This window comes from Leucopleurus acutus, assembly GCF_964270905.1.
Source record: "Leucopleurus acutus genome assembly, chromosome: 2".
Classification (NCBI taxonomy): domain Eukaryota; kingdom Metazoa; phylum Chordata; class Mammalia; order Artiodactyla; family Delphinidae; genus Leucopleurus; species Leucopleurus acutus.
Window position 1 is genome coordinate 77,439,411 of NC_139143.1, and position 140,653 is coordinate 77,580,063.

The following is a 140,653-nucleotide window of genomic DNA, read 5'->3' on the forward strand; positions in this document are numbered from 1 at the left end:
TGAGGTGAGGAGTGGCTAAAGCTGCCTGGGGTTAGGACTTGGTCTCCTGTCCTGTGTTCCCAGTGCCAGCCGTGGCGTCTGGCACAGAGCAAGTGTTCAGTTCAATAAATAATAGCTTGTGCTTCTCTTCCCTTTTGGTTTCTGCCACTGATGACCTCACAGATTATTGTGAGGAACAAATGTGTTAATGGTTGTGAAACCAATTCACAAACTGGCAAGGGTTGACCCATGTGTGGTGGTTATTTCCCATAGATGAGCAGGGGAGACTGGAGGCCTGTTTCCTCTGCTGCGTTGTGGAGACGTCTCTCAGGCCATACATGGTATTCCTTAGGGTCTCAATACTTCCTCTCCTGGGTACATCTGGGTATGTTTAGGCCTCACTTAGAGCAGATTAGAGCTGCAAGGACCAAACGTTCATTCATCAATCACCAAAGGAGAGTATAGTGTGGGCCAGCCAAGTTCTGCATTGTCCTAAGAACCCAGCTTCCATCTCCCACTGGGCCACTACATGTATTTGGTGGTGAGATCCTAAGATGCTGACCTCAAACTTTTCTTCTGGTTTGGAGAAGCTACCCGAATTCTACTGGATATAAGGAGAAGGTGGCAAAGGAAAATTGGGGGAGGGGTGGGTAAGGTGGTAGGGCTGGTTGGACATCCACTACTGATTTGCCCAGGATTTGGCTCTGCTAGAAGGTATGGGCCATTCAAGTTCTGTTGCTGACTCACTGCAACACCCCTCAAGACTGTGAGCACAGGAAAGAAAGGAAAGCAAGGGAAGGGGAAAGACTCCTTCCTCTTCTCTGTGGCTTTCCCTGTTCATCCAATCAGTATGGACATCTCTGACGTCACTGATGACGGTCCCACATGTCCTCAAGGATCAACACTCGGGGGTCTGTTATGCCAAAGGGTCCAGGTGACTCAAGCAGAACCGGATCTGGAGGTGCGAGGGATTTGCTGGGGATAGAGTAATGAAGAAAGACCCATCCAAAGCTATGGACTCTCAAGGATTGGGATGGAAGCATGTGTGACCTCCCCACTGAGTCCTTGGCATTTGGGTGCTGGGGTGTTGTGGAACCTGGAGGAGAGGACCAGGCCACAACTCTCCCAGGGAGATCCCATCTACCTCTTCTTCTGGCATAAAGGAATCTCCATTCCACCTCTATCTTCCTGTCACTTAGAGGAAAGGGGTCAAAATGGTGGGCATGGGGCCAAGTTTCAAACTTAATCTCTACTGCCAAGTAAAATCATTCAGTCTAGATTTTCTAAGACAGCCCCAAGTTCAACTATCCTTTTCCAGGTGCCTCTTTATGACTGTAACTCAGATGAGGGGCCTAAAGAAATTGTATGTACCTGATTGGGACCAGAAACCATGGTCATAGCACATAAGTACAGGGCCGCCATCAGGCCCAGAGTCATCTGCTGGGACATTTACATGGAGAACTGGACACCCCAAATGTTATGGGAGATCAGGCCTCAGAAAATACTCCCTAGATTGGGTTGGGGGCAGAGAGGGAAGGCTCCTTTTGGGGTCCAGCTGCTGACTACCAGAGCAGTGTCCTATAGAGCCATACTGGAGCCTGGAGCCCAAAGGGAAAATTAATAATACTGATCCTGTCTCCAAATTTTGATATGTGGTTCACAATGGGTTGGGGGGCATTGATATAAGATTTTTAAAATTATTGCATTAAAATATTATTTATCTTGACTACTGAGTTTTTTGGCAGTTCCTTAAATTTGACAATACCTAAGGTGATGTCTCACTCACCCTACCCAGTCCTGGAGAGTCCCAAAGCCAGAGAAATTTACAGCCAGTGTCCCTGAAAGGGAGGCACACAGCTCTCCCAATTAAATGGAGATTCCCCAGAAAGACTGGAGGGTAATTGACGGTGTCTGCAATAGAAAGAGAATGAATCCATATTCAAAGCTAGGAAAGAGTGAAAACAGTATAAGCCCCCCCTCCCCATCTCTGTCACACAGACTCGAAGACCCAAACCTTGAGAGAGGCACGCTTTGAAAGTAGAGTTACTCTATCAAAAGCTATAAACAGAGTAATATTATTATCATTTCTCACTATTCTACTCTATTTCCATTTTTTCTTTTTAGCAGATAGATCTTTTTTCCCAGCAGATTTTTTTAAACTTCTTGTATTGCATTTTTTTAGTTACTAATTAAATTACTTTGGGTTCCTTGAACAGAGGCATCATTTCACAAATGTTCTGCTGGGATGATAGGGAAAAGTCTGCCTAGAATGAAAAAAAGAAAAAAAAACTGTTCGTGATCCACAAAGGGAATAATCCACATTATCAACTGGAATTAATTGAGACTTGATTGGAACCATCTTAATGAAGTAAATTCTCTGAATCTAGGAACCTGGTATAAATCTCTTCCAGGCCTAGTGTTATTAATAATGTTGGGCACCCAGTCCTCCTGGTCCTGTGGCCACTGGCTTCTGCCTCCGATGAAGGTGGGAAGGTTTTGCATTATCATCATTTATGTATTGAATACTTTCCATGCAGAATGTATTGAATATAAAAACTGCGTATGACCCTGAGTTATTCACAATCTTTTTTCAGACAGGCAAGGCAGCTGGTGATATAGGTGGGCCAGATTTATGTGCCCTTGGGTTAGTATTTCAAGTTGGCACATGCCTTATTAATCATGTCCTAGCTGGACCCTGAAGCTGTTGAGCTCGCTTCTTAGACCGTTCCAATATCCACACACCTCTCCCATCACCGACATGCCCTCCAGACTCCTCTCTGTTCTTGGGCTTTCTCCTCTGTGATGGGAGTCTGTGATCTTCAGTTGCCCATCCACCCTGACCCCTGAGGCCTCAGCCCTTCTCATCCAGCTGACCAGGGCTGCCAAAGCTGTGCAGTTGGACTCTTGCTCCTTTCTTTAAGGAAATCCCATACTGTTTGGGGCTAAATAGTACCCAGACCTAGGCCTAAGTGCTAATTCTTCCAACTCAATGATATTCACATCCCCTCCCCGCTTTAATGATGAGGACATCCCAATGAGAACCTCCTGCATCTATGGACCTTAGTGTAATCTCTCCTACTAATTAACTACACTTTTTGTCTTACACTTATTTTCTTTTAAATTCACAATAAATGGAGGAGTTAATTAATTACATCTGCATATTTTGAGGACACACTTTGAGATTCCAGGTTGCTATGAATTTTGGGGACACTATTCAACTCACTGTGCCCTCCCCCAGATACGATATCATCTACATATTTGATCTCAGGCTAACAGTCTATTGTTCCTTATGTACTTTATGTAGACAAATGGCTGACATAAATATTTTTTAAAAACTGAAAATCAAGACTGATAGATTTTATCAAATTCTATCTCTGGTTAAAATTCATGGGCCATGAATCTGGTCAAATGTCTACAAGTCTGATTGAACACTGCTGAGATGCAACCCATGGTATAAATCCAGGAAATGCATGGTGTAAATCCAGGACAGTCTTCATCCACATTTTGAACTTAAGGATCAGTGTTGCACATTAGTTCGTGGTTGCTAATTTTTATTTCACCTTTGCCTGTCCACATCTTTGAAATACATATTTTATACTGTAATGATAGCTATTTATTTATTTGAAAAATAAATTTATTTTATTTATTTATTTTTGTCTGTTTTGGGTCTTTGCTGTTGTGCACAGGCTTTCTCTAGTTGCAGCGAGCGGGGGCTACTCTTGGTTGAGGTGCGCGGGCTTCTCATTGTGGTGGCTTCTCTCGTTGAGGAGCACAGGCTCTAGGTGTGTGGGCTTCAGTAGTTGTGGCACGTGGGCTCAGTAGTTGTGGCTCGTAGCCTCAGTAGTTGTGGTGCACGGGCTTAGTTGCTCTGTGGCATGTGGGATTCCCGGACCAGGGCTCGAACCCATGTCCCTTGCATTGGCAAGAGGATTCTCAACCACTGTGCCACCAGGGAAGCCCATGATAGGTATTTATAAATCTGTTTTCCCCTTAAATGTATTGGTGAGCATTGGGGGTAAAGGAAGCTAAGATGAAGTGAAAGGTATTTACATTTGATAAGTAAAATTTTGTAACAAGAGGATATTTTTGCTACATTTTTATTATTGAGTTTTGTAACCTCATAAAATAAGGATATTAACTCTTTGTTGGTTAATATGTTGCAGGCATTTTGTCCTAATTTGTCACTTGCATTTACTTTTAGCTATGGTGTTTTGGGACCAAGAGATGCTTTAAATTTTCATGCAGTCAGATTTGTCTGTCTTTTCCTTTATGGATTCTACATTTGATGTTATAGTTTAAAAGAAGTTTCAAAACCATGATTTTGAGTTTTTGTCTAGTCCTTTTATGATTTCATTTTTTAAAATGTTCAATTCTTTATTCCTTTTGGAATTTATTTTGATATAAGGAATGAGGTGGAGCTTTAGTTTAACTTTTCTCCTAAAGGCCAGCCAAATATCTCAACACCCTTTATCAGATAATCTACCTTTCTCTATTGATTGTAAGTGCCACCTCGACATTATACTAGATTATATTAAATGCTCACGTGTATGTTGGTCGTGCTTTGCTGCCAGAGACACCCCAATATCCCTTTTCCCCTTCATCTTTAGTAATAAAACTTTCTAATTTAGCTGGACACCTGATTCCCCTAAATCAAAACTATGTTTCCCAGCATCCTTTCCTGATAGGTGTGGTCAGGTGGCTATGTTCTGGTCATTGATATATAAGGGGAATTTTGTTTGTAAATTTCAGGATGTGTCCTGAATGAAAAGGGCCATGCTCTTCTTTAGATCTTTTCCTGCTTTCTGACAACTGTAATGTAAATGTGATGACAAGCACTCTGGCAGCCATTTTAGACCATAAGTAGAAGTTACTTGTTGAGCATTATTGCAAAATAGGAGGAGTCTTGGTGTCTGAAGGGGTCTTGATGACTTTCTATCAGCTGTGGATTGCTTATCTCTAGATTTCTAATAAACGAGAGAAGAATAAACTTCTATTTTGTATAAATCATTGTTACGTTGTTTTTATTGGTCATTGCAGTTGAACCTAATTCTAACTGATGGAACTTTTCATTAGATTCCACTGGTATCTGCATATTCATGTAACAAGGCTATGAAATAAGATTTTAACACTGTAACATATTTTAATATGTGACAACGCATATACCTCTCAAAATGTTTTGTTGATTATTCTCATCTGTTATTCTTCTTGATACATTTTATGATAAATCAGTCAGTTTGCACACAAAAAATTCATTTGGGATTTTGATTAAAATTGCATTAAATTTGTAAGTTAATATAAAATCACTGACATTTTCACAATACTGCATTTTACCATCCAGGAATATGGTACATCTCTCTCAAAGCTTTTATTATATTCCTCAATATAATTTTTTCTTATATCAGTTCATATACTTTTCTTAAAATAAATTTATTTACTTATTTATTTTTGGCTGCATTGGGTCTTTGTTGCTGCACGTGGGCTTTCTTTTTAGTTGCAGCGAGTGGGGGCTACTCTTTATTGCAGCGCGCAGGCCTCTCATTAAGGTGGTTTCTTTTGTTGAGGAGCATGAACCCTAGGTCTGCGGGATTCAGTAGTTGTGGCACATGGGCTCAGTAGTTGTGGCTCGCAGGCTCAGTAGTTGTGGCACATGGGCTTAGCTGCTCCGCGCATGTGCAATCTTCCCGGACCGGGGCTCGAACCCATGTCCCCTGCACTGGCAGGCGGATTCTTAACCACTATGCCACCAGGGAAGCCCCAGCAAAGACTAAGAACCTGGTGAAGTCCAGGAGTTACAGCAAGAGGTAACCAGGAGAAATACAAGGTCCCCTGAGAATATTATTTAATTGGAAGTGAAATCGTGTAACTAAGAGATTGGGACTTGAACCCATAGTCTTTTTTTTTTTTTAATTTTATTTATTTTATTTTTGGCTGTGTTGGGTCTTTGTTGCTGCACAGGCTTTTCTCTGGTTGTGGTGAGTGGGGGCTACTCTTCGTTGCAGTGCGCGGGCTTCTCATTGCGGTGGCTTCTTTTGTTGTGGAGCATGGGCTCTAGGCACGCGGGCTTCAGTAGTTGTGGCTCGTGGGCTCTAGAGTGGAGGCTCAGTAGTTGTGGCACAAGGGCTTAGTTGCTCTGCGGCATGTGGGATCTTCCCGGACCAGGGTTCAAACCCATGTCCCCTGCATTGGCAGGCAGATTCTTAACCACTGCACCACCAGGGAAGCCTGAACCCATGGTCTTTTAACTGAGATCACACGTCTGGTCTCAGGACTTAGTGAAGCTCAGGTTTTTGATGTCTCATCACAGAAAGAATTCGGTGAGAGGCAAAGTGATAGGTAAGAAGTGGATTTATTTAGAGAGAAACACACTCCACAGACAGAGTGTGCACCATCTCAGAAGGCAAGAGCGGCCCCAGGGTACAGGGTTGTCAGTTTTTATAGGGGTGAGTAATTTCGCAGGCTAATGAGTGGGAGGAGTATTCCAGCTATTTTGGGGTAGGGGAGGAGGTTTCTGGGAATTGGGCCACTGCAGACTTTTTGATCTTTGATGGTCGGCCTTGGAACTGCCAAGGTGCCTGTGGGTATGTTACACTGAGTGCATACTGAGGCTCAAGGTCTAGTGGAAGTCAACTTGGACCATCTTGGACATATTTGGTTCTAATCAGTTTACCTTATGTCCTTGGGCTATGTCATTCTTATAAAGATTGTGCCCTGTCCCCTTCCCTCCTGTTTCAGAGGGACCCTGGATTTTCTACATGGGATGGAGGACCGAACTGTTTTCTTTGAATTGTAGAGAAAGGTAATCCAAGAAGGCTGATGACTTCAAGATATTCTGGTTGCAGAAATCTAGGTTACAACTATACTTCATTACCTTATTTTGTGGTTCATTTTCATTTATTTTTTGGTTGATATTAAGAGACTAAATATACAAACGGGGACTTCCCTGGTGGTGCAGTGGTTAAGAATCCGCCTGCCAATGCAGGGATCTTCCTGGTCTGAGAAGATCCCACATGCCATGGAGCAACTAAGCCTGTGCCCCACAACTACTGAAGCCTGCGCACCTTAGAGCCCGTTCACCACAACTAGTGAGCCCATGTGCTGCAACTACTGAAGCCCACGCACCTAGCTCCCGTGCTCTGCAACAAGAGAAGCCACCGCAATGAGAAGCCCGCGCACCACAATGAGGAGTAGCCCCCACTCACCGCAACTAGAGAAAGCCCATGTGCAGCAACGAAGATCTGAAGCAGCCAAAAAAAAAAAAAAGGAAAGAAAAGAAAAAAAATATACAAATGGAAATGGTCAGACCATAGATGACCATAACACTCTGACCCATAACCTTTGTAGCAACCAACCTGGAAAGTCAAGCCAGACTGCAGCAGTCAGACCAGAAAAGTCAGGACTTGGTCAATGGTGGCCAGTTCCCCAAATTTTTGCTCCTGATTCTGTAACTGAGCAGGACCCTGTGGGGCCCCTTGGCACAAAAGCCTTTCTGTGTCCCTGTTTCTTTTTTGTAGGAGATAGGCTTCATTCAGCCTCCATGACCTTCTCTGAGTTTCAAAGGGCAGGTTCAAAGAGTTGCTAATCAGGGAAGGGAGGGGATGCAGAGACAAGGGAGGAGCAGACAAGAAACAATAGTGCAGCCTTGGGGCAGGGTCCCGGTTCTGCCTCAAGGAAGATACATAACAATACCTTTGAGCTGTTTTGCAGATACTGAAACCCCCACCCGCTAGAAGAAGTTAACTGTCTGCTGCCCACTAGCACGAGACCCCAGACCGGTTGGAACCAGGTTGATGATGCTGGCTCCCAATTACCTCACCACCAACCAATCAGAAGAATGTCCACAAGCTGATCATGCTCTCCTCTTTGAACCATTACTATAAAACTCCTCACTACGCCCTCCAGGTCAGTTTTGAGGGCATTATTAATTAGCCCACTGTGACCCCCTTTGCCTGGCAAACAATAAAGTTATTCTTTTCTGGTTCACCAAAACTCTGTCTCCAAGGTTCAGTTTGGTACCAGTGTACAGAGGTGGAATTTCGGCTACAATTCCAGCTCGGGACCAACCAGAGAAAGTCAAATATGCTCCCCAAATCAATCACATAGGATGAATCTAGTTAGCCTGGCTTCAGTGTCCCCATGCCAACAACCTCCTATCTGAGCATACTTGAAACCTCCCCTCTCCCGTTTTTGTTTTTTTATTTTTTTCACTGTAAAGCTTTCCTGCTTGCATTTGAGTTCCACCAAACCCAAGTGAATGTGACTGACTCCCCCGCTAAACCAAGCTCTGAATAAATAGCCTCCAATTTGTTCATTTGGGTGGTCTTTATTTTCACAATATTCTTGGGTTTTACAGGTAGGCAACTATGTGAACTGCAACAAAGACTTCTCTCTTTCTGATAGCTATACATTTGTATCTTTTTTCTGTCCTATTGCATAGAGTTGCAACAAAGTCATATAACAATGACAATAGCAGCTATCGTTATCTTACTCCTTACTTTATTGGGAAAGTCTCTAATGTTTTGCCTTTATATAACAACATTGTCTAGTGGTTTGAAATGGATATTCCCTCTTCTATTAAATAAATATATTTTCATCTCCAGTCTATTTAGGTTTTCCTCTTTTAATATCAGAAAATGATGTTTTTACTGTATTGAGTTAATCTTTTTATTTTTCTCCTTATGGGTAATAACATATTAATAGATATTCTAATTTTAGTCCTTGTAGTCTTATAAAAATAAACCTACTTGATCACAGTGCATTATTCTTTTAACACACTGCTGCGTTTAATTGGCTAATATTTTATTCAGGATTTTTGCATCTATATTCATAAATCAAGTTAGTCTGTAATTTTCTCTTTTTGGTGCTATTTTAGTCAGATTTTTGACTTGAAATCTAGTTCATCTACTATTAATATGGTAGATATTTTTTGTTAGCATGAACAACTGGCTGTTGGTTTGAAATATATGTTTTTTTGTCATGTTAAAAGATTACATCTAGACCTACCACATTTGGAGGATGGATTCTTTGGCAATGATTTCCAATTTGTTCCATGTTTGTTAGTCTTTTCAGACCTTCTACATTCTCTTGAGTCAATTTTGATAATTTTTAGTTTCCCATACATTTACCATTTCATGAAGATTTTCAAATAAGTTGGCATGAAGTTTTATATAGATTTTTAAAAAAATTTAGTCTCTCTATGTGTGATTATAATATTTAGTTTTGATCTGTGGCTATAAAATATCATTTTTAATTTGGTGTCATTTTTTCTCCCTCTATGGGTACAAGACTTTGTTTGTTTTGGATATTTATTCAATGTACAGTTTAGGTTTCCCTTTGAGAAGGATTTGAGTTCAAGGAGTTTATTCAGTTTATTTGGTTGATGCAAGAGAACACTAGAGGGGAGCAGGGAGGTGACCCAGGGGAAGGAAGTCAGCCAATAAAGGATGAGTTTTCAGCCAGCCACTGCTGTGGGGACGGGAACGTGATCCTGGGGAATTCGGGAATAAAGGCATGCCTCAGGGGGATCCCCGCCGGAGGTGCGGTGGCGTGGAGGTATTTACACACACAGCTCCTGACCGTTATTGGTTGAGGGTTACTGTGTGTAGAAATGGGGTGGGTTGTGAGTGTCAGGGTGTTCATTCCCTGGCACTTAAGCCTGTCTTGGGCACAAGCAGAAAGGCCTCCCACAGTCTTAGAAAAAGCTGTCATACAGGGGGCTTCCCTGGTGGCGCAGTGGTTGAGAGTCCACTTGCCAATGCAGGCGACACGGGTTCGTGCCCCGGTCTGGGAAGATCCCACGTGCAGCAGAGTGGCTAGGCCCATGAGCCATGGCTGCTGAGCCTGTGCGTCCGGAGCCTGTGCTCTGCAACGGGAGAGGCCACAACAGTGAGAGGCCCGCGTACAGCAAAAAAAAAAAAAATCTGTCATACAAAGGGATGCAGATACTGACACTGGAATTCCTTTGGAAGACACAAAAGTGATGATGCCCTGGGCATTGGGACAGGCACAACAGCTTCTGCTCTGTACACCCTCTGGGGCTTATTTATCAATTCTGTTCTTTCATAGGTTTCTAATTAATTTCATCATTTGGCTTTATTAATTTATTTCTTCTGTGTTTTATCTTATTTATTTATTTTTAGCTGCACCATTTAGCTTATGGGATCTTAGTTCCCCAACCAGGGATTGAACCTGTGCCCTCGGCAGTGAAAGCATGGAGTCCTAACCATTGGAGAGCCAGGGAATTCCCTATTTCTTCTGTTTTTTAAACTTTAATGTTCTTCTTTTTAACTTCTTGCATTATGTGCTTACTTCATATATTTTTACTTTCTTATTTGATAATATTAATAAAAGCCTTTCAGATTGGTTATGAGGAATAATTGAGAAACTACACGTAAAAGTGCTTAGTGCAGTGTCTGTCACATAGTAAGTGCTCAACAAATGTTAATTACTATTTTTATTGGCTACTTTGAAGTAGCCTCTGATTACAGATTTGGCTGTCTCCTCTTGGTGTTAATATGTGGTATTGTTACTATCATTATTTTTGAAGCGTTCTTTAAATTGTGGTTTAGGTTTCCTCTTTGATCCATGGATTCTTTTGAAAATTTTTTCCATACCAAGTAGTCAGACATTCTTTTGGTTACAGGTTTTTCCAATTTCTAGTTTTATTGTATGTGGTAAAGGGTATAGCCATGTGTAATTTCTGGGTTTGGAATTTTGTTAGAGTTTTTTGGTGGTTTAACACACATCCATTTTTTTTTTTTTTTTCCTGTGGCCACTGTTGTGGCCTCTCCCGTTGCGGAGCACAGGCTCCGGACGCGCAGGCTCAGCGGCCATGGCTCACGGGCCCAGCCGCTCCGCGGCACGCGGGATCCACCCGGACAGGGGCACAAACCCGTGTCCCCTGCATCGGCAGGCAGACTCTCAACCACTGCGCCACCAGGGAAGCCCCACAATCCATTTTTAAAATATTCTGTAGACACTGAAAAAGAGAGTGTATTCTCTTTTATTTTTTTCATATTTGCTAAATGTATCTCAGCAATGCGTTTTGTCAGAGGTTCGACATCTTTATGTTTGTTTACTGGATCAGTTAAGAACTGACAAAGTCTCCACAGCAATTGTTTTTCAGTCATTTTCCTCTTATTATTCAGAAACAAAGGTTTATGACAAACATATCTTCATTCCAGATCTTGGTCTTCATTAATTATTTTTTATTTTGTTTAATAGTTTAGGACTATAATTTTCCTTTTCTAAATATATCTTTTCCCATCTTTTTATTTTTAAACATACCGAGTCACTTTGTTTTGGATGTGCCTCTTGTGGACAATATATGGTTGGATCAAATATAAGAATCTTTGTCACTTCAAAGGGAAATATAACTTATTTAGATATATCATGTCACAACTAATGTGTTTGACTTTCTGATGAATTTATCTGGATCCCTTATTGAGGTATAATAAGAAAAAACTATTTGATGTTTGTCCCTGATTCCTGGCAGACACCTAAAACCCATGGAATTTCCCAAGTGATAGAGGTGATAAGAGCATCTTCCCATAATCATAAGGGGCCCCTTTCAACTAAGTTCATGCTAATAATGTGACTCTTGGCCAGCCAGAGTCAACCATCTTGGTTGATGCCAGAAAGAACAAGGCAGGATTAAACACTTGGAACTTTCAGCCCCACTCTGGCAGGATTAAACACTTGGAACTTTCAGCCCCACTCTGCCCCCTCTCACCGTCTTCCACCCAACCTCCTGGGAGGGGAGAAGGGTTAAAGTTGAGTTAATTACCAATGGCCAGTGATTAATCAATCATGTCTGTATAATGAAACCTCCACAAAACCCCTTAATTACATGGTTCAGGGAGCTGCCCAGTTGGCAAACACAACCAGAGAAGGTGGCACATTCCAAATCCATGGGGACAGAGGCTCCTGTACTCGGGAATCTTCTGGACTCATCCTACGTATCCCCTCATCTGACTGTTCGTTTGTGTGCTTTATAAAGATAAAAGATAAAATGAAACATTTTATAAGTTTTAAGAGTTTGAGCAAAAAATCCATTGGAATGGGGCAATGCCAAACCGGAAGAGGTCAGGTGCTTTCCTCCTGTAGGAGCTCAGGGAGTGACTTAGAGGAGGTGCCAAAGAAAGGGAATTATTTGATTGGCTGTAGCTTAAAGTCTGATTGGCTGTCTGTGATCGGGTGTCCTTAGGCTTTCATTTCATAACCTGAAGGCATTTCCAGGCTTAGGTTTTGGTTTGTTTACATAGCCTGCCATGACATTAGAGCCATCTCAGTCTGATGGCCTCCTTGTTTGATTAATTTAACATAAACTGTAATAATAAATGTAGATTTTTCCTGAGTTCTGTGAGTTGTTCTAGCCAATCATGGAACCTGGTGGGAATGGGGGTGGGTTGTGGGAACCCCTGACTTTGTGGTCAGGTTGGACAGACGTGTTGGACAGACCCCAGTCTTGAGGCTGGTGTTTCAGGGACTGAGGCCTGAAACCTGAGGAGTCTGCATGGGCTCTGTGTACTTAGTGTCAGAAATGAATTGTGGGGCAACCAGCTGGCATCAGAGAATCAGCGATTTGGTTGGTGTGAGAAAAAAACCTCATGCTCGGCAAAGATGGAAATCTACTTTCAGTTTAAGTGTTTGCTAATATTTATAAATACTTGCTATTTTGACTCTAGAGATTGGCCCAGACCAGTCCCTACACAGCCTTGTTGATGGTGGTGCTACATGGAAACCAGACGGGATTCATGTTGCTTTGGAAGAAGGCTCTTCACTGCTGCTGCTGCTTTTTGTTTGTAGTAGTTGTTCATGCCTGGGCTTTTAAGCCTGGCTTCTCAGGAAGTTACTATGCTACAGAGCTCAGAAGTACTCCCTCTGACCCCTTTCCAGACTGTACCAGGGCCTGCCCTTGTCTCCAGCATTTGCTTCTCAAACTGGGAGTGTCTCAAGATTTTCCCTTCTGTTGTTACAGAACTAGGTGATGATGGAAGTTCTCTTCTTCAGGAAACAGAGGGGAAAAATCACCCTGAAGTTGTTCTTCAGTCTAGTCCCACTGAACTTCGTCTAGTGTAAATGCATTGAAGTTTCTGGAGTGCGGCTGGCACTCTTCTTTGGACCCCGGTCAAAGTATGATTTTCAAAATGATAAAAGCCTAACTCTCATGCATATATGAAATGAATCATGTCAAAAATTTTATTCAACTATCTCATGAATTAACGTGGAAACCAGTAAGATGTCAAAGCTGGTTCAAAGAACATTTGAGAAACTGAATATGCAGATGTATACATAGGCAATTTAATAAAGAAATGTTAGGTTAAGATTGCTGGGTTAAATTTAGACACAAAATGTTTTAAAGTGTCATAGGGCAATAAACTGTAACACTTGGGGTTATCTGTTCTATTCGACAATAAATTGTTCACATTTTTTAGTGGACAAAAACTACAAGTTAACTTCTTAAGTATTGTAAAATAACCTAATCAATAGAAACCAAGCTCAGCACTGCACTGAAAGAACACTTTAAATATCTCTTTTGCCTAGTTCCAAGATACGGATCGTTTTTGTGACAGACGTGCTGTTTATCACTATCATTATTTCTGGACTGGGTAGAGGTAGAGGGTGTCCTCAGTCTTTATATGGCCGTCTTACACAGAGGACCGAAAGAAGTATTTCTTGTTCTGCTGCAGCTACCTCCCGAGAGAGTGTTTTCATTTCTCTTATTAATGTATTATTATCTACTGTACTCAGTATAGTCTTAGCTAAACTAGGGGTCTTAAATTATAAAAGAATCTTCTCCAAAATTTAACACAAATGTCTTATTAATTTAAACATGCAAACACAAAAACTCAAATAAAGAAGAATTACATCATATACTCGTTGAAGTTAAATAAATCCAACTATATACTGAGCAAGAGAATACTTTACATAGTAAGAGAATTTCCATGTGCTATTTCAGATCCAATGAATATGTACCACAGAATGAGGGTGAGAGGGAGACACAAATTGGCTTTCATTTTCATAAATCTCAGTTTTCTTGCATGAATATCTTAGTATGCTGAGTGTGATTCTCATGTTTAAAAAACACATATATTTTGGAACCACATGGTCCCTAAATGAAAGCCACCTACTTCAACTGGTACCATAAATTCCAGTGTAGAAGAAAAAAATCTAGCTGTGAGTGTCAGCTCTCCTAAAGGATTTTCATGGGTAATTTTAACACGATGCTTGATTTGCCGCATACAAAGTCTGGAGACATGGTATTAGTTTTCTATGGCCACGTAACAGATCACCACATGAGCAGCTTAAGAACACACACATATATATTAGCTCACAGTTTCTGTGGGTCTGGAGTCCAGGTGTGGTTTAGCAGAGTCTTCTGCTCAGGGTCTCCCAAGATTGCAGTCAAGGTTTCAACTGGGCTGTGTTTTCATCTGGAGGCTCAACCGGGGGACCATCTGCTTCTGAGCTCATTCCACTTGTTGGCAGATTTCATTAGCTTGTGGTCATAGGACTGAGGGCCCCGTTCTGAGTTCTTTGCCATGTGGGCCTCTTTAAGACAGCTCTTACTTTATCAGGTCAGTAAGGAGTGTCTTTCTGACCTCAGAGAAGGCCTAGGCCTCTCTTAGGGGCTTTTACCTGATTAGGTCAGGCCCATCTCAGATGATCTCCTTTTTTATTTACTCAGAGTCAGCAGTTTGAGGACCCTAAATACCTCTGCAAATTTCCTTCAATTTGCCATGTTCTATGGGCTGGAAGCAAATTACAGGTCCTGCCCACACTCAAGGGGAGGGGATTATGCAGGACCTGGACACCAGGGGACAGGGGTCATAAGGATCACCCTAAGGGTCTATCTGCCACAGACCTTAACCCCCCAAAATAATCAGGGCCCAGTCAGGAAAACAGCAGCCATACTAGGTATCCTAACAGAAAATATTTAATGTAAGAGATTGGTCAAATAGTTACTAGAGGACTTAAAAAAAAAAAAAAAGGAATAGTGAGGTAAGAAAGAAAATAAGTGCAGGAAACATCTACCTCTACGGCTGGGGGATGAGGGGTGAGGTCAGTGTTACCAGGACCTATGAGCTTGGAGGAGAGGCCCACAGTGCTGAGCCTTAACCTCAGAGTAAAGTCCCACTTTGACTACCTCTGTTTTTCAAGGAGGCAGCAGAGCTGGCTCCGACCTCTGAGGAGGAGGGGGTGCTGTCTGGCTCATGCTGGTACCTCTGAGGCGGAGTCATGAGGCTTATCCTGGGAGTGTGGAAAGAAGCTGTACCAGGTTGACTTGCTGCTCGGATGAAGGGCTGTTGCTGGGCCCACCTGCCAGGAGGTGCAAGCCAATAGGAAGAGCATCTTCCCTACTCCTGCCTTCCAGTCTCTCTCTAGCATCCCTCCTGGCAGAACCTAACAGCTGCAAGCCAGCAAAGGAGAAACATAATTTGGAAAGTACTCAGCATCACAAAACAAATATGAAAGGGTAGATTTGGAACCTACACACAATAGCTTGATAACCAGCATATACCTTCCCTCGCTAAGACTGCTGAAACCTAGGTCCAGTAGAAAATCCTGGCCTCGGCCTCCTGTCTAATACTGGCAGTGCTGGGATTTTAGGTGGTCAATGAGCAACACCTCTCTCTTCCCTGCTTGAGTTCTGAAACAACCAAGTCAGAGTATCAGCAGTTAGAAGATGGAGATAAAAACATCAGCTTTATAACTAACAAAGTCTGTGTGGTCAGGTATGTAGCCAAATGTGCTTGCAAACATGCCCAGACCCAAACTTCCTGCCCCAAGCTTCATCCCTGTGGATACATGAGAACATGTGTTCTCAGGCAGCCCACAACTTCCAATAAGAGACAGAGAAACATCTAAGTGAAGCCCACCCTTGGGCACAGTGCCCGGAGGGCCCGAGAGGGGCCTGGGGGTATTCTCTGGTAGAGGGTCCTCCACTAGGGAAGGTGACAAGATTTGGAGGCATATTTGATCATAATCTGGCTCTGGTTAGAGATGTTGTAGAAATACAGATTATTTTTTCTCTTAATCAGAGGTATTGTTTTTAGATTGTGGTAAAATATCTATAACATAAAATTTACGAATTTAATCACTTTGAAGTATACAGTTCAGTGACATTAAGTGCATTCACATTGCTGGCAGCCATCTCCAGGACTTTCTCATCTTCCCAAGTTAAAGCTCTGTACCCATTAAACAAGAAGTACCCATTACCCCCTCCCTGTGCCCTGGAAACCTATAATCTAATTTCCGTCTCAGAAACTGACTACTCTAGCCATATAAGTGGAATCATACAATGGTTGTCCTTTTATAACTGGCTTTTTTCACTAAACATAATGTCCTCAAGGTTCATTCATGTTGTGGCAGGTGTCAGAATAGCCTTCCTTTTTTAAGACTGACTGATATTTCGTTGTATGTATATACCAGGTTTTGCTTATCTATTCATCATTGGTGGGTTTCTTTTACCTTTTGGCTATTGTGAATAATGCCACAATTCACATGCTTTGAACATGGGTGAACAAATACCTGTCTGAGTCCCTGCTTTCAATTCTTTTGGGTATATACCCAAAAGTAGAATTGCTAGATATACGGTAATTTTTTAAAAAATTTTATTTATTTATATATTTGGCTGCATTGGGCCTTAGTTGCGGCACACGGGATCTTCATGGCGGCATGTGGGATCTTTCGTTGTAGTGCACAGGCTCTTCATTGTGGCGGGCGGGCTCAGTAGTTGTAGCACGCAGGCTCGCTAGTTGTGGCATGTGGGCTCCAGATAGCGTGGGCTCAGTAGTTATGGTGCATGGGTTTAGTTGCTCCATGGCATGTGGGATCTTATTTTTTTTAATTAATTTATTCTATTTATTTATTTTTGGCTGCATTGGGTCTTTGTTGATGTGTGCAGGCTTTCTCTAGTTGTGGCGAGTGGAGGCTACTCTTCGTTGCGGTGTGTGGGCTTCTCATTGTGGTGTTCTTGTCCGTGTCCCCTGCATTTGCATTCTTAACCACTGTGCCACCAGGGAAGCCCCGGCATGTGGGATCTTAGTTCCCCGACCAGGTATCGAACCCATGTCCCCCGCATTGAAAGGTGGATTCTTAACCACTGGGAAGTCCCTCTGGTAATTCTATTTGATAAGGATTGTGAAGAGTATCCAGAGGTATGGGCAGAGAGACTGTGAAGTGCACATCACCCAGTCTCAAGGCCTCTTAGGTACAAACTGCCCACTTGGCCCTGAGTCTGCTCCTGCAGCCTCTTCAGGCCCACAAATTGGGGAAGGGGCTTCTCGGGAAAAGGAGCCCACGTGCTCCTTAGGCATGGGGTGGTGAGCTCCACACTCATGAATGAGGGCAGGGACTGGAGTCCACTTGAGTCCCCATAATCCAGGGACTAGCTGTGGGACTTGAGGAAGGTTCTGGAGACCTTGCAGCTTGCCAAACTTTGTTATTTTTGCCATCCTTTGCCATCAGTATCAGCGTAATGATTGGCAGTAGAGCCTTTAAGATGGGGGTCAGCTGTGTGTATGTCTTTTTAAAATAATTAATTAATTAGGTTGCACTGGGTCTTAGTTGCAGCATGTGGGCCCCTTAGTTGTGTCTTGCGGGCTTCTTAGTTGTGGCATGCAAACTCTTAGTTGCAGCATGTATGTGGGATCTAGTTCCCTGACCAGGGATCAAACCCAGGCCCCCTGCATGGTGAGCTCACAGTCTTATCCACTGTGCCACCAGGGAAGTCCCAGCTGTGTGTATGTCTTTAGGGACAACTGGTGAAGGAAGCTGGGAGGCCTTTTTCTGGTCTACGGCCGCTCTTGGAGTGAGGGTGAAGAAAGGAAAGCAAGCTGAATCCCTGATGGTTGCAGAGGTTTAACAGTTGTAAGACCCATGCACCGTTTCTGGACAGAGTTAAATTTTCTATTCAAAAGAGTCACCCCAATTGTGGAATTTCGAGAACGGGGGCAGACTGTTGGGTAAACATTTTGGAGCAGATGGCAGGGATTAAAAATTAGTGTATGGTATGGAGGGAACCGGCTCCTGCGAAGCCACACTGGAGGATGGTGCTCTGAGCTCACTGGATGTCTCAAAGAGAAAGTGACAACTGCCTCCTTCTGCCCTGGGGCAGGGACCCACACTGTGTCTGAGGCTAACTGAACTTACTCTCTTGGTTTAGCTGGACCTGGCAGTCAAGAATTAAGGGTGCTCCCAGGAATGTCTCTTGGACAACATCATAAAGATACAAAAAAGAGGAAGCAGATGAGTGCCAGGGGCATTTGTAAAGAAGTCAGTGTGTCTTACTGCTTTCCCTGAATGCTCAGGGCTTGCCTTTGTGTGTTCTCTTCAGCAAGGTTCAGAAACTCAGAGCGCTCTGTCAGGTGGAAACATAATGCGAGCCACACACAGAAATGTAAAGTTTCTAATAGCCACTTTGATATAAAGGTAACATACAGGGAAAGGGAAACGGGTGAAATTAATTTTGATAATATATTTTATGTATCCACTATACCCAAAATATTATCATTTCAGCCTGTAATCCATGTCATAATTATTGAATTATTTTACATTCTTTTTTTTTTTGGACTACGTCTTTGAAATTTGGGTATGTTTTACACTTGTGGCACACCTCAGTTCAGACCAGCCGCATTTTGTGTGCTCAGTTGTCGCATGTGGCTTGTGGCTGCCATATTGGACAGTGAAGCTCTAAGAAATCCAAGGATATTTATAATAGCGGGCATTTATTGCACAACTACTATTACATGTATTAAATCATTTAATCCTCATAGTGATCCTCCAAAGTAGTTGCTATCTGCTAAGGAATACGGATGCATCCCTTGCTTTGTGGCCCCCTTCCTGCATCTTTAAAAAGCTGGTGATATAGCATCTTCTGTCTCTGATCTGCTTCCCTCTACATCCATCACCACATGGCCTTCTTCTGACACTGACTTCTACTGAGTCCCTTTCATAAGGACCCTAGTGATTACCTCAGGTCCTCCCAGTAATCCCAGGATAACCTCCCCATCTCAAGATTCTTAATTTAATCACATCTGCAAAGTTTCTTTTGCCATGTAATGTAACACTCACAGGTTCCGGGATTAAGGTGTGGGCATCTTGGGGGAACACTGTTCAGCCCACACGGAGTGGACTTTGTTTTCATAATCATGTAAGGAAAACGCTGCACTGAGGCCACACGTCTTCTACTTCCTCTTCTCACCGTCTGTGTAGTCAGCTACACAGAGGTGCTAGGTGCTCCTAGAGACCATCTCCTTTGCTCCATCAAATATGAAGCACTGGCTGCTGCCGGGACAAGTGTGGCCATGCTTCTCCTGGTGTCCTGGTCGCTTGCCGCTGGGAATAACCCTGCTGGGACTTCCTTGTGTCTCTTCCTTGAGGGAACTGGTGACTTGTGAGGAGCCTTCTTCCTGCCTTTTGCTTCTCATTTTGGGGGAGCGGAGAGAGGAGACTGACCAGAATCACTAACGAGAGGAGGCACCTCTATCCTCTTACAAGGGACCTAAAAGCTCATCTAGCCTCACCACCCTACCCCTGCCCTGCCAGCATCCACCACCCTGCTCCACTAGCCAAGGCTGGTGGAGAGGTTAGGGATATGGCAAATGGGAAGAGGCTGGGAAGAGTGGCCGAAGGAAGAACACTAAGCTACATGAGAAGGTGAGTCTTCTAAGAGCAGAACCAAAGACTCAGCTCCTTGTGGAGAGATGTCTGTGCCCCAGAAGCGCATCCTGGAAGTGTGCCTAGGAATCATAGTTCTAGTGGGTGGTTAGGGATGAGCTCTCAGAAGCAGAAATGGGAAAGAATGGAAGACTTATTGTAAATTGGCTCTAAACTTCCTTTGCCTTGGTCTTGCCCAGAGGCCCTAATGTTCTCTCCCATCTTCAACTAACTTCCCATTCCTACCTTATGATTCATCCAGACCTGACCACCTGATATTTCCTAAAATATATTGTGATTTCCCATCTCCGTGCCTTTGTTCATGTCAGTTCCTTCACATACAATCTATTTTACTTATAGTTGCCTCTAAATCCCTCCTATGCCTGCTGAGCCCTGCAACTGGGTGGGCTATCTCCCTTCATTGAACTCTCCCAGTACTCTGACGCTTTGCTTTGTGTCTCCATATGTATTTTGTCCTGCATGGTAGACTGTCTGGGAAAGGGGACTGTTATATGCAATTTTGTGTCCCCAGTTTCACCTAGCACAGTGTCCTACATATAGTAGAATGAAATAGATCTTTGTTGAGTTAAATTGAAGAAGAAAAAAATTGCCTTATGTTATTTTCTCTAGGTCATTCATGGTAAAGAGTCCCATGAGAGTCTCTTCCAGTCGATAAAATATTTTTTTGGCTACCATACTTTGATGCTTAACTCCTGGTCTTGGAAGCTTAGGTTGATTTAAATCTCTTTGCTTGAAATGCTTAAACTTGCACATTTACCAAAATGAGCTCATAGCTTCATCTCATCCTGCTTACCCAAGGAGATTTACATTTTTTTCCTAAACATTTACAAATATATTAGAACAGTTTTTAAGCAGAGATATGCTGTAGTTTCCTCTTATCTTCCCAGCAGTATTTGCATATTAAAGAAGAACTTGGGGGAAAGTAATGACAACCAAAAAGAAATCAGTGGCGGGGGTGCGGGGAGGGGGGTGGCGGGGGGGGGTGCGTCTAAGAGAGTTGTGCTTGAGAAGGGCTTCTCTAAAGCAACTCAAACTTTACCACCTAGGTAGCCTTCTACTCCCTCTGATTTGTAAACAGTATTATAACTTCTGCCTACCCACACCAATTTTGCAAGGGTTTCTACTCGTGGCCACACTAAATGAGACAAAAACTCGGAAAATTGAACACCATCAAATAGAAGTTACAAGGAAACAATATCAACAGCATTGATGAGATGCGTCTAATGATGTCCAAGGCTCACGTAGTGCCTCGTGATAAATAATCATAAGTGAATCCTCTGTCCTTCAAAACGAAAAGCATCTGTATTTTCACACAGTCATGTGAAGTATTTTCTGGGGTCAGCTTGGGAAACGATGGTTTGGAATGGGAGACTCCCCTTCCCATAAGAGGAGAGAGCCAGTTACAGCTCAGATTACAAGGAAATACTGCCTTCTGTGATAGTAGCAAAACTCAGAACCTCTGAAGTTGGGCCTGGAACAAGGATCTCCTGGTGAGAGGACCAACTGGGCCACAGATCTGAGGTTCTTTTGGCTTTTGAGGTTCACCTTCTCTTGGGTGCTCTCCTTGGTGACCACTCCCAGTGTCTACCATGCTGGGTTTTGGAGAGCTCTGCTTGCTCTTCAACACACGACTGAGCTGGCCTGAAACCTTTAGACAGCTATTTACTAAAGGCTAGGGTAAGCAAAAGGGAAACAAAAAAAATGTACCAGGAAATCTGTCTTGTAAGATATAGTTTAGGCATCTTTATCTGCCTCCCTTCTTAGGTCCTGGTCTGTTTGGATGCCATCCTAGCATCTGTTACCCAGGTGACTACAGTCATCCATTTACCTCCTTCAAGTTGGAGCCAGGCTCCTAAGAGATGAAGAGTCCTTTCCACGTGCTGAGAGCCACCTCATCAGATCTGCTGTCCTGTATGAAGACCCACGCTTACCCTCATAACTGACATCAAAGTCAGTTATCCTTCCTAAAGTCCCCACCCCGACCCCCAGTCTTGTCCTGCCTGCTGCTTCTTAGAGGACGAGGCAGTTGTCATTTAAGTCCCATCTGGCTTCCTTTCCTCATTCCTCCTGAAGCAGGGAGGATAGGGAGTGGGGAGAGGTATGCCATGAGCTGGCTCCGTGGACACCCTAAAGTCATGATGGCCAGATGCTGGGCGGAAATGTTCCTATGAAGCTTCTCAGGAACTATGACCAGCTGGGGGTGGGGAAGCAGTGGGGGCTGGTACTTCCCAAATGTGTGTAGGAAGAGGGAGTAAGGGGGCCCACTCATCCTCCTGTATCCACCATTCCCATGTCGAATCTCTCTTTCCATCAGGAAGTCCTTATTGTCGAATCTAACCCCCATCACTTTTCTCCATTGCAGAGCCCTGTGATGGAAAGTTTGGTGCGTTCGTAGTTTCACGTCCTTGCTGTTTCTGTGTGTGTGGCAGTATTCGCGTCCCCTTCTGACCACCCAGACTAGAAATGTCTGTCTGAGGGGACAACCATCCCGCCGAGGTTGCTACAGCCCCTGACCCTAAATCCGTCAGTAAGGCTGGCTTCATGGTGCTGAGCTGGAGTTCGTGTGCCCATCTGTGCTGAGCCGTATGCCAGGTCTGAAGGCATGGGAGGTCTCAAGGTCTCTTCCCTCCTGCGAATGGCCTTGAACCCACCCCCTCCTTCCCAGTGCGCAGTGACGAGCATCTGTGCCTGGGCACCTTCTGCTTTTCTCTCTCAGCCACTTTCTCCCATTCACACCAGGCCTCTCCACCAACTGAAGTCCTAGCCTTGCCTACAGGAGCTAGAAGATGCGTTACTAGCTTTGCTGTCAGCTCAGCATACAGGACAGAACAAATCTTTCCCATTACTGGAGAGAGAGCATGACACCAGCAAAAAACCCTTCTTTTTGTCTCTGAGTGAAGACTGTATCTGCTCACCTTATGTGTCTTCCAGCATTACCTGGGACCTCGGCCTGTAACTCCAAGGACTCTGGCCCAGCCCTGCTTTGTGTCTCTCCTGTCTTCTGCCACCAACAAAATGCAAGCCTGTGGTCAGCTGTCAGTCTTCTCACTTACTCACCCTGCTCTGCCTAAGCTGAGGTCGCCCGGATTCTTTTATTTTTTAATGTTTACCTTTAAAAAAAATTGTTTTTGTATTTATTTGTTTATTTATTGGGCTGAGTCAGGTCTTAGTTGCGGCACCCAGGATCTTCGTTAGGGGATCGTTCCTTGCGGTGTGCAGGCTCTCTAGTTGTGGCGCGTGGGCTCCAGAGTGCGTGGGCTCAGTTGCCCCGTGGCATGTGGGATCTTAATTCCCCGACCAGGGATTGTACTTGCATCCCCTGCATTGGAAGGCAGATTCTTAACCCGTGGACCACCAGGGAAGTCCCTCCCCCAGATTCTCGATCCCAGAGTCTGTTCCTTACCTTCTCCTGAGCACCCTCCTTGTGCGATGAGAGACTCAGCTCCTCAGGATCTGCTGCTGCAGGGAGCGGGTCCCTACTCAGGTAATTCAGGCAGGAGGGGTTTATGAAAGGATGGAAAATGGGAAATAAAGGTTAGAATCTTTTGTTTTATCTAGTTTTTTTAATAAAAAAAAAAATGTGAATGCGGTAAAAACATTAGAAAAATTTTTAAAGAACAAAGAAGCGCATTGTGAAAACTGTTTTTCCCCAGATCTAGCCCACGAGTTACCCAGTCTACCCACTATATGCTAAAAATCTTATATGCATATGCAAACTTATAGATGTGTGAATATACATGTGTATACCTTTTTATACACGGTGGAGGTGCACGGTACACGTGGGTTCACATGTTGCTTTTTTTTTTTTTTTTTTTTTGCGGTACGCGGGCCTCTCACTGCTGTGGCCTCTCCCGCTGCGGAGCACAGGCTCCGGACGCGCAGGCTCAGCGGCCATGGCTCACTGGCCCAGCCGCTCCGCGGCACGTGGGATCCTCCCGGACGGGGGCACGAACCCGCGTCCCCTGCATCGGCAGGCGGACTCTCAACCACTGCGCCACCAGGGAAGCCCTCACATGTTGCTTTTAATTTTCTTTCACTAACGCTTTACCTTTGGGCTCACTCCACTTGGTATTTATGGACATACCTCTTTCTCACGGCTACACTATATTTCATTATATGGCTGGGCCGTAATTATTTAACCAGTCCCTGATTAATAAACATTTTAGTTGTTTTCACTCTTTTGCTGTTTTATGTATATATATAAATAGTCTTATATATTTGTATATATTATATATGTATGTATATCTATAGTCTTCTAGATACTATCTCCTTAGCGTCACTCTGCATCCCAGCAGCCGAGGAGGGAGACTCCGGGCTTTACTGGTGTGAGGCGGCCCTTGAGGGTGTCTGGGTCCAGAAACAGAGTCCCCAGCTGGAGGTCAGGGTGAGGGGAGGACGGGGAGACCCTCTCCAGGGGCCTGGGCAGTGGGGCCCCCTGGGAATGTGGGGAGGGGTTCCTAAGGGAGGAGCCCGGGGGGTCCCGCTGACCCTTCCAACTGTGTGCTGCCCCGGTTCCTGTGTCCCGTCCTCTGCTCACCTTGAGACCCACCAGCCGAGTTGTGGAGCTCCTCCCCTCCGATCCTCATTCTACCTCAATGGGGACACCCTGCGGAACCACGTGGCTCCACGGTGGAGCCGTCTCCTTCCTCTTCCCGGTGATGTCAGAGCAGGATGCTGGGGACTACACCTGCGAGGCTGAGAACAGCGTCTCCAAAGAGACAAGCGAGGCTGAGACACTCTCCGTGGATGGTAGGTCTTGTCCCCCAACTGGGCTGTGAGCCCCAGCAAGCTGGCCAGGGTCAGATCTCACTCCTCTGTGTTCCTCCCGCCAGGCTGGGTACAGAGCATGGGGAACTTGGAAGAGGGACATGTGTAGAGGGAGAGGAACCTCAGGTCACACGAAAATAAGCAGTTAGATGGGTCCTCTTTTTACAGTCACACATGCTGTGGACTCTTTAGAGAACCACTTTTCTGGGATCTCACTAAGTCTGAGCCATTTGGATTTTGGCCTCAGACACAGGCAACTTGTCTCCTGTGGATAGGCCTTAAGGTGTGTGTTATAGACTGAATGTTTGTGTAAACCCCAAATTCATAAGTTGAAGATCTAGCCCCCAATATGGTGGTATTGGAAGATGGGGGTTTCTGGAAGGTAATTAGGGTTAGATGAGATCATGAGGGTGGGGCCCTCATGATGTGATAAGTGCCTTTGTAAGAAGAGACACCAAGAGCCCCCTCTCTCTCCCTCTCCCCCATCCCCCTTCCCTTCCCCTCCCCCACCCCTTCCCCCTCCCCTCCTCTTTCTCTCTCTCTCTCTAGGCGTGCAAAAAGAAAAGGTCATGTGAAGATACCTCGAGATGGCAGCCACCTACAAGTGAAGAGAAGAGGCTTCAGGATGAAACCTACCTTGGGCACCCTGATCTTGGACTTCTAGCCCCCAGAACTGTGAGAAATTACATTTCTGTTCTTTAAGCCTCCTAGTCTGTGGCATTTTGTTATGGGATCCCACGCTAAGACAGTGTGTGTTAAAGAGAGAGCAGAGAGGCGGAGAGCCTGACCGAGGCACACACAGGGACACGAATAGAGAGGCAGAAGCTGGAGTCCCGGGTGCAGATGAGCTCCAGAGACCCACAAGAAGCCCCACAACCTCAGCTTGGCCCCCATTTCTCCCCGTGTCTGCCGATGCCCTTCTCTCCAGAGCTGGCTGCATTGCCTTCTCCCCTGGCTACTGGGGTGGGCAGTCACATGGTCTGCATACCTTTCTGCCAAGGGGACCCTGCGACCACACAGCCTGGAGGCATTTCAGGAACCTGAACTCCCAGGACTCCCTGGAGCACCAGGGGAGAAACGGCAGCTGCTTTGCCCAGGTGCTGGCTGAAGGCTTGTGAGAGTGGCTCTGAGGCTCTGGACCCTGAGTGCCGACTATGACCTTGACTCAGCATCCTTCCCAAACAGTTCTGCAAAGCTGCCAGGACTCCCACCCTTCTACTGCACATGTGCCCATCTTAGCCTACTACGCCTGGAATCCCTTCCCTAGTAACGTGAGAAGATGGCCAAGTCTGAATCCACCTCAGTCATCAGTATCTCCTTGCCTTCCCTGGTCTCAGAGGACACTGTCTCTCCTCCCCTCACTCAGGGCAGAGCAGCACCCTCGGCTCCCTCTTCCAACCCTGGGTACCACAAGAAGCACAACAGAGCGGCTCAGGCTGTGGGCTAGAGTCACTGCTGAGGTCCCTCACCTATTGTCAATAGGGCACTGTAGTCAGGAGTCTGGTCATGACTGGACTGATTCGATTTAACTGGTTGGTTTATTCCTTCTTTCCTTCTCCCCTTGCTGGAAAAATGAATTTAACACATTGTGTCGTGAAGAATTAACTTTCCCAAAGAGAGGTCTGGCTTTTGCCATTGGCTACTGGAAGTGATCTTTAGACCTTTGGAATATCAGGTCTGATAAGCATGTCTTCGTTTGCATGGGGACCTTGGCCACCAGACCGTCTAACAATGTGATGTGTGATGAGGGCTTTGGGCCATGCAGTATTACTTCTCCCCGCAACCTTTGGAAGACTAGAGGCTAAAGATCAGTCATGAGGGCCGTATGTCATCAAGCCCCAACAAAACCGGCACCAAGGCTTGGACGAGATTCTCTGTGTGTATTGTCACACACTGAGACCAGAAGCGTAACACTGTCCTAGGATTCCATAGAGAGAGGACATGTTTGGTACTTTTCCTGGGCCTCTGCACTTCCTCCCTAGGCTGATTTTTTTTTTTTTTTTTTTTGCGGTACGCGGGCCTCTCACCGCTGTGGCCTCTCCCGTTGCGGAGCACAGGCTCTGGACGCGCAGGCTCAGCGGCCACGGCTCACGGGCCCAGCTGCTCCGCGGCACGCGGGATCCTCCCGGACCGGGTCGCGAACCCGCGTCCCCTGCATCGGCAGGCGGACCCCCAACCACTGTGCCACCAGGGAAGCCCCCTAGGCTGATTTTTAACCTGTGAGAATAGAAGCTTTCAGTGTGTTCTATGAATCCCTTTAGCAAATCTTTGCACCTGAGGATGGTTTGGGGGAACCCCTGAAACTTGCAGTTGGTGTCAGAAGTGAGGGTGGTCTTCTATTCTCTCTAACTGTATGCTTGGCTAACCTCGCACAAGTTTTATAAAATGCATACAATGTGGCAAGATAAGACACCAATCAGGAAAATGAGATTAGAAGAAAGCAGGGTAGAAAGATAAGCCAGTGCCAGGAACACAGTCCTATCCGAATTGCATGCTTCAATGTTCTATCCTGGCCATGGGAGGCCACCCACATGGCTCTCTACTTGACAGCAGCAACTCTGAGGGGGTAGTAACATCAGCTATACGGTCACAAGACTGCTCAGGGAAACAGCCCTGGGCCCTGCAGTTTCTGCCACTTTGTTGGAACTTCCTAAATATTTGTAGGATGAGTGGCTACTTTTGTATATCAGTTGATGACAGCTCTGATAAGATGAGGCAGCCTCCCAGATTCTGATCGACTCTGGGACATTGATGAGCTGGAGTTTTGAGCCTGTGGTGGTGTGGAGAGCTGGAACCTGATCAGTGTTGAATTTGCTGAGAAAAGGGTCATTCTGTGCAGAGCTGTCTGGGCGGCCAGCTGGCTTCCCTCAGGCCACCCCACTTTGTTCCCGTCGGGCTCTCTTTGAGCGCCTCCAGTCTCAAATAGAAATGAACAATAACGAATGAATACAAATACAAATTAATAATGACACCAGCAATACTAACATTTACTGAGGGTTTTCTGTGTTGGAACATCACAGATAGAGTGTGTTACATCCCAAATTTGTTTCATCAAGTCCTGCCACCGAGGTACCAGAGGACCTGGGTTTTGGCAACCGTGTGGCCTCGGAGAAGTCCCTCCACCCCATGAACCCCTGGTTTTTATTTTTGTTTTTTGTGGTTTTTTTTGTAAAATAAGGGGTTGGACAAGATTGGTAGGTTCTGAACTTTTTTTCTTTCCTATTTTCAAACGAGTTCTGCATCAGCATCCTGCATGTCAAGGAATAAATGCAGGTGCACGTCTTGGGTTGAAGCTCTGGCCCGGACCTGCCTCCCTTGGCAGTCCTGGACACAGTGCTTCCTAATTCCCAGGGGGACTCCCAGGAGGACAGATCCAGAGGCCCCAGAGTCCATCTCATGTTCTAGGAAGCCCAGCCCAAGAAGGCAGCGTTTCACAGCTCTACTCACTGGGAAAGAAACATTTTGTGATTAGAGACAAAGGCAGCTCAGGCTGGGGAACTTTCTCTCTGCTTCAGCAAAACACAAGAGCAGGCAGCGTGGGGCATTCTCAACCTTTAGCGTACAGCAGAGTCCCCTGGGGACCTGGATGAGCAGGTGGCTTCACAGCCACTACCAGGTCCCACCCCTGTTGTGATTCCCTGGGTCTGGAGTAGAGCCCAAGGAATCAGCATTGTAACCAGCCCTCTGTGTGATTCTGATGCAGAAGATACAAAACCTGCACTGTGAGAACAATAAACAGAGCATATGGCGGGGAGTCGATTTTAGGAAAGAAGGGCAGACGCATCGTACTCACAAGGAAGGTTGAGGGAAGGGTGTGGGTATAGGAACCACTCTGGGATTTGGATGCCCAAGAGATAAGGAATGAGGGCTTCCCTGGTGGAGCAGTGGTTGAGAGTCTGTCTGCCGATGCAGGGGACACGGGTTCGTGCCCCGGTCCGGGAAGATCCCACATGCCGCAGAGCGGCTGGGCCCGTGAGCCATGGCCGCTGAGCCTGCGCGTCCGGAGCCTGTGCTCCGCAACGGGAGAGGCCACAACAGTGAGGCCCGCGTACCGCAAAAAAAAAAAAAAAAAAAAAAAAAAGATAAGGAATGAGTCATCAGGCAGTGTGTTTTAAAGGGGCTCAGGGAATTCTCTAGTGGTCCAGTGGTTAGGGCTCCACGCTTCCACTGCAGGGGGCAAGGGTTCAATCCCTGGTCGGGGAACTGAGAAACCACAAGCTGCCGAATGGCAAAAAAACAAAATAAAATAAAATAAGGCTCAGCCCAGCATGCTGCGTCTCTGCGTACATAACAGGCTGATCTGGTGAGCAGGCAGGTGGCACGGAAAGCACCGAGCTGGGCTGAACCTGCCGGCAGCAAAGCCCTCTGTGTCCTCAGATCAGGGGCTGATTGGTGCTGCCAGAGAACAGTCTCAAATCAGCCTGTTCACGTATCTTCTGTTAGAGACTTCCTACCTATTCTCTTCCATAGCCACAGACCCTGGCCAAGTACGAAGGGGTCCCAGGTCTTCACAATTCCCAAGCCCACCATCTCGACACTTAACCAACCTTCCGTAACAACCACAACTCACACTCTTCGATCCCTCGCTCTGTGCCGCTCTATGCTAAGTACTTTACAGGCATCATCTCACTTCATTTTCACAACCGCCCTACAAAGCTGGTGTGTGAGGATCCCATTCTGCAGACGAAGGCTCCAAACCCAGCAGTTTGGTTCCAGATAGTCATCGTTTCCCCTGCCCACCCCACTATCTTTCTCCAGATCTTTAGGGCAATTTGTTGACCAGAAAAGCTAAGGGTGGCCTTGAACTCTTAAAGCTTAGCTATTTCACTGTGATTCTTTTTCTAAGATTTTGCTCCTGTTTTAGGGTAATCACATAACTTACCCTACAAACCAGGATACTTTCTAAGAGTGAAAAGGAGCATGATTAATAATTAGGCCAGGACAACAGACTTAAGCTGGGACTGTCCCAAGACACCTGGACCCAGACTCACTTCATCTGTTTCAGACTTTGCCCATTCTCCTGAAATACCTGCCTTTGACAAACTCACCTCAACCTTCAGTTTCAGCAGATAACTTTGCTTCCACTTTACAGAGAAAATTGAAACCACATGACAGGACACCCCTTAACTTCTTGCCACAGACAAAGAAGATGCTACCTGCATCTCTGATCATCGTTTCTTATTATAATGAAGGACCATCTTGCAATTGAAGACTGGTCCTTCTTCCTGGCCTCTGAATCCCAGTTCCCTCCCGACTTCTGGGGATGGTGGGGGAGGCCTTGCTCCACCGACAATCTCCTTTCTTTCCTGCAGCTCCACTCCCCACTTGCTTCTTCTCTTCCCAGCATTTAAATATGTTCAAATCTCTCCCATTAAAAAAAAAAAAAATCAACAGCATAAACAACAAGGTCCTACTGTATAGCACAGGGAACTATATTCAATATCTATGGTACACCATAATGGAAAAGAATAGGAAAAAGAATGCATATATATGTATAACTGAATCACTTTGTTGTACAGCAGCAATTAACACAACATTGTAAAGCAGGCATACTTCAATAAAATTTCAAAAAATCAGCAGCAATAAAACTTTCCCTCTACCCTGTTTTCCCTTCACCTCCAGCCTCTATTTCTCCTGCCTATCAAAGTAAACTTCTTGAGAGACTATGACTTCTAAGCTCTTGAGCCGTTCTCCAAGGCTCTAAGGTGAGCTGTCTCCAGGGCACCTCTGCCGCCCCCTCTCTGATCTTCGCCACCTCACTCTTGCCCCACTTGGTCAGGCTGCCGTCTGTGCCTCCGTGTGCTCTGCTCTCTCCCACCCCGGGGGTCCTGCCCAGGCTGGTCCCTCACAAGGAACACTCCTTTCTCCTCTGTTTCACCATGGCTCCTCTGGGTGCCCTTCAGCAGTCTGCGGGCTATTTCGGTTCTCACCAGCCACCTTCATAGTTCAACTGAATAATCACTCTTTTAACCCTGACATTTAGAAAAGAAAAAGAAAGGAAGAAGGTAAACCATGTATCAGGCGCAGCCCCTTTGACGGAACCGAAGACACGTGCAGGTCTCAATGTGCTTTGCTGTGGGAGGGAGGTGACTGATTTGGAACTTATCTGCTAATGGCTCTGCTGTGTGGGTCCCGGTTCCTGACGAGAAGCTGAAGAGAAAATCTGATCAAAGGTTTGACCCTTTATTATCCCCCCATCCTTTCATCAGAACAAGACCAGCTTTTCACCGGCCCCTGTTTCCCAAGGCTGTTACCTCAGGAGAATTGGGGTGGGAATTGGCTGCATAGTGCGGCACGCAGGATCTTAGTTCCCCGACCAGGGATCGAACCTGTGTCCCCTGAATTGGGAGCATAGGGTCTTAACCACTGGACCGCCAGGGAAGTCCCGAGACTCATTTCTCATTAACTTATTTGCCCTCTAAAGACCCAGGCAGAGGAGACAGGGCATCTAACTTTGGCTGGCTGAACTACTTTATCATATATAATAGTATCTTAATCTAGGTTCCTCCCAAAGCAGGACCTTTGACAAGAACTTGGGTAGAGGTAGTATTTTCTGGGAGATGATCCAGGAAGCCAACATAAATGAATGAGGAACGTGAGATGGGGAAGGGAGAAAAGCCCATAAAAGGTGTGGACAACCGGGCTCAGTCTGCTGAAGAACTCTGGAGAACAAGCCCCAGAATTATCCCATGGAAAGGCAGGGAGTCTGGGGCATTTATCCACCAACGCAGCATTCTGTTGGCTCCAGGGGTTGCCTCTGGGGTCTGTACGCTCCCTACACCTTCCGGCTGCACTGCACCCGGGCTGATGCCCTTCCATTGCTGCAGAGATAGCCCTGAAGCAGAAAAGCAGAGGTGCAAACTTCAGGGTGGAGGGGCACAGTTGTGAAACTGTCCACCACAGCACTGCAGAAATCAGCTGGGTCACAGGCTGTGGTAAGGGGACCCTATGTGTCAACTGGAACTCTCCCTGCCGTGGTTCCACGGAGGTGTCCATGGGACAGGAATGGAGAGATCAAAGGCAGTGTGAGGGAGACCTCTCCCTGTGAAATTTTCAACCAGAATGAAGGAGAACCTGTGTCACTGCTCCTGGAACCCCCTCATCCATGGATGGAGAGTTGAGAGAGGGAGATTGGAAAGAGATTTCTTTTCTCTCTCTCTCTTTTTTTTTTTGGCTGCCTCACGCAGCTTGTGGGATCTTAGTTCCCTGACCAGGGATCGAACCCGTGCCCCCTGCAGTGGAAGCACAGTGTCCTAACCACTGTACCACCACGGAATTCCGGAAAGAGAGTTCTTTAGAAATAACTGTTATTTTATTGTCAGTCCCCACCTTATCCCTCAAAGGATAGATGATTTTATGTCTGAGGGGACTTCAGAGAGAGGACGTGTGCCTGCAGGTGAGAGTAAGGGGACCAGAGCCTAAGTCAGAGCTTGGGGAATTAAAAACAACTGTGGACTGAGATGGGACTTCCGCGAGGCAGCCAGGAATGTGGCGATGTGCTGTAGATCTCGGAATCTGTCAGGGGCCAGGAATGTTTTTGGAGGGCAACCGAGGACCACCTATGAGACACAGCCTGTTTGGTTGGCCTGGGTACCATACAGTGGGGACAGTTGGAGGGGTGGAGATGAGACGTGCAGCCAGGTGTCCAGGAGCTGAGGAAGGACTTTCAGAGGACCACCCAGGGGCTTCCCTGGTGGTGCAGTGGTGGGGACACGGGTTCGTGCCCCGGTCCAGGAAGATCCCACACGCCGTGGAGCGGCTGGACCCGTGAGCCATGGCCGCTGAGCCTGTGCGTCCGGAGCCTGTGCTCTGCAACGGGAGAGGCCACAGCAGTGAGAGGCCCATGTACCGCAAAAAAAAAAAAAAAAAAAAAAAAGGACCACCCAGAAGAGAGATGCATCCTTCCTGGGTCAAGAGTAGGAGAGAAAGAACCAGCAGAAACCTGTAAAAACCCACGAAACTGCTCCTCAGAAAAGTTCATCTTAACCATCTGCCAGACACGTAGAGCGCAAAGCCACTCAGCCAGATAAGAACAATTCTACCACCTCTCCACCCTCCTGGGGAGGGGGAACATAAACTGGGGAGGCAAGCTGAGGGGAGAAGGAGGAAGGGGGAAGCTGAGCAGAGAGCAGGACCTCCCCCATTGCCCTTCTGTAAGCTTCCAGCCTGAAACAGACACAAGCCAGGGCAAGGGGAGATTGCTTGATTCTATTTAAGTTTGGAATTTGGTATATTATTGGGTTGGCCAAAAATTTCGTTTTTTTTTTTCTGTAAGATGGTTCTAGTAGCGCTTAGTTGTCTTTAACTTCATCTGAAACAATTTTGTTAGATTCAGTTGTGACAGCTGTCATTTCAGCGTGCATTTAAAATAATCTTATGAATATTTGTGAATTTTTGTGTAGCCATTTTAATATTGAAGATGGAAGAAGAAAGCAACATTTTCGGTATATTATCCTTTATTATTTCAAGAAAGGTAGAAACCTTTCTACCAAAAAAAGATTTGTGCAGTGTATGGAGAAGGTGCTGTGACTGATCGAAAATGTAAAAAGCGGTTTTTGGATTTTCATGCTGGAGATTTCTCGCTGGACGATGCTCCACGGTCGGGTAGACTAGTTGAAGCTGATAGCGATCCAATCAAAACATTAATTGAGAACAGTCAACGTTATACCACGCGGGAGATAGCCGACATACTTAAAATATCCAAATCAAACACTGAGAATCCTTTGCACCAGCTTGGTTACGTTCATCGCTTTGATGTTTGTGTTCCACATAAGTTAAGCGAGAAAAACCTTCTCGACCATATTTCCACATGTGATTCTCTACTGAAAAGTAACAAAAACGGCCCATTTTTAAAACAGATTGTGACGGATGATGAAAAGTGGATACCGTACAGTAATGTGGAGCAGAAGAGATCGTGGGGCAAGCGAAATGAACCACCACCAACCACACCAAAGGCTGGTCTTCATCCAAAGCAGGTGATGTTGTGTATATGGTGGGATTGGAAGGGAGTCCTCTGTTATGAGCTCCTTCTGGAAAACCAAACGATTAATTCCAAAAAGCACTGATCCGGATTAGACCAACTGAAAGAAGCACTTGATGAAAGCATCTGGAATTAGTCAACAGAAAACGCATAAACTTCCATCGGGATAATGCAAGACTGCATGTTTCATGATGACCAGGCAATAACCGTTACAGCTTGGCTGGGAAGTTCTGATTCATCCACCATATTCACCAGACATTGCAACTTTGGATTTCCATTTATTTTGGTCTTTACAAAATTCTCTTAATGGAAAAAATTTCAATTCCCCAGAAGACTGTAAAAGTCACCTGGAACAGTTCTTTGCTCAAAAAGATAAAAAGTTTTGGGAAGATGGAATTATGAAGTTGCCTGAAAAATGGCATAAGGCAGTGGAACAAACTGGTGAATATGTTGTTCAATAAAGTTCTTGGTGAAAATGAAAAATATGTCTTTTATTTTTAGTTAAAAATGGAAGGAACTTTTGGGCTAACCCAATACATGGGACAGAAGTTCTCATTTCTGAACTGAGAGCAGAAACCTCAGGGGAAGACCACCCCACTGAATAAGATTGAAGAGGCAGTGAGAGACGGAAATGGAGTTGCATTTGGGTCGCAATCTATGAGCCAGAATAAAAAATCAGATTTCCAGACCACTTGAAAATCATGTTTGGAGAAGGGCTTTCTCCACACTGGACTGGAAAGGGCTTAGTGAGGGTTGGGTAGGGGCTGGGGAGGGAGTGATGCAAATTATTTCCCTCTGCTCAATAAGTATCATGTACTGTTTATGGAGACAAGTTTAATCAATCTGCACACAGTCACCTTTTGTCTGATCAGCATATTCACTGCAGCAGCCGTGAAGGTGCCCCTGGATCTCCTTTCAAGAGAGAACCTGTCTTCAGCTGTGAGGGATGCAGTTAACTGACAGCCTCCATCTGCAGCACCTGCAGCACCCATGCACTTCCTGGGCAGCCCTAGCCAATGACTGCACACAGTGAGGGTGCGGGAGCTCCGCTGCAGAGCTCCCTGCTGAATTAGCGGAGACTGTCTGCTCAGCATCATGGTCCCAGGCTCTCCTTGCTCATTTCTGCTTCCTTTCCCTTTTATCTTTTACAGGCTTTACCCCCCACACTCCCTCCCACACACACATTAAACCTCTTTCTTTTTTTAAAATAATTAATTAATTTTTTTTTTGGACTGTGTTGGGTCATTGTTGCTGCTCATGGGCTTTCTCTAGTTGTGAGAGCAGGGGCTACTCTTCGTTGTGGTGCGCAGGCTTTTCATTGTGGTGGCTTCTCTTTGTTGTGGAGCAGAGGGTCTAGGTGCTCAGGCTTCAGTAGTTGTGGCTCGCAGGCTCAGTAGTTGTGGCTCACAGGCTCAGAGTGCGGGCTTCAGTAGTTGTGGCACATGGGCTCAGTAGTTGTGGCTCACAGGCTCTAGAGCGCAGGCTCAGTAGTTGTGGCACACGGGCTTAGTTGCTCCGCAGCACGTGGGATCTTCCCAGACCAGGGCTCGAACCCGTGTCCCCTGCATTGGCAGGCAGATTCTTAACCACTGCACCACCAGAGAAATCCTAAACCTCTTTCACTCCTAATTCCAGTATCTGATTCTCAGAGAACCTAACTCATGTGCTCAAACCTTCAACTGAATTTTTTCTTCCTTGCTTTAATATTATTTTTTAAATGATTTTACGTTAAAAAGTTTTCATACTCAGACTGAGACCTGATGTACCTTTTCAAAAAACCCAGCCCCTGAGGTTTGATAATTGTATAAATTGAAGTTTAAGAAGTATTTCCTTCATTCTCTTCTTCACTTAGCAGATCTTACTCATCCTTGAGGTCTCAGCTTAAATATCATTTCTCCATGGGGACCAGCATCCGTAGAACATACAGAGATGTCCCAAAAGATAGAGTCTGCCTGGGGAGATAAAGATGTTTTTATGGTCCTATGATCACAGCAACATAGGAACTGCTAAGGGAGACCCGAGGCAGAGCATCCTGAAAGCCAAATGATAGGGCTGGATAGAAAGTGTTCAAAGAACTTGGGGAAAGTGCTATGTCTGGGAAGTCTGGGAGCACAGAGAGTAGGGATCTAGGAAGGCTTCATTTAGGAAGTGGGATTTCAGCTGAGTTTGAGGGACAGGAAACATGAGGCAGTGGGTAAACCATCTTGCCAATCAGGCTCAGAGAGAGAACTCTTCCCAAGGTGGACATGGAGGGGCTTAGTGAGATGGAGGAAGTTAGAGGGCTGCTGCATAGGGTGAGAGTCATTTCCCTCTCCTCAGGACTGTCAGTTGGTCACTCTGTCTCTAGCAGCATCCTGGCAGCTTGTCTTCTTCACAGCCTTCGGGGCTGACCAAGTCACACCTGGGGCACACCGGGACACAGGGCTGTGGACATGGAGGCCCTTCCATGGCTGCTCCTCCTCTTGCTGTTCCAGGAAGGTGAGACAGACTGCTAGCTCCAGGACAGGAGTATCTCTTTCCCCCTCTGTTCTCCTGCTGGGTCTTGGGCTAGCAAGTCACCACCTTTGGGACCAAATGCTTCAGTTCTTCTGGAGTAAAGAGGACTAGGGTGTGGCTTCAGCACAGGACCAAGAGATGAGGAAACCTGGGGATATGGAAGGGGAAGCAGCCCCATATCCCTCCTGGGGATATGGAAGGACAGCGAATGGAGAAGAGAAAATTTGGAGGGTGGGGCACAGATGGAAGCCGAGCCCTGGTAGGTGCTCAAGTCAGGTGCAGCAAAAAGCTAGAGCCAGAAGAGGCAACTGGAGGGCAAGGTTGAGTGTGGGTCCTAGAAAATACTCAACTGAGATTGAGACCACAGCCCTGCTGCCAGTCTCAGCAGCCTAGAGACACCAGCTGTGTTGTTTCCATCTTTTCTTTCTTTATCTGCAGCCAAAGGGGACTCTGGAGATGGTGTGGATCCCGAGGAAGTTGTTGCAGTCCTTCAGGAGTCCATCAGCCTCCCCCGGAAATACCATTGGATGAAGAGGTTGAGAACATCATCTGGTCCTCCCACATAAGCCTTGCCACTGGGATGCCAGGGGAAGAGGGACATCCGGCTACCATCATGGTGACCAACCCTCGCTATGAGGGCTGAGTGAGCTTCCTGGAGCCCACCTACTACCTGCACATCAGCAATCTGAGCTGGGAGAACTCGGGGCCTTACCAAGCTCAAGTCAACCTGAGGGCGTCCCAGATCTCCACCATGCAGCACTGCAATCTTTGTGTGTACCGTGAGTTTACTGGGAACCATAAAGCTGCTTTTTCTGGCTCTCCTGAACTTCTCACACAAAGGATCAGGGGTCTTAGGACTCGGGGTTATGGCTTGAGGGTCTGGGATGGGAAGGCAGTCTGCCTCCAGTGTGTCTGACCCCAGTATCTGCACTGCAGGTAAAGTGACCTGGAGTAGCAAGACCCTGGACTGAGGCTGTTCCTGTGGAAGTGCCCAACGCAGTGAGACGGGTCAGGGGTTTCGTTTACAGACGTCTAGGGAGCCTTTCTCTCCCAGTGAGATTCTGCATCCTGGGCATGAATGCCACCTCCATTCTTGAGCCTTTTGTCCTCCTGTGTGATTTGAGGGCTACTAATCAGGGTCTCCTCCCTACTTGACCCCAAATTTCCTCTTAGTGCCTGTGACATTGACTGATTTTCTTTTTTCATTAATTAATTAATCTATTTTTGGCTGCGTTGGGCCTTCATTGCTGCGTTTGGGCTTTCTCTAGTTGCAGCGAGTAGAGGCTTCTTTTGCTGTGGAGCTTGGGCTCTAGGTGTGTAGGCTTCAGTAGTTGTTGTGACTCCCGGGCTTAGTTGCTCCGCGGCATGTGGGATCTTCCCGGACCAGGGATTGAACCTGTGTCCCCTGCATTGGCAGGTGGATTCTTAACCACTGTTAAGAATGGGGAATGCACCAGGGAAGTCCATTGACTGATTTTCTACCTTGAATCTTGCAGAGGCACTGATTAAACTATAAATGCCCCTGGGAGGGGTGATAATATTTTCTAAGGTCAAGGAGGCAGGACAGAGTTTGAAAGAAGGTGGGGTGCCAAGGTAAGAGAGAGAAGGCAAGTCATAAAGGGGAGGTAGAAGATGCCAAAGGCAGCTCTGTCTGCTTGGCCGCTGCCCTGGGGACTCTGGAACAATAGGTTTGATGGTGGCTGGGTGCTGTTAGTTTGGCTTGTTTGTTAAGTGAAGCAGGTCTCCGTGGTCAGCGTCCATACCCCAGTGTTGAAGAGCTTAGGAAAACAGACCCAACCCCTGATTACTTAGAGGGTCTTTGTGTTTCTCCTTCATCTAGGATGGCTGTCATAGCCTCACATGACTGTGAACTTTGAGATCTCTGGGGAAGAAGGTGCTGTAATATGTCCTTGACATGATCCACAGGGAGGCAGGCCTGGATGTGACCTACTGCTGGATATCCTGGGAGGATGGCGCTGACACGGCGCATGAAGGCTCTGTCCTTAGCATGTCCTGGAGGCCCGGGGAAAAGGCTGTCTCCTACACATGCAGGGCAAACAACCCCATCAGCGACATCAGTTCTCCTCTCATCCCTGCTGGGCCCTTCTGTGCAGGTACCAGGGCCCCAGAGACAGCCCCTGAGCGACCACAGGGCCTCAAGTCTACCCGCTCCCTCCCTCCCTTCTCCCCAGGAGAGTACATGGAATCTAGACCTAACTACTCCTGTGGAGACTTGACCCCTGGATTGGGGAGGGGCCCCCACTTTCCCTGTGCTCCTTCCTAGTCCTCCCAGCTTCCAAAGGTCCCTTCTAGTCTCTTACTCAGGTTGAGATTACTCCCCAGACCCCAGCCCCTGAAATTCTGTGAATAGAATATACATTTCCTGAGATACTTGCCAAGGAACATCAACAGACTGTGAACTTGAGACCCCCTGTGTGGAATTTGGGGTAGGTGTCTGCCCCCTAATCCAGACCTTCCCTCTGGTGAGCCCCTCTCTCCTTGCCTTCTTCTGTCCCAGATATTGGCTACCCTTTGGAGAAGTCTTCCACTTCCTTCTGTCTCCTGGCCAAGGCATTGCTCATCCTCTTGCTTTTTGTAATTCTTGCTGTGGGGCTCTGGCTCATCCGAGTCCAGACAAGATGCAAAATGCCAAGAATGAAGAAACTCAGGAGAAACAGAATGAGACTGAGAAAGAAGGGGAAGCCTGGCCCCAGCCTGGCCTGACGGCCCCCTGGGGACCCCTACCCTGAGCATTGTTTCTTCCCAGCCCCAAGGGAGACCTTCCTCTCCTTCCCAGACTCATCTCTTCCCAGGGGGCCAAAGGGTGGGTGTCCCAAGGGCCATGCTCCCCGAGGGAAGATTGTCTGGCAATAAAGTCAAATTAGGTGACCTCACTCGGGAGGAGCTGTTTGGTCCTTCCCTGGGTGACTCTGGCAGAACCTGCTTTCCTGCATTTCTTCCATTCCAGTTACCCTCTTCCAACCCCACGTGCTTCCCTCACCTGCCTTTGGGAAGGAAAGTGAGTCTAAAAGACCCGCTCACAATGAAGTGTTGGTGTGTTATTATTCATGCCTAACCCATTCCCCACCAACGCACATAACATTTACACTTCAATAAGAAAAGTGGGAGATTCCTTTTAAACTAATAGAAGCTGTGACTCCCGAATGGGAGATTTCAGGCAATGAGAACGCTACATAAGAGTGGTGTTATTCCTGCCAATCTTTCTGCTCTCACACCCTCCTTCTGCCCTGCCCTTAGCTACTCCCACCCACCCCACCCCACCCCAGTCTAGCGGCTGTCCGGCACGGGCGCTCTGAAGCACCCCAGTGCAGTCCTATTCTGGGTCTGACCTTTCTACTCTGACCTTTCGGTCATCTCCCTGGTGCCAGCTTCTCTGGGGCTCTGGTACCTGCCCCACAGAGACGGCAACTCAGCCGGATTAATAGCAGAGGTCTGCCCTTGACCTCTGTTTGTGGTTGGTGTTACTGTCCTGTCTGTCCCTTCTCCATAGATTTCCAGGCCTTACACCTTCTCTCTGGACTCTTGTCCTGGGTTAATGCCCACCCCCTACACATACATTACCTGTGCCCCCCACAAAAGCCTTTAAGTTTATATGTTCTTTCTCTTTCCCAAGCCCAGGGATCAGTCCGAATTCCTCACCCTCTGATTAAGTCTTGGTCATTCTCCCCACATCAGATCTTGTAGATGTTACTTAATGTGGCTGCTGTGGCAGGGTGGGGAGGGGGGTGAATTGGGGAGGGAATGGAAAGCCACTCAACTCACAGACCATGCCTAGGGAGTGAGTGACCTGGAGGAGGGTGGTGTGCAGGATACGGTAGGGAGATCATTGGGTGAGATCTTAGGAGATATGGGCTGTGCTCTGCCACTGGTCTCTGGCTTGGGACACTTTGCCCAGCAGATGTCCATGGGGGCACCGTCCCTTTCCACCAGGAACACGCGCTTTGAAGGAGAGGCAGGCACAGGTGCAGCTGACTGGCGCTCTTACAGAGACAGGGCTATGTGAACGCCTTGGCTCCCACAGGGGCGGGAGGGGCCGGTAACCCCGGGGGATTTTAGAAGAGGGTCTGAGGGGTAGAGACAGAGCCATGTGGCAGAAGCCATGCCGGACATCTCTCTGCATCTGGCTTTCCCCTCTCAGTGAGGAGAAGGATGCTGACCTCCAAAGTGTTTCCCAAGAAAAGGAACACTGAGGCTGTGAAGGGGCAGTGGGACGCACTGGGGAACCACGGGGACCAAGGATGGCTTTAGGGAAAACAGGACACAAGGACCAGGCACTGGGACACTCCAGGAGGGGGGCTCCACTGGGACACTCCAGCCAGGGGCATGGTGGAAACCAAGAGTCAGGGTCTCCAGGGCTAGAAAGGAAGCAGGGCCAGGAGGTAAGCAGGGGCTTCCTGTCTAGGTTTTTGGGCAGGAGATGGAACCCTGTAGGGCTTGGGAAGGACGTGAGGAGGTCGGGAAACCTGTCCCCAAAGAGCTCCTAAGAATAGCAACCGATCCACTCTACTCCCTGAAGGCCTGAGGCCTTGTCCTGCTGGAAGGCAGTCCCTGGCCTGAGGCTGGTTCTCTGTGCCGCCCTTTGGGCTGAGGAGGCCCACCTCCAAAAAGGCACGAAGTTCTAGGACCAAGCCTGCAGCACCCAACTCCTCTCATTCCTTTAATACCTTTCTGGAGACAGAGTGGAAAAGGCCAACAGCCCTCTTGCACACACAGGGGCAGGTCTTTTCTTATCTATTTCAGAGTCTGGCCCAGGAAGTCAATAAGGGAATGAATGTCACTGTATGGCTGGCCCAGGGCCCTCCCTGGAATTTGGCAAAATACCTTCTCACACCCAGTCTCTGAACAGAGAAAGGCTGAGGTCCTCAACCTGTCCAGAGCACCTGGAAGAGGAAGGCTCAGACCCTCAAGAAGGTGGAATATAAGGTCAGAGAGACCCAGGCCTCTTCCTCTGCAGGAAGCCAGGATAATAATCACCTGACAGCACTTTGCCTTTTGCAAAGTTTGCTGTTTGGAAATAGGTGAAAAGCAAACTGAGGGGAGGAGGATAATATTTGAGCATTGAAGTACCAGGCATTGGGCTAGCCGTGGAGAGGCGGAAAAGACACTGTCTGCCCTCAAGGAACTCTTTGTGGGGTGTGTAAGATATAATTACAACGAGCTGTGACAAGGGCTATGGGTGAAGTTGAGGGCGTGGTGGGAGGAGTCGTTGATGGTGTCCTGGAGGGAAGAGGTAAACAGAATTTTGACCTGTGATTAGCAGTGAGTTCAGGGAAGGGAGAGAAGGACATTCTAGCTAGACAGACGATAAGTGGGAAGCCACTGATAAGTGAACAAGCACCATGAATTCTAGGGACTATGAGGCCACATGTGCTGCCCTGTGATGAAGGGGTAAGTGATAAATGAGTCTGGAGAGGTAGGCAGGGCCCCTCTGATAGGCTAAGGGCTGGGGAGGAATTCAAGGATGAACAAGACCAACTCCACACATGGAGCTAGAGTCTCGTTGGGTCAACAGATGGGCACGCCAACAGCCAAAGGACAATCGATGAGGAACGATACCTCTTTTCTGATCAGGTGACAGGACCAGTGCTCATAGCATGTGGTCAGCAAAGTCCCTGTAATTGACAACATTGTCTGGTCTTCTTGTCAACAAGTTGAAAATACGTGGGCTGGCTGAAGCTTTGGTAGAATGATGCTAGGTAGAATCCTAGCAGATTGAATACACTATACCAGAGCGTGATGATTACAGATCCAGGACAACCTAGAGGAAAATCTTTAGTTTTGAGCCTCAGGGACTAATTTTACCGACTTTAACTCCTGGCATGGTGAGGGAACAAGTTAGGGTTAGGTTCCTTTTCTTACCAAAAAGCCAACAAGATGCATCTGAATCAGAGCAAAATGACAGTAATAATAAAACACAAAATAAACTTCCAGAAAAAAAAAATGACCATATTATAAACTTAAAAAAATTGAAAATCATTTTAAATCCCAATTTTACAAAAAGTTATTTTAATGTCCAAGAGTTTAACTTATCTTCAAGAAAACACTGGAGACAGCAGAAATGAAACCTTTGAACCAGAGATGGAGCTGATTCTAACATGGGGAAGGGAGATCTTTCCCACTAGTTGGTGAGGGGCCAAGATGCAAAAGAGGTTGAGCTCTTCGACCATATTTCCTAGGCATTCTGCCTGGCCTTGCTTTCATGCTGTGTCCACTGACATGTTTTCATTAGAGTCTCAGCACTGTTAGGTCAATCTGTTACATTGTAACATTGGAAGCAGCCACTTTGGGAAAATGTGCTGGAGGGATTGTGGGAGAGATCAGGCCACTGCTCCTGCCTCCTCCCTCACTTCCCATCCCCCCATTTTCATCTCAGGCTGTGGCAAAAAGCACCCAGATGTTTACACCTGGAAGAACTTTCCAGCAAAGTCCCTGAAGATGGGGTTTCCCTGGTGGCGCAGTGGTTAAGAATCCACCTGCCAATGCAGGGGACACGGGTTCGAGCCCTGGTCTGGGAAGATTCCACATGCCGCGAAGCAACTAAGCCCGTGCGCCACAAATACTGAGCCCGTGAGCCACAACTACTGAGCCTGCGAGCCACAACTACTGAAGCCTGCGTGCCTAGAGCCCGTGCTCCGCAACAAGAGAAGACACCGCAATGAGAAGCCCGCGCACCGCACCAAAGAGTAGCCCCTGCTCGCCGCAACTAGAGAAAGCCTGTGCAGCAATGAAGACCCAGTGCAGCCAAAAAAAAAAAAGTCCCTGAGGATGGAATGAATCACTATAAGGGGTGGTGAACTTCCTGGCCCAGAATGTATGGGGCTGGATGACCACCTGGAAGGGAGGATGTGGCAGGGATACTGGTCTTGAGGTAGGAGATGGATGGGCACCTGGGCTGGACAGCTGGTGTTCGTCGTGTGGAGTAAAACCAAAGCTTTGTTCCCACCCAGACACTCCAAGGACAAAGTTAGTGGCGGAAGCTGAGCTCTGCTTAAGTAAAGAGATAAGGGTCCCACTCCTGAGGTCAAGGGAAACCACCCTGTCTGCACATGCGCAGGAAGGCTCCTTGGAGGTCAAAAATGGAGGGGACACCACCCCATAAGAAGTGTGGATCCCACACAGGCCTCTGGGGTGGGATCCATCTTAGCAAAAAGTTGTGCACGCATGTTGGGGAGGGTCCTAGGACTGGTCAGGTGTGCAAAAAGAAACGAGATAATAGGCCAAAGGTAAACAAAGACACAGAAGGACTGTCCTGTGTAAGTGATTTAAATCACCTCTTCACTGCTCTCCTCCTCATTAGAGAGGATGCTCATACCCTTTCTCTCCAGGTGTATATTTCTACCTTGCTTCAGTCTTAAATAAACTGTTTTTCTGTGTGCTCTCTCACTTGTGCTGTGTCTCTAATAATAAACTTTGTAGCAGGCTTCCCTGGTGGCGCAGTGGTTGAGAGTCCGCCTGCCGATGCAGGGGACACGGGTTCGTGTCCCAGTCCGGGAAGCATCCCACATGCCGCGGAGCGGCTGGGCCCGTGAGCCATGGCCGCCGAGCCTGCGCGTCCGGAGCCTGTGCTCCGCAACGGGAGAGGCCACAACAGTGAGAGGCCCGCGGACCGCAAAAAAAACCAAAAAAACTTTGTACCTGTTTTTACAGTTTTTGCCTCCTTGAAACATTCTTACCTTCAATGGATGTAAGAGCCAGGGAACTTTGTCTCTAGCCCCTAGCCCCTGGTGGTCTGGCGGTTAGGATTCCTGGTTTTCATCCAGGCTTCTCAGTGTCAATTTCTGGGCAGAGAACTAAGATATCTCTTCAGGACCGCTCACCGATGTCCCTCCGAGTTCAGTGTGAGCCGTGGTTAGACCTAACCTGTTGGATACCTCCTGGTGTTGAGGCCATGATTGGGAATGGTGCACTTGGAGTGGCAGGACTTCAGCCCAGGGGGAGATCAGAGTGCTGCTTTTAGGGAAGGCTTCCAGGGCAGCACCCGGACAGACTTAAGACTGCTTAAGCCTGGTGGGGAAGGTGTCATGACCCTGCATCCCCAAGGTGAGGAGGCACCAAGGTGAGGAGGTAGAAAGCTCTATGGGGCACACATGCAAGATGTATTTTTGCCTGCTGTTGAAGTTTCCAGGGGGGTGGGTGTGATGGAACCCCAGCTGGGTCTGATTCCAGTTCTGCCCTGTGCTAGACAGGAAGTCTTGGGCAGGTGACTGCACCTCGTGGAGCCTCAGTTTTCTTATTAGTCAAAGAGAGCCATACCTACTTCTGAGGGTTTCTGTACAGGTTACGTAAGAGTCATGAAGCATGTAGTCCAGGATCTGACTCCCTGTAGGGGTTCAGTAAATGATCACTTATTTCATTCCTCCTCTCTCAGTCTCCCGTGCCAGGATGTCTCTCCCCTCTGGGCCCGTTTCTCTGGGTGGTTGGTGCTGGTAGCTAACTTGGCAAACCTCAGGCTGGGAGCGCCGCCTTCCCCTCTGCACACTGTGGGCGGCGCCTGGGCAAGATTTGGGAGCTCGCCAGTGCAGACAGGTATTTCCAGTCCAGCCAGAGAAGAAATGTGTGGAGGTGGGAATGGGGATGGGAGAGGAGATCAGAGGAGCGGGGTGGGTCCCCTGGGAGGAGGGCGGGGAGTCCTGCTCCCCGCTTGGTGCTCCTGCTCCCAGGCTCAGATTTCAACCCTAGCTGCCACTTCTGCGGTTAAGCCCGTTAGGGGAGGGGAGAGGGTCCAAGGTGGCTTACACAGGAAGGGAGGTGTGCAAGGAGCCGGCTGACGGCCGGCTCCTGCGACCCCGGGAGCCCGGGACCTGACCGGCGTAGCCCCTCAAGCTTGCGGCGGGAAGCGGCCAACCGGCCTTTCCACCCTTCGTTGTATCGAGCTCCACCAGGGGGCGACCCGGGCCCACGTGCCACCCAGTCCTGCTCTCTCGAAACTACAACTCCCAGGCCGCTCGGGGGTCGCGCCCGCCTTGCCTCGCCTTCTGCTCGCTCCAATTGGCCGCCGCGGGAGGGGGATTGGCGGTCTCCAGGGCGACGGGCGGCGCTCTGGGCATCCGAGGCTGGGAGGCGGGTCCGCCCCCTATTGTGTAGCTGGACGAGTGGAGCGGAGCGGTGCGGAGCAGGTGAGGGCGGGAGCGCCCTGGGGGCAATGGAACGGGGTGCCGGCGGGGGGATGGAGAACAGTGCGGGAGTTATGGGGGACAGGAAAAAGCGGGGGACTTGTGGAGAGAAGTGGAATTCTTTGGGGAGCAGAACTAGGGGAGTTCTGGGGAGTGAAGTGGAATTCTGGGTGGGTGGATGGGTGGGTGCTCCTGGAGAAGTGGAGGAGTTCTGGAGGTAATGACTGTGCCGGGGGTGGGGGGTGGGGTTGGTGGGTTCCAAAAGCAGGGAGAAGTTCCAGGGGTCCGGAGAAGGCGAGGGAGAAGGGAATTGGGGGCGGGGTACCAGAAGTGTACCGTGGGCTGAGGCGAGCGAATTCGAGGGAGGGAAATTCCAGGGAAGAGAGGATAGAAGTGGGTGAGTGGCGATTCGGGAGGAGACAGGGAGTGCCTTGAAGCGGAGATAACCTGGTGCAATTGGAGATCAGGTGCGAAAAATAGGAATTTGGGGTGTGGGAGTTGTGAGAAGTGGGGATAACTGGGATGGGGGAATGAGAGAGTACTGGGTGGGGAGATTATTAGGTGAGGACGTAGTGGCCGACAGAAGAGTTGGAAGGATCTTAGGAAACACAGAGTTCTGGGCAAACCTGGATCCTGAGGTTTGCAGAAAACTGAGCCAGGAGTGAACTGGGGGTTCCTATGCATTTGGAAAAAGATATGTCCATGAGGTGGCTGGGGACAGTGGGAAGCAAGGGCGATGGGTGCTTGCTGGTGAGTTATCAGGAGTTAGACATGCAGGGCCATTCAGTCCAGGCAAGGATGTTTTATAGCCCATTCCGAGCTGTGAGGCCAAGAGTGGGGTGGAGGCCCGCAGAGCAGAGTCCACTTGGATCTTCCAGGCCCAAGGCAGCACCCCCCACCACCATCACCACCACCACCCCAGCCTGCTGTGACTTCCTTAGATGCTCAGGGGCTGGGGCTATCAAGAGTTCCTCCCCTCCGTGCTCCAGGACTCACTTTGTACACCCTAGAGACTGGTTGACTTTTTAGCTTCTCATGGACCATGCCCCTGGGGTTAGTGAAGGGGGAGCCTAGCAAACCTTAGGCCCCGAAGATACTGGAGGGAGAGTAAGTGGGAGGAATTGGGTTAAGGCACTTGGGTCATGGTGTCTGGCAGAGGGAGGGCTGCCTGGCAGCATCAAGAAGAGGAAGTGGCGTCAGCCTCCAGCCCCAGGGCCTGCCCAGACCTGGAGGATGCTGCCTGGGCCCCCATACCAGCAGATGGAGAGGCAATCGTCCTCTCCCAAGTGTCTGACTCATTCACGGCTAAAGCAGTATTGGGAGGCTGATGGAGAAAGAGGTACAGGGCCTCCAGCTTGCAGGGTTCACAGAGGCTGGAGAAATGAGGCAAGGATTTGTGCTCTGGGGGCCCCTTTCTCTGGGTTTTCATCCAGGCTTTGCCCTTAACTGGCTCTGTGCGCCTGAGCAAGGCTCTGAGATACTCAAGGTCCTTATTTGTCACCGTGGGGTGGAGGCGATAATACTGGTTCTACCTTGCTATCTGCTACCTTGTTATCAGCGTCAGGACTAAGGAAAGAAGAGGGAGAAGAGGCTGGGCTATGGGGGCTCTTCATCTCCCATGCTTTCCTGAGAAGTCCTTTTCCAAGTGTGTAGGAACCCAATTTCCCTCCTGGCTCAGCTTTGCAAGAGCCTTGGTAACCTGCGTATCCCCAGAATCCCTCTGCTTTTTCTGAGATCTTTCCAGCTCCTCTGCTCCCCACATGTCCTCATCTGTCTGGTCTCCCCACCCGGCACTCCCTCACCCCAGCCCATCCCCCACGCATCTGCTCTCCTCTCTCCTTCTTCTGCCTTTGCTCACCTCCAGCTTTTCTCTAGCTCGGGGTTTCTTCTGGTTTCCAACGTTGGCCCACTCTGCACATTGCCTTGCATTTTGCATCTAGATCTGGCGGTGCTCCGGAGGACATCTTCATCAGGTGTTACATGAGCCAAGCCCTAACTGTCCAGAAGAGTGAGAGCTGACCCCCGTTACCCAGTCAGAAGGATTGACAGGGCTTGCTGGGCTGTGCAGGTCCCTGGGCCCCTCCGTCTGGGCCCCCGTGGATAGGAGGGGCCAGGCGAGCAGGCAGCTGGGCTATGGTTTGGTGCCTCAGTCTGGCCATCCTCAGCCTGATCATCGGCCAGGGGGCTGACGGTGAGCCGGACTTCCTGGGCTCTGGAACTCCCCGTTGGCCTTGGGGTGGGTGGTGGTCCCCTGGGGTTCTCTGTGCGCAGGTCAGCAGAGGGGAGGAGCAACACTGGTTCTGCAGAAGTCGAGGATTTCCTCAACCACTTCACAAAGGCCTGGGGAGCCCACAAAGATAGAGAGGGTATCTCCCCTCCCAGCCCTGATTCTGGCCCTCTGCTGTGTCCTCATGCCACGTGCCCTGCAGGTCGAGGGAAGCCTGAGGTGGTGTCGGTGGTGGGCCGGGCCGGGGAGAGCGCGGTGCTGGGCTGTGACCTGCTGTCCCCGGCTGGCCGGCCCCCTCTGCACGTCATCGAGTGGCTGCGCTTTGGATTCCTGCTTCCCATCTTCATTCAGTTCGGCCTCTACTCTCCCCGCATCGACCCTGCTTACGTGGGTAAGGCTTATCCTCAGGTGGGAGGTCGGGAGGTGTCCCCAACAAAGGTGGACTGGGTAGAGTGGGAACAAGTCCTCTTCTTAACAGCTCTGTCCCTGTCCCAAACTCATCTCCAGCTCCACTGCCTGAACTCTGCTTAACAAGCGTGGCTCTGCTCCCAAGCAGTGTTCATTCACTGAAGGATTCATTCATTTACATACACACACACACACACACACACACACACACACAGAGAGACACACATGTGGTCTCTTTAAAACTCCACATGGTCTGTTCCAAAGGAGATCCCGCAGCCCTATTCCAAGTGTCCATCCTACTTCTCTAATCGCTCTTTCTAGAGCTCATGAAACCTCCCAGACCATCCTCATTCTCCCTATTCTCCCTACTTGGCCCTCTCCTGGTCCCTGGCTCTGCTATCTTCTCACTGCCCTGCCCTCCTCCTCCCCTACTTTCTTAAATGCTAGTTTGGGTGTTCTAGGCTTCTAGGGAGTGGGCTGAGGGGGCAGCAGGGTGGGTGGGTCTACGACCTGGCTGCTTTTCCACTGCTTCTGATTCTGGGTACAGCAGAGTTCGTGCATGGACGGGGTGGGCTGGGAATGGACCAGGCTCCCTTAAAGATCAGCAAATGGATGGAGCTGGGCTGGGTTCCTGCTTCAGCTGGTTTCTGTATGGACTTAAAATAGTGTATAGGCCTCCCTAGGGGCCTTCTCCTGTGCCCCAGCTGGCTCCCTCGAAAGGCTCAGCTTCCCCCTAATCCCCGATGGAGCCTTAATCTGAGCGGTTTAGTGCAGATCTCCGAGGACAGTGTGTGGGAGAGCGTAGGGCTGGGGCTGGGGCTGCTGGGGAGAGGGTCTGGCTGCCTGGAAGCCCAGGAAAGGCCACCTGGGAGGACGTCGATGGGGGCAGGGGGACCCCCTCCCTTTTCCCTCTTTAGTTTGAATCCTGGGAGAAGCCCCAGGATTGGCTGAGCTGTCGCCGCGGGGCAGGCTGAGCAGAGAGGGGAGGAGGCTCAGGCAGGTGCTGCAGGAGGGAAGAGTTTATTTTCAAACTGGGGTCAGTTGTTGGCAAACAGCCTGGTGGGAGCGTATGTGTCTGCACAAGCCCCCGGAGAACTGATGAAAGCGGGGCCCCAATTAGGACAAGTGGAGAGACAACGGCTGTGCCCACCAGCCCTCCCTGCCTCTGCCCGCCGGGCTGGGAGGAGCTGGGCTGCCAGGCTGAGGCTCCGCAGATGCAGAACGTTGCCCGACTGACGGCAGGGCACGGGGAGGTGGAGGACAGGGGAGAGAAGGGCTTTTCCTGGGCTTCCCCCAGGGAGATGTGCAACTCTCCTCCCCCCAACCCCCTGCCCTCTGTCCTGTCTTGAGGTCCCTCAGGCGGACAAACCCCTGGACGGTAGCAACTTTGCTACCTGTGGGTTTTCTTTCTGTCTCTGTGGTGTTCCTTTCAGCTGCAAGTCTTTCTTCCTACCCCTGCCCTTCATGCCCACCCCTGCCCCAGCTCTGGAGCTCCTGGTCGGGCAGGGCTAGTCTGGGGAGTCAGGGCCCTGGGGAGAGGCCCCTGCACCCATTAACCCTTTTACTGCCTCCCAGTGTGGAAGGGGCCTCTCAGCCTTTGTGTAGGGCACTCTGAACTGCAGTTGCTAGGCAACGGGAGGTGAAGGTTGCTAAGGACAATGCTGTCCTGTCATAAACCCTCTGGGCAAGCGAAGGGGAGATGGCCTGGGACTGTGTGTGTGAGGCCCGCGGCCTAGAATGTGGGAGGGACCATGAGAGAGACTGGGGCTTCAGGGATGACACTGAAGAGAAGGCTTCCAATCTTTGAGGACCCTAGAACCCATCTAGCAGAGGAGACTGGATTTATAGACGAGTATAAAAGTAGTAAAAAGCAGGATAAAACAAGCCAGAACTAAATCCTAGGATGAAGTTAGCTGCTGTACGTAAGGAACCCAGCACAGAGCCTGTACAGAGTGCCTGCACGGTGTGAAACCGTGACTCGGCGTGCAGAGGAAAGAGGGTCCACTTCCTCTACACCAGCTTTCCTGGGGTGGATCTTAGATCAGCTCTTCTAATTCATGGGACCAGCTTTTGGTCTTCGACTTCTGTGCTATATTTCTTGGGAGTTTCAAGATACCCCATGTGGCAGAAGGGACATGAATTTTCTCTCTGTCCTGAGTCATGTGATACAAATCAGTTATCTTATCCTCCATTTAGAACCACCTGGCTCCCTGTCATCACCTCCCCTCACTACCTTTAGCCTTGCATCCCCTCTGCAGAGTCACCTCTTCCTGGAAGCCTTCCATACTCCTCATGCTTCTTAGCCTCTTGGAATATTTGTTAAGCTTCTGTGTGTATATGAACTTGCACGTGTCCATGAGTGTGGATTCCGTGCCTTCCTAGAGCTTGCAAGAATGGGGACCCTGCCTCCTTCCTCTATACTCCCCTGCACGTGGGGAGGTCCAAAGACACTCAGGCTCCGGCTCTGCGGGTGGAGGGGGGCCCAGGACTCAGGAGGATACAGGACGGCCTGCCCCTGGCCAGCTTCCTGTTCTTCTGAGACTCTACAGGTCTAGCCATTCGTACCTCACAGAAAAGTTAGGACATACTCTATGCTTTATTAGATGTTCTGATCAACAGACGTTTGGAGCTGTTACCCGTTGGCTGCCAACATCCCCCGAGTGAGCATATACGGACTATGCTCAGTGATCAGTGCCCTGAGCGTCCCTTGATCCTCACACTAGTGTGCAATGGAGAGCATGCTGCATCATGAGAAAGGAGGCCTGGCTGGATCCCTGAGTAGCTTATTGGAAAGAAGCTTAACATCAATTCCTTCTTCTATAATGGAATTCTTGGAAGGATTAAGTATGGTGACAATGCCTAATATTACGTGGCCCATATCCCAGACTCTATTTCCCTTCCCTCTTCTTCCTTCTTTGTAGCGACCGAAGATCACCGTAATGAAATGTTGCCATCACACGGGACGTAGTAGAGGTCGCAGGGAGTTCCCCGGTGGCCTAGCGGTTAGGATTCCGGGCTTTCACTGCCATGGCCGGGGTTCAATCCCTGGTTGGGGAGCAAGCCACGTAGTGCAGCCAAAAAAAAGAAAAAAGAAGATGTCGCAGTGGGGTCTGCGGGGGTCCCATGGCCAGGCAGTTTAGGGTTACTGAGGAATCCCACTGGTGGGAGGAAGGGTGTGATCATATTCAATATTTACCTGCATGACCCAGGCTTATCTTCTAGGTGGGGATTTAAACACCTAGCCCTTTAAGCAGCTCCACCCTTTCTAGAGAATCTGCGCCCTTGGACCTCATTCTTGGAAGAAAAAAGTCCCTTGCCTATGAGCACAGCGCCGGCCGCAGCCTGATCATCTCCTCTTTTTTCCTTGATGTCTTCAGGGCCCCCATGGGTTTTGATTCTATTTCAGAAAGGTGAACCCTAGAGGTAGAATGCAAGCAGATTGGAGAGGGCGAGTGTGTGAGCAGCTTCAGACTGCCCAGTCTTAGAACGGGCAAAGTAGGGGCACAGTCTGGTTGCTTTTGTTTGGCGTAACCCACAAGAATTAGAAAATGTCAGCTGTCCCTATCAAAGGTCAAGGCGGGGTGGGTCGCTGATGAATGTGGAGGGCGGGAGGCTGGAGGCAGCGGGACCTCTTTGTGGACTGTTGGTGTAACCCAGGAGAGAGATGCTATGGGACTAAACTAAAGAGAAGGTGGCAGAGAGGGAAACAGCATCCAGGAGGTAGAATTGAAAGGCTTACTGAACAAGCAGATGTGGGGTTAATGGAGAGAGCAATCTGGGTGACACCAGGTTTCTGGTAGGGTGACGTGCGTGACGGCACTGTTCACTACTACAGGGGAGAAGACGGAGAGGGTGTGTTGTCAGGTGAGGGATGGTGCCAAGGTTGAATGCAGGCTGCTGATTTCAGATCATGAGCTACTTCATCTGTTCAACCACTTTTATTTAAGCACCCGCCGAGGTCAGGCACCATGCTGCCTGCCTTCCATCCACCCTACCTGGATTTTTTTCTCTCTCATTTTATAGATGAAGAAGTTGATGTTGAGAGAGAAGTTAAGTGATCTGGCCAAAGGAGTAAATGGCAGAGCCGGAGGCTAGGTCTCTGTGGCTCCCAAGCGTGCGCCTTGCTTTCTAGGCTGCACTGCCAGGACCCACGAAGCTGTCTGGGGTGCAGGGCTCCGTCGGGGTGGGAGGGCGCCGTCTGCTTGCGCTGGGGCTGGGTGATTTGTGGAGCTCTATGTAGTCTGTCAGCCGGGGCTTGGATGCCCTGGAGCGTGAGGGGATGGGGTGAGGAGGCTGCTGACCTTGCTTCCTGGCTGGTTTGGACTCTGGCCACCCTAAGGCGCTTAGGCCGCTGATAATAGCCCTGGCGGATTAGGGGGCTTTGGTAGGCGAGGTGTGGATCCCAAACCCAGCTGTGGTTTCTGGGCCCCGAGTCCTCTGGCAGGAGTACTCCCGGGACCCCCCTTACAAACAGAGCTCAGGGATGGGCAGATTCTGTACGAATCCAGAGGAGACTGAGTGTTGGCTCTTCAAGCCCCTTCCCCCTACAGTCCTGGAAGCTGGGCGTAGTTCAGTGCCCACCTGCTGCTGCTCTGGTTTCTCTTTGTCTAAGCTGGGTCCCAGCTGCTGAAAGGCAGGAGCCATCAGAGGGGCTGAAGGGAGAGATCTGCCCTCAGTGACCCCAACCCCATCTGTGCCTCTCTGGACCCCACTCTATCAGGGTAACTGGGAGACACTGAGCCTGTTCTTGATGTCTGAGAATGACCAGTGTGACCAGGGGCCTGGGGCTCCCATGGGGTCCCTTCTGCACCCTTGATCCAGGGCTCCTCCCCCAGGGCGTGTCCGGCTTCAGAAGGGGGCATCTCTCCAGATCGAGGGGCTGCGGGCTGAGGACCAGGGCTGGTACGAGTGCCGCGTGCTCTTCCTGGACCAGCACAGACCCGAGGACGACTCTGCTAACGGCTCCTGGGTGCACCTCACAGTCAATTGTATGAGGCTGGGAGCAGGCAGGCTGTGGAGGAGGGAGGGGAGAGGAAGGAGGAGGGAGGGGAGAGGAAGGGGGAGGGAGGGGAGAGGAAGGGGGAAGGAGGGGAGGGGAAGGAGGAGGAGGGGAGGGAAGGAGGGGGAGGGGAGGGGAAGGAGGGGGGAGGGGAGGAGGGCAGTCCCGATGCCCCACCCTTGCTGACACCTCCTGTTTGCTGGCTCCCTGTTTGCATCTTACCCCTGCCACCCCCACTCCTGCCCTTTCAGTTCCTCAAACCTGAATCCAATCAGCCTTCTCAACTCTTTGTTAGGAACTTCCTCTTCCTCTCTCTTCCCTGCTCCTGCCTCCCTGGCCAAGAGAGGGTAATGGGTAGGAGGGGATAAGGGGTTATTGAGCCCTGAGTGAAACATCACTCACGTATATACAACATTTTGTTTTTTCAAAACACCTTTTAACCCAGTACCTCATGAATTCTGTCTGAACCCTAAGAAGCAAGGAGGTCATAATTATTCCCGTTTCATAGATGGGGCATGGGGAGACTGGGTCATACCACTGATTAGTGGCAGAGCAGTCTAGAACTCAGGTCTCCTGACTCCCAGGACAGTGCTTTTCTAGAGGGCACCTAGCTCTCTCCCAGCTCTGAACACCCAGCCTGGTGGTCAGCTCCCTAACCAACTCTGCAGGCCGGTGGGGGAACAGGCTTGTGCGTCCTTACTGGGTCCTGGGTGCAGCAGACAGGGTGGCCCTGGGTTGGGAATTCCTATGAAGCTGGTGGGCTGATGGGCTGAAGGCTGAGGCCCTGATCTGCCTCTCTGGTCCTCGGACGCTGCTCTTTGGGCTGATGGCCCTTCTGGCAATCCCTGACGCCTCTCTCCTTGCAGCGCCCCCTCAATTCCTGGAGACGCCTCCCCAGGTGCTGGAAGTGCGGGAACTGGAGCCTGTGACCCTGCGTTGCGCGGCCCGCGGCAGCCCCCAACCTCGTGTGACTTGGAAGCTCCTAGGACAGGACCTCGGCCAGGGCCAGAGTCAGGTGCAAGTGAGTCCCAGGGCTGGACAGGGTGAGAGTGTGAGGCAGGTAGTGGCCTGGGAGCGGGGCTGGAGGCCAGGAGGTTGGGAGACGGGCCGGAGGAGGGCTTGGCATTGGCTTCCCTGAGCCCGGCACGCTGCCTCCCTCTGCTGGCCAGACTGGGAAGTGCGGGGTCTGAGGCCCGCCGTGGGCAGGGGAGACACAAGAGTCCTTCCTCACCCACTCTGACTCTAGGTGCAGAACGGGACGCTGAGGATCCGGAGGGTGGAGCGAGGCAGCTCCGGGGTCTACACCTGCCAAGCCTCCAGCACTGAGGGCAGCGCCATCCACGCCACCCAGCTGCTGGTGCTAGGTGCTGTCTCGGGGGAGGGCCGGGAAACAGGACACACACGTGAGAGGACTGACCTGTGGCTGGAGGTGCACACAGCCAGCAGCCGGGGTGGGGGTGGGGGGGGGAGGCTTGTGCCTGAGGTCAGGGGCCCATGGAGAGGGAAGGCGCTCCCAATACAGGCTCTTCCTCTAAAACCAGCATCTTGCCTGTAAAAGGATCAGTGAACGGAGATAGATATTTAGAGCCAGCAATGTGGTATAGTGAGAAGGGCGTGGGTGCTGGTGTTAGACCATGAGCCATGGAACCCCCTTGACCTCCAGTTTCCTCATCTATACGAAGAGGTTCCTATGTTCCTTGCAGGATTGTTACAAGAATTAGGTTCAGACGAGCACAATGATCATAGTAATTCCTGGCCAAGCCCTTCCCCTTAGAAAGCAAGCTGAGAAGTAGACTCTGCCTTCAGGGACCCTCTTATCCACAGGGGGAAATAAGACACAGTGGCGAAGTGCTTCTCTCCTGGGTACTGTGGGAGAGGCAGTGCTGGGCAGTGGTGTCGAGTCTGGTGTTGAGAAGGCCTGAGTATGAATTTGCCTTCCCCGCTGATCTCGGGCAAGTCACCTCACAGTCTCTCTGCCTCTGAGCCTTCATGTCTTCACCTATGAAGTGGAGACAATAATTTCTACCACAAAAGGCTCTTGGGAGGATTAAATGAGAATAGTGCAGGTAAGGGGCTCAGCCATGCCCGGCATGCCTGTAAGTGCTCTATACACCAACTCATATCGTTACCACTTATTACTGACCACTTATTATAGGAGCCCAGAGAAGGGAAACAGCAGTGCAGCTGCAGACGCTAGAGATGGTTTGGCAGGGGCTCTGAGGCCTGGCCAGGCTCTCAGGGAAGAGCATTCTAGACTGCGGGTCCAGAGAGCAGAGGCATGGAGATGGGAGTGAGTCTGGCCTAGGCGCAGTGAGCTGCCCATACTGACCTGAAAGAGTTCACAAAGACTTGACATATGAAAAGACAGTTGGCCAGGCAGGGGTTACAAGGGCCCACAGGGCTGGGCCAAGAAGTTTGAGCTTAATGTGCTAGGAGCCAGGAGCTGTTGTGGGTTCTTGAGTAGAAGTGTTCTGTGGCCAAAGGTGGGGGGGACATTTCTGCATGAATGGCCATCAGAGTGGCAGTGATGGCGGAGCCTGGAGTCAGGGATTGCTGCAGCATCTTGGGGTAAGGTACTGGGTACCCGGATTAGGGTAGGAGACATAGAGGTGATTTCAGATGTGACAGATGAAGGATGGAAAGGATAGTGGGTGTAAAGGTATAAAGGGTGATCAGAGGGGTAAAACTGATTCCCCCTCCCCAACACACACACACACACACACACACACACACACACACACACACACACACTCCGGAAACTAGGTGAATGGAGGTGATGGGAAGGGGAGCTAGCCAGGGCAGAGGAAGAGCTTGTGTTAAATAAAAGGGTTAGGACCTGTTTCCATTCCCAAGGCTTTGTAGCAACCAGCCCTGTATTCCAGAGAGCGGACCTGGGAAGAACTGTAGAAGTGACCCTTAGGGTTCCTGGCAGACTGGGCTGAGGCCTCCCCTTCCCCGTGTGCTCCCCCCGACAGGACCCCCAGTCATCGTGGTGCCCCCCAAGAACAGCACGGTCAATGCCTCTCAGGATGTTTCCCTGGCCTGCCAGGCTGAGGCGTACCCCGCTAACCTCACCTACAGCTGGTTCCAGGACAGCACCAATGTCTTCCACATTAGGTGAGGCATGGGGTGGGGTGGGGGTGGGGTACTGATGGGCAGCCTGAGTCCAGCAAGACCTGGACCCCCCTGCCCACGTGCCATACTGCAGCCGTCTGCAGCCCCGAGTGCGGATCCTGGTGGATGGCAGCTTGCGGCTGCAGGCCGCCCAGCCTGATGATGCGGGCCGCTACACCTGTGTACCCAGCAATGGCCTTCCACGCCCACCCTCGGCCTCTGCCTACCTCACTGTTCTCTGTAAGCCTGACCCCAGCTCCCTCCCCAGACTGCTCTCCTCCCCTGGGCCAGGCCAAGCTCCTCCCCGACAACTTGTCACTGCTTCCCCCCAGACCCTGCCCAGGTGACTGCCATGCCTCCTGAGACACCCCTGCCCATGGGCATGCGGGGGGTGATCCGGTGCCCGGTTCGTGCCAACCCCCCACTGCTCTTTGTCAGCTGGACCAAGGATGGGCAGGCCCTGCAGCTGGACAAGGTACAGGCTTGGGGCAGGGGATAGAGGGCTTAGCTTGGTGGTATTCTAGTCAGGACAGCTGGGGCGGCATTAGATCAATTCAGTGACTGGGGAACATGCTGTGTAGGTTGTCGCATGGGGGACAGGAGCAGAGACACCCATGCCTAGAGGGGGCAGCACAGCCGTGCAGACACTGCTGGATGGCCAGGAGGCAGCGAGCACCTTCCTCTTAGGACTGGTTGAGGATAGATCAGCAACAGCTTCTGGGACTCTGGTGATGGGCCTTGAAGGGTGGAGAGACATTCCATGCAGAAACCAGGGCAGGAACAGTATAGTGCATTTATGGCATAATGAGTCTGCCAGCTCGGGGGAGCTACAGTGCCTATGGGGACGTGACTGGTGCAGAGAAATCTGGAAAGACTGGTTGGGACCAAAAGGAGGAACTATGGATGCCAAGTTAATATTACCTCATTCCACGGGGATTGAGATCTTTTGTTTGTCGGCAAAGACCACAAATTCCTTGTGGGCTAGTATTTCATCTTTTAATCCTAGTCTCCCCAGGGCTACTGCAACTGTAGTGGTGCTCAATAAATTTTTGTCTAAGGTTTAAAAAAAAAGTCCAAAGGCATTCGGAGGCAGTGAAGTTGCTTGGGCAACGGTGTGATAGGAATGGAGAGGAAGAGACTGGACAGACAGAGGGGGTGCAGAGGCTATTGAAATGAGAGTGTGGGTGAGAGGTTACGAGGCCTGAGCTAGAAAGGAGGACATGAAGATAGATGGGACAAAAGGCCTTCCCAGGAGGACAGACATGGGGCGTGAGACAGAGTGAGGAGTCGGATGTTAGCCTTTAACACAGAACTAGGGAAGCCAGGAAGAAGAACTGATTTGGGGTGGAAGATGCAGAATGTACTCTCGGAGTGCTGGGAAGACAGCAGGCCGGGAGACCCACACCTTTCAAGCTCAACCCCAGGGTGTGCCGTGCACACTGGATTCCCCGTGAGTGGCTCTCCTGGAGTCTGCAGTCCCAGTCTTCACCCCCATTGGTAGTGGCCCCTCTGTAGGAAAGAGAAAGGAAGGATGGAATTCACAGAGAGGTCTGGCCTAGGGGTAGGGTTGTGGCATCCTCTGCATAGATGTGGGTCCCTCCCGGGCATTGCCTCTCTCCATCTCTGGTCTGGCCTCCGCTGAGTTTCTCTCTCTGGTTGTCATCTCCTCATGCCTCCAGTTCCCTGGCTGGTCCCAGGGCCCAGAAGGTTCTCTGATCATTGCCCTGGGGAATGAGGATGTGCTGGGAGAATACTCCTGCACCCCCTACAACCGTCTTGGCACTGCAGGGCCCTCCCCGGTGACCCGCGTGCTGCTCAAGGTGAGGCTCGGGGGGCGGGGGGCCAGCGGCAGCGGGTCAGGTGGCCGAAGATGCGAGCCTAATGCTGACACCGGGCTGACAGAGGCGGGTGGGACAGACACATGTGGGGCTGACAGAGGCGGGTGGGACAGACACGTGTGGGGAGGGGGGGTGGGCTTCCCAGTCTGTGTTTCCCACGGTGGCCACGGCAGCAGCTGTCAGATGCCATCACAGAGGTTTTTGCAGAGATGGTGCTGGGGAGGTGGGGCATCGGTCACCTCCACACAGTAAGATATCCTGCCTGCCCCGACCCTTTAACTTGGACCAGGCTGCCCTCCGCTCTAGAGGGAAGAGAGTGGGAAGCAGAGGGCAGGGTGAAGGGTGTTCTGCAGAGGTTTGTACGTCTCCAGAGAGGCCCTCGCCTCTCCAGCAATGTCCCTCCAGCTTCCCTGCTGGGGAACAGAGAGAAAGCTAGAGAGACACTGAGAGATGGAGACAGACGCAGCATGATGGGGGCCCCGCAGAGGGGAAGGAACGACCCTTAGACAGCAGTGTGAGAGAGCCCCCTCCCAATGCCAGATCTGGCTTACAGGCTCCCCCAGCTTTTCTAGAACGGCCCAAGGAAGAATATTTCCAAGAAGTAGGGCGGGAGCTACTCATCCCCTGCTCTGCCCGAGGAGACCCTTCGCCTACTATCTCTTGGGCTAAGGTAAGGCTCCTGACCCCGCTCCTCCTGTATTCACGCCTGCTACACCCCTGCCTCTCCTTGCCCCTGGCCGTTTTGTGGGAGGGAGAAGGGGGGGAGGAGAGGGCTGTCAGAGGCAGGGCGGGGAGGAAACTGGAGCTGCCCAGAGAGATGAGTGGCGCCCTTGGTGAGGGGTGGCTGCGTGTGTCCTCAGGGCTGACCAGTGGTTCTGTAGGTGGGCCGGGGGCTGCAGGGCCAGGCCCAGGTGGATAGCAACAGTAGCCTCATCCTGCGACCGTTGACCAAGGAGGCCCACGGGCGCTGGGAGTGCACAGCCAGCAATGCTGTGGCCCGAGTGGCCACCTCCACGAATGTCTACGTGCTGGGTTAGTGGGGGCAGAGCCAGCTGGAGGCAGCCATGTGGGAAGGAGATGGGAATAAATCATTCTGGGGGGCCCAGATGGGGGATCTTGGGTGGGGTGCCCCTGGGATGATGGGTGGAGGGCCGAAGCCCTAGTCTCCCCCTAGCTTTTTGCTGTCCCTCAGCACCCTGACCATCATCCCTCTGTTCCCCCCACCCAGGCACCAGCCCCCACGTTGTCACCAATGTGTCCGTCGTGCCTTTGCCCAAGGGTGCCAATGTCTCCTGGGAGCCGGGCTTTGATGGTGGCTACCTGCAGAGATTCAGCGTCTGGTACACCCCATTGTGAGTGACCTGCCCCTGCCATCCCTCTCCCTCAACACCCTGATTCTGTCTCTGGCCCTCTGTCTTTTCTCCCAGCCCTCTATCCCAGCCCTGCCCTAACTCTGCTGCCCGAGTTCCAGAGAATCTCAGGGATTCAGGGCCCAGGTCCTGAGACCCCGGATGGTGAAAGGGAGGGGAGAGGTCAGCTCTCTGGACTCCAACCTTCCTGCTCTTCCTAGCGCGTGAGGTGGCCCCCGTTTCCTCCCGTCCTCCAGGGCAAAGCGTCCTGACCGAGCCCACTACGACTGGGTGTCCTTGGCTGTGCCCCTGGGGGCTGCCCACCTCCTAGTGCCAGGCTTGCAGCCCCACACCCAATACCAGTTCAGCGTCCTCGCTCAGAACAAGCTGGGGAGCGGGCCCTTCAGCGAGATCGTCTTGTCTGCTCCTGAAGGTGAGACACCTCTTACCCAGAGCAGCAGACAGGGATAGGCAAGGGCTGCAGGGACCTGGGTGGGAGGGGGCAGAGGTGCTGGGCAGCTTGGGGGCCAGAGGGCTTTGTGGAAGATGATCCAGGCTTGTCTTTAGGGGCTCTGGGAGAGCAGCTGGGCACCAGGGGATGTTGAAGGCCAGAGGAGCAGGGGAAGAACACTGGAAATCCCATCTTTACGAGTCTATCTGTCCCATTCAGGGCTTCCTACCACACCAGCTGCCCCCAGTCCTCCCGCAACAGAGATGCTGCCTCCCCTGTCCCCTCCGAGAGGTCTGGTGGCAGTGAGGACAGCCCGGGGGGTACTCCTGCATTGGGACCCCCCAGAACTGGTCCCTAAGAGACTGGATGGCTACGTCCTGGAGGCACGGCAAAGCTCCCAGGGGTGGGAGGTGCTGGATCGGGCCGTGGCAGGCAGTGAAATGCAGTTGTTGGTGCCAGGACTTATCAAGGTAGGTGTGGGAAGTGGGCACAGGGAGGGTCCTCCCAGCAGACCTCCTGCCCTCTGCTCCACTCCCCAAACCTGATCTCACCCTGATTTGACTATCCTCACCTCCGGCTGTCCACTTCACCCGTACCTTCCAACTGCAAAGTCTTTCCGAACGGGGTTGGGGGTGGGCAGTGCTGAGCCCTGACCCCCTTCCTGGACCCCAACCCCCAGGACGTTCTCTACGAGTTCCGCCTTGTGGCCTTCGCCGGTAACTATGTCAGTGATCCCAGCAACACGGCCAACGTCTCCACTTCTGGTGAGAATCTGGCAGGAGGGCAGAGCCCTGGGGATTGGGGGGCTCGAAGCCCACTAAGTCGTGGACACCGACCCTCCCCCGTGGCCCTTTGCCCAGGCCTGGAGGTCTACCCCTCGCGCACACAGCTGCCGGGCCTCCTGCCCCAGCCAGTGCTGGCCGGCGTGGTGGGCGGGGTCTGCTTCCTGGGCGTGGCTGTCCTCGTGAGTATCCTGGCCGCTTGCCTTATGAACCGGCGCAGAGCCGCACGTCGCCACCGCAAACGCCTCCGCCAAGGTAGGCCACCTGGGGCCCGGCCAAAGAAGGGCCCCGCCCCTCCATAAGCACCTCCTACCTGGAGGAGAAATCCCTCCCTCCTACGTGGGCCCCGTGTGTTCCCACAACCCGTGGTCCTGCTTCCCCACTGGCCTCCACTTTTCCCAGGCAGATTTGATTGGGCGCCTGTGTCACCTCTGGTTCTCCTGTCCTTACAGATGCACCTCTTATCTTCTCTCCGGCCGGGAAGTCAGCTCCCCAGTAAGTCCCTCTACTTCCTCGGCTTCCTTCTGTGAGCACCAGGGTTCTCTGCTTCCTTTTCTGCACCTTGGGGTAGGAGGGGTAGGAGAGGTGGAACAGAAGTCAGAGGGAGCTAAGGATGGAAGTGCAGAGGCCCCAGCCTGGGGGCTGGTCCAGCGTTGCCTGTGCCTTCCCTCCACCGCTCCACCCCTCCACCATGTGGGTCCTTTTCTCCCTTGCTCTCCCTAGCTCTGCTCTGTTCTGCATCAAACCTCTCAAGGCCTGACGCTGGTTCCTGGGAGGGGGACTGGCCCCCTACCACAGACCCTGATCTCCTGTCCTTCCCCAGCTCTGCTTCGGGCTCGGGCAGTCCTGACAGCGTGGCGAAGCTGAAGCTCCAGGGTTCCCCAGTGCCCAGCCTGCGCCAGAGTCTGCTCTGGGGGGAACCCGCTGGACCCCCCAGCCCCCCTCCGGATCCTCCACCTAGCCGGGGGCCCTTACCCCTGGAGCCCATTTGCCGGGGACCAGATGGGCGATTTGTGATGGGACCCAAGGAGGGGACCTCCCAAGAAAAGTCAGGTCCTGAGCAGGCTGAGCCTCGGACCCCAGCTCAGCGTCAGGCCGGGTCCTATGATGGCAGCAGCAGCCCCAGTGGGACGGCCCAGCCCCTCTGCATTGCAGACATCAGCCCTGTGAGGCCCCCTCCAGCAGCGCCCCCCAGTTCCCTGCCAGGTCCAGGACCCCTGCTCCAGTACCTGAGCCTGCCCTTCTTCAGGGAGATGAATGTAGATGGGGACTGGCCCCCCTTGGAGGAGCCTGCTCCTCCCCCAGATTACATGGATACCCGGCCCCGCCCCACCTCATCTCTCCTCCACCCCCTGGACTCCCACTCTGAGTTCCCCAGGGCGGCGCTTCCTGGGGCCGTGCTCGGGGTTGGGGCCTCCCCAGAGCCCCCGTACACAGCGCTGACTGACTGGACACTGAGGGAGCGGCTGCTGCCAAGCCTTCTGCCTGCTGCGCCTCGGGGCAGCCTCACAAGCCAGAGCAGTGGGCGGGGCAGCGCCTCCTTCCTTCGGCCCCCCTCCACGGCCCCCTCTGCAGGAGGCAGCTACTTCAGCCCCGCTCCAGGAGACACCAGCAGCTGGGCCAGTGGCCCCGAAAGGTGGCCCCGAAGGGAGCATGTGGTGACGGTCAGCACGAGGTGAGGGCAGTCCCTGCCCAGCCCTGCCCTATCCAGGTTCTCCCCACCCCTCTCCTATACCGTCTGCCTTCTCTGCTCCATTCCCACCCTGGGACCAGGAGAGCTGAGGTCCTTTTGCTGAGGTCCAGGGATCTTCAGAGGAAACCCATGGCCCACCCTCAGCTTGGGGTCCCCGGGTTCAGGCTTTTCTGGCTACCCTCCATTGCTCCACCCATACCAAACGTCTGTCCCTTTTAACAGGAGGAACACATCTGTGGATGAGAACTATGAATGGGACTCAGAATTCCCAGGGGACATGGAATTGCTGGAGACTCTGCACCTGGGCTTGACTGGCCCTCGATCCCGACTTGAAGCTGAGCCAGAGCTAGGTGTGGGAGCCCTCCAGAAAGGCAGGCACCCCTGGCCTTGCAGTCCTGCACCCACACCCTTAGGACCTAGTCAGTTCCCAGCTGGGCCCTGGGCCCCAGGCCCTCTCCTCTTGCTGTCTTGGCTTCTCTGCATTGGCAGGCCCTAGGGAGCCTCATGGTGCTGGTGAACCACAAGACTTCACCCAGGGAACCTTAAGACTTCTTCCTCTCGTTATTCTGCCCTCTTGCAGGTGCGAAGACTGCAGAGGAGGGCTGCCTCCTGAATACCGCCCACGCTCCTGGCCCTGAGGCCCGCTGTGCTGCCCTTCGGGAGGAATTCCTGGCCTTCCGCCGCCGTCGAGATGCTGCTAGGTTCCGGCTACCGGCCTATCGACAGCCAGTCTCCCACCCTGAACAGGCCACTCTGCTATGAATGCCCTAATGTGAGGCAGGGGGAAGGCACGTGGACCCTGCAAAGAAGGCCCCCAGCAAGAACTAGCTCCAGCCTGGGACACTGCCCCTCCTCCTTTGGTGCTCAGGCACAGACCCTGACAGTGGGCTTGGTGTGGGATGTGCTGAGCCTCTAGAGTCTGGGGACTGGAACAGGGATCTTAGGTCTGCCCGTGTGTGTGTGTGTGTGTGTGTGTGTGTGTGCGCGCGCGTGTGCACGCGTGCATGCGCGTGTGTGTGGTGTTTGTGGTGTGGGTGAGGTTTTTTTACAGGTGAATAAAGAAAGTCTGAAAAATCTTTCTGTGTGTCATCTGCTTTGAATCTGAGAGGGAGGTTGGAAAATCCCTGAACCCTAAAAAAGGAGGGTAGGGCTTCCCTGGTGGCGCAGTGGTTGAGAGTCCGCCTGCCGATGCAGGGGACACGGGTTCGTGTCCTGGTCCGTGAGGATCCCACGTGCTGTGGAGCGGCTGGGCCCATGAGCCATGGCCGCTGAGCCTGCGCGTCCGGAGCCTGTGCTCCGCAATGGGAGAGGCCACAACAGTGAGAGGCCCGCTTATCGCCAAAAAAAAAAAAAAAAAAAAAGGAGGGTATTCTTCCTGAGGGTACTCTTCCTGAATGAATGGATGTACGTTCAATATCCATTCAAAAAGCATTTACTGAGTGCCTACTGAGGTCAGCTATTGAATGCCTACTGAGACCAGCCATTGAGCTAGACGCAGAGGAACTACAAATTTCACAAGACATGTCTGCTCTTGGGGAGTTCTTTCTGGTCGGTGAAGCAGGCAAGTAAAGAAATAGTTACAGGGCTTCCCTGGTGGCGCAGTGTTTGAGAGTCCGCCTGCCGATGCAGGGGACATGGGTTCGTGCCCCGGTCCGGGAAGATACCGTGGAGCGGCTGGGCCCGTGAGCCATGGCCGCTGAGCCTGCGCGTCCGGAGCCTGTGCTCCGCAACGGGAGAGGCCACAACAGTGAGAGGCCCGCGTACCGCAAAAAAAAAAGAAATAGTTACAGTACTATGTGATAAGTTCTGTGATAAACTATGTGTTGGTTATTAAGGCAGCATGAAGGAAGGAGTCAGCAAACAGTGAATGCTTACAGCTTGAGCTGGGATAAATTGGGACGATTGCAGGCATCATCACAGGAAGTGAGAACAATGATGACAGCCACAGCTGAGCACTCACTATGTGCCAGGCACTGCTGTAAGCTCTTTACATGTATCATTTAATTCTCTACCACTCTGAGGTAGGTAGTACTATTAGCTCTATTTTATAGACTAGGGAACTGAGGTGCACAGTGCTTTAGTAAGTTGCCCAAAAGTCACAAAGTTGGTGGTGGATAGAGCAGGTGAGAAGTCAGTCAAGGGAGGAAACGCATCCCAGGCAGAGGAACAGCCTGTGTAAAGGCACGGAGGATTCCTTGGCCTACCAGGGAATCACTGGAATATAGGGGTAGGGAGGATCGGGCAAGAGAGAATGGAAAAGTGGGAAGGCACTGATTTTTTTTTTTAATTATTATTTTTAAAATTTATTTTATTTTTGGCTGCATTGGGTCTTCGTCGCTGCGCGCGGGCTTTCTCTAGTTGTGTGGAGCAGGGGGTACTCTCTGTTGTGGTGCGCAGGCTTCTCTTTGCAGTGGCTTCTCTTGTTGTGGAGCACGGGCTTGAGGCGCACGGGCTTCAGTAGTTGTGGCACGCGGGCTCAGTAGTTGTGGCTCGCAGGCTCTAGAGTGCAGGCTCAGTAGTTGTGGCGCATGGGCTTAGTTGCTCTGCAGCACGTGGGATCTCCCCGGACCAGTGACCAAACCCGTGTCCCCTGCATTGGCAGGCGGATTCTTAACCACTGCACCACCAGGGAAGTCCGGCACTGGTTGGTGATGCGCTTGAAAACCAGGCTCAACTGGGTCTTCTATCATCTGTGAAGAACTCCACTGATGGATGTAAGCAGGGACTCCACCCCAGAGGGACTGCTCAACTGAAGCCCGAAAACAGGGAGGAGGGAGCCCTCCTTCAACCCCCAAACGAGGCTCTCCTCCACCCTCAGAGACAGAAGAACTGCCAGCCTCTTCCTCCACTGAGGGTTCTTTTGATCCCTCCAGGATTAAGAAGAGGTGCCAGGTCATAGAGGAGGAAATGAAGGGAAAGAAGTCAAGTCTGGGGACTTCCCTGGTGGCGCAGTGGTTGAGAATCCGCCTGCCAATACAAGGGGATACGGGTTCGAGCCCTGGTCCGGGAAGATCCCACATGCTGTGGAGCAACTAAGCCCGTGCACCACAACTACTGAGCCTGCGCTCTAGAGCCCGCGAACGACAACTACTGAGCTCATGTGCCACAACTACTGAAGCCCACACACCTAGAGCCTGTGCTCCACAACAAGAGAAGCCACCACAATGAGAAGCCCACACACCACAACAAAGACTTAACACAGCCCCCAAATAAATAAATAAATTATAAAATAAAAAAATAAAATTGTTTAAAAAAAAAAAGAAGTCAAGTCTGAACCCTGGGTCTCAACGCTGATCATGCCTCTTGGGCCCTGGGCACGGAATCACCTCACTGCTAGTCTGGGGCTTGAAGAAGGTGGGGAGCAAGACCACCAAGACCAGGAGCTGTCCTGGCCTGCTAGCCCCAGTCCTGCCTCACCCTAGACGGTTGTGTGTGTGTGCGTGGAGTGGGGGCGTTGAGCGTCTTCCTGTACCTCCATTTACTTAACCACCCTTTTTAAACCAAGAGGTTTCTTCCCATATAAAAACGCCCACAGTCTTGAGCTAACCTAGGCAGAAAGTTTCCCACTGGGGCACAAGTTTAAGGGCTCTGGGGTAGGGGTATAGGTTCTCAAGAGTGGAGGCTACTGCCTCCAGGTCCTTTAACTCAGGTTCTTCTCCACCGCCCCTGTCTTTTAAGCACTGCCCTCAGCTTCTGGACTGCGGCGCCTTTAAACCCTCTCGGCCCTTGCCCCGCCCCTGGCCCGCCCCGTCCGAGGCGGGAGCAGGCTGAAAACCTCCGGCCGGGCCCGGCCCCGGCGCTTCACTCGCGCTGCAGACCCCGCCTGGAGTGCGCAACTCTTCGGTCCGCGTGAACGGTGAGCTGGAGGGAGGGGTCTCTAGAAAGTTAGAAGCCAGAGCTTGCGACTTGCTCCAGTGAGCTTGGTGATCAAGGGCTGGCAGGCAAGGGTCCTTTGACTGCTCTGCCCCTCCCCGGGCTGTCAGGTCTGTCCCCAGGCTCTGACCCCGCATTGTTGAGCAATGAGGTCAGCCGCTGTTGCTAGTGCATAGACGGGGCCGTCCGTCCGGATCAGGAACTCGGGGACTGCGTCCCGCCCGCCGGCTCCAGCCCCGGGTCTTCGCTGGGGTGGGGAAAGGGGGGCGTCAGGGATTAGCTGGCTGGCCCCCAGTGATGGAGCGTACAGGGTCCCGGCGCCCAACCTGGCCAGCTCGGCGCCGCCGGGGCTTCCGAAGCGACACTTCACTTCCTAGTTCCAGGAGCACGTGTGGGTGCTGCCTGCCCTCTGCGTCCCCGAAGCCGACCTTTCTGTTCATTCTCCTGCAGCTCGTTTTTCTGGGGATTCGGCGTCGCGGGTTGGGGCGAGGGGGCTCCGTGCGCGGGTCCCGCATGGCCTCGCCTTCCCGGGTTCGGGCGGGGAGTTGAAGCTCCAATCGCCTCCAGGAGAGTCTCCCCGACCTGAAACATCTGGGAGGCTGCAGCCCTGACTGCGCCCCATCATGCCCTGTCTGTAGGAGGTGGTGTTGAGAGAGGATGGATGCTTTCCAGGCCTCCAGCCCCTACGGGAGCCGATGCCCCCACCCCTTGCCCCCTGCTGCTGGGAAAGTCGGTGGTGGCCGCGGGCGGGCGGTCGGGCGGGCTGCCCAGACCACTGCGTCACCCCAGCGGCGGGCGGTGGGTGATTCATCCCAGTGACGGCCCAGGGTGTGGCGAGCGGGGGGCGGCAGGACCGGAAATGGACTGCCACCTCCCTCCCCTACCCCCCTCCCTCTGCAGGCCTCCTGGAGGCTCCTGGAGCCGCTATCTGTGAAGTTCTGGGGCACCTTGGTATCTGTGAGCAGAAAGAAGTGGGGTAGAAGTGAGGATGGACTGGTGTGGGGATCCGGTGTAGGAGGAGGCCTGTGGCTCTCCTAGTTTTCTGACCCCAGAGCACCCGACAGAGGGACAGCTCCCCGTCTTTAACCCCACTCCCAGTTTCTCCTTCCTAGTCTACAGGGAAGACGGCCGAGGAGGCCAAGGTAGGGTGGCGCCGGCAGGGCCCTCCCCTTCCAGAATCAACAAATAAGTCTTTGTCCAAGTGCAGTTCTCCCCCCACCCCCACCCCCCCCACTCCACAGCCCGGGTCCCTCTTTTGCTCTCCGGGGATTGGCCTCTAATCCCTTCTCCCCACCCCCATCCCCTCTCCCCCACCCCCATCCCCTCTCCCCCACCCCCATCCATTCTCCCCCACCCCACATCCCCTCTCCCCCACCCCCATCCCCTCTCCCCACCCCCATCCCCTCTCCCCCACCCCCATCCCCTCTCCCCACCCCCATCCCCTCTCCCCCACCCCCATCCCCTCTCCCCACCCCCATCCCTTCTCCCACCCAGGATTTTCAGTTATGGGGCTCTCTAGCTCAGAATGTACCTTCTGTTCCCAGGATATTTCTTCTACTCCTGAACTATTTCCTTAAATCTACTTCTCTACCCCAAAACTTGTAATTTCCCTTCTCCACACGCCCTCCGTACCCTCCACAGCTGCTTCCTTGAGGAATCCCTTGCACCTGTCTGTACCTGTGAAGCGGCCCCTTTCCCAAGGATCCCACTTCTGCTCCCCGCCCTCGCCCCGCCCCCGCTCCGCCCCCACTCGGAGCCTCCCCGCCACTCCTGCGCCGAGTGGATGTTTCTGCCCGGTGCCCCCACCCTGCCCCATTCCTGTGTTTGGTACACAGAAGCCATGGCAACGGCCCCCACCATACCCCTCCTCCTGCGCAAGCCTTGTGGCTTCCTGTTTGCATAGCTTCAGCTTTCTCTTCTGCTCGCTGACTCTTGATACCAAGGCGGCTGCCCCAAGGTGGCCCTTCAATCATAGGTCTCCCATCACCCCCGCTCCCTGTGGCTCTTCGCTTTGGGGGCAAGTATCCCTGTTTCGCCTTTTCAAAATAGTCTTAATGCCAATTCTGGATTGGGAGGTTCCCCTGTGTCCTCTCTGCACAATGAATGGAGAGTCCCTTTGTCTTTCCAGTTCAACACCCCGGCCAGGAGCCCTGGAATCCTACTCCCACCCCACGTCCGCTTTTTCTTTGGCGTCGGCGGTGGGGTGAGGTCAGCTTCCAGCCCAGGGTCTGGGTGGGGCTGAGGGCTGGAGTGCCTTTTGTGGCCCCTCCCCCTTTCCCAACTGTTGTAACCTTGTGGGTGGGAGTGAGGGCTGTTCCCACCGCTGTAGGCAGCTCTGGAGTTTAGGTTACTCACTGCCAATCCACCCCCCAAGCTGTGCAGCTGTTGTTTTCCCTTCGGACCCCCAGCTCTGGGCATCTCCCACACAGCCTTTCCCCACTGCAGTAGGCAACTGGCTACCTTCCCTCCTTTAAGGGAGAGCCAGGGTAGGTCCCCTGAGTGTCACTAGCGTGGGCCACTCCAGCTCCAGCGGCCGCAGCCCCTCAGCGTGTGCCTGCTCGTGGGGGTGGGGAGAGAAGCCGTGGGCAGGCTGGGCCCGTCTGGCCTGCCTCCTCCCAGAGCTCTGCTTTACGGCTCTGGCACCTCGGGATCTAGGGCAATGGCTCCAGAGTGGAGCCGAGACACTGCAGCTGGAGTCTGTGACCTTGCCAGATGTGCCCAGGCACCAGAGTTGAGGAGGGAGACCCAGAGGTGGGTCTGGGAGGCCGAGTCTGTCCTGCCCGTCCATACCGTAAGTGACACTGGAGGGGTCACTCTTCGGTCCTGCGCTCCCCTCCTAACCCTGGTGTCTGGGTTAATCATTGTCCTGTCCTTTCTTTCCCTGGGCCATAGTGATCCCTGGGCCTCAGGCCACTTGGCTCCATGGAGACACAGCCCTGAGGCCCAGGTGTCCACAGTGGAGCTGCTCCCAGAAGTGAGGTCTGAACATTGGGCTGGGAAAAGGGGGCTTACTGGTGGCAGCAGCCTCTGGCCCCCCTCTCCTTGCTTCTGAGCCTCCCAGCCGTGGCCCTGTGCGTCAGGGGTCACAGGCTTACGGAGACCGAGTGGCTCTCGGCTGGGCAGCTGGGGCTGGGCTGAGGGGAGAGAATCTTGTCTCCCTCTCTCCACTCGGCCGGCCTGCCCTGTCCCTGCTGAGTGTGTGCTGGCTCGTGGTGTGGGTCAAGGCCCAGACTGACATTTATCTGGCCCGGCTTCCGGGCTGGGTGAAGTGGGGCTGGGTCGTCTTAATGAGGTTTAAAAATAACTGATTATGGGGAGGATCGCTGCCGGAAATGTGCAGCCCAATAGGCTGCAGTCGGAAGGAGCAGCCATGTTGCAGTGGGGGGGAGGGGACTGGCCCAAGCCCCACCTCTGCTGGGGCTGAGAGGTGGGAGGACGTTTGAGGCAGCTGCTGTCCCTGTGGCCTGCCCCGAGGCCCAGGGAGGGGGGTTGGGGTGGCTCAAACTGCTGTGCGGGGGACCCAGGGAGCCAGAGTGACTCCGTCCCTTAAGTCTGACCTGGCCTGGGGCCAGAGGTAGGGAGAGGCAGTGTTTCTCCTCCCTCTCCTTGAACAGAGGTGCCTGGCCTGGGGCATCCCCTTTTATGTACAGTCAGCCAGCTCTATCTCAGAGCAGAAAGAAGAGCCCATGGGGAGGGGATGGGGGCAGGAAATGGGGTCCCGGCTCCCCCTCGGCATGGGTAGCATTCCTAGGACAGGGCTCTGGGTGTGGGACCTAGGCAGGGAGGTGGCAGGTGGGGACATACTGCCCACTGCGAGGTGCTGTCAACCCAGGCCAGTGGTCAGGAAACCACCCAGTTCTTCCTAACTGAGGTCCTCCAACTAAGTTAAAGAAACCCCGCTGTGTACTTCCCCATCCCTCCCTCTCTTCCCGGGTTTCCCTAAAAATGCCACCCAAGGCTCCTGGATTAGTGCCCTATTCCTGCTGTAACAAATTGTCACAAACTGAGTGACTTAAAGCCACACACATGTAATATCTTGCAGAGCTAGGTTTCACTGGCTAAAATCAAGGTGTTGGCAGGGCTTGCAATCCTTCCAGGGGACTTAGGGGAGATTCCATTCCTTACGTTTCCCAGCTTCTGGAGGCCATCTGCATTGCTTGGTTCATGACCCTGCATCACTCCAACCTTGGCTTCCTTCTCACTTCTCCCACTCTGACTCATCTGCCTTCCTCTTTCACTCATAAGGACCCTTGTCGTGAGGGCATTGGGCCCCCCTGGAGACCCAGGGTACTCTCCTTATCTCAAGATCTATAATTCAATCACATCTGCAAAATCCCTTTTGCCATATCAGGTAACATTCCCAGGTTCTGGGAATTAGAACATAGACACCTTTGGGGGGCCATTATTCTGCCTACCACTGCTTCTAGAAAGGAAAGTAGAATTAGGTATTACCTCTTTGCTCATGGGAAGCCCCTTTGCCTGGTGAAATCTGTTAAGGACCTACTCAGACCTACCTCTTCCAGGAAGCCCTCCAGGCTGCTTCTGCCAATACTCCTCTCTCAATTCCTATAACATGTGGTCTGACTGTGTAGTTTAATATTCATCATGTACAACTCTTGCCCTTTCATAGGTGCTCACTTTGTCTCTCTGATGGCACTGTGGGCAACTTTAGGACCAAGGACTTCTGTGTCTTCCACAATCCCCAGCACAAATAGTGGGTGTTCAATTAAAACCCAGTGGCTAATTAAGGGTAGATCTGTCCAGTCCCCTAGCTCCTGACATAGGTTTCTCCAGCCACTCCATATTCTTTCCAAATCATTCTCTTGCCCAGAACTGGAAAAGGCAGGGTTGGGGTTAGAATGACCAGTTTGCCTTTGCTAAAGCTGACCACCCCAAATGAGGGGCTGAACCCCCAATCCTGGCCTCATTTACCCTATTTTCTATTCCAGTGGGTTTTATACTTCATTGTAGCAGTGGAACCATTCAAATGAAATCTAATGGGAAGCCTCAGTAGAGTAGACAGGCTACCTGTCACAGGGGTGGAAGAACCCAGAGGTGCCTTAACACCTCCTAGAGTTCTGAACACTGAGAGTTTAGCCCATGTCCAGGGGTTAAGGTGAGACTTCCCTCATTTGGTGGCTGTTCTCACCTCCTCACCTCCGGGGCCCACCCTGGGGATATGGTGTGTGTCAGAACCCCCCACCCCACAGGCTGCAGAGCGCTGACCACAGGCCTGGATGTGTCCTCTCCCCAGCTTCCCCCAGACACCACCGCCCTTTGGAATGGCCAACAGGGGACCTTCCTACGGCCTGAGCCGGGAGGTGCAGCAGAAGATTGAGAAACAATATGATGCAGACCTGGAGCAGATCCTGATCCAGTGGATCACCACCCAGTGCCGCAAGGATGTGGGCCGGCCCCAGCCTGGGCGCGAGAACTTCCAGAACTGGCTCAAGGATGGCACGGTGAGAGCTGGGCGCCTCTGACCAGAAGTGCCAGGAGAGCAGGGCTGGGTCTGAGGGACCGGGGATTGTCTCAGCTGAAGAATGGAGGGCAGCCCCCTCCCAGCTCTTCTTGAGCCGGGATATCTTCATCGTGCAGAGGCCCCCTGCTTTCCTCCCTCCCGCCGAGGGAAGTGGGAGGGTGAACGTGCCTCCCTGCAGTGGAAGCTGTGTGTGACAGAAGGAAGAGGAACTCTAAGGGAGAGCTGGGGGAGGTGTGCTGTAGTTGGTAATCCTGGAATAGCACGGTTTACACTCTGGGCTCAGAGGCAGGGGGCTGGGCAGGAAGGAGCCTGTGCTCACTCCAGGTAGAGTCAGAGCTGTCTTCAGGTAGGAGAGGCCCCTCTGCGGTTCACTGTCTCTAGCGCCGAGCATGGTACATTCTGATCTGTGGTAGGCAGGGCCTCACTTCTGCACACCTACTGTCCTCACCCAGGTGCTGTGTGAGCTCATTAATGGGCTGTACCCCGAGGGGCAGGCCCCGGTGAGGAAGATCCAGGCCTCCACCATGGCCTTCAAGCAGATGGAGCAGATCTCCCAGTTCCTGCAAGCAGCCGAGCGCTACGGCATCAACACCACCGACATCTTCCAGACTGTGGACCTCTGGGAAGGTGGGTCAGGGCCAGGGCACCGTCATCTGGAAGAACAGAGGCTGGGCTGGGCCATGTCCACCAGGGAGAAGGGGCAGGTTTCTGATACCTGAGGACAAAGAGTGGTGTGTGTGTGTGTGTGTGTGTGTGTGTGTGTGTGTGTGTGTGTGTGTGTGTGTGTGTGTGTGTGTGTGTGTGGTGTGTGTGTGTGTGTGTTTATTGAGGAGTTGGCCATATTGGGGGTTGGGTTGGAGAAGGGTCGGGAGACCAAGAGTAAAAGAATTAGGAAGCTGGGCCTGCTGACTTAGTGATAGAGGTGGAAGCCTGGCATGCAGGACCCCAGACCCACTGAGGCCAACACACCCCCTCCCCCTTCCCAGGAAAGAACATGGCCTGTGTGCAGCGGACACTGATGAACCTGGGTGGGCTGGCGGTAGCCCAGAACAATGGACTCTTCTCTGGAGATCCCAACTGGTTTCCCAAGTGAGTACTGCTGGGGCAGCCCTGGCCCCGGGCCGGCGCGGTGATCCTTCCCACTCCTGTCCCTAGGAAATGCCCTTTACAAAGCACTTTCACATTCCTCGTCTCACTTAATCCTCATGAGTCTCCCGGGGTGGCAAGGGACAGTCCCTTTTGAGAGATGACTGGGTGGCTTCAGAGAGCTCAAGGCTCGCCAGGGCAGAGCTGGCACCAGTACTTAAGCCAGAGAAAGCCTGTGCTGTGTCCATGGAGGACGTTTACTGGGGCAGCCTCCACCCTCCTCCTAACCAACGCTCCCTTTCCACCCAGGAAATCCAAGGAGAACCCTCGGAACTTCTCAGACAACCAGCTGCAGGAGGGCAAGAATGTGATTGGGTTACAGATGGGGACCAACCGCGGGGCATCTCAGGCAGGCATGACCGGCTACGGGATGCCACGCCAGATCCTCTGATCCCACCCACAGCCCTGCCCCTGCCTGCCGTGAATGGTTTATATATATATATATATATATATGTGTATATATATATATATATATATGTATATATATATTTTAGCAGTGACATTCCCTGAGAGCCCCTGGAGCTCTCACGCTCCCCTCTGCCAGGGTGGGGGCCTGGCCTGTCTCCTCTGGGGGTGCCTGACGGTGGCCTCCCCACTGTGCTTACTAATACATTCCCTTCTCTAAATCCACCAAAACTGGACCAACTGGCCTCTTTTCCACGGGACCAAAATTAGGGGGGCATCACCCCCTCTCCCCACCATACCTCTTTTCTTTCTCTCTGGCCTCTCTTCCCCTGAGCCCTGTGCCCTAATCCATTCCTTGGCTGGGAGTCAGGGATGCTGCCTAATGGCCTTCTCCCCACAAGTACGCCTCGCCCACAGCTGTGGCTGCAGGGACTTAATTTATAGGGAGGGGTCTGTGGCGGCTGCCCCCCAGCCCCAGCTGGACTGCGCTCACCACACTTCTGAGGCAGCCTGCCCTGGCAGAGGCCTTCAGGCTTCTCATTTTCCATTCCCCTCTCTGTGGCTAACGGGTGGGGGTGAGGGGACCGGGGAGGGAAGGCTGCCCACCATGGGCTGGGGCTTGAAGAATCTGAGTTTGCTGGTTTAAATAAAGAATCTCTGTCTTTTTTTGGATGGACTCTGGCTGTGTCTGGGGCCACTGAGTCCACTGTTGGGAAGGGAGGAATGTGGGGGAAGGGCGGTGACTGGCTCCAGGGAAGAGGGCTTTGAAATAAAAGGTTACAAACATCTCCCCATCATTGATTTCCTTCCCATTCTTTTTCTCACTTGGTTTAGGGGTGGGGTTGAGATGGGACAGGCCCTTCCAGCTGCCCTCGGGCTAGAAGCCATGATGACAGCATACGTGGGCAGGCTCCACAGGGAAGGGGGGGGCCATCACCTACCCAGGTGCTCCTGGCTGGGCCCTTCCCACAGCCAGAACAGTTCTCAGCCACTGCAGGAAGGTGGGGCCGGCCGTCCACACAGCCCTGAGTCCTGGCAGGTGTCTGGGTGGGAGGCCCTCAGGCAGGCTTGATGCAAGGTGACCTCTGGTGGCCAGACCAGTCTGGGGGCCAGGGGTAGGCTTGCGGTGGTGAGGATCTGGCGAGCTGGGGGATGAGTGAGCAAGAAGGAGCTGCTGGTGGTGGCTGGAGGCAGGAAGCCTTCCTTGTTGATCATCCCAGGCACTTGTGAGCTGCTTGCTGGTGAGAACCTAGCAGCATTCCTTCTGGACGGGTGGCCCTGGACCACAATAATCAATTTTGGGGTCAGGTTGTCCTGAGCTCCCAGCCCTGACCCAGGCATGAATGTAGTTCCAACCCCACGGCCTTCCCATCAGACCCTGTGTCTCCCTAGAGGCTCTGGGCCAGTCCCCCACTTCAGCTCCCACCCGCATCAGCCAACCTGGCCTCCACTGTCCCTCTCCCCACGTCCACTTCCGTGTGTCTCTACTTCCCGAGGATGGGAAAGGCACAACGTTGTGCCTGAGGGTGACAAATTGTGCAGTTGTGGATAACAAGAGAGCTTCCATTCTCCTTTCGCCCACCCCACTGTGGTTCCCGCTGCCAAGAAGCACCTACTGTGTGCCAGGCCCCATGCCACTGCTGTACATTAGCCGTCAGCTCAGGGGCTCTCCGCCTTATCCGAGCCCCAGCCATGGGCGAGATGGTATTTGCTTGCCTGCTGTACTCCCCTGGGCTGTGGCACAGATAAGATAGGGTGCAGCCTATTTGCAAATTCCCCGGGGATTAGCTGTCACTCCACCCCGTTATCTCCCATTCAGGAAGCCTCCGTGGAATGCCAGTGAGGAAGAGTGATGTCATTGCAGACGCAACATTGAATTCATTGATATTTGAACTGAAAAAAACAAACCATTTGCACCCTTCTCTGATTTAACTATAGCTATGAATTATGGGCCACAGGCCTCACGACTTTCTGGGACTGGCACACCACAGAGTCAAGACTGAGGACCACTGTCTTCTCCCAGCAGATTCCCATGTTAGTCCACAAGGTGGATATGACTGTATTATTTCCCTCATTTCGTTCCCAAATGAGCGTACTGGGTCCCAGGACAAGAAACTCACCCAAAGCCGTATAAGGATTTAGTGGGCAGAGGGGTTTTGAACCCAGGTCATCCTGGCTAGGAGCTGGCTGAGCCTATGCTGCTCCAGCCGGACTGGATTTGAGAGGTGCTCAGCCACGGGGCTCACCTCCCTCCTGGCTGGATCCACCACCCACCAGCAAGCTCTGGGAGGCCCCTCCACGTCTCCCCTTAATCCACTTCGCTCCAGGTTCAGCTCCTTCCTTCTGGAAATGGCCTCCACTGACTCCTCAACATTTTGTTTTGTTTTGTTTTCTGTTTGCTTTACAGCATTTTGTTCCGTGTGAAATCACAGTTTCATCCCTAATTTGGCCCCTCTCATCTCTCCTGGCACTCCTTCAGGCCCTGGAGCCCAGAATGGGTCCCAGCCCTGGGAATAGGGGGAAAAGCTTCTCTGAGTGGCAACCCCTTTTCCTGCCATCTCCTAGCAACTCATTCCCCGTGGCTTTCCACACTGGTGTTCCCTAACACCCTGCGCCTGCAGGACGGTTCCTGCTGCCCCGAACAATCTCCCCTTCCAGGTGTCACCGTGGCTACTTTCTGTCCTTCAGGTCTTTGTTCAAATGTCACCTTCCAGTTCAAACATACTACCTTCCCTGGCCGCCGTGTTTAAAATTGCACACTCCACTCTCAGCCTGCACCCCATCCTCCTTCCCTCCTTTCTCCTATCACTACATGATACTCAATGTAGTTTACTTATTTATCTTCTGTCTCCACCCACAGGATGTACACTCTGTAAGGGCAGGTTTGTGCTGGTTTTGTTAATGCACAGTAGTGCCTGGCGTGTTGTAGGCGCTGGATAAATATTTGTTGAATGAACGAATGAATGAGTGAATATCACACTGCCCTCATGCTCCTGAATCCCCTGGCCTGGTGCCCAGCCAGCCCAGGGTCCCAGTGACCCAGCCTGTCATCGGATCTGAAATGAAACCAGTTTCCATTTCAGTTTCCAATGCTTCCTCATTTCCTGTCAGTTTCCAATGCTTCCTCATTGTTCATTTCTCAAAGGCAAAAACCTGAGAAGCGGGTTCTCCCTATAGCCAGAGGAGTGGAGGTTGGGAAGGGGATGGAGGGTGGTTTGTGTGCTCTGGGCAAGTGGAAGGTGCTTGAGGATTTGGCAGAAAAAAAAGTGGGAAGAGGGCAGGAGGAAGGGGTAAGAGCCAGCATTGGTTCATTTACTCCTTGCCTGCAGCCTTGCAGTGGAAGATCACTGTGGAGGTAAAGGGAAAGTAGGCTTGGCCCATGGTGGCTGATGGGAAGGAGAGCTGGAGAAGGAAGGCAGGGAGGAGGAAGAGGAGGGGGAGGGGGAGGAGGAAGAGGGGGGAGGGGAGGGGAGGCTAGGGGGAGGGGAGGGGAGGAGGAGGAGGAGGAGGGGTTCACAGTGTGGCTGACCTGTAGGGGAAAAGTATAGTTCTGTGCGGTCTGTTCATGTGCACTGAGTGTGCGTCCAGGTGTGCGAGAATTCACAGGGCCAGGGCTCGGGGGTGCGGGTGGGAGGAGATGAAACTGTGACCTTGTGTGGAGGCTGCCTGTGAGTATGTGTTTACCAAGGACTGGGGACTGGGGGTGCAGAGAGGTGTGTGTCAGGTGTGTGTAGGCAGAGGGTAAGCGTCTGAGTGTTTGTCCATGGCTCCCTGGAGAACAATATGTCCATTCCTGCCTGTGCAGCCCAGAGAGGCCTTTGAGAGCTTGGCAGAAGGCCCAAGGACCAGTGGAACAGGGAAAGGGCTGGACAGTAGGGCCCCAGGGAGGGAGCAATAGAGGGCCTGGGATTAAATTTGTTGAAGAGAAGGCTAAAGGTCAATTAGTAACCGTCTCCTTGTGAAGAAATGAGTTTTAGTCCCAGTGGCTAGGGAGGTAGATTAAAAGAAAATGCACTGAAGGTCCACCTAGAGAAATTTAGGTTAAACAAGGAAAAATGATCCTCCTGACCCTGAGGTGTTATTAGCCTCTGGATTCTCTTAAGGGTCAGAAGGAAGGTCTTCGATAATAGGACAAGTCTCATCTTAAAGTGGAAAATGAGCAATTCTGCCTGGGAACACTCATATACGCACCCATTTTTTCATTCATGTATTCATTCCTTCAACAATTATTGGGGTTCTACCCTATGCCAGGCCTTATGGGGCCTATGAAGATTATTCATACATGACCTCTTTGCTCAAAAAGTCCCTCGTCCTGTAGGGGAGGTAAAACATGGATAGGAGCCACGATAATTCAGAAAGCCAGTGATACGTGCCTTTGGAGAAATGCAAGTAGGGCTCTTTGGGAGGATCACTTGCCAGCCTCCCGCAGCCCTGGATCATTTCTGGGGTGGAGGTTGGTGGTGATGTCATGGTGAGCTGAGGCTATGTGTCTCGGGGATACTCTCCCCTGATCTGCTGGGGGGAGTGGGGCTGCTGGTTGGTGGGGGTGGGATTGCTCCTCCGGAAGAAGGAGTAGTCACTGGCTCTGTGGTCAGAGGTCAAGTTTCAGTGCCGGGGGTGGGGGGGTGGGGGGTGGGGGTGGGGGGGGTGGGGGGGTGGGGGATGGGGGGGTGGGGGGGTGGGGGGGGGTGAAGGGGCTGTTCCTTTCCTGCCTGGAGTGGGGGTGGTCAAAGAAGCCTGAGTCAGGGTGAGAACCAGGGATTGGGTGGGGACAGATCAACATCACTGGGGGAGGGTAGGTGGGGAGTGGGTCATACAAGCATCTCCCCAAACACTGGGGCTGTCACACCATTTCACCCCGCTGTGGGCAGGGCCTGAATTTTGAGTTGTGTTTCCATGAGAGAAATGTAGCTCGGTGTGGGGCTGAACCATCACGGTGATGATGATGATTCACTACTATTTTTCTGTTAGTCACTCTGCTGAGAGCTTGACCTGTATATGTTCTTCCATTATTTCAAAAAATATTTATTGAGCACCTATTCAGGGCGAGGCATCTACTGGGTGTTGGAGGATACAGAAGTCAACAAAACAAGTACAGTTTGTACCCTCCTGGGAGGAGCTAGAAGAGCAGACAATCAATTATAATGTGATTTGTGGCGTGCTAAGGGGAGTCTAGGTGAGAACCCAGAGGAGGGGACTTAACCCAGCCTCACGGGGAGAGGCATCAGTGAAAATTTCTGGAAGGTCTGAACTGAGGATTTAAGGATAATTAGAAGCATAAAGGAGAGGCCAGTAGTGTTGAAGAGGACAGTGGTCTCCGGTCTCCGCTGAGCTGCAGCATGGGTGTGGGCTGGAGGTGGGAATGTACAGGGCTGGACAGTAGAATGGGTGTGTTTAGAGGCTGGAGGGGTGGGTGCTGAGAAATGCACATCCTCAGAGGGCCTTCAATGTCCATGAATAATTTTGGACCTTTCATTAAGGGCAGGGGAAGACACTGAAGGATTTTAAGCAGGGGGATGAGGAGATGAGAGTTGGGTTTTAACTTAGCCGACTTCCTGAGGCTGCAGGGTAGAGAATGGCCTAGGGTTGGAGAAGACTAGTGAGTGAGGCAGGCCAACTCCAGGAGGTTACTGCAGCAGTCACAGCAGAGGCAAGAGTGGCCTGGGGAAGGAGGACCAGTGGGGATGGAAAGAAGAGACTGGATTTCAAAATTGTTTGGTACTCTGTGCAGAGTTGAAGAAGGGGGCGAGGGATCCAGAAAGACGGACTTCTGGATTCAGCCACTAAGCAAATGGTGTCTGTGGCTAGGATGGGAAATCCAGGAGAAGGGGCTTGACCACCACCACAGAATGTTATTCTCTCCTATTTTACAGATGAGGAAACTGAGGCTAAGAGAGCAGAAGTAACTTGCAGAACCTACCTAGCAGGTGGCTGAACTGGGGCTTAAAACTTGTGGCAGAAGAAGTCCAGGCTAATTGCTCACCCCATCGTGGAGCTCCCTGGCTTGGTGGCTGACCCCGGGGAAGGGTTCGGCCTGCAGCCAGCATGCACTGTGGTTTTTCTGTAGGTGGAGGCCAGGGCCACAGTGAGGAAGGGAGAGGTCTGGCTTAGGAAGAGGTGCAGGAAGTTCAGCTCTGCAGCTGCCACCCCTCCAAGGCAAATGAAGATCTGGCAGCCACAGGAAGGAACTAAGAAACCCAGCCCCTGATCTTGCACCTTGGGGTTTCTGTCCTGAAGGTCCCCTGACTTTTTTTTTTTTTTTGCAGTACGCGGGCCTCTCACTGTTGTGGCCTCTCCCGTTGCGGAGCACAGGCTCTGGACGCGCAGGCTCAGCGGCCATGGCTCACGGGCCCAGCCGTTCCGTGGCACGTGGGATCTTCCCGGACCGGGGCACGAACCCACGTCCCCTGCATCGGCAGGCGGACTCTCAACCACTGCGCCACCAGGGAAGCCCAAGGTCCCCTGACTTTTTGGAGCCTTCTGACAGCCTACCGTTTCCTTCTAGCCATAAAGACTACCACAGCCCCCAGGAGAGTAGCTGAGAGTTGTATTTTCAAGGCACTTCCATATCTATTAATTCCAGGGAGACTTGTCACCTCTTGGGAAGGCTTGAATATTTTTATACCCTTTGGGGAGAAGAGACAAACTGAAACCGAGAGACTGAAAGTGATGGGCCAGGGTCCCAGGGATCTTGAGAGTAGAAAGCACACCTTATGTGTCTTCAGATGGCTCATAGTTCTCAGAACATTAGTCGCAGGCCCAGAGGCGCTCAGCCCAAGTTCATGGTTTTGAATTGGTTCTGCATGTACTAGAATTCAGGTCTCTGGACTCCTGGTCAGTCGCCGGGTGTTGAAAATACCCATGTCAGGCATCCCTGGGGATGGGCTGACTGTAGGCCCCATCCTGTATTTTCCCCCAACCCAGCTACCCTCTAAGACTGGGAGCATTGGAATCCCCTGGGGTACTGGTTAGAAATGCAGATTCTAGTTAGTCCTATTAGACCCATTAGGCCGGGAATCTGTGGTGGAGGTGATGGGGGTGGTGTCTTGAATTTGCATTTCAAACTGGCTTCCCCCATAATTCTTAGGCGGCAACACTGCCCTAGGGGATTTGGAGAGGGAAGTTTCTCCAACAAGAAAACTGAGGTCTGAGCCAGCCCTGGCTACGCCTTGAACGGGAGTTGTCCCCCCCCCACCTCCCCGCCCCACGCTGTACTGTTTGGCGACTGTGGCTGGGTTGCCGGGGGAACCAGGCTGTGTAACTTCCTGGCTTGGGTGGTTTTCCCCTCCTTGGTCTTATCTCAGCATCCGCCACCCAGTCCAGGGCCGTGCTGGTCACGTAGGAGGGGAAGCTGGTGCCAGGTGTGTGGAGACGTGTGCAGGGCACCAGGGCGACACTGGCCCAAGGACCTGGGGCGGGCAGGAGGGTGATGAGATTTTGAAGAAGAAGTAGGGGAGGCTGCAGATTTGTTGACGACTTTCTCCTTGGCCTGAGGGTTATCTGCCCAGTGGGAATGTGGCCAGGTGGGGATGTTGAGGAAATGGGGATGTATGACCAGCAGGGGGCTGTCTCTGTCACGGCTTCCACTTCCACTCCCACCCTAACCATCTTCCTCCCCCAGATCCGCTCCACCCCAACTCTTTCCCTCGTGCTCACTATCTTTCTCCTTGGCCCCAAATTTCTTCTTGTTCCTCAAACTCTCTTCTCCATCCCTGTCCCTTGCCCAGTCTCTCAGGTTGTAGCAGGAAGGCTCTACAGTTTTGAAGAATGGGAAAGAGAGAGAGAGTTTGGAAGAAAGCAGGAAGGCAGCAAATTCCTGGAGGAAAATTCATGCATTTAAGTATTTATTTATCTTTTAAGCCATACTGTGTTTTAGAGAGACTTGAGGCAATTTTGATAGTTCAAGTATTCCAGGAAGAAGGGGGCTGTGAAACGGTCTCTCAGGCATCCTTTGCAACTTAGAGGATTTACAGTCTGACTCCTGATCGTTTATACGACACTGAGGACAAAAGACATTCTTCCCACCCTCCCCCAGTATCTCCCTGCTCTGTGGGAAGGAAAAGGGAAGAAAATCACCAGGCACTATGCAAACTGATTTTCCAGCCTGGTCTGCTCTTCCCAGAGCCTCTCTTTTGGGCTATTACCCACTGCCCAGATGAGGAAACAAGGCCCAGGTGGTTATGCAGTTCACCTAAGGTCTCTCAGCTATAAGTAATGGTGCCAGGGGTCCAAGTCTGTTGGTCTGGCTCCAAAATCAGTCGCTACTTTCCTTCTTCACTGCACTGCCCCAGGAGCACAAGTCATGGGAGAGCACCTTCCAGGCTGCCTTAGATAGAATTGGGGGCTCTGAACAGCCTAGGAAATGATGATTTACTGAGACCTGACGGGCATCCTAGAGTTCCCGTCACGGGCAGATGTCACCACTAAGATGGGAGTAGAAGCTGCCCAAGGAGGTGGGTCCAGAGGAAGGAGCTGGGGCCTCTATCCTGGAGAACTGCCAGGATGTGTATATACGGCAAAGGAGTTCAGAGAAAACAGGAGAGCAATAGACCACCACTAACCCACACCTCCATGCACTCAACACAAATTCTTCTATGGGAATGTGGAAGCCCCATCTTTTTGCCCTTTGTCCATGTGGGGCCCTGCTCCCCGCATGCCACATCCAGACTCCACAACTCTGATCCCTGTTCCTAAATGCATATCAGAGAGAGAGGGGGAGAGAGAGAGAGAGAGAGAGAGAGAGAGAGAGAGAGAGAGAGAGAGAGAGAGAGAGAGAGAGAGAGAGAGAGGAGAGAGAGAGAGAGAGAGAGAGAGAGAGAGAGAGAGAGAGAGAGAGAGAGGGAGAGAGAGAGAGAGAGGAGAGAGAGAGAGAGAGAGAGGGAGAGAGAGAGAGAGAGAGAGGGAGAGAGGGAATCAGTCTCCTTTCTCATGCTTTTAGGACACATGCTCTAGTGAGAGGCCAGAGTTTTCATTTTAACCAAATGGCTCCTCTGGGTCCTGTCTCCCAGGCTCCTCCCATTTAAACGTGCTTGTTCATCACAGAGTCAAAATTCCTATCCCTCCTGCCTCAGCCAATGTGGGGAGCATCTCAGGAGAACAGCAGGGTGAGGCCTGCCTGACCCAGCGCCCCAAGGCCCGGTAGGGTGAGGAGAATCTGCGGGACCCAGCCCAGCCCCTGGGCTCTGCTCTCAGCTCTGAGGCACCCAGCAACTCTGCGGGATCTGGGCTCCTGGCTCCTGGCCAGCAATCCTGGGTTTACTCTGAGACTTCTCTGGGAGTGGCGATCTGGTAGGAAGCTTCAGGCAGCCAGAGGTGGAGTTAGGGTTAGGCGGATAATCTGGACCTGTCCTCTTCCTCAGGCGGCAGCAGCCAGCCTCTTAAACCTCCCTCCCCCGCCACCCGTTGTTCTCATCCCTCGGCTGGCTAGGCAATGAGAATGCTGAAAATGGGGCAGAGCACAGGAGGAGAGTGAAATGAGAGCTTAAGGATTGGGCTAGAAGGAGGAAGCCCCCAAAGGTGCACAGCGAATAGAAGAGACAGGAAGAAAAGGAAGGGCAGAGGGGAGAAGATGGAACAGGAATGGTGAGGGGAGGAGAGGGCTGAGCGTGGCTGAGGTCGGGAGGTGAGAGCGAGGGCAATCCGCCCACACCCACCGGACACGGCTGAGCAATTGAGCCAATCGCTGAGACGGGAAAGGTTGCCTCCCCACTTCTCAGAGGTGGCACTGGGTTTTGTGAGGCCTGAAGCTTATACAATTTTGGAAGCTCCTTTTAAGAAAAACAAAACAAAATTAATGACAGGAGTAAACATTGAACTAGAATAATGTCACAACAAATTATACATTAAAAAAAAAAATCTGGCAGGGATTTCCCTAGCGGTCCAGTGGTTAAGACTCCGTGCTTCCACTGCAGGGGGCACGGGTTCCATCCCTGGTTGGGAAACTAAGATCCCACGTGCCGTGCGGTGTGGCAAAAAAAATTAAAAAATAAAAATCTGGCAAATACTATAAACATCATAACATCTGGAAGAGTGACATAAGATTCGTATGAATTCACTGCCTGAAACCAGTCTAAAATAGTTTTCACCCTTACCTTTTTTTGGGCAGCTTATTCTTTGTCTCTTCACACGATAAAGATTGTATAATATTACTTTATATGGAGAACAGAATAATAATTCAGTTTTTTTCCTCTGGCATGATTTTGATCAACACTTTTATTATCGATAGATTAGAATGTTTCATTTCACAGCTTCTTGTTGTATCAATTTTTTGATTGTTGTCAAATTTGGGAAAAATCTCTGAAATTTCTCTCTTACATGAGCTGTAGAATTTCAGGAGATTGTCCAGTAATTAATCTTTTTTTTTTTTTTTAATTTAGACTGTGCCGGGTCTTAGTTGCGGCACACGGGAGCTTTGTTGTGCCATGTGGACTCTTAGCTGCGGCTTGCATGTGGGATCTAGTTGCCTGACCAGGGATCGAAACTGGGCCCCCTGCATTGGGAGTACGGAGTCTTACCCACTGGAGTCTTACCCACCACCAGGGAAGTCCTTCAGTAATTAATCTTAAGTGTTCTTTGAGTTGATGACACTCATTTACCCGATTGTCATAAGTCCTCATTTTAGTGTACTAATGTGTTTTATGCAATCTCCATCAGTGTCAATCTTTTATATCAAATCAACAAGAAAGTTAATATTTCCCCAATATGTTCATACAATTTTCTTCCCCTTGTTAGTTGGATTATTAAACAATCCAAGTGCTTGTTTATTCTGTTCAAAATTTGTCTGTTCCTCTTATTGAATTACCTTTTCTGGTAATCTGAAAATTTTTGTTTCAATTTGCTTCTCAATTTCAAAACAATTTCTACTGATTCACGGTTCATTTTTATTATTTGTGTTTCATAAACCCATTAATATCTTTTATTGAAATATAATTGACATATAACATTGTATTAGTTTCGGGTGTACAATACAATGATTCAATATTTGTATATATTGTGAAATGATCACCACAATAATTTATCACCACACAGTTTTTTTCTTATGATGAAAACTTTTAAGATCTACTCTCTTAGCAACTTTCAAATATACAATATTACTAACTACAGTTACCATGCTGTACATGATATCCCCAGGACTTTTTAATTTAATTTAATTAATTTATTTTTTTAATATTTTGGCCATGCTGCATGGCATATGGCATCTTAGTTCCCCATCTAGGGATTGAACCTGCACCCCCTGCAGTGGAAGCACAGAGTCTTAACCACCGGACTGCCCTGGAAGTCCCGGGACTTATTTATTTTATAACTAGAAGTTTGTACTTTTTGACCCCCTGCCCTGCCTCTGGCAATCACCAGTCTGTTCTCTGTACCTATGTGTCTTTTTTTAGATTTCACATATAAGTGATGCCGCACAGTATTTGCCTTTCTCTATTTGACTTATTTTACTTAGCATCATGCCCTCAAGGGCCATCCATATTGTTGCAAATAGAAAGATTTCAGTCTTTTTCATGACTAAATAATATTCCATTGTATATATACACCACATTTCCTTCATCCATTGATGGACATTTAGATTCCTTCCATGTCTTGGCTATTGCTGCAGTGAATATGGGGTGCATATATCTTTTTGAGTAGTGTTTTTGTTTCTTTTGAATAAATACCCAGAAGTGAAATTGCTGGATCATATGGTAGTTCTATTTTTAATTTTTTTGAGGAAACTTCATACTGTTTTCCATAGAGTCTGCACCAGTTTACATTCCTACCAACAGTGCACAGGGGTTCCCCTCTCTCCACATCCTCGCTAACACTTGCTATTTCCTGTCTTTTTGATAATAGCCATTCTAACAGTTATGAGGTGATAGCTCATTGTGGTTTTGATTTGCATTTTCCTGATGATTAGTGACATTGAGCATCTTTTCACGTACCTGTTGGCTGTATGTATGTCTTCTCTGGAAAAATCTCTATTCAGATCCTCTACCCATTTTTCAATTTTTTTTTTGGCTGTTGAGTTGTATGAGTTCTTTACACACTTTGAATATTTACGCTTATCAGATATATGATTTGCAAATATTTTCTCCCATTTGGTAGGTTGCCTTTTCCTTTTGTTGATGGTTTCCTTTGCTGTGTGGAATAAACCCATTAATTTTTCAGTAAATTTTCCATCCTTTAATACATACTTGTAAAGTTGACAAAAGAAGAATATGTACTCTTTCTTTCTTTCTGGCCGCGTTGGGTCTTTGTTGCTGCGTGCGAGTTTTCTCTGGTTGTGGCGAGCGGGGTCTACTCTTCGTTGCAGAGCGCGGGCTTCTCATTGCGGTGGCTTCTCTTGTTGCAGAGCACGGGCTCTATGTGTGCGGGCCTCCGTAGTTGTGGCTTGTGGGCTCTAGGTGCTCAGGCTTCAGTAGTTGTGGCTCACGGGCTCAGTAGTTGTGGCGCACAGGCTTAGTTGCTCTGCGGCATGTGGGATCTTCCTGGACCAGGGCTCAAACCCATGTCCCCTGCATTGGCAGGTGGATTCTTAACCACTGCGCCACCAGGGAAGTCTGTATTATTTAATTTTTTTTTTTTTTTTTTTTTTCTGTACGCGGGCCTCTCACTGTTGTGGCCTCTCCCGTTGCGGAGCACAGGCTCCGGATGCACAGGCTCAGCGGCCATGACTCACAGGCCTAGCCGCTCCGCAGCATGTGGGATCTTCCCGGACCGGGGCACGAACCCGCGTCCCCTGCATCGGCAGGTGGACTCTCTACCACTGTGCCACCAGAGAAGCCCTGTATTATTTAATTTTTAAAGACACTTTCCAAAAAGCAGTTTAGAAAGGCATATGTAAGTTGTTTCAACTTTTTGAGAATATATTATAGATCATTAAAATATCACTGTTATGTAGCAAGGTGTGGGAGGCAGAACAGTGCACCACCTCCCCTCCTGCGAATGTCCACCTCTTAATTCCCAGAACTGTGAATATTTACCTACAGGCAAAAGGGACTCTGCAGATATGGTTAGATTAGGGATCCTGAGATGGGGGGATTACCTTGGATTATCCAGGTGGACCCAACCTAATCACAAGTCTAAAACTCAGGGAACCTTTCCCAGAACGAGATGCGACTAGGGTGGAGTGCTCAGAGAGATGCAGTGTTACTGGCTTTTTTTTTTTTAATTTTTAAATTTATTTATTTAGCTGCACCGGGTTTTAGTTGTGGCATGTGGGATCTTCGTTGCTGCGAGCGGGATCTTCGTTGCAGCATGGGAGATCTATATCCCTGATCAGGATGTAACTCAGGCCCCCTGCATTGGGAGAGTGGAGTCTTAACCACTGGACCACCAGGGAAATTCCACAATGTTACTGGCTTTAAAGATAGAGGAAGGGGGTCATAAGCCAAGGAACATGAGTGGCCTCTAGAAACTCTAGATAAAGGATTCAGCCTAGAGCCTTAGTAAGGAATGCAACCCTGCCGACACCTGGTTTTTACCCAGTAAGACCCTTGTTGAACTCCAGAATTGTAAGATAATAACTTTATGTTGTTTTAAACCACTAAGTTTGTGGTGAGTTGCTGCAGCAGTGGTAGAAAACGAATACACAAGGCTTGAAGAGTTTTCAAATGGAAAGACCATCTCATTATACCTAGAAAAATCCAGGTAAGCGTGTGTGTTTAAAATTATATAGAAGTCGAAAAGAAAACCTATCACTGTTGGAAAAACAGAAGTAGTCAATGAGTTTAGGTCCTTTGAAGGCAGCTTTTTTTCTCTGATGAGATGCATACTGTGTTTATAATTACATATGTTGCATCACTGGGTCTCTTCCAGGCCAGAGAGAACTTCAGTTTGACCAGGTCTTGATAAGAACAGAATACTCACTTACAGTTTTACATAACAGAGGCTTAGAATCTTTTCACAGAGGGACTTCTGGCTTTGTGCATTTCAAACCTTGTTTTTCCTCCACTTTGCAAATACTCTTGGCGTGAGCAGCGTAGCACATATTCCCATGGAGATTATGGCCAGTCCCTCCTGTCCTGACATCAGGTGAGGTGGCATAGTGGCTTGGTGGAAGGAGTGTTCCAGGCAGCCGTTCCTCCACCTGGACAGCTGGCAGTACCTTAACTATCTGTGTAAGTGGTGGAGAACCACACAAACCTGTTTCATTAAATGTATGTAAATGTAAAATGTATGCTTAATTCAGGTTACTTTTTTTTTGGCCGTGCCACGCAGCATGCAGGATTTTAGTTCCCTGACCAGGAATCAAACCTGTGCCCTGTGCAATAGAAGCGTGGAGTCCTAACCACTGGACCACCAGGGAATTCCCTCAACTTACTTTCTCAAGGGGCTCAGGCAAATGGGAGACCTGAAGTTTAAGCACTGATAGCTTTGAGGTAAATTCGAACAAAAGCCTGGGAAGCAATTCCCTTACCCTGCATTTGGTCATCCCCCTCCTTTCTGCCTCAACCTCACACCTTTCCTTCAGAGAGGCAGCCTGAGTTGAGAAAAGAACACTAACTTTTGAGTTTGGACAGTTATCTCTCTTGGTCTCAGTTTTTTCTTTGGTGATGGGGATAATAACTACCCCATAGAGATGTGGCTGTGAGAACTGGGTGGAAAACATAGGGGAAGCATCCAATCCACAGGGGACTGGTTACTTCATCTTCCCTCCTCTCTGGGTTGCAACGAAGAGGCTGGGGAAAGAACGGTGCCAGGAACAGAAAAGCCCTTCCCTCACTCTCAAGCCGGGAGGATCGTGCCAGCACCTGTATGGTAGCTACCCTGGCTTCTCCCTCCCTCCAATCCCACCTCCAACACTTTCTGCCCGCCCCACCCCCTAACTTGTCCTTCTGAGGATCCCAAAGGAGATAAGGCTGGAAAAATCCAGGGAAGGAATGTGAAGCTTGCCGGAGTTAAGCCCTTTTAAAAACAACTGGAGGTGACCTGGTCTCCCTTCCCCCCACTCCCCTGGAGCTTGTAAACAGCCCTCAACCACCCCAGCTCTGCAGCCGATCCTTCAGCCCTGAGTATGTCCGGAGGAGGCAGTGACTGGCTTTACAACACAAAAGTCAGGTTGGAGTGAGCCCCAGAAAGGTGGGCTGTGGAGGGAGGTTTGGGCGTGGGAAAGCAGCTCAGAACCGAAGTCACCACTTCTTTTTGGTCTAAGTTCAGTTTATCAGCACTGGAGAAAAAAACAACAGGACTCGGTCTTGTGGGAAGGCTTTGTGAGGCCCGGAGCAGGCGCAGCTGTGGGGTAAGTCCAATCTTGTCCCTGCAGGTTGGGAGGTATAGGTGCCAAACCAAATTGGGAAAATCATAAAACTCCTAAAAAGCTTTCCAGAACAGTACCTACAAACTGGGAAGCATGAAAAGGCAGGTTCCCTAAAGCCAGGTCCATAGATTTCGATTCAGATACTCTAGTAGGGTCTACATTTCATTTTTAATAAACTCTCCCAGGCGATTCAGAGCTGGAGGTCTGAGGCCCACATTTTAAGGAAATGCTCCTGAAACTACATACACATCCTCACGGCTGGAAGTTCTTTCTTTGGTCTAACCAGACTCTCTGCTGCTATGAAACTTGTTTCGTCTGATCCTGATTGCTTCTCTGCAGACTAAATTCTCATCAGCGTTTGGCTTGGCCCCTCACAAGCACTGGGGCAACGGTTACCATAGTAACCTAGACGGGGTGTAGGGGAAAAACCGTGACCCTGGGCCCGGCTCCTGGAGTGGCTGCCAGCAAGTCAGACCCCCTGGGCCAATGCTAGGACCTTGACGGTTTGGGTCCTGACCCAAGAGTTCAACCAAAGCTAAGTGAAGAGCGGGGCGCGCCAGGGCGGGACAGTCTTTCAGAGCCAAAGCTCCCGCTCGAGCGCTGGCGGGAACGGTCAGAGGGTGGGGTTCGTGTTCCTAAAGCCACAGCGCGCCGCGTCTACCAGCCGGAGCGGATCAGAGCGGAGGGGCGGGGCCGGGGCCGAGAGGGGGCGGGGCCGGGGCCGGAGAACGCGGGCTCTTGGTTACTACGGTAACGCGTCAACACCAAGCGTCGGTGGTGCAGTAGGTGGCGGAGGCGGTGGAGGCGCGGAGTTAGAGAGTGCGGCTGAGATGGTGAGGTCCCGGGTGTGGAGGAGAACCTCGGATGGGGGCCTCATGTGTCCTCAATTGGGTTGGGGTTCTAATCTGGGAAAGTGGGCATCTGGGAGACTGACAGAAGTTGGATCTGGGGTCAGGAAGGCCCAGGAGCGGGGATGATATCCCTGGAAGAGGCAAGGGAAGTCCTGAGGGGGGTCCAAAAGAGAAATTAGGGGTGGGGTCGATAGCGATTGGAAATGTGATCTGGTGCTGAGCAGAGGAGGTGGGGAGAAGGGCTGTCCCAACCTTCTTCCTCCTCCCATCGGTCTGGGGCCTCCATGGGCTGGGGATTGTGGGATGTGATGTGGGAAAACCATTGGTGAGGAGGCCAGATAACAGGTTATGGTACGCGTTCTGCCTCTGACCAGCAGGGTGACAATGTGTAAGTCACCTAATGTCCTGAGCCTACAAGTCCTTGTCTTGTTACTGGGGCTCTGGGTCACTCATAGGTACTCAACAAACATTTGCAAATGAATGAATGAATGAATGAATGCAGAGGGTACCAGATTTGAAAGTCCCTGGAGAGGGATTGGGACTGTCTAGCAGGCCTGGGGTTCCCCAGGATGGAGAGGACAAGGGTCATGAGGGTTGAAAGGGCAGCAGGCCTGGGAGGAGGTATGAAGGTGATGTCTGGGATCCCATGAGGAGGGTGTGGTCCCTGAGGAATAAGTGAGAGGGGCAGAGGATAGGTGTTGGAGCCTTGGGTTACTGGAAATAACCTTAGAATTTCTGGGTGCACACCCGGTGGCAAAGGAGTCTCTGATGTACCTGTGGACACACTTCATGTTCAGAGGTCACACTGCTTTTCTGGGACTCAGTGGTTCAAATTCAGGGTCCCCAAGTCAGGAGTTCAAGAAGAGCCTTGTTAATTATTAAAGAAACAAATCTCCCACAAAGAGCATTTATGCATTTTACGAGGCATATTTATCTCCAGCTTTCCTGGGTGATTTACAGGCCCAGTGCTGTGTGTGTGTCTCTGAGGGCCTAGCGTCACACTTGGCATCTAAGGGCACACAGTAAATGTTAGTTCTCTTTTTTTCCTGTTTCAAAAATGTCATATTTCCAAGTCCAAATTCATCAGTGAGTTGCACCTGGGCTAGACTTGTGGGCTTTGGCTCATGCAAATCAGGGACTCGCGACCCAAGGGCCACTCAAGGAGGGGTTTTGGTCTGTTGACTGAGCCCTTCTGAAGTCCCTTGGACAGGACTGGGCATATGAGCACCTTTGAGAAGCAATGGGTCAAGTTAATGATCTCTGCCCTTCTGTGAGACCAAGTGTGTGTGTGTGTGTGTGTGTGTGTGTGTGTGTATGGGGGTGTGTGTGTATGGGGGTGTGTGTGTATGGGTGTGTGTGTGTGTGTGTGTATATATGGTGCTACTTACTAGCTTTTGAGAGTGTTTGGAGGAGTGGGGAGAGGTGATAGTTGCGGGGAGGGTCACAATGAGGCAGACCTCCAGGATTCTTACAAAAACAATGAATAACATCCCCCAGAAGGAGGGACAGGGCCTCAGTACTGAGTAGCATGTCATCTTCAAATGGTACTCCACAGATGGCCAACCCAGTCTTATTTGAGGAAAGAGGTGACCTGAATGTATCACTCAGTGGAAGGTAAGGTACCTGGTTCATGGGCATCCCCACCTTCTTAGTAACCAAAGTCTACAGAAAGCAGGAAGAATCAGGCTAAGAGCTCAAAGCCTGAATTTGCCAGCCTGCGGTGAACCTACATGCAAAAGAGACGCTAGGTCCCAGGTGGAGAGGACATCCAGGAAAGGACAAGCCTTTGTCTTTGTTCAGTTGACAGGTGTTACAGTTACGTCATGGAAATTCCACACTGCCCTGTTCCAGCCCTGTTCAAGATCTGTCTTGTTGGATTTGAGCTGAACATCCTGGATCTCGGGACATCTGGCACTGCAGCTTTTTTTTTTTTTTTTTTTTGTGCGATACGCAGGCCTCTCACTGTTGTGGCCTCTCCCGTTGCGGAGCACAGGCTCTGGACGCGCAGGCTCAGCGGCCATGGCTCACGGGCCCAGCCACTCCCGGCATGTGAGATCTTCTCGGACCGGGGCACGAACCCGTGTCCCCTGCATCGGCAGGCGGACTCTCAAACACTGCGCCACCAGGGAAGCCCGGCACTGCAGCTTTTTAAGGGCTGCACTCTCTGTGTTCAGAGTCAGGGCACCAGGTCCATTGCTTTGTTTTGTAGTCAAATAAAAATAGTTCCCCCGTCCCCCTGCCCCAGTCATAAAGAGAGTTACCTACTCAGTGCAGAACATTATTCAATACAAGAAACACCTTAAGATGCTAATACTCACATGAAATTACTGTTAAACATTCTTGTGAACTTTCTTTTAGTAACACATTCTGGATGAATACCCTTCGTATGAACATTTTTACTGCTGTACTTCCATGTTTCTTATAATCTGCTTTCTTTAACACTTAATATGGGGACTTCCCTGATGGTCCAGTGGTTAAGAATCAGTTTTGCAATGCAGGTGTTGCCGGTTCAATCCCTGGTTGGGGAACTAAGATCCCACATGCCGTGGGGCAACTAAGCTCGTGTGCCACAATTAGTCAGCCCGCGTGCCACAAGGAAAGATCCCACATGTGGCAACTAAGACCCAACGCAACCAATAAATAAATATTAAACAAAAAAAAGAATTGAAAGCAGGGACTAGAACATATATATAAACTTAATATGTTAGGGAGATCATCCTGTATCTAAAACAGAGTGAAAATCATCTTCTGAATGACCAGTTAATCTTTCTGCATCAGTCTCTCCCAGAGCCCCCAGCAATGGCTGAATTCTTGTAAACCTGGGATGGAATGGTATTTGAAGAGACAGGGAGTCAGCTAGGTCACCAAAAGGAAAATATCAAGGCAGAGCTGGCATCTTTTTCTGTCCCAGTCCTCGTCTTTGCCGATCATCCTTGTCTCCTCAGCGGTCTTTCCTTACCTTCAAGAGCTGCCTTGGGAATTCCTTGGTGGTGCAGTGGTTGAGAATCCGCCTGCCAATGCAGGAGACACGGGTTTGAGCCCCGGTCTGGGAAGATCCCACATGCCGTGGAGCAACTAAGCCCGTGTGCCGCAACTACTGAGCCTGTGCTCTAGAGCCGTGAGCCACAACTACTGAGCCCGTGTACCACAACTACTGAAGCCCACATGCCTAGAGCCCGTGCTCTACAGCAAGAGAAGCCATTGCAATGAGAAGCCCGCACACCGCAAGAAAGAGTAGCCCCTGCTCGCCACAACTAGAGAAAGCCTGCGTGCAGCAGTGAAGACCCAGTGCAGCCAAAAATAAATTTAAAAAAATAAAATAAAATAAAATAAAGCTGCCTTCCGCCAGGGAAGACTAGCCGGCTTCTCTCTAGGTATGGCTCAGCTTCTTGGGGTTGTTTATTTGGTCATGCAAGAAATAAAACCAGCCCTTCACCTCCTGGAAGAACCTCTTGCCTATTGCCTCTAGCCCAGAGGGATCTAACTTTCCATTTCTGCTTGGTTCTTCATTTTTTTCTAGTACTTTTACACAGTGACCTCCTTAATCCTTCTTGTTGCTTTTGGCAAAACTGGTTATTCTAACCCTGGTGTAAGGCTTGTGGCTTCAAAGTCAGCATTTCCCCAATAAGGTTTTTCAGCCACCCAACCCCAGAGCTCAAGGCTTCCTTCTGCTCTGCCCAGTGGCCACTTTACTGTGGTCATTATCTATTTTCCTTCCTATGTTCTGACTTCGAGGCTCAGGCAGTCGAGTATCTCTTGTGCGACTTCCTTTTGATCTGGGTATCAAGAGCATAGGAGAGAAGCGATGCAGTCCCAGCCCTGGAGGAACCTACAGTCTGGTGGACACCCAAGGCCAAGGGAAAAGCTTGTAGGAGCCCTTGAAAAGAAGCAGGAAAACAAATGCAAAACAACAATAATGCTTTCCATCTGTGCTCCGAAGCCCTTTCTCATACATTATTTTCCACAGTGCAGAGCACATCCGTGATATGGAAAATGTGGGGTGGTGGCATACTCGGGAAAGGCTTCCGTCTCAATCTGGTCTGCAGCCCCCAAGAGGTCGTCTTGTTTGGCTTCATTCATTCATTCTTCCTCAAATACATATTGAGCTCCTACTACGTGCCAGGCACCTCTCCCCTTAGTTGTCTGCAGAATTCACGCCATCTCTCATGTTCCATTGCCCTCCATCTTTTCTGCTTATTCCCAACGCTTTGCCTCAATCCCACCTATAGTGGTTTCTATTCATCTCCTCTTATTCTATTTTTGGTGGAAAGGGGAGCTGTTGCTCCCCAGTTACCATATAATAACCCTTCAGAGTCTGTTATTAGGCATCCTTGGGGCTGCCGTATTTACCTTTCAATAAAGCCGAGTTTCTCTGCTCTACTATATGGGGGCTGACCAAGGCTGTAAAGGGAGGCGCCCTCTGTAAGCCTCTTGCTGGCTGTGCCAGGCTGGGAGGGAAAGGGTGCACACAGCAGTGCCCGTTGTGTGGAACAGAGCCAGCTGGAGAATAATCGCCCGATTTAGTGTGAAAACCTGATTCAGGTGGAACAGGTGCTGCCGGGGTGGGAGGGTGTCTGTGTGGTCATGGCAGATCAGAGAGAACTTTCAAAACACACTGTCCAGTGTTTAGTGACCTGGAATGCGTCTCCCTGTCCACCGTGTCCTGTTGACAGCTGCTCATTCCCAGGCTTGGTAGACCTGACGTGCCCAGTCCATTCCCCCTAGGTGTCCCAGATCAGAGAACGGCGGGAGATGTGGGCTCCTCCAGAGTGAGATGTGAATCAGCTTTAGATGAAGCCTGGAGTTGTCCTGCGGTCCTCACAGAAACTGCCTCCTGGAGATAGACTTCTCCTCTTGGGTGTGAGCTGAAGCTGGACTGACCTTGGGGAAAGGAGGTTGTATCAGTCAGGGTTCTTGGTTATAAGCAACAGAGCCAGAACTCGAATTTAAGGAGAAGGGAACGTATGGAGAGGATTTTGGAGCGCGCACAGACTTCACACCAACGCTGGGCAAGTAGGCTTGGAAAATGAGAACAAAGGAGACACTGCGGCCGGAACCCAGGCCTAAATCACAATCCCGAAATGGTCTGGCAAAGACCCTCGATGCACTGTTGCACCTCCAGCACCGGCAGCTTTACTGTGGGCAGTTGCCACTGGTACCCTTATCAGCATTGCCCCAGACACGGGGTGTGGCTGCCTCTGTCAGAAGGGGTTTCCATGTTCTCCTTCTTGCATCACTAGTTCCCTATTTATTGTCAGGCTTGGGGCAAAGGGGTCCTTTGCCCAGGCTTGGAAGACAAACATCTGGTGTTTTCAGCTTCTACATTCACGGATGATCCTTGTCACTCTCACCTCATTAGATGGGGAACTCCCCCAATCTAGAAAGTACTGGACGCTTAAAAGCTGACTAATGCACATTAAAGGGGTCCTGGGAGTGAAAGAGCATCATGGTGGATGCTCTGAACCGGTCTGCCTAACTGTAGCTGGCAGCTGTTACAAAACTGAAGTGTATCAGGCACCAACCGCCCGCCAGCAGTGGGCGAAGTGCTTTTCCATCCTGCGTGCCCTCAGGTCCCCACCACAACCTTGTGAGATGGTGGGGACGTGAAGGAGGGCAAATAGTAGTGTCAGTTATGAAGGAGGTTTGGCACTCGGGCTGAGGAGTTTGGAGGTGAAGAGGACACTGCACATATCTGGGCAGGAAAGCCCACGTGGCCTCACAAGACTGTGCTTGTGGAAAACTAGAACCGAGCTGACACTGAGGTCATCCTCCTGCCGTCCTGTGTCCTTTCTCCTTCCTTCCCTGCCGCACGGCGTCTTGGCCGTCTTTAGCTGGGGAGCCTCAGGAGTCCTTCTCACTGAGCTGGTGTGCCCGCCTCTGCTCCTGTGAGGTGTCCCCTACGTTTCAGGGCTTACCCAGGGGCTTTCCCACATGCCCATCCAATGTCCTCCCAGCACGGGCTGGCGAAGTGTCTACCTTGCCCGGGGTCCAGGTGGCACTCAGTACTGATGACCCCAACTCTCTGCCTCTCCCTGCAGCCGTTAAGCACAGCCGGCATCCTGAGCTCCTCCTCTACCACTTCCAACAGGTTAAGGAATAGGCCTTGCTATCGGACCAAAGCCCTGAACTCCGAGGTGGATGAGAGCCTCTTCGGAGCTATCAAGGTAACCCTCACCCAGCCCCTCCAGGGAGCGGCCACTTGGAGGCAGTGACCCAAACTAGCATTGCTCAGGACAAAGCTAGCTCTGGGCAGGCCACCCCCTGCCAGGTAATTCTCAGACTGAAGACCGGGAGGGGTTCTGAGGCTCGAGTGCACGAGCTCGGACGCCTAGTGGAGCCCAAGCAAACAGGGCACCCGGCTTCCTCCACCATGAAATCCTTAGGTCTTCACAGCATTTAAAAATCTGTTATAACGTTGAAGGGAGTCTCAGCTGCAGAGCACTCAATATTCGCTCTTTGCTCAGTGAGCGCCCCGTGATGGAAATGTTTGAGGGCCACTGGCCCAAGCTTGCAGATACAGACCAACATAATTACCCCTCCATCGGAGAACAGCATCAGAGTGAAAAAACACAAAATCAGCCTTCTTTCCCGGTTGCTCAGCTAAAACAGTTACTTTGGGCTTCCCTGGTGGCGCAGCGGTTGAGAGTCCGCCTGCCGATGCAGGGGACACGGGTTCGTGCCCCGGTCTGGGAGAATCCCACATGCCGTGGAGCAGCTGGGCCCGTGAGCCATGGCCGCTGAACCTGCACGTCTGGAGCCTGTGCTCTGCAACGGGAGAGGCCACAACAGTGAGAGGCCCGCGTACCGCAAAAAAAAAAAAAAAAAAAAAAAATACAGTTATTTTGCTTTGGGAAACAGGCAGGTGTTTGTTTGCAAATGTCATCCCATCTAAGAGGCTGACGACTTGAGAAGGAGAGCCAGAGTGTAACTTGGAATAACCTTGGTACACGTGATGTTCAGACGGTAAGAAGGAAGAGAGGCAAGGAGAGAAAGAGGATGAGACATGGAGAGAAGGGTGGTGAGAGATTGAGAGAGGAGAGGGACGCTGCCTGTATGTTATCTAGTTGTTAGAGTAAATGCTAAGAGCTCTCAACACAAGGAAAATGTTTTTCTCTATTTCTTTAATTTTGCATGTATATGAGACGATGGGTGTTCCCTAAACTTATGGTGATAATCACTTCATGATGGATGTAAATCAGGTCAATATGCTGTACACTTATACAGGGCTGTATGTCAACTATGTCTCAAGAAAACTGGAAGAAAAAAGAAAAAGAGGCAGAGAAAAGCGAAAAAGAAGAAAGATACCAGTGGTGGTGTGAATACTAGTGTGAATAGCTCTGGCTGCAGGCACACTGGGGAGACGAGAGTTGATGTCTACCCCTGCCCCTCACTCCCCTCACTGCGGACAAGAAAGAACTTTCCAGAGTGTTCCAGATGGGCATCTTTATCCATTTAGAAGATGCCCACTCTGCAGCAGTTTCCTATTGACAAGGGAAAGAATCAAAGCAATGCAATTTCACTTACAGACGTGTCGTTTATTTGTTTTGAGTCCATGGGGAGTCTTCTAGTTAAACTGAAGATAGATTTGGAAATGGCCGAGTTCTCCAAACTTAGTCTTCCTGACTTGCAAGAGTGTGCAGGCAAAGTAATGCCTATTCCTGGCCTGTTCTTTGGCCTTTGTGCTGGGTGAGAGTCCCGGAAGTCTCCCAGCCCGGCAGTAGGGGGCAGAAGTGGCCTGTGGCCTGACTGAGTTGTGCCACTTGGAAGCAGAGATGGGCACCAGGTGGCAGCAGCACTCCAGGGACGGGTGTGCAAAGCGGGATTCTCCAGACAGGAAGGACCTCCACCGAAGCCATGCCCCTGCCTCTACTCAGGACCACAGATACTGCGTTCATGACAAATGAAATTCTCTCCTGTGTTCAAAATTTCCTGAAAAGTGATTTCATTTTCTTACTATGTTACTCCTTCATGGTCAGAACATTTTTTAAAAAACCTCATATATCTAATTTGTATTTGCCTTGCTGAAATCTGATTCACTGACTCCCTCACCCCATTAGATTTAAGGGCAGGTCTCCACCAGGGCCGTTTAGCTATTTCTAAATTCCTCCGTATGGCTTTTTTGGGGGATGAAAGTAAATGAATCATTAGAAAGGATTAAAAATAACAAATATCATAGATTAGATGAGTCTGTAACAAATTGTATACTTCAAACCCACAGCATGGTCAGGAGAGCTAATTATTTTTTCTTTCGTAAACCACAGAGGGAGGAGAACCTAGAGACCCCAAATTTTCATTCCTGATGGTTTTAGGTTAGGAATGGACGTATGCTAGCAACCCTCCCGCCGCGCCCCCATCCCTCTGGGAGTATCTGTACAAGGTATAAAGAAGGCTTGCTCTCAGAAGAGTTGGTCGGTACAGAGCACATCTGGCCATGTTCAAGGGCAGAGTACCCTGCTGCTCTCAGTGCCCTGGCTACTCTTGGTGGTCCTGCAGTCTAGGCCCCAGCCGGCCTCCTCTGCCGCTGGATGGGGTCCCCAGGAGAGGGGAAGGCTGCACTTGAAGTTAGGGCTGACCAGCAGGAAGTGGGGTGACCAGCTTTTAAGCTGTCCTTCCTGACACCACAGCCTCTGACCCAGAGCGACGGCCCCATTGTGCTGCTCCGAGATAAGCATGCCATTCGGAAAAATCTCACTGCCCTGGGCTTGGACCACAAGCCAGAGACCGTCCAGCTCATCACCCGGGACATGGTCCGGGAGCTCATGTGAGTACCTAGCGCACAGAGCCTTTCCGCTGAGGACCTCTGTGTAGAGATGGGGAAACCCACCTGGTCTCATTCTGTCCTTGCGGACCCCACCACTTTCCTATTCATTTCCCCCCTTTCGTTTCTTGGTTCTCCTTTTTTTCTCCATTTTGGTCTCTTTTGTTTCTCCCCACCTTGATCTATTACTGCCATTGCCCTTGATTCCCAGCTTCTTTCTCTTCCCTTTCTTCTGGCTGCCTTGGGTCCTATGGGGCTGGTAGAGGGGAGGTGCTTAGGGGTCCTCTCTGAGCCCCCATTAGTGCACTTTCCCATTGGTAAAGGGAAATGTCCAGATGAGTCACTTCCTTTTGGCTGCATGGAGAATAGGAAGCAAAGGGAAACTGACCAGATGCCTAATTAGCCCCTTGGCTTCTTCCCAGGCTCTGAGGCCAGAAGAGGAAATTCCCAAGGGCTCTTGGGTTCCTTTGGGATTAGCTCAGCATGGCTTCCTGACTGGAGCAGCCCCCTTGCTTGGGCCCCTCCTGTGGTAGGTTTAGGCCCAGCTCAGCCATGTGAAATGAGCCAACACCATCACTCAGTGGTTTAACTCTTGTGCTAGTGCTTCATTCTCCAAACCATTCTTCCTACTCTGGCTCCACTCACTAAAAACTTGAATTCCCAGAAAATGCAGCCTGTGTCACAAGCTGGGGAGGCACGGCTGGGACACAGCTCCAGGAGCACTGTCTGGTCAACTCTGGCATGAAATGGCCAGATGTGGTAGCAGCCCTGCAGGTACTCCTGGGTCCCAAGAAATGTCTCCTTCTTGGACTGGTCCAGTCCTAAAAAACACGTTGGAGGTGACTTGTCAGAGCTGCTGAGAGCAGTGTGAGATGCTGTCTCAGATTTAGATCATTTTTTGTTATTCCACATCCCAGATGTTTGGGGCCACGCCACCCAGTGAACCACAAGATCTTGGCTAAGCCTCAAGTCCACTCGCTCATTCGTCCACCTCCTGGACACCTCCCCTGCACCAGTTTTTTTTTTTTGCGGTACGCGGGCCTCCCACTGTGTGGCCTCTCCCGTTGCGGAGCACAGGCTCCGGACGCGCAGGCTCAGCGGCCATGGCTCACGGGCCCAGCCGCTCCGCGGCATGTGGGATCTTCCCAGACCGGGGCACGAACCCATGTCCCCCGCATCGGCAGGCGGACTCTCAACCACTGCGCCACCAGGGAAGCCCCCCTGCACCAGTTTTATTGGAGGAAGTTTAACTTCCTGCCTCCTAGCCATGTACCTGTTAAATCGCCTCACCCAGAAGCATCTTTATCCCCACCCCTCTGCTCCATCTTTAATGTGTGTCATTTGTTTGTAATCTTTATAATTATCTATTGGTTTGTTGAATGTGCTGGGCAGCTAGAAAGGTCTATAGACATGTCTCTGACTATTGTTGATCAGAGAGTTTAATTAATATTTAGGTTTCAAAGCTTCTCTCTGGGCTGGATGCACAGGGATGCTTTTGTTTCTCACTGGCATCCACTTCATCCTTGTCTGGCATCCCCTTGCTCTTTTTATGTCATCCTTGAGGAATCATCTATTTTAAAAGTTCAATTCAACAACTTTATTATGAGTCCTCAGTCTGTGCCCAGCACTGTGCCAGACGCTGGGCTGCCTGTGGGGTTAAGACAGAGTCCGTATCCTGGAGGAGCTTGTGAGCCAGCAAGGGAAACAGAAGTTGCCCACAACACTGGCAGGGAGAGCAGAGGGAAGGAGGTGGTCTATGTATGTATACATGGGGGAGGGTCATACACGGCGACGCAGAGAAGGTAGCATATGAACCGGACTTTTTAGCAAAAGTCCTTAAACTGTCCCTTCTTTAGCCCGTGACGCTACTCCACCCTTTCCTGGGACCGCTTTTCCCCAGTGGACCTGTTGCGCAGTTGGCTGTCTCTCCTGCCCTTGCCCGAGTCCCTGCAGGCGGGTGGGCAGTGATGAGGGGCAGGGAAGAGGGCTGAGCAGCCTGCAGTGTGGTGCTGAGAGCTTGCCCTTCCCTCCCCTCCCCTCCCTAATTTTGTTCAATCCTTGTGTCAGCATCCCCACCAAGGACCCCTCTGGGGAGTCCCTTATTATGAGCCCTGAGGAGTTTGAGCGGATCAAATGGGCGTCCCACGTGCTGACTAGAGAAGAACTCAAGGCCAGGGAGCAGGCCTTCAAGGAGGAGAAGGAAGCCATTGTGGTAGCTACCCCCGTCCCCCATCTATGCAGAGGGGGGTTGAAGAGAAGGGCTGGGGAGAGGCCGGCTTCCCACAAGACTGGGAGCTCTAGTTATGGGACCCTGAAATGGGGCGTGAACGTGCTAAAGAGGACGTGTTGTAGAATTAAGAGTGGGTGTGGGGAGGAACTGCAGGGCGGCGGGAAGGGTGAGGAAGCCAGGCTGAGAAACCCCTGGGCTCCGACAGTGCGGTGGGGTGAGGCGAAACTCATCTGGGGTCAACCGTGGCAGCCGGGCTAGTGCCCAGGGCACACAGCACAGGCAGTAACCCCCCACTAATCCCGACGTGGCTCCCATAGGACGCAGTGACCACGCGCAAGAAGATCATGAAACAGAAGGAAATGGTTTGGAGGACCAGCAAGAAGCTCAGCAATCTGGAGGAGGTGGCCAAGGACAGGGCCCAGAACCTCCTTCAGAGAGCCAGGCAGCTGCGGATGGAGCAGGAGGAGGAGCTGAAGGACGTGAGCAAGGTGAGCTCTCCCTTCTCCCTCCCTCCTCCTATCTCTCTTTCTCTCTCTCTTTTTGTTTTTTTAATTTAATTTATTTTTGGCTGCATTGGGTCTTCATTGCTGTGTGCAGGCTTTTCTCTAGTTGTGGTGCGCGGGCTTCTCATTGCAGTGTCTCCTCTTGTTGCAGAGCACGGGCTCTAGCCACCCAGGCTTCAGCAGTTGTGGCTCACGGGCTCTGGAGCGCAGGCTCAGTAGTTGTGGCGCACGGGCTTAGTTGCTCCACGGCATGTGGGATCTTCCCGGATCAGGGCTCGAACCTGTGTCCCCTGCATTGGCAGGTAGATTCTTAACCACCGCGCCCCACCAGGGAAGTTCTATCAAGCTTCCTTTTTTTTTTTTTCCCCCTTTGGCCGTGCCACACAGCTTGCGAGATCTTAGTTCCCTGACCAGGGATCAAATCCATGCCCCCTGCAGTGGAAGCACAGAGTCTTAACCACTGGACCGCCAGGGAAGTCCTCCCTCCTCTTATCTCTTATTCACACACCTGACAGCATGGGCTCCAGCTGGAGACAGGGTGCAGGGGTGAAAGGTCAGGGTCTGGCCTTGGCAGGGGAACGGGGTGGAGAGCTGCACTTGCCACGTGCCTGCTGTGTGACCTTCGGCAAGTCACTTGCCCTCCCTGAGCCTCACTTCAGTTGTAAAATGAGGGTGGTGAAACTACTTAGCGGAATTATTGGCAGGATTAAATATGTTAATATATGGGAGAGGCTTTGCGAACTGTGGGTTGATAAATGCATGTGAGGATGCTACTTGTATCTTTATCCGGCTAGTTCAATTCTGGCCACATATGGTGGTCCCAGGCAATTGGGTTCTTTTTGTCGTGTTCAAAGTGCTTCCCTTAGCTGAGAGCATAAAGACCAGAGGCTCATTTGGAATTCTATTGTGTAACTCAATTGCGTGTGGTTCACTTCCTGGCCAAATGAAAAATGCTGACTCCCCAGCCCCTTCATCTACAGTTTCTGTCTCTCAGGTAAATCTTCTCTACTTCCTTTTATTTTCCAAAGCTTTTACTCCATAGTTCTTATTGATGGCTCATGGTTTTTCATTCCGTTATGTGTCATGTTGGGCTCTTCTAGTTTAAAAATCTAGTGGCTTGGCCTCTGCAAGAATGTTTGTTTCCCTGAAGTGTAGAACAGCGGGTCTTCATTTGGGGTTCATGGATCTCTAAGGGGGGACCATGAACTTCTGAAGTTTTATGGAAATTTTGTGTGTACAGATGCAAATGAATTTTATGGAGGAGAAAGTCCATAGATTTCATCATATTCCCAAAGCGTGATCCATGACCCCCCAAACACTAAGATCCAATACCCTGAAAGACGTTATTGTTCTTTTTGGTTTGTTTGTTTTTTTGCGGTACGCGGGCCTCTCACTGTCGTGGCCTTTCCCGTTGCGGAGCACAGGCTCCGGACGCGCAGGCTCAGCGGCCATGGCTCACGGGCCTAGCCGCTCCGCGGCCTGTGGGATCCTCCCAGACCGGGGCACGAACCCGTGTCCGCTGCATCGGCAGGCGGACTCTCAACCACTGCGCCACCAGGGAAGCCCCGACACTATTGCTTTTCTGGGCTTGTGAGCACACTCAATAGGATTCTGCTCCCATTTCTCCCCGCTCCCACTTCCCTATCCCCGTGATGCATTCCCCCCCTCCCATCCTTTTTCCCAGGCCTAGTACCACAGCTTTATTTCCCCTCCCCAGATCATCCTCAACGCTAAGTGCCACGCCATCCGGGATGCCCAGATTCTGGAGAAGCAGCTGATCCAAAAAGAGCTGGATGCAGAGGAGAAGCGGTTGGATCAGATGATGGAGGTGGAGCGGCAGAAATCCGTTCAGAGGCAGGAGGAGCTGCACAGAAAGAGGCGGGAAGAGAGCATCCGGTAAAGAGATGGCTTTGGCACCTTCCCCTCTTAGTCATTTCCATGTGTCTTTAGGTCCATATAGCCTTGCAAAGGGGGAAGACATGAGAAATGGTCATTATCCTCCTCTGTTATTAGCTCAAAACCTTTATGGAGTGATTCAGAGAACCACAGAATTTCTTAAAACTTATTTCCAAGATCACAACAGGTGCTTCATAATCTGGCCCCAATTCAGCCTCATTTTGCACTATTTCCTGCCATCCATTCTATGAGGCTTTTCCTTCGTTTCCCCCAACATGCCAGGTCTTGACAAAAGCTCATGACTTTTGTTGTTCCCTCTCCTTTGAATACCCTTCTCTTTCCTTTCCCCCCGAAAAACGCACTCTCTTCTTTTAGTATGTAGCTTTGCCGTCTCCTCCCCTGAGAAACCTCCCTCACTTCACCTGGCAGGCTTTAGGGCTCCCTTCTCTGGGTCCCGCCACACCCTCTTTATACTCTGGCGCACCCCTCTTTGCACTGTGGCTCCCTGACCCTCACCAGGCTGTATGCTCACCGAGGACAGGGTCCCTGTCTTATTCATTTCTGTAGCTTCTGGGCCTACCAGAGTGCTTGGACTGTAGTAGGTGCTTAATACATGTTAGAATGAATAAATTCAGTCCCCTTCATTCTGCAGGAAAGGACAAGTCCCAACGCAGGTAAATTATAGAATCATAGTATCCTGGATTTAGAACGCCAACTATATAATTGAAGAATTACCTCTATAAATAGTCCTTGTAAAAAAAATAGTCATTGTACCACACTGAGTGGCAGTTCTTTCTCCCCATCTGTATTCTGTTCTCATGTACCATTCATCTTTGTACTTCTAGTAGGTACCTGGCTCACTATAGCAGGCTCCCAATAAAAGTTTATTTCATGGCCAAGTGGCTCTTCATTTTTTGCATAAACAGTTCCAATGAAAGGAAAATCCCTGCCTTATCAGCAGCTCTAATGATTTGACCTGGTCCTTATATTGAGTCTAAACCTGCTTCCATGTAACTATTTTACTCATTGCTCTAGTGTATTTCATCTGGAGTCATTCAAGAGCTCTATCTTTATTTATTTATTTATTTGTGGTACGCGGGCCTCTCACTGTTGTGGCCTCTCCCGTTGCGGAGCACAGGCTCCGGACGCGCAGGCTCAGGGGCCATGGCTCACGGGCCCAGATGCTCTGCGGCATGTGGGATCTTCCCGGACCGGGGCAGAAAGAGGGCAGGAAGGCTGGGAGAGTGGGAGAAGACACACTCCTTCTATGGGAAGGAGTACGAGATTGACATTCAGATAGAGCTCTTGGGATTCCCTGGTGGCGCACTGGTTAAGAATCCTCCTGCCAATGCAGGGGACACGGGTTCGAGCCCTGGTCCGGAAAGATCCCACATGCCGCGGAGCAACTAAGCCCGTGAGCCACAACTACTGAGCCCGCGAGCCACAGCTACTGAAGCCCGCGTGCCTAGAGCCCGTGCTCTGCAACAAGAGAAAAGTATAATCTATGAAAGAAAAAAAATCAATAAAGTGGACTGCATGAAATTAAAAAAAGAAAAAGAACGGTGAGCCCCAGAACCAGGAGTTCAGAAGGGAGAGGACCAACCTGCCAGGACCCTCTGGGGAAGGACTTTGGTCTGGGTTTGTGAAGCATAGCCCTGTTTAGGGGGCACTTGTCACATTGTTCCTACGATGCCTCCCATCTTGGGGGTTATTTGGGTGGAGGTTAGAACAGAGAGACACAGACCTTTGGTTTCTAAGACACCGTGGCACTGTTTCTTCCCAGAGGAAGACGGCACATTGTGGAACAGATGGAAAAGAAGCAGGAGGAGCGATCGCTGCTTGCCGAGCAGCAGCAACAGGATAAGGAGCAGATACGGGCGTATATGGAGCAGCTCCAAGAGGAGGATCTAAGGGTAACAGGGCTGCACAGATAATGCCAAGTTCCACCGGCAACAGCAAAAAAGCCCTCCAACACTGGGGTTTGAGTGTGTGGGCTGACGTGCCGTCAGGCACACGCTCATTTCACATCATCGTCACCATCAACTTTTTATTGCCTTATGAAACATTTGTTTGTGGAGTCATGCTGGGGGAGGAGCAGTGATTTGGATACCATCCCTGCCTTACTGGGACTTGGGGTCCAGGACTGACATATCCGTGTGAATGGACACATGAAGGAAAGATATGGCTACATGCTTTGCACAAATAAACATAGGGATGTTTTATTGTCTTCCCTCAATTATCTAGGGATATTATAGACTTTGTAGGTGAACAGTAGCAGTGTCTTAGTTCTAGACTCGCTGCTGTTGCCTCATCCAAAGTACATTGCATCCCAGTGTCATTAACTGTGTTGAGGAGTCAAACCCTTTGTTCCTGTTAGCCTCAATAAAATTAGTAAGCATATCGTTGCAAAAGTAATGATGACACATCTGTTCAGACCAGGAAGACGTAAACAAATCTTCTTCTATTGGTTTCATCTGATCTGTTGCAGTGTACAAAGGCCCCTGGCATAGTGAGGTACATGGCAAGCATTTGGGGCATTTATTCTTTTTTCCCCTCAATTTTTCACTTAAAAAAATTTTTATACACACAGACAAGTTGAAAGAACTGTACCACACCCATCAATGCTTCACCTAGATTTAGTGGTTGTTAATCTGCCTGAGTTGCTTGTCTCTTTTAGATGTATATACATATTTTGATATTGTTAAACTGTTTGAAAGTAAGTTGCCAACATCTTGACACTTTGCTGCTGAATGCTTCAGCCTGTATCTCTGAAGAAAGACATTTGCTTACAAGTCAACAACACCATTATCAACAAAATTAGAATCCAATGATTCTATAATATGATTTCATATTTACTCTACACTCAAATTTACTCAGTTGTTACAAAAATATATTTTCTTTCATCCAAACCAGGATTCAATCAAGGTTCACACATTGCATTCACTAAGTCTTTTAAGTCTGTTTTGATCTAGAAGAGTTCCCTCACTCATTCATTCATTCATTCATTTTCATAGCACTGATACCTTGAAGCATCCAGGACATTTGACTTGAAGAATGTCCCACATTCTGATTTGTCTGATTGTTTCCTCATGGTACCATTTAACTTGTGGAACACATATTCTTTTATTGTTCTCCTCCTTCACCATGTTTATGGGTGATTGAGTTGTCATCTCCCAGTGAATTTGATGGTGAGGAGCGACAGGGGGTCCTGAAGGATCTCATGGGGGGCCTTATAATTATGAGGGCTTCTCAAGCACTTGCAGTATGAGGGTCTGTGTGAGGGCTGGGAGGATGATAACCAGATGGTCAGGGAAGATGAGGGGCAGGCAGCCTTGTGAACTGCTCGAGAAGGGGAGCAACAGGGCCATGAAGACAGACAAGACCTGGCCAAGCTCCTGGCTCAGGAGAGAGAGGGAAAGGGACAGGAAGGACAGGTCTGGGATAGATATGCAGGAAACTGGAAAATCCAAATTGACTGTGGGGAATGGGCATTGGTGGGTTCATTGAGAAAGTTCCAGGTGTCACTGAGTCAACACAATTACTCCGGTGTTAGGTCATTGTCCTTTTCCCATCCTTCTAGGCACTCCCTAAGTCTCCAGGAAGTATCATTGGGCAGAGGTAGAAACCTCTGCCTCCCCAGCCTAGAACTGCATCATCTCCCGGTGATGCAAGGGCAGCTTTCCCCACCTTGCTAGCAAGATGGAGAGAATGAAGGGAGTTTTCTGGGGTTGCTTCATGATGGCTTCAAAGATGAGAAACAGGGGAAGTCCTTTGGTTTCTTGGAAATGAACCCACAAAAACAACAAACCAAAAAGTAAATAAATAGGCAAAGAAGTAAGTAAATATGTGATTATATGTATGTCATAGATCAGAAGTCAGCAGCTTTTCTAGCTTTGAGGGTCAGTGGGATTAAATACTGCCTGGGGTACCAATGGCACGTGTAAAACTGATGGGGAGAAGGTAGGAAGGAAAGGAAGAAAGGGAAAAGGGGAAAAAAGAGTGTGGGAGTTGGAGTGTCAGCAGGGGAACTGGGGCGTGAGCAAGGAGGCAGGTGCTTGGAGGGTGAGGGGATGCTGGCGGCCGTGACTCAGGCACCACGTGGACCTGGGGGGAGGCACACAGCACTGTGCTGGTCTGGTTCAGGAGGCTTCCTGGAGGAAAGAGCCCTGAACTGGGCAGTGAGCCAAGCTGGGGGAGGGTCAGCAGTGTTGCCTGGGATGCGTCAGGGCAGAAGCTGGGCTGAGGAGGAACTGGGAGGCCAGGTAGCGGTTAGTCTTTGAAGAAATGGAAGGAGCGGGAAGCAGTGTGGGAGGTGGGGTGAGTTGATGGGTAGGAGAGTTTGAAGCAGGGAGTCCAAGTTCGAGACGGTAGGGAGGCCACTGCCCAAGGTCCCAGTGCCCCTCCACATTGGGACCTGAGGGTGTGCTTGGAAGTGGTCTGATCACTGGGAGTTTTCAAAGGCTCAGGCTCATTCCTTAGAAGGGATCTTGTCACTCAGGGTGATCGGGACTCTGATGTCCATCACTCATTGTTTTTCTCTCTGAGGTTTTTTCTCTATCTCACTTGCCACTCACCTTGGCCCCCTCTTCCCTGCCTCATTATTGAGTACTTGCTGTTTCCCTCTCAGTATTGGGAAAGAGAAAAAGTGTTACACATGGTCCCTGTCCTCTGGCTGGGCCAGAAGGAACACACAGGAAGCGAATGGGATCCTCACGGCAACGTATGATTAAGTCCGAGGAGGTGTGGCACCATCTTAAGTGCAAAGGGAATTCAGAAATGCAGAGAGAATGAAAACTTGGGGCAATCAAGTAAGAGCTCCAGAGAAGATTGGAACTTTAGTTTGGACAGACCAGGTTCCAAAATTCTGGCTCTGGAGTTCATTAGCTGTGCGGCCCTGGGCAAGTCGCTTAAACTCTGAGCCTCAGTTTTTCCACCTGTACAAGAAAGATAACAAGGACTACCTTTCAGGGTTTTTGGGTTTCAGGGTTTTAGGTGCTAGAGGTAGGTTATATAAAGTGTCTTATGAATAAAAAGTACTCAATTAGTGCAATACTCTATTTTTTTTTAACATCTTTATTGGGGTATAATTGCTTTACAATGGTGTGTTAGTTTCTGCCCCATAACAAAGTGAATCAGTTATACATATACATATGTTCCCATATCTCTTCCCTCTTGCGTCTCCCTCCCTCCCAAATACTCTATTTTATCTATTTTAATCATCACTATTGAACAGAGACCAAAAGTTTGGGTTTGAATAGGGGAAGGAAATTGAAGGCAGGAGGAAAGCATAATGAACAAAGGATAGGATTTTGCCTGACATGGGGGAGACACTGAGTAGAATTTTAAGAGCCTCCACTTCCTGAGAGTCCATAGAGATCCACAGTGTCAGGGGCTGCCGCAAAGTCAAGGTGAATGAAGACTGCAAAGGGCCATTTGGCTGGAAGAGGTCATTGATGACCCTTGAAAGAACAGCTTTAATCAAGGGCAGTAACTGGAGTTAGACTTCAGAGTGTGCATCTCTCTCCCTGCCTCCATCTGTGTCTCTCCATCCCAAGAGGCCAGTATCTTTTGATCTTTCCCCTTCTACTCTGATGCTCTCTCCCTTCGGTGGCAGGACTTGGAACGAAGACACCAGCAAAAGCTGCAGATGCAGGCTGAGATCAAACGCATCAATGACGAAAACCAGAGGCAGAAAGCAGAGCTGCTGGCTCAGGAGAAGCTGGCAGACCAGATGGTGATGGAATTTACCAAGAAGAAGATGGTAGGGACCTGCTTACTGATGCCTGGGACTTCTGAGCAGGAACGGGGTGTCTGTCTCAGGGATGTGCAGGCATGAGAACTAAGCTAACGCAACAGAAGATAGTTATGTCGTCATCCTAAAATTCATGTCCTTAGTTCAAGGGCCTGGCTTCTTTTTCTCTTCAACTTGGCCAGTCCCCTTGTTCATCACCAGAGAGTAGCCTGGAAAGGACACCCCAATTGGGGTATTATTGTCCTTGTTAACACCTTTGATTAGAAGTTGGGGTGAGGGTCAGGTGCAGGCAGGGAAGAAAATTAAAACTATTGGTGAAAGTAAAGTTTTCGTGGATTCCTCATGACCTGGATAATTATATCTTCAGTAATCAATCATGGGTCAGCTGACCCATAAACTTCTTGTGAAAATTCCTATATTGGGCATCCATCCTGTACTGGATGCTAGGCTCAGAAAATAGAGCCTTCAACCACCACCCCCTGTGGTACTTATAAGAACAAATGCACCACGGAACAGGGAGCAATACCCTCGAACAGTTATAGGGAGATGCAGCTCATGAATGTGTGGACTCATTCTGGGGCAAGAATGAGTAATGTCATGATTGGGGTCTGTGAGGAATGGAGGGCAAAAGAAAGCTTTTAGGCACGGTTTGGATGGAGTGAGCATGCATTTCTATAAGGAGAGAAGGAAGGACTTGAGGTGGCAGGAAAGTTATTCAACGCCTCATGCGTGAGTCCTGCCTTCCCTACTAGCTTTGAGGTTCCATGATGATACCATACTTCTCTATGGTAGGGATTCTTAATTATGGCCAGGGGGAGGGTGTGGGTGCAATTGGAAAAGGCATATTTGATATACCTCTATACTCCAAATGCAAACGAGAGAAAATGAAGCTCAGCAAAGCTCATTTATTGGCTGTGGCTTCCTTACTGGATGCCAGGGATATGCAGGCAACAGAGTGAGAACGCAAGACTGGGGACACGGGGGTTCCAGCATAACAGCGATCACACAACTACCATTAATCAAGCACTTAGTCTGTACACAGGCTCTGTGCTAAGGGCTTTGTGTGTTGTCTTATCTAGTCGTTACAACCACCTTGTGAAGCTAGTCATTGACTGATTGAAAAGATCCTGAATGCTTCAATGTGTGTCCAGTATCAGACAGGCTGAATGTACCTAGAGTAATGCTATGTACAACGTATGGAACTCAGCAACTGTTTCCCTGAATGGGCGAAGGTGGCGATCATAAGCCAATCACGTGTAGGAATTGGTGAACAGTTTCACTGGCTGCAGCAGAGAGTCTCTGGTGGTTGTGATGGGAAACGAGGTAGCGAGATGATGGAGAGCTGAGAACGGTTGTTGGGAATGCCTTGGACCTTGAGCAGAGCTGCAAGTGTGGAACGATGAGGAATTGCCATTGATTTCTGAGCGGGAGAGGAATAGGTCTTGTCTTCGTACATGAAAATGTCATTGGCAGGAGAACCTGGGAGAGGCAGGAAACTGGCAAAGGGATCGGGCACTTGGGCATGCCCACAGCCCACCAGAAGAATCCAAGTGTATCACAAGTCCTTCCCTGACCTCACAGTGGTCTCTGTTCTTACAGCCGGGGCTGCCGCTTTAGAGCTAAAGGCAGAGATTGGTGGTGGAAGCCTCCAGAGTTCCCTGCCCTGGTATCTAGGGCAACGTGGAGCAGAGAGACCAGCTTGACACATAGCCAGCTGTGCACAGCTCACAAGCTGACAACTCATTGGGTGCAAGTCTGGAAGTCTGGAAAGGTGGAATGAGGCTAAGGAACATTCTTTGTGGGATGATCACATTTCCACCCAACCTAAGCCATTATTAGTCTTATGACTAACCAAGAATTATAGTTGGGAAGCTGTGTATGGAAAGCTTTTAGGGATATGTCTGCTTTTTCAGAGAAGTGGCAAAGGGAGCTAATTTTGATAGTTCATTCCTTAGGTATCTGCTAACCCCTGGGGGGCTGCACATCGCACGGTTGGCCATTTGCCCAAAAGGACTAATGAGATAACTTCCACCTCCTGTACTTTACAAGACAGGCAGGAAGCCACAGTTGTTATTTCTAGAAACTTGGCCCAGCAGCCTTGCAACTTGGAAATTGTGCAGTAGCAGAGAGAGCATGAAGGCTGGGCTCACCTGCATTTGAATCCGTTTGGTAGTTTACTAGCTGTGCCATCTTAGACAGGACCCTTGAATTCTATGAACATCAGTTTCTTTATAATATCAATCTAATGAGATGTTGTGAGGACCATCTGGGATATTACAGGAGAAGGCATTTTGTAAGCAACGAAGCATCTTACAAATGCTGATTAGTTTCATGTCAATGCATTGCTAGTCATTTTGCCCTACCTTAAAAGGAGTCAGGAAGGGGTAGGGGGGATATTGAATAGACATGGGTCTCAGTTTCTCTCTGCAAGCCTGGGGCAATGGGAGCCATGCTGTGAGGCCTTTTCTTCCTCGCAGGCTCGAGAAGCAGAGTTTGAGGCTGAGCAGGAGAGAATCCGGAGGGAGAAAGAGAAGGAGATCGCCCGCCTGAGGGCAATGCAGGAGAAGGCCCAGGATTACCAGGCAGAGCAGGTACCTATTCAGTCTCAGCTTCTCTCGGCCTCTCCCATCCCCTTAACTGTTCCTTTGACAGCCTGTAGAATGGTCTCAAGGGTGAGGGTATAGAAGAGAGGATGCAAGTTATCTCGACTTCAGTAGCTGGAGGACGGAGAGATGGGCCTGCCTCCAAGCCCATGGCAAGCAAGGATCGAGAAGTGTATTACATGCTTAAGGTCCAAGAGAAAGATTTTGGCTGCCACATAAAGAACTTTCAACCTTAACTAACCACTGAAATGTGTCACCAGAGGAAACTGTGCCATCTCCATCATTAGCAGTCATTAAAGTTAGAAGCGATCGCAGGACAGCCGGGAGGTGTTTCAGGTATAGGGAGAGAACTGGAATGAGCTGGGGGTGGGGGAAGGACAAGATGACCCCTCAGGGTATCTTCTGACCTGAAAGTTCTATGACAGGATTCCCTTTATTCTTTCCTAGCATAACCCTGCTGCTAGAGAAATTCGGGGGGCTTCTCAAAGCAAGCTGGGGCAGAGTCCGAAGTAGGCGTCTTCCTAAAGGGACCTGAGGTTACTTTGCATCCTCACTGGTCTCCCCGCCCTCTCCTTTCCCAGGATGCCTTGCGGGCCAAACGCAACCAGGAGGTTGCCGACAGAGAGTGGCGCAGAAAGGAAAAGGAAAACGCACAGAAGAAGATGGAAACTGAGGCCAGACTGCGGAAAAGTCGGCAAGAACAGGTGGCTTTCAAGGAGCACGCTCTGGCCGTTCAGGTGCAACGGGACCGGGATGAGTTCGAGAGGATTCTTCGGTAAGAGGAGCTGGGAACCTCAGCTTCCCTTCCTGGTACTGTGGCAGGGATGGTCCGTACTGGGTGGAGAGGCAGTTTCTGGCATGTCCACGGACAGATGTGCATCCACCTTGACCAGGTTGGTGGGGTCATTCTAACTAGATGGATAATTGAAATATTTCAAAGACACTTGAGCCAAGAATTTTATTAAAGAATTGGAAAATAGCACCTACCTGGAAGTGATTAAGGAATTGGTTATTATAGGGATTATTTCCCCGGGAGCATTAAAAGTGTAAGTAATGGTATAAATCTGGTCTCTTCTACCCTCCCCACCTCCATGTCCCTCGACAAGTTTGGGCTGAAACTGCAGCAGGGGAGGTTGAAGAGAGAGGGAGAGAAGAACTCACACACTCAGGGTTGCGAGTCATCAGAGCAGGGCTTTGAGGGAGGTCTTTTGACAAATATGTACTAAGCACGTATAGTCAAGGCTCTGTGTTGGATGCTATGGGAGATATTAGAGATGAGTAAAACACCATTCTTGCCCATTCATCTAAGAAGGATGTTAGAGACTCGTATTTGGATGGGCTTCACCTGTATTTCTCCATCTTTCTGGCCTTGTCAGCTCTTTATCCTTTTATTTTTGTTCTCTATGTTGGCTTAGTTATAATTCCAACACAGAAGTGGAAGTTAAGTGTTCACATCTCTCACTGTCTGTCTCCCTTCTCCTACCCCAAAGCAGTGAGCAGTCTCAGTAGTTCTACTTTCTACCAGTTAGATCTTCCACCACCAGACCTGGCCCCTGGGACGTTCTACTGGCTCTAAGTGTTCTGGCCTAACTGGGAAAGACTCTCTTCTTGCTCTGGTCCAGACTCTATAACATCAAAAAAATTTTTAAAGGAAACAAACAAGGGAATTCCCTGGCTGTCCAGTGGTTAGGACTCGGCACTTTCACTGCCAGGCCCATTTTCGATCCCTGGTTGGGGAACTAAGATCCTACATGCTGTGCAGTGCAGCCATTAAAAAATAATAAAATTTAAAAAATAATAATAAAATAGGAAATAAACCAAACAAAATTTTAATTAGGGTGGAGGGCTACAAAAATTACAGAAGTTATGCTCAGATAAGTAGAGATTGAGTGATACAGCCTATCTTTCTTTTTTTTATACAGCAAATTCTTATTAGTTATCCATTTTATACATATTAGTGTATATATGTCAATCCCAATCTCCCTATTCATCACACCACCACTCCCACCCCTCTGCCACTTTCCCCCCTTGGTGTCTGTACGTTTGTTCTCTACGTCTGTGTCTCAATTTCTGCCCTGCAAATCAGTTCATCTGTACCATTTTTCTAGGTTCCACATATATAAATTAATATACAATACTTGTTTTTCTCTTTCGGACTTACTTCATTCTGTGTGACAGTCTCTAGATCTATCCATGTCTCTACAAATGACCCAAGTTCATTCCTTTTTATGGCTGAGTAATATTCCATTGTATATATGTACCACATCTTCTTTATCCATTCATCTGTTGATGGACATTTAGGTTGCTTCCATGACCTGGCTATTGTAAATAGTGCTGCAATGAACATTGTGTCTTTTTGAATTATGGTTTTCTCTGGGTGTATGCCCAGTAGTGGGATTGCTAGGTCATATGGTAATTCTATTTTTAGTTATTTAAGGAACCTCCATACTGTTCTCCATAGTGGCTGTATCAATTTACATTCCCACCAACAGGGCAAGAGGGTTCCCTTTTCTCCACACCCTCTCCAGCATTTGTTGTTTGTAGATTTTCTGATGATGCCCATTCTAACTGGTGTGAGGTGATACCTCATTGTAGTTTTGATTTGCATTTCTGTAATAATTAGTGATGTTGAGCAGCTTTTCACGTGCCTCTCCGCCATCTGTATGTCTTCTTTGGAGAAATGTCTGTTTAGGTCTTCTGCCCATTTTTGGGTTGGGTTTTTTTTTTTTTTAATATTGAGCTGCATGAGCTGTTTATATATTTCAGAGATTAATCCTTTGTCCGTTGATTTGTTTGCAGATATTTTCTCCCATTCTGAGGGTTGTCTTTTCGTCTTGTTTGTAGTTTCCATTGCTGTGCAAAAACTTTTAAGTTTCATTATGTCCCACTTGTTTATTTTTGTTTTTATTTCCATTACTCTAGGAGGTGGATCAAAAAAGATCTTGCTGTGATTTATGTCAAAGAGTGTTCTTCCTATGTTTTCCTCTAAGAGTTTTATAGTGTCCAGTCTTACATTTAGGTCTCTAATCCATTTTGAGTTTATTTTTGTGTATGGTGTTAGGGAGTGTTCTAATTTCATTCTTTTACATGTAGCTGTCCAGTTTTCCTAGCACCACTTATTGAAGAGACTGTCTTTTCTCCACTGTATATCCTTGCCTCCTTTGTCATAGCTTAGTTGATCATAGGTGTGCAGGTTTATCTCTGGGCTTTCCATCCTGTTCCATTGATCTATATTTCTGTTTTTGTGTCAGTACCATATTGTCTTGATTACTGTAGCTTTGTAGTATAGTCTGAAGTCAGGGAGTCTGATTCCTCCAGCTGTGTTTTTTTCCCTCAAGACCGCTTTGGCTATTCGGGGTCTTTTGTGTCTCCGTACAAATTTTAAGATTTTTTTGTTCTAGTTCTGTAAAAAATGCCATTGGTAATTTGATAGGGATTGCATCGAATCTGTAGATTGCTTTGGGTAGTATAGTCATTTTCACAATATTGATTCTTCCAATACAAGAACATGGTATATCTCTCCATCTGTCTGTAACATCTTTAATTTCTTTCATCAGTGTCTTATAGTTTTCTGCATACAGGTCTTTTGTCTCCTTAGGTAGGCTTATTCCTAGATATTTTATTCTTTTCGTTGCAGTGGTAAATGGGAGTGTTTCCTTAATTTCTCTTTCAGATTTTTCATCATTAGTGTATAGGAATGCAAGAGATTTCTGTGCATTAATTTTGTATCCTGCAACTTTACCAAATTCATTCATTAGCTCTAGTAGTTTTCTAGTGGCATCTTTAGGATTCTCTATGTATAGTATCATGTCGTCTGCAAACAGTGACAGTTTTACTTCTTCTTTTCCAATTTGAATTCCTTTTATTTCTTTTTCTTCTCTGATTGCCATGGCTAGGACTTCCAAAACTATGTTGAATAATATTGGTGAGAGTGGACATCCTTGTCTTGTTCCTGATCTTAGAGGAAATGGTTTCAGTTTTTCACCATTGAGAACAATGTTGCCAGCCCTAGCTTTAAGTTCAATTTCACCTTTTTCTAGGTTAGCATCTGGACCTAGGGTCTCCAGGGCCATGTGACCACCACGATGGGCATCTCCAAGTGCTAGGAGCATCTCTTCCATGGCCAGCATTCCAACTTTTCCTACTTCAAGGGCATGGCCTCCTCTATGGCCTATATATGGACTTCCTGCTTCTGGACAGAGGGATGCCTTTAACTGTCAGCCTGTTGACTAAGCAGAAATAGCTGACCTTCCCTACCCAATGGTTCTTAGAAATGCCTGGAAGCTTTCAAAGAGTACTGGTGCCCAGGAGCCAACTCCAGAGATTCTCATTTAACTGGTCTGGGGTGAGGCCAGTAGTTTTGAAAACCCCAAGATGATTGTAATGCAGCCAGCCTCCAGGATCCCTGCCCCAGCCCTGTGAAATTACCAGACCCTTCCCCGTTTAGATTTCCAATTGCCTGCCACCCCAGGGGCTCTCTAGTGACACATACAGATTCCCCATTTCCACCCTGTTTCACATAATGTGAAACAATAAAAAACTGTTCTCTATATAGGAAAATAATGGCAAGGCAAGGAGGAGAATCTTTCTGCTTTCATAGATGTGTCCGAGCAGTGGGGATTTGGTGTATAAGTACAGGGGGGCAAGGAAGTCAGCAGTTTTCTTCTGATAAACCTGGAAGGTATAGAATTTTAGGAGGTGTCTACATGGTGTAAAAGAGCTGCTGAGCCCCGAGAGGACATGCCATGCATGGTGGAGCTTGGAAGATAGCTAGAGGGAAATGAGTCTGTGAAGTGGTGCTTTTGGTTGGGGTATGAGTGACCCCAGCTGAGACGTCCTGGCCTAAGGTGATTTTAAATTTAGCTTTTGTTTTTGATTACATTGAGGAAGAAAGAAGGAGTTAGCTCAGGATGGCCTATGACTGCATTTCCTCTGAGATGTGAATACATTTCATTTGAGTTTTTTTTCTGGGAACATTAGCCCTTTTCCTTCTGATGTCAGGGTTCGTGAAGTTTTCTTGTGGAAGAGGCTCCTGAGAGTAGTAAGAAAAATCAGAGATAACAGGCTAAGTTCCTTCTTCTTCCAGCAGCTAAGAACCAGCATTGCAGAGTTTACAACTTCTTTGAACTTCCTAACAAAACCATCCTCTTTGTTGGTTTTGTTAATGTCATTATTATTGTTAGTGGAAAGGAAGGAAGAGAGAGAGAAAGAAAGCTATCTCAGAACAAGCTGGAGAGGAGTTAGGCATCGTTATAGGAGAGAAGAGTGGGAACAATAGCTTCCAGTGGGTGACATCCTGGCTGTAGGGCCAGCTACAAAATTTGCAGGGCTCAGTGAAAAACGAGAATGTGGAGCCCTTTGTTCAACAATTAAGAATTTCAGAACAGTGACAGCAGAGCCTTAGCTCCGGGCCCAAGCGTTGGGCCCTTCTAAACATGCCCATGGCACAGAGTCACACGCCATGAACCCGGGCCTGGCTGGGATCAGCCTTTGGGGCTGATCTCTGAGCCACAGAAGAGAAGGGCCTGAGTGTGGAGGGCCTTGGTCTCTGCAGCGTGTCCTAGGAGGAGCCTACCCAGCAGCTGCCCCAAAGACTTCCCTGGGCTGGGACAGCTCAGCCTAGCCCATTCGACCGTGTCCCTCCTCTAGGGCTCAGAGAGAGCAGATTGAAAAGCAGCAGCTGGAGGAGGAGAAAAAGGCCAGGGGGCGCTTACAGTATGCCAATGAGCTCCAGCGCCAGGTGCGGGAGAACCAGCAGAAGCAGCTGCAGGACCGGATCGCCACCTTCGAGGAAGGCCGGCGCCTCAAAGAGGAGGGCCAGAAGTGGCGTGAGCGCATTGAAGGCATCAAGAAGAAAAAGATAGAGGAGCTGAGGTGTGCCGGCATCCCCTCCTGCCCAGCTCCTCTCCTCTTCCCCAGGGATTAAGGGAATGAAGGGATGGTGACAGGGGTGTGGAGAGGGCCTGACTCCAGGCCCACATGGGCTGTGGCCCTCTGAAGGGGGCTCCTGGAGAAAGTTCTGGGATGGGGTCTTCCTGGCTCTCTGGGAACTCCTTGGCAGGATGCTGGAGGCTTGACAGGGATGTGTTTGGGGGACCAGGGTTGGGGTACACATCCCAAGGTTCTGTAAATGCCTGCTTCTGCTGCCTCCTCTTTGGTCTCCTTCTCTATCCCTACCCGTTACACCCTTTCCACCCCTTACACCTGTGTTTCTCCTGCAGAGCCACCGGCCTTCCTGAGAAGTACTGCACTGAAGCTGAGCGCAAAGCTAACATCCAACCCGACACCTCTGTGGACTGAGGGTGCCTCTCGGCCCCTCGGGATGCCTTCAGCGGGCAGCTTCCTCCCAGGCTCTCGGTGTCCATAACTGCAGCTAATCTAGACACTTCTGAGTTACAGATTAAATCTATTCTACTTCTCTAAGGAACAGTCCAGCTTTCTTGCTGCGGGGATGTGGCTGCCACGGGCACTGAACGAGGAGCAGAATAGGTTACGGGAGCCCTAGGTTGTGGGCCGTATGATGCTCAGAGGCAGAGAATGGAAGGATTCTCTCACGGTCAGCCCTCCCGAGCCAGATGGTCCCTTTGTCCTGGTGTCTTCTGGCTTTTCTGTGACTCTCTGGGATGCTGTCATCATGTCCGCTTTCAGCTCAGTCTTATCTCTGTCCCCATTCCACGCCCAGCTCAGAGGCACTTTAGGGCAAGGAGCTAGAGATGCTCTCTCAGGGTGGGGCTGGGGCAAGGGCTGGGTTGGGCGGTGCTGGGGAAGGAGGTGTCAGAGCTCTTACCAGTTGCGCGCCTGTGACCCAGATCATGAATGTGGAGAGGGTGATGTTTGAACCTGTGGCTCACGCTCCTGTCTCAACCCTCTCATGCCAGAGCCCTTTCAATGCCAGGCAGTGTCACGAAATAGGCACCCACTCCATCCTCCATCGGGGCATGACCAGGGCCCAACGTCTCACGCTGCCAGCCTGGTCCCCTCGCCCAAACACAGCCCCCCGCCCCACTCAAGTGGCCGGCTCTCCTTAGTCCACCTCTCTCCAACAAGTGAGGCTCCCCAAAGCTTTATCCCCAAAGATAAAGGTCTGTGTTCGCTGGCCTCGCTTTTCCCCCAGATATTCTTCATTCATTCATTTACTCGTCCAAGTACCTCTGAGTGCCTACCATGTGCTGGGTACATTCTAGTGAAGTCAGTTCTCAGTGAATCAGCAGACCTGTTTCCATCTCCACAGAAGCTTCTCATCTGTGTCAGTCAGTCTGCTCTTGCTTCCCACTGCCCCCGTGCTGCTTCCCACAAAATTTCTTGTAGCTTTAGCTTTCTTGTCTCCCCCTATTTGGAAGGACCTGGAGGATCTGGAGGGGGCTGTGTGCTAGCTTTCCGGGATGAAGCCATTTCCCCCATTTTTGTATGCCTTTGAGGGGAGAGGGCCTCCGTCCGGCTCCCATCACTATGGCAGCCTCCTTCCCCCTCGGTTTCATTTCTCAAATCCAGAGCCGAGTCTTGTCTCCTTCGGTGGGTCCTGCACTAAGAGGAGGCAGAAGATAGCTGCTGGGCGCGTCCCCAGTGTTTACAATGCCAGGTTACAAGGACCTCCGGCAAGAGTCCTCTTTTCACAGGGCCCAGGGAGAGTGGGCAAGCTGCTTCCTGTGCTTCCTCTGCCTCAGGACAACTGCAGCTTCCCCAGGCACCTTCCTCACCTTCCCCACCACAGAAGACTGCAGCCCCCTTTTCCCCCAAACCAGGTGGGCAGCCCCACCAGCTGCTAGGGGAAGAGGCTTTCTCACCTTCCCTGCTCCATACCCCTAAGCGCATACCTCCTACCTAAAGAAGTTAATCCCTTCCTCCCTAGGGGTCTTGGGAAGATGTGGTACCCAGCCTGGGATGGGAGAGAAGACATGGCAATGCCACTGAGGCAGCTGGCATACTTGCTTAGGTTCTCTCTCAGTATTCCTATTGCACGATTAAGAATACCTGCAGGGACCAAAGAGTAAGACTTGACTTGTTTCAGGGGACTCTCTTCCCAGGAAAGCCAGAAAGGACCTCAGGCGCCTGGAGCTTGCCCAGCTCGCTACTGATCTCTTCCATCTCGGGGCTGAGAGGAACAAGCTCCCTTGGAGTACGGGCCAAGAAGCGGACCTCCCCCCAGCTGCCCCCACCTGCCCTGCTGAGGAACAACCAGCCTCAGACTTGTTGCTAGAGGTTGGACTTTTGGGTGGGCAGTGTTTTCTCCTAGGGATGGCTTCAACATTCCCTCCTAGGGCTCAAGGATAGAAATAAACTCTGTGCACCCCTCCAAGCTGCTGAATCATCTTCGGGGTATCTAGGAAGCTGCGAGATTCCAAGCTGGAGAGCAGCGCTGGGGAAATCTGGAGATAAGTAAGAAGTGCTGTTTAGTGCATTGTCTCTGTTGATGTAAGGATATTAGAAGCTTGCAAAAAAAAAAAAAAAAAAAAGGGCCCAAGCTACTAACTTTGTCGTATGTGTACCTCATTGACTTCCCAGCTCCCTTCCCAGTTCCTTGGGTCTTCCGGTCCTTTCAATGTCAGACTGGGCTGGTGCAGCCTGGTCTATCCAGTGGCTGGGTGCCACCTTGGAGCACTGAGTCAGGTCTGCAGGCAGCTGCCTCCTGGGAATGTATGTCCCAGCTCCTGGCTGGGCTCCATGCTCTCCCTGCCCAGGTGTACGTGTTGCCTGAGTCACGCTGCACTGGGGCTTGGAGGCGGTCTCAGAACCTTTGCACCTGCTGCAGAAGCAGCACCAGTTGGGCATGACTCAGCAGCCCACCCTGGTGGCCCGGCCAGGCTGTCCCTGCCTCAGTGGGGGCCTGGGATGTCCTCCAATACCCCTGAAAGCCTCAACATCCCTGTCAATGACTCGGGCCCCCCGCTGGGCATTAACTGGTTTCAGTAGAATCTCTCTGATTAAGCTCCAATGAAAGGGGCTCAGGAGATTTCAAAGCCAATCAGGGCTTCTGGGGTGAGGAAGAGTGGCAGCTGTTGAGGTGACAGTGGACGGGAGACGCTTTAGTCTCAGACAAGAAGTCTGGGTGTTGAGGCCATGGAGCGCCTCACTGTTTTCTCACTCATCCGACCCCACTGCTGCTTCTGGGGAGCTTGGGGCCTCGGAGAGGACTGCTGGGGAGGGGATGGGTCACTCCAGACCAGAGGTCTCTCCCCAATTCTAGGCTGCTGCCAAGGTGACCTGCCCCCCTTTCCCTCCCCCTCCCACACTCTGAGAGATATCCTGGCAAATCACACCAAGGTTACCCGGAAGAAGCTCATGTCCAACATCACAGAAGTCTAGAGTCCCAGAAAGGGCTAAGTTATTCTTGATTTGACTGGCTTTAAATAGCTTAGACTTTCCCTCTGCCTTAGCTCCCAAAGCTCCCAGCCTCCCAGCTCTGCGTTTCTTCCTGCATTTTCCATGTCCTCTTGGGAGCGGGTTAGTCATCACCTCCCTGCCCTTTGATGACTTTGACGAAATCAAAGCCACACCCAAACATACACGGTTCAGGATGATCAATCTTAGCCGCCTAGTCTATCCTGAGGGTCTGGCTCTGACCCCAGTGAGCACTCAGGAGGTCCCAGAGGTTCAGTTCTCAAGGATCTTCCCTCCTCAGTCCAAAAATACCCATCAGCTGTCTATCCTGACTTCACTCTCTTCTCTGCTGCGTCTGGCAGGGCCCTGGTTTATTTTTCAAGGACTGAGATACTCTTCCGGCCACCTCTCTCCACTCTCAGTCCTGCCCGACACATCCTTAGTTATCCTTCAGATCGCCGTTTAAAGGTCATTTCCACCAGGCCAGGGGGTCTTGCCAAATATCACCATAGCTCAGCAGCCTGTGACGAGGGGTTGGTGCCCCTTCCCTCGTCTGTCTTCCCCTCCAGACTGGGTGCTCTAGAAGATAGTTTTGTTAACCGCTGCTTCCCCAGGGCCTAGCAGAAGGCCCCGTTGGTTTGTTGAATGACTGAAGGATATGGTTGATCTCAGCCAGGTGCAATACCTTTTATCTTCAGGGTCTCTTAATTCTTCTTCAGGGATTCGCATACTCTTTAAAAGCAAATTCTTCTTTCCTCCACTGTTCCCTTGATAACAGTTCAGTTTATAACATTTAATCAGCCGCCCTCTGCTAAGATGCTTTGCTGATAAAGTAGGTTAGGCCACTCCTTTTAGGGATGGGAACCATTTCAGGGCTGTTTGCTCCTAGGAGTCTGGGTCAGCTCCAGGATATCATCGCCCGCTGGGAGAGAGCTGGGCATATCCAGGCTCCCTCCTAGGGTCCCCCTTCTTCTGAAGTGGACCAGCAGGAATCACTGAGGCTTGGGAAGCCTAAGTCAAGACCCAGGGAATCCCTGGGTCTCACGTGTCAGAAGCTCTGTCCACTAGCCTTGATCTGGGCCTCAGTCCTTAAACCCCAATCCCATTCCTGAAACTGAACCCCACACGTGGATCTTGTCTTTCTCTCTCCAGCTAACTGTAACCCTTCATCGTCTCAACGCAATTGCTCCCATCACACCACCTGTACCACCTCTAAGCTCCACCACTCTTGTCGTCCAAGCCAGGGCCTCACCTGGGGGTCCTCCAGCCCCAAACCTTCGCTGAGAGCTGGAAGGGCAGCAGCTGCTGGGGCTCCCTGACTTCTCTGTGACTGTGTGTGCCCTGTGCCTCTGTCTGTCCTCTCTAAGCATGGCATTGTCAATCCCATGGCCCTCCTACTCCCAGACCGTTTCCTCTGAGGTTTTCTCTACATGGCCACTCCAAGGGCTGCTTCTCACTCCATGGATGTTGCAGGGGTGAGCCTGGGTCTACAGGGGGACTTGGGAGAGGGGCTCGGGAGCCTGCTGACTCTGTGTGTGAGGGCTTAGAAAGGGTCAAGCTGCAGATCCGGGGCCCTGGAGGGGAAATGGGGAGCTTGAACCTGAGCCTGGGAGGCCTGGGGAGAGGGGTTGGGGGGTAGGTCCAGGCAGGTGAGGGGAGAGCCTACAGGCGTTGTGCAGAGTTGCTGTGAAGGGCACTTTGGAGGAAGAGCAGACGGGCCACATCCTTGGCCTGTCCCTCCCCGCGATGTTCTGGGGTTGGGCTGTACCTCCTCTCAGAAGCAATCTCTGGGCTTCTCTGGGTCCTTATCTCACCTCTTCTCTCTGCTTCTGTACCTCTGTTCACTCCTTTCCAAGCTTCTGTCTTTGTATTTCTGCTTCTGCCTTAGAACAGAAGCTAATACAACCCAATCTTGGGGGGGTATGCAGAAAAGAGGGGCCATTCTGCCCCCCCGGGGAGCTATGGATTACTCAGGGAAAAGCAAGGGGCCCTTTTGGAAACTGGTGTGCTGGGACCCTGACTGTAGCCTGGGCCTTCTGCCTCCTGTCTCTCTCTCAGCCTCTCGTTGGGCCATTTGGATGGCACATGTGTTTCTCTGCTCCTTTTCTAACCACTGCCTCTCCCAATCTCTTTCTCCCTGGGGGCACAGAGGCAATCCCAATAGTCTCCGAGATCTGTCCAGACTGTTATGGGACCTGAAAAGGAAGTGGATGGGGCAATGGGATGTTTGGGGCTGAGACTGGTGGGGAAGAAGAGAGGGAGGAGTTGGGGGCAGTGGCCTCCCAGGAATGGGCCCTCTTCCTCTGCTGAGGATGAAGCCCACAGAGTAATGTGAGCTGTGGGCTGGTCCCAGGGGAGGGGCCATGGGCTGGACTTGTGTTATGAAAACTGAGCTGATGCCCCAGTGCCCTCACTCCAACACTGCCCCCTCAAAACCCTTGCAAGGGTCAGGGCACAGGGCAGGAATGCTGACAGTTTCTTTAACGGGCCCCAGATTGCAAGGAGGTGGCAATTAGACGTAGGTGGATCAAAGGAGAGCAACAACGTGCCCTGCCTTTTGAGGCTTTGAGGGGTCCCTGTATGGAGCCCTCAAAAATGGCTGTTCTTCCAAGAGCATCTAGGCCCTCAGTCTTTCCCAACTCCCGTCTCCTAGACTCCAAAACCAGGACTCCCCTCCTCCCTAGTAAAACTGCCTCTGATGGACCCCATCTTCCAATTCAATTTGGTGTCAGAGCCCCACTCACTGCTGTACGTTCCTGCATCCCCTCCCCAAATATCCTTCTGGGAGCTTGACCAGGTGGCGAGCTTAGGTCGTGGAGCAGAATTTCAGAGGTTCCATTTGTTGTGGGATTCAGTTGCTTCATACCTCTGAGATGGACTCATGTGTATCTGGAACTCTTGCCAAAATCTTGGGACCCCAATCAACACGTGCCATTGGTATTCTCCCAGAGCAAAGGGATGAAAATTCTAACCAGACTTCGATTTAGTGAACGGAGGCTAAGGTCTTTCTATATCATAAATAAAACCTAAGTTTTGATCCCCATGAATCCTCTGTCCATAAAACTTTAACCCAAGTTCTAACCCTAACCACAGCCTATTCTAACTCAAATCCCAAACTAAAGTCTAACACAGTTATAAATCCAATCCTAAATCAGTCTCCCCAGCCTTCAGTTTAGCTCTAAATGTATTCCCAGGAAAAACTCGCAATGAAGCTAAAACACTATTCCTTATCATAACAGGAATCCCAGCCATAAACCGTAGCCTCAGTTCTAGCGGTTGTTCTAGGCTTAATCTCAGTGTTAACTCTCATCCCAACCTCAAATCTGACCTCAACCTCACGCATCATTCCACCTAACTAATCCCAACCTTAATCCCAGCTCCAGGCTTCACTCCAACTCTAACATCAGCTAAAATCCAGAACCCAGTTAAACTCCAGCCTTATACTTCAGAGTAATGGAACCACGAACTCACTCCTCTCTTTTCAGACTCCCTCTTCCTGGTCCCACCTGTTCACCCCTCCACCCATCACTGACTTTCCCCATGGGTGGGTCTGGTAACACACAGGGTCACCATGCTCTTTTCTTGGTGTACTCTGGCTTGAGAATCAGGACGCCTGCATACCCCCTACTTAGGCCCCAGCAGCATCACCTGTGCTGAATCCTCATGTTTCTCCAGGCTTCTGTTTCCCCATCTGTGAAGTGGGGATAATGATCCCTGCTCTCCAGAGTGCGCAGGGCAACCCCATAATCCTCAAAATAAATTAGGAAATAAGGATCTTCATTGTGTACATTTTGTGGGTCCCAGAGCACCCTGTTATTGTTGGGAGTGCAGCTGGGGGGCTGGAATGCAGAGATGCACGGAGTCCTTGTGCTTCCTTATTGTTCTGTCTTATTTTTTCCCGGGGGTGGGCCCTGGCAGCATCCTGAGCCCCCCCACCCTTCTTGTGCATCTGTCAGCGACGAGGGCAGGCCCTTGATTCCTTTGAGAGGGCTGAGCTGTTGAACAAGGCAACTCATGACCAGACCCCTACCACTGTTTATGGGGCAGTCCTGGAATCCAGGGGAGGCCCAAGGCCTGTTCTGGGACCCCCTGGACCAATGAGCAAGGGCTGGCCCTCCATCTTCTCCCTCTGCCCAGCAGGACCTCCCCACCCCAGCTCCAACCTGCCCAGAACTGTGATGGCTTAGTCACCTGATGCCAGTCCAGGTTATGAGGTTCTTGGTTTCCCTTCCTGTGCATAGAAGCCAGGGCACCAAGCGATTCCTAAAAGAGGGGCACGTAGAGGGGCTTGGCGCTCCTCAACAAAGATGCAAGGACACATCCTGGTGAGGGGGTATACGGGCACTCAGGCACACCCCTTTCCTGGCCCTCCTGGCGCTATTCTCCTAGCAGCCCTTCACCCACCTGTCCACTCACCTCACTCACTCCACACACCCTGGGCCCTCTCCTCTCAGGCCTCACTGAACTGGTTTTAGATCTGTGTGGGAGATAGGGGTCTGGATCCCCTGTAACACCCCCAGATCCCAGGGATTCCCTGCACCTGGAGGTGACCTCACGTCACGTATGGGTGGGGGGCACAGCTCCAGAGGGGGCAGCCAGGGGAAGACCCTGTTCCCCTACACACCCCTTCCCTCCTTCTTTCAGATCAGGAGGCCTGACTCCCTTTGAAGTCTTGGGGCCCTTTCATCATCCGGGACCTCCCTTCCAGCCCCAGTGACCCCTTCCCTGGTGACCTTTCCCACAGACTTTGACCTGGGTGGGAGGGGGTCTGGAGGGTCAGGGATAGGAGGAGGGGACCGCAGTTTGAAATGCTGGAGCCTGCGCTGGGCGGGCATGTCAGACACCAGTGTCCTGGGGTCAGTGTGAGCCCTTCAAGGCCTGACCACCCTTCTATCCCCAGCTTGGCTTCTCCTTCCTCTTCTCCATTTCCCCTGGGGAAGGAGGCAGTAAATGTGTGGTGAGGGGAGCCCCGTGGACACTGTAAAATTGGGCAACTGTCGTCACCCCAAGGCTGGGGCCAGGAGGAAGTGGATGTTTAACAGGTGCCTAATTACATGTCCCGTTGGCTGTCTTGCACTACTGTCAGCATAGGGAAGAGTGTGGGGAAGGGCTGGGTAACTCCTTTGTAAGCCACTGTGTCACCCTGCTAATTAGGGCTCCTGGGACTCCTCCCCAAGGCGGGGACCAGGCTCCCCCCCCCCATAGTAATAACTGGCCGCTCCCCAGCCGGGCCCTCACTGCACCTTCCTGCCACTCCGGGTAGCATCTGGGCCCTCAGCTCTCCCTCCGTCTACTGGTCCCTACAACACCGCTGGCCCCAGGGATCCCAGCCCAGGAGGACGAAACGCTGAGCCTAGAGACATGAGAGTCCATGGAGCATTCCACCTTCTGCTCGTGTGCCTGAGCCCAGGTATGGGGCTGGGGAGGGGCAGGGGGGGCCTGCATGATGCCGGATGGGCAGGAAAAGGGCAGCGAAGGGCTCACAGAGGAACCTGGAAGGTGGACTGAGATGTCTTCTCACCCTCGCCCTGCTGCTACCGGGGTTTGGCTGTTGTCAAGGGGGCCTCTCCCCAGGAGAGCCCTGCACCTGAAGGTTTGGGGCACGTGTTCTTGTATGGTTCTTCATGGTGTCTGTGAACGTGTGGGGCTCATACGTGTACGCACATGTTGTGAATGGGAGCATAGGGCTCGCCCTGAGTTACTGGGGGAGCTGGGGGTGGGGTAGGAGGGGCAGGTGAGCAGCAAAGCTGGCTGGGGGTTGAGGAAGAGCCTGGGAAAGATTCCCTTTCCATGGGTCTCTGTGCTTCCAGCAGGAGGGCCTCTCCCCCAACCCTGCTTGCCTTGAGAGGGCAGAGCCTCAGGCTGGTGGAGTGTGAGTGGGCCAGGGAGAGCCGGGGCCTGAGACCTCTGCTCAGGGCCCCTGTGCTGTGAGAGTTCCAGGGTAGCACCCACCCCCTCTCGAATAAGCCTGGGAGGGTGTGGAGGGCAACTCCCAGAGCCCCCTCCCTGGGGCACGTCTGGAGGGCAGGGCTCAGGATTGGACATCATGGCGGCCTGCCTGGGATGGGGCAAGTCCCAGCAAGGGCCCATCTGGGTGGGCATTGCTGGAAATGGCTCTGAGACCCTCCTGGGGGTCTGGGTTCAGGCTAAAGGGGCCTGGGGGAGGAGCTCAGGAAGGGAGGAGCATTTTCAGCCTTGGTGTGAGAGTACGAGGATGTGTGAATGACTGCATTTCTAGCAGGATGCCTGCAACACCCTCTCTGTCTGGCAAGAGCTGGCCGGGCAGAGCTCACTCAGGAGCTGTGCTGTGGGGACCTGGGACATCTCTGTGTATAGTGTGTCTTAATGTCATAACGCACCAATCCCTTCTGTGGGAGCCACCTTTTCTCCCCTCCCTTTTCTTCCCCTCCCTTCTCTTCCCCTCCCTCATCTGCAGAGGGAGGGTTAGGAGCTCTGGAGGAAGCTGAAAAATTCACAAAGGACTTACAGACTTAGAGTAGACATGACTATTGAGGTGTCTCCTCTTCCCCGGCAAGCCTGTTGTGATTTCCTTCCCTCCCTCCGAGTCTCTGCGCCCACCTCTCTCTCCCACTCTGGTCTTCTTCCCTCCCTCCAGCCTCTCTCTTCTCTCACATGCCCTGGAAGTACTTCCTCAGTGCCACAGCAAGAGGAATGAAGGTGAGACACCAGGGATGACTTCCTCAGGAGAGCGAGGGGTGCAGAAAGGCTGGAACCCTTGGCAGGAGGTTGAGAAAGCTTTTAGGGAGACGGAAAGGCTAGGGTGAGGCTCCCTGGCCTGGGACAAGGGCAGACACTCTGCCTAGTGCAGGGTGGAGGCACCCTCTTCCAGCCTGTCCTTCCTTCTCAAGCCCCCTTCCCGGAATACTTACCTTCCTGTCCGGCTGGCTCCCAGGGCATGGAGACCATTCTCTTGTTGTGGGTTGCTTTCGGCAGTCCTTCCCCAGGGTGGGGCCTCTGCTCTCTGCTGAGCTCTGGCTCATTCGTGGTTTGCCTTGTGACAGCCCAGGACCTGGCAGATGGCATCAGGATCCTTATCTCAGGAGTGGGCTGGTGTTAGCTTGGCCTGGCGCTAGAGGAGGCATCACCAGGTCCCGTTAAAGCCCCCAGCAGCTAGCCTGCCTGCTCTGGGTTAACCTGGAGCCTAGCGGGGGTTAGGACATGGCTGACGGCCCAGCCAGGATTCCGAGGGGCAGGTTCAGTGATGCCTGAGTTGTTAGGGGTGTTGAAAGGGTGCCTGCTGGCTCTCTAGAACCAGACTAAGCTTCTGCAGGTATGTCTGGTCTTGCATGAATACACATGCGGGGCTCTAAGTGTGCACAGCGGGTGTGTCTTCTGGATTAATGCGCACTTGTGTTTGTGTGTAGATGTGTGTCTCTATGGATTCGACAGTGTGTGTGTGTGAGAAGGTGGGACTGCATAGGTAGGTATCTGCATTTTGAAGGCTTATAAGAGTGTGTCTATGTGTTGATCTCTTTGGCTGTGACAGTGTGCAACTGTGTGTGTGAGATGCTCTCCAAGTGTGAAGGTGGTCCCAGAAGAGAGCCAGAGAAGGGCAGAGCACGATGAGTTGCTGAGACCAAGGGCTGGGGCTCCAAAGGACTTGCTGCCTCTCACAGGAGGAGAGTGAGCCAGGCTGGGGGAGGGGCCGGCAGAGGGAGGATTGCAGGAGGCTGGGAGGTGGCATGCTGCCGGCCCAGCCAGGGTTGGGGCCCTGGGCACACCTCCACCTTCATATTCCTCTCTGGGTCCAACCGGTTGGGGCTAGCACTTGCCTGGGGCTTCAGGTTAGGGAGGGAGAGATCACTCCTGAGCTTCCAGATCCTGGCTCTTCATCCCAGGCTGACTCAGTGCAACTGAGGCTGGCAGTAGCGGGAGGGGCCCCAACTGGAGCGAGCACGTGGAGGTGGCCACACGATCACACAAGGGGAAGGACGCAAAGCGCACAATGCCACACGCCTTCACGCGAGGCTCACCAGTCCTACAGATGCGTGTGGCCATGGTCCCAGCACCATCGTTCACTATCACACACAGACCCAGCTAGGCTCCCGGTCACAGTCACGCACAGGCACGCACTATCACTCAGAGCACTTACACAGCCAGGAACTCACTGTCACACGGGCATACAGCCAGACACACACGCTGTCATACACAGACACACAGAGACATACGCATTCTCCTGCTCCTTGGGCTGGAAAGGGACTCCAGGGGCCACGGTGTCCATCCTCCTGCCTCTAGACATGATCACCTCACTTGGCCCAGACAGAGGTGGCTTTTAACCAACGAGCCTCTTCCATCAGAGCATTTAACAACTCTATGTGCTCCATGTGCCTGTACACACACACACACACACACACACACACACACACACACGCACACACATGCACACACACGCGCTGTCACGTAAATATATAAGCAGACACTCTACCTGGTCATGTGTGTGAATCTCCCTACAGTACACATAAGCAGCCACAAACACTCGTAAACATGCAATGTACATATGTGTATACACCCATACATGGATACACAATCGTGCAAACATACAAGCATTCTTTTTTTTTTTAAGATTTTTTTGATGTGGACTGTTTTTAAAGTCTTTATTGAATTTGTTACAATATCACTCTGTTTTATGTTTATGTCGCGGTTCCTTGGCCGCGAGACACGTGGGATCTCAGCTCCCCGACCAGGGATCAAACCCGAACCCAATGCATTGAAAGGCGAAGTCTTAACCACTGGACCACCAGGGAAGTCCCCCATACAAGCATTCTTAACAGCTATATATATATACAAACTGTATAGATGCAACCCTACACAATCGTACAATAGAGACATGCTTACACAAGTCTGCATAGACATGCGTCTATCAATTCACGCACACACCTATACACACGCTCAGAGCAGCCCCTCCTCGTTGTGGAACCCTCACTGAGCCCTGGGTCGCCACTGACAGGAATGGTGGAGGGAGGGGGGCTGAAGCTGGCCACCCAAGCCCTGGTCCTGCTCCCCTTACCCCATCTGCCCTGCCTGTGTCCTAGCACTGCTGCCCGCTGTGCGGATCAGTGGGAATGCAAAAGAAGTCCTGAACCTGGCAGAAGGTGACAGCGTGAGACTGAACTGCCCCTACATCCTGGACCCTGAGGACTCTGGTTCTGATGCGCTGGGCATTGAGTGGATGCAGGTCAACCCAGAACCCTCACGTCGGGAGAAAGTGGTAGGTGCTGGGCACAGGATTCCCCTTACTCTACACTTCATGGTATCTACCTGTTGGGCAGCCAGCACCCTGAGGGGAAAAGCAGGGCAGATAAGAAAACCGAGGCCTTGAACTTCCCCCAAGACTTCTCAGAGAATGAGGGAACAGGGAGGAGCTCTGTAATCACCGATCAAGTCAGCCAGTGAGTCAGCTTCCTCCCACCCCACTCCAAAGGGAAGACGAGGCACTGTCCTGGCCCAGACAATATACTTCCAGCTCCGATGATAGTCTTTGATTTTGAGTACCAGTCAGGTGCTCTGTGTGCCAGCAGCTTTATACACCTCATCCCATTTAATCCTCACAGGCCCCTGGAAGGTAGACGTTAGGCAGAGAGTGCTTGATCTCATCTGATCTCACACATTCTGTTAAAAGTCAGTGGATCAGGCATCATTGTTCCCATTTTTCAGCTGAGAAAGCGGAGTCTCAGAAAAGTTCAGTGCATTGCCCAAGACAGCCAAACCACAGGGCCTTCCTTGGCTCTCCCTGTCTCACCATCTCTGTTTTCTTCTCTTCACAGTTCCTTAGTTACGGGGACAAGAGGGCCAACCATGGCGACCTCCCCAATCTGCAGCAGAGGGTCCACTTTGCAGCCCCAGATCCCAGCCAGTACGATGCCTCTATCAACCTCTCGAACCTGCAGATATCCGATGCAGCTACCTATGAGTGCCGGGTGAAGAAGACCACCGTGGCCACCCGGACGGTCATCATCACTGTCGCAGGTATGACCAAACTCCTCTGAGCTCCTCTTCCCCAGATGTCAGAGCCAAGGGCGGCTTGGCCACCCTGAGCCTGGCTCTGCCTCTTGGCTGGACCCTGGCTCACAACTGCCCCCTCCGCTGCAGCACGGCCTGTGGGGCCCAAGTGCTGGTTTGAGGGCCACATGTCATACGGCCACGACGTGGTGCTGAAGTGCTTCGTCAGTGGGGGCAGCCCGCCTTTCACCTACAAGTGGAACAGGATCAGGGGGAGCGCCCACCCCTACCGTGCCAGTTCCTACCAGTCCCAGGACACCTTCCAGTCTGAGTTCTCCTACGACGAGTCCTTCAGCTCCATAAGTCAAGGTGAGGGGACCCGGGGAGAGGGGAAGATTGGGACGCTGGGTCCCGCTGGGGCTTCCCTGGTTCATCAGTGGCGCCAAGTCAAACATAAAACCGCTGTGGGAGACCCCTCCTGTGAGCCTGTTCCAGAAGCTGCTATGGAGGGAAGAGGAGGCAAAAGGGGAGAGTCCGTTGAAAGCAGTATGGTTAATTTGGAAAGAGCATGGTCTGAGGTAGAGCTGGGCTTGAATCCTGGCTGGACCATAACTGGCTACAAGACCCAGGCAAGTGGCTTCACCTCTCTGTGCCTTAGTTTCATTCTACAGTATATGAAAAGGGAATGATAATGTCTATCTTCCAGGGGCAGGTACGGATTAAATGGATGAGGTGTATAAAGCTTCTGGCACAGGCAGAAGCTGCCTAGTACTCACAATCAAAGACTAGCAGAGCTGGAAGAGACCTTAGACTTCCTCTGGTGTAACCCTGTACTCGCTGTACAAATGAGGAGACCAGGGCTCAGGGAGGGGACATATTTCCCTAAGGTCACAGAGTGAATTCATGGTTTCTCTCCTGTTGCTGGGAAAGGGTCCCTTCCTTGCCTCTCTGTTTCAGCAGGGAGAAGGTGACTCACCTGGAGAGTGGGGTGGACCTGTGTGTGTGCGCACACCCTTCCCTCCTTCCATGCCCCACCCTGCAGTGGTCTAGGCTGGGGTGAAGCTCTCAGAGACCAGGCCCCTCGGCCTCACCATAGCTCTCTGATGCTCCTTCAGTTTCAGGCATGAGCCACGGTGAGCTGGTGTTGATGCATCTCTCCCACAAGGATGATGGGCTGTACCAGTGCACAGTGGCCAACCATGCAGGCCACAGTGTATGTGTGGTGGAGGTGAAGGTCTCAGGTGGGTGCAGGGGCAGTGGCCCTGGAGGCCCCGTGGCTGGGAGGGCTGGACTGGAGAAACTTGTGCTGTATATTGGAGCCTCAACTGGCTCTGCCTTCCCACTGCCATCAGTGTATAGCTCTGCCAGGGGCAGCTGGGAAGCCCTAGGAGAAACATGCAGACATGAGGGATTAACTTGCATCTCTCCATATATTCCTCCCTGTGTGTCCAGGGGCCCTGAGATCCCCTGGGTCCCCCATCCTCTTTCCCACAGACACCCTGCCCCTGCAACTCCTGGTTAGCCAGGCATCTGTCAGTCTGCAGAAAGCCTGACTAATCTTTATTTCTCTCCCCAGGAGTCGCGCACATAGGAATAATCATTGGCATAGTGCTGGGCTGTTTACTCTTGCTGGGCTGCCTGATGTTGGGCATCTGGGGGCTCGTCCGCTGCTGCTGCAGGGGGCCCCGCGGTGCCTTCTGCTGCCGTAGCCAGGTCCGCAGAAATGCCTGCTGCGACTTGCCTAATGATATCAGGTAAAATCTGATGCCTGTTGCTGTGCTGCAGGGGGCTGGCGCCCTGCCCCTTCTCACCCCTGCCTGCCACCGGCTGGCTGGGATCCCCACCCCAACCCTGCCTGCCATCGCCATGGAGTGCTGGGACCCCAGCATGTTGACCGGCCACTCGTTGTATGTTTTTTCTCTCTCCCCCTTCCCATGTCCAGTCTTCACTTCTGCTTCCCTGCCCTCCATCTCCCTCCCGTCTTTGCACCTGTCTGTCTGTCTTATCTAGACTGTAAGCTCCTGCAGGGCAGGGCCTGTATGTATTTTCTCACTTTTCCCCTGCGTTGCACCGGTGAGAACTCTTGGACATGCTTACTTAAGAAGAGTTAATTAATATAAATAATAGCGCTAATAACTTATATTAGAAACAAACTAGAAATAAAAATAGAACAAGACTAGCAGTGCTAATGATTGCAATGCCCTGGGTATGGAGGAAAAGAGGGAGAAGATTAAGAGGCAGGTGAGGAGAAGGGGGGTGGGCAAGGTCAAGGTTAGTTAAGGAAAGGACAGGGAAAGCAGCTCCTTCTGGATCTCCAAGGTGACCTCTCTATCCGAGCCGGTGGTCCTGCGAAAAGCTCAGAAGGGGAGTGGAGGGCGCCTGGATGGGGCTGCCTGCCTACCGTGGGCTGTCCGGACACGTGTGGACAAGCCCTGTCTGGAGGGTGGGGATGGTGCCCCCGGGAGTCCTGCGGGGTCGCTGGCCCAGGAAGAGGCAGAGAAAAGAGTAGGTCGAGGCTGAGGTTGAGAGGCGAGGGCAGGCGGAGGGAGGCGCGGGAGAGGAGAGGTTGCCAAGAGCCCCCGGCTCTGCCCAGGCCGTGCCCACGCCGCGCGGCGGAGGAGCCCGCTCACCCGCGCGCCTGCTGTTTTCCACAGAGAGGACGACGTGGCGCCCGGGTGCAAGGCCAAAAAGCGCGGCAGCAGCGTTACCCACATCTTGGGGTACCCGATGCAGAAGATCAGGCACTCTCTGAGCCTCAAATACGCGCCTCCTCACTGCGAAGGCCCCGAGGACTTGGCCCTGGCGTCCAGCGCCGCCGCCGCCGCTCTAGACTGCAAAGCGGACCAGTCCCGGGTCTACGTCAAGGTCCAGAGTGCAGAGCCAGCCGCCTGCGCCGCCGAGGGGCCGCTGCCGTGCAAGGATGGCCTCCTGGTGTGAGCGCGCGGCGCCTGGCTCCTGCCCGGCCAGGAGGAGGGTGCGGGCTCTTTGCCTGCACCTGGGGACGCGCTCGGGCCGGCGCCGACCTCGCCTGCCTAGGGCCGCCTGGCGGCAGGGGGCCTGGAAGAGTTTCCCTCGGGAACGGAGTTGGGCGGCTGCGCCTCCTCCCCTAAAGTGGGAGGGGGAGGGGGAGGGAATAGAGACCATCTCGGCCCTCTCCGCATCCCCGCGGCCCTGAGGCTCGGGCAGAGGGAGGGAGGAGGAAGTGTCCGAGAGCGCTGGAGGCCGGAGACCAGGTGTCCCCAGCCAAGGCAGAGAGACCCGGGGGCCGGGTGGGTGGGGGTCTGGACTGAACTGTGCGTGTGAGGCCTGAGCTCCGAGGCGGCAGTGTTAGCACAATAAAGAAAATGTAAGACTCGAGACTGAGGTGACTGTGGTTCCACGGAGGGTTGGGCATGGGGTCAGGGTGGTGGGCCCTGCTCAGGGATGTGGGGGGGCGTTGCTCCCTCTGTCGTCCCGCATCATTTCTGCACCATTTCCCCCCTCCCCCTCCTTAGATCGGGAACAGTTAGAGCTGGAAGGGGCTGTCTAATCCTATTCCTTCCCTATGCAGATGGGGAAACTGAGACTCCTCAGGCTTGATTTTAAATCCAGAATCCCACTTTTCTCTTTTATTCCAGAAATCAAAAGAAAGGAAACAAGGTACTGGCAGGGATGACCTCTCTGAATATCCCCTGACCATTCTCAGCATCGTCCTTCCTTCTCTCCTTACCTACGAAATCTTGACTTCCTTATCTCTCCCAGATGTATGCCGTCCTTCTCAAAAACCGGGAAGGGTTTCAGAGTCATACTCTGGGGGTAGAAAGACCAAATCCATCTAACCTAGTCCCTTTTTTAATGGAAGGGGGATTGACATTTATTGGGTACCCTCTGAATTCCAGGTACTTTCCCATATTTTGTCTAATTTAATCCTTACTTTAATCCTGTGAGGTGCAGTATCCATTATACAGATGAAGAAACTGAGGCTCAGAGGATCTAGTTATCTTAACCAAGGCCACAAATGTAATAACACGTTTTGATCCAGGCATGTCTGACTCTGGGACATCAGGCTTTTTCTTTGACATTTGGATTCCTTCTACTGCATGCCTGACAAAAGATATTTTCTTGACGAAAGACCTCTTCTTGAATACCTGCAGTGGCATCTCACTACCTCCCAAAGCAGTCCATTTGGCCTCTGATGGTCAGAGATATATCCATATTTCTCCTTTTCAACCCAATTTTGGACCCCACATAGTTTTTATCCCTTGGTCCAAGTTCTACTCTTAGGGAGCCCTAAGCGTCACATTTCCAATTCAGCTGCCTCTAGTGGACCAAGTGGCTGTACTCCATACAGGATGACTGCAACAGGCAAAAAAATGGACCGATGCCTAGTCTAGGGGTTGAGGGTCTTCTGAAGAGCATAGTACTTGAAGGTCACTCTGTTCTACCTGCCTCTGCCCTGTTGCCATCTGCCTGTTGAGAGCCCAGGCATTTCCTTTTCTTTTTGCCTCTTCTTCTCTTGAGGAGAAGCCAGGCTTCCTAATTCTTTCTGCTTCTACCCTGTGGCCAGGTGAAGTGTGGGGTATGGATGGACCTCAGAGTCTGTTGACAGAGGAAGCCCCCAAACCCTGCTTGGTTGTACATAACTAGGAAACCCTTCTGGTTGGCTTGGTTATTTGCAAAAGTGTGATGGCATCTCTGGTTCTGCCTTGATAGAGCTTGGGAAGAGAAAGTGGAGATGATGATGGGACAGAGGGAGCCAGGAACAAACATCTTGGAGTGAGGGCGGGGAGGTGGGGATTATTGTGGATGGATGGGGATACAGCGGGTAAGGGGATTAAGCAGTGAGGGGAACAGAACTGCAGGAACCATCCATCCCCTCATTTATTTGGAAACATTTATGAGCACCTATAGGATGATTTGTTCGTAAATAGTTAGAGCTTTTGGGCTTCCCTGGTGGCGCAGTGGTTGAGAGTCCGCCTGCCAATGCAGGGGACATGGGTTCGTGCCCCGATCTGGGAAGATCCCACATACCGTGGAGCGGCTGGGCCCGTGAGCCATGGCCGCTGGGTCTGCGCATCCGGAGCCTGTGCTCTGCAACGGGAGAAGCCACAATAGTGAGAGGCCCGCGTACCGCAAAAAAAAAAAAAAAAAAAAGTTAGAGCTTCAAGCAGGGCGCTGGGCCTGGCACACTTTTGCCCTAAGGCAGGGGATTGAATAGGGTGACTTGGGGAGGGCTCTCCCAGTCTGAGGAGCCTCCAGCTCAGCTTTCTGCAAGGAGGTGAGGGACAGAGTCAGTCAGCTGTACAGGTTGTGTTGAATGACATCATCTTCCCCATTCGAGCAACCAGGGAGCTGGGCTCAGACTTAGCCCTCCTTTGAAAGGTGAGAACAGCGAGGCTCTGGCAAGAAAAGCTCATTAAAGAGCCGTAAGAGATTTTAGAGAGACTCTGCGAACAACTTTTGGCAGGGTGACTCAACAGAGAAGCCAGGGGAGTTCCCGAATCCCTAAATAAATTATCACTGCACTTATCACCTCTGGGTGAGGAGGGAGGGAAGTTTCTGCTTCTAAGGTTTTGCTTCAGGGACACCTTGACCTTTTTTCATTTCTCCTGTGTGAAATCTTGTCAGTGTTAGAGGAGAACAATTTCTGGTGGTAAATGTTTACCAGTGGCTTTGGGAGCGAGGTTGAGGGTATAGGGGGCTTGGAAGCCCTGATGTGTATCATGTGCTATTTCCCTGAATAAAATTCTCCTATCATGGCTGCTTTCAGGCTACCAGCGTGATGTCCCGGTGTGGAATCGTGAGAAATGTGCAGTAACACACCATCCCTGCCGAAGTAAATAACCTCAAGGACTGAGACAATCATGAACTATAGAAACTAATTAGGAAGGGATGAATTTTGAGTACTTATCTCCTGTGTCTCAGAAGAATTCACTTAATTGTAAATTGATATAGTTTAAATTTTAATAATGGCAGCATTTAATGATTGGCTTGCAAAACTTAGGCAGACCACGTACGTCCCCAAGCAGGCAGAAGGCTGTGTACACAAATGTTGCTTCAAGAGAGGGAATCTTGGGGCTTCCCTTGTGGCGCAGTGGTTAAGAATCCGCCTACCAATGCAGGGGACACGGGTTCGAGCCCTGGTCAGGGAAGATCCCACCTGCCGCGGAGCAACTAAGCCCGTGCGCCACAATTACTGAGCCTGCGCTCTAGAGCCCACAAGCCACAACTACTGAGCCCACAAGCCACAACTACTGAGCCCACATGCCACAACTACTGAAGCCCGCACGCCTAGAGCCCATGCTCCGCAACGAGAGAAGCCACTGCAATGAGAAGCCCGCACACTGCAACGAAGAGTAGCCCCAGCTCGCTGCAACTAGCGAAAACCTGCGCGCAGCAGCAAAGACCCAACACGGCCAAAAATAAATAAATAAATAGAGAGGGAATCTTAAGTTCAGTCTTGATTTTTCTCATTTTTCCAGAGAGACACAGACAGCACCAAGTCAGTTGTCTTCATCCCACTTCCTAGTTCTGCCTTTTTGTGTCCCAGCCTTGCGGAAACTGAATCCTAGTTCCTCTGGTCGCTGAAAACTTATTCAGATAATTTATATGTCCTTGGTAACCATCAGAAACCTAACTTGGCATCCACAGAATTTCCGTGAATGGGTCTCCCAGGGCATCCAACCCTGGAAAATCTACTCAAGGGACATTCGGAGTCCTTCTTGACTCAGTTCCTTCTCTAGTCCTCTTGCTTAGGTTTTAGGAAGTAATTCTCTAGTCATCTTCTCTTAAACCTGAAATTCTCAAGAGCATGACTGTATGGAATCCCGGTGATTTTTCTTCTGTGCTCCTAGTAGAATAACTATCCTTGCTGCCCTGTTACCTTTCAGTTACTCTAGGCCCAGTCACATTGTGTGACTCTGGGGAGGGATTAATTTTTTTTTTTTTCCCATGCTTCACTAGAAACAAAGGAGTTTTGAGAATTCATTACCCAGAGTCACAACTTAAGCAGCAACCTGTCTGGAGGTTTATCCCTGTAGCCTCTGCTCCAAGGGAGCCTCAGGTGAGTCTCTGGAGTTTACGCTCTTTGTCTATCCAGCCCACCTGGAGGAATCATTTCATTTATTCCTGGTGTATGGGAACAAAATTGTCTCCATTCAGTTCCTTTCAGTTAGATTAGGAAAAACATGGCAAAGGAAAAGAACGTTGAGAGATGTGGAACTGTACAGGCAGGGAGATGGTGGAAAAGCATGGGCATGGTCTTTGTGCCTGCCAGTGAGAAGAGGACAACATAGTCTTCTGCCACCCTTCTGTGGCCATTGCCCTCAGCAGTCTTCCCAGGTGTATTTTATTTTATTTATTTTTTTAATTTATATTTTTATTATTTTTTTTTCCGGTTATATTTTAGAAGGATAGCAGGATGGAACACTGTTAAGGAGGAGACTGAAGCCCTTGACAGAGGCAGGACATTGAGCAGAGGAGGATGGAGTGAAGCTTTCGAGCTCATTTTTATAGTGGCTGAGTTTGAGGTGATGGTGGGCCCATGCTGGGTGTCTTGGGGAGAAAAGAAGGAAAAGAGGGAGGAAGAAAACTTGTACTAAATATTTGTGATTTAGTCATGCCCACATATGCAAAAGAAAAGTCCTCAGTTTTGGATTCAGACAAACGTAGATTCCTTGTTATTATTAAGCTCCCAAAGCCTTAATTTCTTCATCTTTAAAATGGAATAGTAATAGGGCTGTTTTGTGTGACGTGCTTATTACAGAGCCTGGTACATAGTAGGGGCTCTGCGAATGGTTGATCCCAAGTCCCTAGTCTTCAATGTAATTTCATCTCCCAGAGGAGGGCAGGCCTGGAGGCAGAGATCTAACCGCACAGGGGTGGGGGGTGGAGGCTGAGGCAGTGGGAGGTCCAAGGCAGGGAGGGAGTGAGGAGAATGAAGCCTTAGGATTGAATTTGGGGATGGCTCACCACCTGGGGGATGAGTCAAGCAGCCCAGGAAGCAGCAACTAGAAAAATAGGAGAACCAGGCCTTGCTTCTGAATCCTGGGAGGCACGTGCATGTATTAATATTGATGACAGTCCTCTTTAGTAATGGTGAAGCTAATAATAACAGGAAGCACCTGAAACACAAGCTCGGCAGGGTCCGGAGCCAGGCATGAGGATGAGCTGCGAGAATTCTCAAGGCCCCTCCTTGGACCAGGGTGTGCCCACTGGGCCCAGTGCCCACTGCAGCACCCCATGGAGCACTGACCTGACAGCCCCTCCAGCAGGGTCTCCACACAGCTCTCCCAAAGCTGAGGAGAGACCCTCCCAGCTGAGGGCACAGAGATTTTCTTCAACGTTTTTGGGAGAATCAGTTCCACCTTGGAACTGAGCTCCTTCGGTGACGACAGGCCCCACTTGCTACCTATCAGGCCCTACAGACGCCCTTGGTCAGGGCACCTCCCGTTCTTCTGCCTGGATGCCACCTGCAGCCTGTGGCCCCTCCCCTTCCTGCCCTGACTCGCCTGAACTTGCTCATCTCCTTGGCTCCGCAGATGCTGGGATTCAATTCAGCTCCCAACCCCGACTCCAGACCCAGCCCCCAGCGGGACTCAGCCCCTTGCTCAAGGCTATTTTCCTTGCCTGAAACTCTCTCACCCCCTCTCACATCCTCTTTCTCACCCAGCATCCGTTCTTCAGAAAGGTGGCCTGGCCGTATCCTGTTTTATGATTAGTCTCTACCCTGCTCCCAGATGAGGGGAAGTGGTGTTTACTTTGTGATCTTTGCCCTGTCCTGGGAAAGTCCTGTCGTCCTCTTATATCCATCAGACTAGGCTTCCACTGAGGGCAGGGCTGTGTCACCTCTTTTCTCAACACCTACTCCCTTCGAGAGTTCAGAATCTCTTCACGAGCTGACCTTCCCTAAACTTAGTGTGATGGATAAACATTGGACTAAATACTCCTCTCCTAACTTAGGGTGACAATAGCCAATGCCCGTAATGACTTCAGTGGTACATGATGGACAAAGCCACACATATCCCCCCAGGTGCCCCTGTTCCTTTGACTAGCAGGCTCCTTAGGAAGCTCTTTCCTGTACAGCATGAAGGCTTTCCATTTGGTATATTAAGGACTTGTGGAAATACCATCTTCTGATCACTGCCATTAAAAAACTGGGCAACAGGTTCTTGGGCAGGAGCCTAATCTGCTATGATAACATTGTTCCTGTGGGGAAATCGGATTCCTTCCTTTCAATACCCATCAGCCGTTCCAGGAATGGAACACTCAGTCGGAAAAAGTGAGGAATGAGGATGGGAATCATCTCCTACCTGGCCCCCCACCTTTCTATCTATCCACCCAGCTAAAATCGATATGCCCAAGGACCTGTGTTTAGTCCTGAATGGCTGAGGTTTTCCCTTCAATTACATGGCTTGTCCCTATACTTGTGCTCCTGAGTATATATAGTTATACCACACCCTAGGTTGTCTCTAGTTGTTGAATACATTGTACCCTCAAAGCTGCCCGTCCATTGATCTTTATATCAAATCTAAATGTAAGGCCAGTATAAGCTTGAGCTCATTGTTTGAAATTTAAATGTTAATAAAAAAAATTGGGCTTCCCTGGTGGCGCAGTGGTTGAGAGTCCGCCTGCCGATGCAGGGGACGTGGGTTCGTGCCCCGGTCCGGGAAGATCCCACGTGCCGTGGAGCGGCTGGGCCCGTGAGCCATGGCCGCTGAGCCTGTGCATCCGGAGCCTGTGCTCCACCATGGGAGAGGCCACTGCAGTGAGAGGCCTGCATACCGCAAAAAAAAAAAAAAAAAGTGTACCCCCAAATACATAAATAAGTTAATAAAATGGATATGCCTACAAAATCTGAATTTATGCACCCAGGCCAGGCCTCTCTCCCACATTGCACACTCCCATAACTGCTTCGATGTGTAACAGACACCTCAAACTCAGCATGCCCCAAACCCTGCCCCTGGTCTTCCCCAAAGCTACTGCCCCCACTGCCTTGCCCACTGCAGTTGATGGCCACTCTGTCCTTCTTTAATACCTTTCTTTCTCTCACCACTCTCCCCACAACATCCAATCTGTCAGGAAGTCCTGTTGGCTATACCTTGCGTAGATCCAGAATCTGAACATCCGCTCCTCCACCACTGCCACCTAACGGCTCCCAGCCACCACCATCTCTTGCACGGATTACAGCAGCAGTGTCTCAACGGATCTCCCTGTTTCCTCCCTTGTTCACCTACACTTTGTCTCAACAGAGAAGCCGGGGTGATATAGAATCTCCCAACCGGAGACTTTTGGCTTCCTCACTGAGGGGATGTCTGAACCATGGTCACTTGTCTTCCACCTCTATGTCCCCAACTTCTGCATCAACCATTTAGTTCACAAGTATGTTTGGCGATGCACTTACTGCGTGTCTGTGGTAGGACTGCAGGATTAAACCTGATCCTTCCAGGAGCTCCCAGCCTCCCTAGGGAGACCATTAATCCATTTGGAAAAATTAAAGAATGATTCGCATGATTGTTGATTCAGCTTCATGCAAGGCTAGGAGAGGTGATGCTGTGAGATTCCTTGAGGGAAGTCTTCTGGGAGGAGGAGTGCCTAGGGCTGGGCTTTGAAAATTTGATTGGAGAACAAGGTGGATAAACAGTATATTTTAGGCTGAGAGGTAGGGGAAGAGCCTGCAAAAAGGGGCAAAGTGCATGAGCTTGTTAGGTTCAGGGACAGACAAAATCTGGGCCTGTCTGGAATGGAGGGCGTGAGATGGGGC

General features: G+C 50.9%; 5 protein-coding genes across 6 annotated transcripts; all 5 read left to right on the forward strand.

Annotated features, from left to right (window-relative positions):
- Positions 1 to 35,838: 35,838 nt before the first annotated feature.
- Positions 35,839 to 38,626, forward strand: SLAMF9 (SLAM family member 9; the record flags this gene model as incomplete). The annotated part of the gene is given in 9 exon segments (XM_082865623.1): positions 35,839 to 35,884; positions 36,341 to 36,412; positions 36,415 to 36,542; positions 36,546 to 36,681; positions 37,743 to 37,753; positions 37,757 to 37,796; positions 37,799 to 37,813; positions 37,816 to 38,016; positions 38,421 to 38,626. Coding segments are annotated over 9 exon segments (855 nt in total).
- Positions 38,627 to 47,169: 8,543 nt separating this feature from the next.
- Positions 47,170 to 62,659, forward strand: IGSF9 (immunoglobulin superfamily member 9; the record flags this gene model as incomplete). 2 transcript variants are annotated; one of them, XM_082832469.1, is made up of 20 exons in its annotated part: positions 47,170 to 47,227; positions 47,466 to 47,654; positions 52,507 to 52,659; positions 53,537 to 53,691; positions 53,917 to 54,034; positions 55,646 to 55,787; positions 55,879 to 56,024; positions 56,117 to 56,259; positions 57,464 to 57,604; positions 58,176 to 58,292; positions 58,504 to 58,654; positions 58,851 to 58,974; positions 59,229 to 59,404; positions 59,642 to 59,892; positions 60,102 to 60,186; positions 60,283 to 60,459; positions 60,657 to 60,699; positions 61,028 to 61,879; positions 62,120 to 62,247; positions 62,478 to 62,659. In XM_082832469.1, the coding sequence occupies 20 exons, from the start codon at positions 47,170 to 47,172 to the stop codon at positions 62,657 to 62,659; spliced, it is 3,531 nt and encodes a 1,176-aa protein (XP_082688595.1). The 2 variants fall into 2 exon arrangements, with proteins under 2 accessions (XP_082688595.1, XP_082688596.1); XM_082832470.1 differs by having other exon boundaries at positions 55,879 to 56,017; positions 56,128 to 56,259.
- A 2,977-nt stretch (positions 62,660 to 65,636) lies between these two features.
- TAGLN2 (transgelin 2) lies at positions 65,637 to 73,479 on the forward strand. Its single transcript, XM_082832937.1, has 5 exons — positions 65,637 to 65,753; positions 71,026 to 71,232; positions 71,705 to 71,879; positions 72,239 to 72,341; positions 72,648 to 73,479. The coding sequence occupies exons 2-5, from the start codon at positions 71,053 to 71,055 to the stop codon at positions 72,787 to 72,789; spliced, it is 600 nt and encodes a 199-aa protein (XP_082689063.1). The 5' UTR covers positions 65,637 to 65,753; positions 71,026 to 71,052; the 3' UTR covers positions 72,790 to 73,479.
- A 2,385-nt stretch (positions 73,480 to 75,864) lies between these two features.
- CFAP45 (cilia and flagella associated protein 45) lies at positions 75,865 to 116,934 on the forward strand (the record flags this gene model as incomplete). The annotated part of the gene is made up of 12 exons (XM_082833502.1): positions 75,865 to 75,948; positions 94,931 to 95,056; positions 97,517 to 97,653; positions 99,718 to 99,862; positions 100,198 to 100,368; positions 102,101 to 102,279; positions 104,063 to 104,192; positions 107,894 to 108,040; positions 110,509 to 110,622; positions 111,216 to 111,409; positions 116,284 to 116,508; positions 116,856 to 116,934. The coding sequence occupies 12 exons, from the start codon at positions 75,865 to 75,867 to the stop codon at positions 116,932 to 116,934; spliced, it is 1,731 nt and encodes a 576-aa protein (XP_082689628.1).
- Positions 116,935 to 125,313: 8,379 nt separating this feature from the next.
- Positions 125,314 to 132,849, forward strand: VSIG8 (V-set and immunoglobulin domain containing 8; the record flags this gene model as incomplete). The annotated part of the gene is made up of 7 exons (XM_082856386.1): positions 125,314 to 125,362; positions 129,006 to 129,181; positions 129,738 to 129,939; positions 130,063 to 130,281; positions 131,028 to 131,153; positions 131,489 to 131,666; positions 132,567 to 132,849. The coding sequence occupies 7 exons, from the start codon at positions 125,314 to 125,316 to the stop codon at positions 132,847 to 132,849; spliced, it is 1,233 nt and encodes a 410-aa protein (XP_082712512.1).
- Between the last annotated feature and the right edge of the window lie 7,804 nt (positions 132,850 to 140,653).

Coding starts and splice junctions, on each gene's coding strand:
- TAGLN2 (XM_082832937.1), top strand. CDS start 71,053: ATGGCCAACAGGGGACCTTCCTACGGCCTGAGCCGGGAGGTGCAGCAG. Junction 71,233..71,704: donor ACTGGCTCAAGGATGGCACG/GTGAGAGCTGGG, acceptor GTCCTCACCCAG/GTGCTGTGTGAGCTCATTAA. Junction 72,342..72,647: donor GATCCCAACTGGTTTCCCAA/GTGAGTACTGCT, acceptor CTTTCCACCCAG/GAAATCCAAGGAGAACCCTC.